This window comes from Lygodium microphyllum, chromosome 13 (genome assembly GCF_053477565.2).
Source record: "Lygodium microphyllum isolate KBCC chromosome 13, Lygodium_microphyllum_v1.1.10, whole genome shotgun sequence".
NCBI classification, from domain to species: domain Eukaryota; kingdom Viridiplantae; phylum Streptophyta; class Polypodiopsida; order Schizaeales; family Lygodiaceae; genus Lygodium; species Lygodium microphyllum.
In genome coordinates, this window is record NC_141147.1 from 117011418 (window position 1) to 117155596 (window position 144179).

A 144179-nucleotide genomic window follows, 5' to 3' on the forward strand; every position below is an offset into this window, starting at 1 on the left:
TCTATTTTCAAGCCCATGCAAATATGTTGTTTTTCCCAACAAAACCATTGCCCTCTCAGTTGCACTAATGATCTACGTGAGGTATCATACATTCCAGAATGAAAGTGACTCGTATCATTATACCAACAACTATAGGAATAACTATCTTTCAACAATAAAAATACAAAAGTATAATGGTACAAGGGAAAAATATAAACTTAGCCTAGCATGCAAGAATACGAGTGTTGTTAACCCTGATGTAAGACTAGAAAAAGAAAATTCAAAAATATGTGCAAAAAAGGTAGTCATGCAAAGGAATAAAAGTGGAAATGCCAAAAGCGCAAGGGCAACCGCAAAGGGCAAGTCGAAGGCAAAGGCACATTTTATAATGCAAAGGCACCACTAAATTTTTTTAAAAAAGTGCCAGGCTCCCTCCTGTGTAAATTATAAAACATAGACATGCATAGGTGAAGGGATAAGGTAACTATAAGAAAATAGAAAAGTGGTCTCTTCTTCTTCTTCTCTTCTTCTCTCCTTCTTACTTGCTTATGTGAGCTTGAGAGAGGGAGTGTGACAGGGTGAGGGACCATGGTGGAGAAGCTCTCCATCACCTCCTCTTTTCCTCTTCTCTTCTCTTATCTCGTGCGTGGCTATGGAGGATGGAGCTTGAAGGAGGAGGCTTGAGGTTGCTTAAGATCACATCTCCAATTGTGGTGCTACTGGCTTGCTTGAGGGAGGAGGCTACTCATTGGGGCACCAAGGTAAGCTCGTTACACCCCCATAGGATCAAAGGTGCATTAGCTAGGTGAGAGATAGCCATTTGTGCTCGCTTGAAACGCTTAAACAATAAGCAGTCCATGGGTCTTGGCAGTCAAGCATGTTCATTTTGGTTCTATTGCCGAGATCAACAGATTCAGGCTTGAGCACTTGCGCACTTCAAATCCAACATCGAAGTAGGGTTTCATCCCCGATTGACATAGGTAGGAGATCTAGAAATTTGATCTTCAAAGCCAATAAGTATTTTGGGTTTTTGATGAGTAGACAAGTAGGATAGTAAAATTTCTCATTTTAGTATTTGGGTTTTGATTTTCATTGCCTTTAGAGTAGGATAGGATTAAGAAATCGAAGCGAATCGCTTTAGGGTTGTTGTTGTAAAATAGGACCAAACACAGTGGCACAAACATGGAAAAAATGAAGAAAAAGAGTGCTTGAATGTGTTGATGTCACAAGAGAAGAGATTAGAGAGATCAAGGCTGAGCGGAGCAAGGGTTTAAGACCCCAGAGAGCAAGGGTGAAGCTCATTTTCACATACAGTAGTGAGAGAGAAGCTTGAGAGAGAGAGAGAGAGACCTAAAGCCCTAGTGGATCAATACCAGTATATACAAACCTTGCTCTTGATCCATATTTGCATTCTAGATATTCTTGTGGGCTTGCTTGTCATAAATCATTGCCCTTGATTCAATTTTTGCCTCGACTAGAACCACAGACGTCGGAATCAGATGCAATACAAAGTCCAATTCCCAAAATCGAACTTAACTGTCCAATTCCATATAATTGGACAGTCCCATTTTGGAAATCGAACCACTCGAACACCACCCAACCCATCCAATTGGACACGTGCCCCATTCAATCCATACAATTGAACAATCGGACTCATGCAAATCGAATGCCCCAAAATCGGACCACGTGGGAATTGAATGGATCTGAATCGAACAAATGAAAACCATCGGCCACTCAGATCACCTACAATCAGATGCAAAAATCGAATGAGGTAGAATCTGACCACCCTCTCTTGGACGTCCGATTCTAAGGATCAAACACTAAAGAACTGGACATTGCAAGATCACCAATATTTTGACAGTAGAAAAAATTGACTAATCTAGCACATCCTAGGCAAAGCAGAACACCTCCCGTAGCAGGAGAATCCTCCGAAAGCCTTGCAGGTGTATTTGACCTTAGAAATCGCAATTAGGCGGCTCAAAAATGACCACTTACAATCATGTTAGCTTGAAGTCCCTCCTAGAGCCACAAACTGACCTGCAGACCCCAGTGGACCTTGATTGAGTCGAAGGATGCAACACAAACCCTAGAGGCCAGTAAGAGTGGCTAACAACCGAACCTAAACCCATAGTCACCCGAGAACATAGACGATAGTGCAAAAGCTACATTTACCATTCTGCATTGCATCCCACATTGTTCGACACTTGAAGTGCACTTAAAAAATTGAAAGCCTGATTTTGCATTATGCACAAAAAGAGCACCACACACACACAGAGTAAACGTAACTTGAGAGTTGTCTATAAATAAGAAAAAACCCACTCGAAAATAAGAAACATAACTAACCCACCAATAGGAGATGACCCTCAGACCTAGAGGGGTGATCGAGAACCCCAATCTGCATAGGACCAAGGGAGAGACTTGATACAGAAAGCCAGATGCATAGAAGGATCAGCACCATTAGAGGTGCAACACTGCCTGGCTTAATCAATCTCATCGACAACTTGATGAAGGAGGAGACCGTAAATATGGTAGAAGCCAGCCTGAACTATAGAAACCAAGGGCTTGACTTGGGAGATTTTCCAATCGAAATCCAACAAATGGTGAATAAATATGATGTGCACACCAGGATGGACCACCACGGTAGGCCATCAGAGGACATTATAGTGGACCTCAAAGAGGAGAGTACACTAGAACAGAAAGCCTTGCAAAGCATAGCGGCATACAACTAGGAGCAGCAAGCTAGAAAATTGCTCCAAGACATAGAGATGTGAGAAGTCCAGCGAGTGTTAGCCCTAGCGAATAGGAAATTGCTCCAAGACATAAAGATGTGCCCTAGCAAATAGGAAATTGCTCCAAGACATAGAGATGCGAGAAGTCTAGCGAGTGTTAGGCCTAGTGAATAGGAAATTACTCCAAGACATAGGGATGCGAGAAGCCCTAGCAAATAGGAACCAAACAGGACTAAATAGAAAGAGAGAGAGACCGAGAGCGCTAGAGGCAAACCTAACATTGAGCGCTAGAGGCAAACCAAATAGGACTGAATAGAAAGAGAGAGAGACCGAGAGTGCTAGAGGCAAACCTAACATTGAGTGAGCTTCTTACGAAGTAGCTCATAGACAATACATTAGCAGAACAAAGCGTAGCAACACTAGCAACCTCATTGCTTGCAAGATTAGGAGTTACCCAAGGATCCAAGAGCCAATATAAAATCCATGTAGTTGCGAAGTAGTTAGATAAATAATAGTCGGAAAATGACCCTTATAACTTCATGGAGCAATTTGAGCAGGTCTGCAAGGCCAATGGCCTCATCGATCTCACTCAGCACCGCTCGCAAGCTTTCAGCCTATGCCTAGGTGATAAGGGTTGGATGTGGTACACAAGTCTAGATGCTACAGAGCACAACAACTTCAACAACCTCAAGAGTCTCTTCATTAAAGATTATTTGAGGCTAGGTACTCCAATAATCTCATAGTGCGGCTGATGAACATTAAGCAGAGGGACAAATAAGATATTAGGGACTATGTTACCCATGTGCGGAGTCTCTTTAAGAGAATCCCAACTAACGAATGACCCACTAAGAGAGCAGTGTCCACAATCTTTATCAATGGAATTCAGAACGAGAAACTCTGCAAGGCCTTGCCAAGCAAATCAAGCATGTAGAAAGATGCACTAACTAGGGTCTTCGAAGAGGCCATATGAGTGGATGATCAACTCAATGAGAGGATCTCCAGAAGCTCAAATAAAGACAAGGCCAACTCTAGAACCTTAGAAAGGGCAACTGCATTTAGCAAACAATCAGTTCCAAGTGCTCACGACGACAAGGAAAAAAGCATTAACCAAAGTCAAGAGCTAGCGAAGGTGAAAATGGAGCTAACTAGACTACAAGAGATGAGAAGACCTATGTGCCCACATGTCCAATGTGTTATTGTGGTAGAAAGCACCTTTTGGCTGAGTGTCAAGACCCTAGGTCTTGACCTTGCGCCAATTACAGTAGGTGTCTGGTCATGATGCCATGCATTGCAATCTACCAAGGAGACTTCCATACTTGCAGCCTTATAACGAGCCATACCTAGGGCATAGACCTTTGAATTTCTTGAGGAGAGGAGCCCCATTGGCTCTCCCAGCATTGAATGATGTAAAATTAGCCATTCCTAGGATGGAGATCAATCCCACAAGCATACCTAGGCCACTTGGACCTTTTATAACCCATCCACCAAGCGATGATCCAATCCACTACGTGGAGGAGCTAAATGATGAGGAGCCTTATGCAAACCCTTATGTCTCGTATGACGAAGAGGGAAATCCAATTCTCATGGACTATCGAACTAATGTTGGTGATGGCATTAGGAAGAGGAAGAGGAAGAGGCTTAGAAGGGTAGTCCCAAGAGCTGATTTTGTGTTGGACTTGCGATCACCCATGACACATCTCTTCACACTGCCTTGAGAGAGAGCAAGCCAACCAAGATAAGGCTAACCTCATATGTGCAAAGTGTGGAATCACTGACCTCTTTGGTGATTGCCCTAGGAGGACACCACCCTCTAGCTTGGCAATTGCACCTTCAGTATCATTGGGGTTGTTTGGAGTTGAGACACTCGACGGAGAGGTCACGCCCTTCCTGTTGCATGTTATGACCTAAGCATAGACAAAGTAAGCCAGCATATCATTGCCAGGGCCTAGTAACCTAGATGTAGCCTTGATAGGGAAGAGGAGTCATAGGTAAAGGAAGAAGAAAACCGACGCAAAGGTCACACTTAAAACCGAGAGCACAATGATACTACCTGTTGAAAATAAAGTCACGGATGTAGATGCAAAGACATTCGCTCCAAAGACTGCTGATAAAGGGAGTGCTAAGATAGGGGAGTACCCCAATCTGAGGCACCAACTCAAAGCCATAGAAAAGATTGAGGAGTGGATGAGAGAAGCCCATAAACACCTAAAGAATGTAGAGCCCATCTTGGAGGATGAGATTGATAACCTCTCCACCATAAGCATGCTAGTCTCTCCCACCCGACTGAGAGATGCATCTGCACCTCAAGTAGTGCCGCCTAGACAAAGCTTGAACACCATGGGCCAACAAACTAGTCAACACCATTGGCCAAGGAGCATAGAATTAGGAGAGAAGCAAGCAATCAACACTCTTTTGACAATACTAGTGGCTACCCATGTAACTCTAAGCTTAGGAGACCTTCTTAGGCAGCATCCAACGCTACAACAAGAGTTAAAACATTGGGTAGAAGGATTGCTAGAGCAAACAAGAGTTCACTTGCAAGATCACAGTCTGACTGGTTTTTCAGTTGTAGTAGTACGCAGGGTACATCATTTGGCAAGATATTTCATGAGAGGGTAGCTTGGATATGGAGCTTAAAAAGCCCTATCATTGCAAGACAAATGGTAGCCTCTACTAGCGACGTGAACTATACAACCAGTCAGAGGCGCAATTCTAAAGAGCGCGATCCATTTCAGTAATGCTAAAGCCAGAAAGCAGCAATGTTACTGATTGTAGAGGGAGATCTGAGAGCTCTAATGGAGGTAGGTACAGTTTGGCTATGGCTGCCACAAGGTGACTTTGAGATTCAAGTGAGGAATGGGGGTCATGCACTCAAACTGAGCTCGACTGAGATGAAGAGGAGTTGAGAGGAGTGAAAGGAGAGCTGGGCCATGCTCAGCTAAGCTCTGATACCATGTGAAAAGACATGGGATCTAGAGCATGGCAAGGAGCTATGGCGGATGGAAGATGAAGACCAAACTCATGATGATATAGACAAGTAGAGACAAATTGTTACACAACTGAATTAGGTTCCAAGATTGCAGGTTGGACTCATAAACACAATCTTATGTAGGAATGACAAAGACAAGACACTTAACTGAAAGTACAAAGCATCATGACATTGTATTCATTCCATTTGAAAAGTGGTAGTCAAGTACAATGCTTTATAGTTGTTGGATGGGTAGCAATCTTCCCTCTCTGTGCATATGGGATTCAGTCAGCCTCCATGTCCTAAGCCCAGAACTGCCTCATACAAAGAGGCCAAAGTAGGTGTGATTGCAAATATCTCAACAAGGAGACTGGCCGGGAGCCCTTCGACTTTAATTTCCAATTCCCCATTGCATTAAGCAGAGTCCTATCAATAAAGGTGGTGGAAGAGGTGATTAATGTTGAAAAAAGTCTAAGAGACAATTGGATTGTCAAAAGAGAGAATAACTTGACCTCATATGGAACAAAGGCTCGTGACTACTTGGAGAATAAGGTCATGGAAATACCCAAAATGGTGAAGGGCTACAAGTGCCATCCAAGATGGAGAAGGTGCATCTGGGATGACAACATGGATGCCTAGATGTCATTCTACAATACCCTACCCTTCGAGCGAAATAAGCCCAGTTACATTCCACACATCCTAGAAGGGTAGGGGTGGACTTCAATCCAAACATCCATGGCTAATTTGACTTCCCAAAGATTTACAATGCCAATGCCACCAAGCCCGAAGAAGCAATCACTTTCTTTGAGCAAGACCCATATGTCTCCATTGATCACTTCCTCATTGAGTTCCGGACCCTGCCTTCCTGACCACTTGTAGCTACCTTAGGCTCCTTAGAATATTATTAAAGCAAGACCTTACTCCGCAAGAATACCGCCTCCCACCACTCTTTTTTTATCTCAATGTTGGCATAGATAGTTGTGCAATGGCTAGGCTAATGTTTCATGCTACCCTCCTGTCATCATTTTGCATAGCCCTCCTAGAGGATATGAGCGATAATCATTTCACTAGCTGCAACCATCCCTTGTTATCCACCACTCCTCTTAATGTTCAAATGGGCCTAAAAGGATATGTCCTAGATAGACAATTTCTTAGCAAATCCATTAAGCCTCCAATTTCTCCCTCTCATGACAACAATGACGAAGACTAGCTTCTTGTCACTGTTTATTTATATCCTTCTTAAAAACCCAAAAAAAAAAACAAAAACAAAAGAGAAGAAGAAGAAGAAAAAGAAAGATGGAAAAAGAAAGAGTAGAGAGAAAAGGAAAGGACAAGAACAAGAAAACAGAGAAGAAAATCCCAACAAAAAGCAAGAAACTCATGAGTGTCACAATCACAGTACCTAGGGGTCCTCAAGTTAGGCACGTCTGATGGCCTCGGTTAGGCGGCCCACCCCTAACCCCCTAGCCCTTTTTTTATTCCCCACTTCATGTTTAGGTCACATCAAGAGCAAAACATACCTAGGGAGATCACCCTCGCCTATGGTTAGACATGTCTCCCTAAGCTACACTCACCGCACTTCCCTTATGCATAAACTAGGTCCTCAAGTGTGGAGGAACAACACCCAAGCTTGCATGTGGTTCCACCCAACTCCCAGTTCCACTAGCACAAGCACGATGAACAAAAAAAGGTAGCCACACCCCCAAGTAGTGCACCTTCTTCTCTTTTCAAGTAAATACAAATGCTACAAACCACCAACTTCAGAGGCCCCATCATCCACTCAATTCACTCTTAGCCTCCACTACCTCAACCATTTGATTAGCTTTTCCTCATATCAATCCCCACGAGACCCTATCACCATCGACTCACAAGGCCACCCTTTTAGATCAATGAACCCTCATCAACACAGACCCCCAAGTGCCATGGGACTAGCACTCATCTAGGAGGGGGGTAATGTTAACCCCGATGCAGGACGGGAAAAAGAAAATCCAAAAATATGTGCAAAAAAAAAGGCAACCATGTAAAGGTATAAAAGAGAAAATTCCAAAAGTGTAAGGGCAATCGCAAAGGACAATTTGAAGGCAAAGGTGCATTTAATAATGCAAAGGCGCTGCTAAAATTTTATAAAAGAGCATCAAGCTCCCTCCTGTGCAATTTGTAAAACATAGATATGCATAGGTGAAGGGATAAGGTAACTAGAAGGGAATAGGAAAAGAGGACCTTGGCAAGATACCCGGTCATGTAAAAAAGGGGATGGTGCCCAAGGGATTTAGGGCTTGTATATAAACTCAAAAAGTGAATGAGAAGCTCATTCTTTGGTGTGTGGCTAAAGTGGTCTCTTCTTCTATCCTTCTTACTTGCTTGTATGTGCTTGAGAGAGGGAGTGTGAGAGGGTAAGGGACCATGGTGGAGAAGCTCTCCATCATCTCCTCTCTTCCTCTTCTCTTCTCTTCTCTTTTCTTGCCTCGTGCGTGGCTATGGAGGATGGAGCTTGAAGGAGGAGACTTAAGGTTGCTTGAGCTTTCATCTTGAATCGTGGAGCTACCAGCTTGTTTGAGAGAGGAGGCTACTCATCCGGGCATCAAGGTAAGCTCGCTACACCCCCTAGGATTGGAGGCACGTCGGCTAGGTGAGAAAGAGCCATTCGTGCTTGCTTGAAACACTTGAATAATAAGTAGTCCATGGGTCTTGGCAGTTAAGCATGAGCTCCCACTTCAAGTGTGAAGTACTCTTTTTTTTTGGCTTGTAGTGTTTATTATTGAAGCTTTTGATTTGAATATTTTCCAAATAAACATAAAGGTGCACAATTGAAACACTGTAGTTGAAACCTTTGATAATTATGATCTAGAGGTAGTTATGTCCACTCCACAAAGGTGGATTAATGTGAGAGGGGCCAAAAAAATGGCAAGGGGCAAAGCCATCAAGAGCATCGACCAAAGTCCATAGGGGACCCTTGCTTGTAGCTTCAATGCCATCTTCTTGCAAGTACTCAAAGCTTTGTAGTAATAGGTGGAGCAATGTTGTCCCAATCAAAAGAGCATACTTTCTCATCTTCAAAATTCAGGTCAAATGGATATTCTTGGAGGTTAGTAATTGATGCTTCCTTGCAAGGGTCGCTAGATATAGTAACCAATATATACAAGGACACCAATGAAATGTATGTTGAAATGTAGAGCATGCTATGGGGTGGCCAGAGGACTCTCTAGTTTGCCCTACTAGTTAAAGATTGCAACCTCAAAATCTAAAGCTCCAAATTGACAAGCTTGAGGCTAAGATTACTAGCTTTTGAGTGCAATTGGACCATCTCAATGTTGTCCCTATGAGAAAGGGTTGTGTTCACTAGTGGTTTCTAGTAGTGTGCATCCCACATTTGGTAATAGTAACATGGTCATTGGACCTTCAAGATTGAGGCACTATGTATTCTCTGTTGGAAGCTCTTCTTTGGGGTTTGTCTTCATTGCTTGTGAATGTTGGGAACAATTGCTCCCTTGGCGCTACATTTTTTGTTCACCATATTTTTGTTGCTTCTTTCATAATTGCAAGTTTTTTTGGTTAAGTTTTTGGTCGAAACAAGCTCTCTCTCTCTCTCTCTCTCTCTCTCTCTCTCTCTCTCTCTCTCTCTCTCTCTCTCTCTCTCTCTCTCTCTCTACATCGAGTGTACTTGTGTGTGTGTGTGCGTGTACTTTCACTATTTAAATTGTGTGTGTGTGTGTGTGTGTGTGTGTGTGTGTGTGTGTGTGTGTGTGTGTGTGTGTGTGTGTGTGTGTGTGTGTGTGTGTGTGTGTGTGTGTGTGTGTGTGTGTGTGTGTGTGTGTGTTCTATGATTAGTAATTGTGGTGTATCTTGAATAAGTACCTTGATAGCTCACTATGTTGTTGTATAGGTATGGATATTTTATGTTTCTATAGTAATATATATCTTTTGTATGTATTGATTGTTTATGTAATTGCTCTCTCTCTCTCTCTCTCTCTCTCTCTCTCTCTCTCTCTCTCTCTCTCTCTCTATGTGTGTGTGTGTGTGCGCATGTGCGTGTGCGTGTGCGTGTGCGTGTGCGTGTGCGTGTGCGTGCGCGTGCGCGTGCGTGTGCGTGTCCGTGTGCGTGTGCGTGTGCGTGTGCGTGTGCGTGTGCGTGTGCGTGTGCGTGTGGGTGTGTGTGTGTGTGTGTGTGTGTGTGTGTGTGTGTGTGTGTGTGTGTGTGTGTGTGTGTGTGTGTGTGTGTGTGTGTGTGTGTGTGTGTGTGTGTGTGTGTGTGTTATTTATGATTATATACTTGGCATAATTACATAGGTGCTAAAATGTGATTATATGTGTAGCTATGAATATAAAGTGTGGATAGTATTTGAGCAATATGTGTCACAAAATGTAAAGGGCTATATGCATGTTAGGTTGGCAATCAGGTATTAGGAGATAAAGAGACAAGAGAGAGCTAGAAAAGGATAGACTTCATCAGTTTACTTTTGGTTCTTTGTAGGCCTTAACTTTTAAGTAGCTATGAATATTAAGGGCTCGTACTCTCTATTAGAGAGAGAGAGAGAGAGAGAGAGAGAGAGAGAGAGAGAGAGAGAGAGAGAGAGAGAGAGAGAGAGAGAGAGAGAGAGAGTGTGTGTGTGTGTGTGTGTGTGTGTGTATGTTTTATTCTTTGTTCACATGTACATTTTTTTCTCATTCTCTTTAGTATATTATGTTTGTGTTTTTGTTCAGAGCTATTTTTTGCTTTAATCTCCAAATATGGCTTCATCCATGCGTGTGCTATCAAGATAGCCAATGTTGCTACTGCACCAAATGTGTGAGTGTGTGTTATTCTTTGTTCACATGTACGTTTTTTTCTCATTCTCATTAGTATATTATGTTTTTTTTTTTTAAAGAGCTATTCATCCATACGTGTGCTATCAAGAGAGACAATGTTACTCTTACACCAAATGTGGTTGAATTCAATGGGACTTAGTCGAAGACACAATGCTAGAATTTGCACCTACATGAAAAATTTGTGTTTATGATATACTTCATTGCATCATGTGAACCAACATGATACACTTCTTTGTTTTCTCTCTTCACACCATTTTTTGTATGTCCTAAATCATGCTTATGTTGCACATGGAATCTATGGGAATGTGATTGCTCATTAAGCTGAATATCTTCCATGTTGGATACATCAATGTGTGCATGTTTCCACTACATATCCCAACTTTAGGCTCGCATGATTTTTAACAATTTCTTAATGACGAGCATCCTCCACAACCAAGGTTTGATCTTGCCAATCAAGGGGCCCTTTCTTTTCTCCATGAGATCCCTCAAATAGAAATTCATCCTACTATGTTCACGCTACTTTATTGTGGCCTTGGACATCACAGTCTTGCAAAAATGAATAAGACATGCAACAAATGCCTTGCAATGATTTTGAGTAGTGAGTCTAAGGTTGTTACCAGTATGGTTGTGGGAAAAACATTGCTGCCAAGATTGGAAGCTTTTGATGTGTCCCCTTGGAGAAATATTGAAACATTTGCAAATTTTGTTGGGTAATGACTTGCATGATAGTAAAGAATTCAAAAAAGTATACATGTATACAATGCTACCCTTGCTTTTGTATCACTAGGTGTTGATATCGATGATTCATTACTTGCTAGCTGAAATGGTCACACCTTTCAAGTTCATGGTTGCATGCATATATCACTATATTGGATCCATGTTACAAGATGCTCATGGTGTGACAAGACCACTGTTTGCATAAGTGTATGTCATTGCTTGATTCAGGAACCTTAGCTTCATTGCAAGAAATGATGCATGACCACAACATTAATATTCATGCTTTTGGAAAATTTATTGAGAAAATGCTCGGGAATCTTGTAATTGAGATATGAATGACTATTAGAAATGGTTGTAGAACACCATGACAATACTTTGTGCTACTTATTGGCAATAAGGTTACTGTTATTATGCTTGGCCAAGGGAAAGACGACTCCTTGCACCACTATTGTCACTAAATTGATTGCTTATTACGCATTCTCTATTTAGTAAATTTATATCAATAAACTAATGACTCACTTTTCTTTAACTGTTGATGATGATCTAGCATGGCCATGAGACCATTTAGAGACCACTATTCCTAGTGCATCACTTAATGGGGTGATCAGAGCACTGTGACGGGGATATCTGGTACAGGCAGTACAAGTTATGAAGGGGGAAGGAAGTCTCTGCCAAGTGTAAGAGTGTACACAAGAACCAAGGAGTTACACATAAATGAAGATAGATTGAGTTCTAAGAAGAGGAAGTGCATGAGCATTGTGTATATGTATTTATATGTGCATCTGGGGATGTCTCGGAACATTTACTTGTGTGTAATAAGCATTGCATTCATTTGGGGTCATCCTCTCCCTTACAAGTCAAGGTTTAAGGTCTTTTCTCTCTTAATGAATTAAGATGAGAAGTAATTCTTTCACTAAGAAAAAACGAGAGAGATAATTCTTTCGCTAAGAAAGACAAGAGATGTGATCCTCTAGAAGTGAGGAGAGAATTGATTTCTCTTTCTAAGGTCTAAGATGACACAAAATTTTGTGGAAAGTCAATCTTAAGATTGTGGCCCAAGGCAATCTAATGAGCTCTCCTTATCTATGGTTCAAGGTGGTTGCATGGACCATAAGTTAAGAGTAGAGTTTAAAAAGCTACTTTTCTAAAAATAGACATGGTGAAACCATTTTTAAAATATCTCATGATAAAAACTTGATCTCTAAAAATGGCCCCCGTGGGTTATTGGAAACGGAGAGATCTACAACTTTTGTGTTGGACGTTTTTCCATCCGAACAATGCACAGAGAGATCTTCTGAAATTGGAGTTGCAAAGCAGGTCTTGGAACAACCACATCCTACATGAAAATCAACCTTTCCAATCTTGGCACTCAAGTCTCTCTCCAAGAAGAGAAGCTCTTGAAGCTTATAAAAGAGGAGGCTCTCCTTGGGTGTGGGGGAGGTGAAGGAAGCATCACTTTGCATGCATCCAAGAGGAGGAGAGAAGGTACAATTGATGTTGAAGCCTTGCTGAAATCAAGTTCCAAGAGAAGGTACAACTGCTGCAGAAGCCCTGCTGAAATCAAGTTCCAAGAGCATAAGAGAAGTTGCAAGTGCTGCAGAAGCTCTACTGAACTCAAGCTCCAAGAGGAAAGCCTTACACATATTGTGTAGGAGAGAAGGAGAGACTCAAGAAGAATCAAAAGGTGCCAACTTCCAAGTTGTGCAATTGTTAATCAGTTGTATATCGTGCAAGGAACCGTGCTCTTGTTCCCAAGATCTACAAGTTAAGAACTGGTTTATGTGTAACAGAGGAGCTTGCTCCTTGTCAATAATATAACTCCACAAGGGGGGGGACTGGCCCATCTTCCAGTCCCTAGTATGTTGTCAATCTCTCTCTCTCTCTCTCTCTCTCTCTCTCTAGCATAATATTCACCTTATATCTTTTAAGTATATAAGAAAGTTGAGTGTGTATCTCAGATCTTATAACAGTGGTATCAGAGCATGTCTCTTTGCTTTTCTCAAAGTAAAGGCGATCCTTGCAAGAAGAAGGTAAAGATGGCAATTGATGAAGTGCCTACAAGTGAGTAATTACAAGCTCAATTGATAGAGTATCATAGCTTGTTGAAAATTCCCGAAGTACGTCAATTGATTGACAGCTTAAGGGCAAGGGAAGAAGCTACTTATGAAGGACCGAATCCTCCAAATGATGGTGATACTGGAGGGAACACCATTGCACCAATTGATAGTGAAGGTGCAAAGCATCCAATTATTGAGAAGCTTCTTAGAAGGAAGAAGAAGTCTCGGGTCAAGTAGAGTAAAAAGACCTCATCTCAAGTGAGGCGGATAAGGAGGGAGTCATTGCCCTCAGCAACCAGCTACTCCCCTGATTACTCAAGCTCCTCCTCCTCCTTGTCATCTTCTAGTTCCTACTCTCTTGGTTCTAAGTCTCATGCAATCCGCAAGGACAAAGAGGGACCATAAGAGGAGCAAGCTTAAGAAGACTAAGACTTTCAAGTTTGGGGATAAGGACATAAAGTTTGACTCTTCCTTTGGTAAGAGAGATCCTGCTAAGGCGTTAGCCTTTGTCAGGAAATTTAAAGTTGCTTTTTTTAATAGTAATTTCTTAGAAAAGTCCAAGCTCAAGCATGTAGGCATGCTCTTGAAAGACACCGCTAGAAATCAGTGCTTGACTCTCATTTTGGAGGGAAAGAAACCTATGACTTGGAAAAAGTTCAAGAAGAATTTTTATGCCCAATTCTTGCTTCCTGATTTTGAGAATGATGTCAAGAAGGAGTGGGATTGGCTAGCCAAAAAGAGCATGAGAAGGTCACTAGTTATGTGGACAAGTTTTGGTCTACTCTTCTCAAGGTTACTCCTTTCATGGAAATCAACGATGAAGAGAAGATAAGGAAGTTTGAAGCAAGCCTATCCCCTCATTTACACAAAACCATGAATCCACATGAAACCTTATCTCACATGATGGAGTCTGCCATCATAGCTAAAAGTTTGCATATACCTAGTACATCTCCAAAGTTGGAGATGAGTTCTTATAGAGCTAGACAAGAGCAGCTCTATGATCAACCAAGAGACAAGACTAATCGAAAAAGAAGATCTACATCTATCCATGACCAATATTCAAAGCTAGAGGGTAATAAGAAGAAGCGCAAGTATCTCTCACCCTCTGAGATACAAAAGTACAAAGAGGAAGGAATGTGCTTTCTTTGTGGTGAGTTAGGGCATACGAAGCCTGATTGTCCTCACAAAAGGAAGGAATCAAATGTGGTTAAAGATCTTCCTCTGCCATCCTCAAATTCTATTCCAAATGTGCAAGCTAACACTCATTCAAATGAGAAGAAAAGACAACTCTTAAAGGGTTGGCGAACACTCAACATTCAATGAGTTTTGATACTCTTTGATCTAGGGTCCACATATAATTTTGTGTCAGTAGATACTATTGAAAGGCTACAAATTCCACTGGATCGATTGCGAACACCAATTGGATTAGGTTTGGCATTTGAAGGACTTACAACCAATTCTACTCCTATCTAAGGAAAGTTGAATCTTAGAATTGGGGATTACCGTGACCAAGAATCTTTTCTACTTGCACCCATTGATAACTATGATGTTATCTTAGGTATGTCTTGGCATTACAAGATTATACCTCTTCTTGATTTTGTTAAGAAGGCCCTTGCATTTCAATTCAAGGGTCAGAACATAGTATGCATTGCTGATGCTAGAGATTGGCATGTGCCAATGGTTAGTCATGTTAGCATTTCTAAAGAAATGAAGAAAGCTATTTCTGTGTACATGATTTTTGTGAGAGAGTTTGTGGGAGCTTTCGCTCAACCGCCAAGACCCATGGACCGCTTATTGCTTCAAGCGTTCCAAGCCAAGCACTAATGGCTACCTCTCACATAGCCGAGACCCATGGACTGCTTATTACTTCAAGCGTTCCAAGCCAAGAACTAATGGCTACCTCTCACATAGCCAACACGCCATCCATATCTATGGGTATAGTGAGCTTACCTCCATGCCGATCGAGTCACCTCCTCTCCCGTGCACTCCGATAGCTCCACGATCCAAGTGCAAGCTTCAAGCAAGCTCCATGCTCCAAGCTCCATTGCCATGAGCAAGATAAGAGAAGAGAAGAGAAGAGAAGAAGAGAGGAGAAGATGGAGAGCTTCTCCTCCCCGGTCCCTCACCCTCACACACTCACTCCCTCACACTCTCACGCTCCCTCTCTCAAGCACAAGCTCAAGCAAGCAAGAAGAAGAAGAAGAGAAGGAGGAGGAGGAGGAGGAGGAGGAGGAGGAGGAGGAGAACCACTTTTGGCCACACACAAGAATGAGCTTCTCATTCACTTTTCAACTTTATATACAAAACCCTAAATCCCTTTTGGGCGGTCATCCCCTTATCCCCTTTTTTACATGGTCGGTCGTGGCCTAGGCCCTTTTTTCCATTGTCATTCTATCTTCCTAGCTTCCTTCCTACTGCCCATCTACCTTTACAAATTGCACGAGTGAGAGCACGGCGCTCTTTAAATTAAACCATGATGCACTTGCACTCTTTTACAAAAGTATTGACTCGTGCTTTTTCTTGTGCGCCTTTTTCTTTTATTTAGGACTTTTCTGCACTTCTTATGCTTCCATATTTTTCTTGGCACACCTTCGTCTTCCGCTTCACTTTTGCCTTGGCCTTTGTCTTCTGCTTTAGATTTTCTAGATTTTCCACCTTGTTCGTCTGACGATTAACATTACGCCCCTCCTAGACGAGTGCCAGTCCCATGGCACTCACCGTCATAGATAGCGGGCTTTGGCATGTACTGAAGACGTGGGTGGAAGGGACATCTGTGGTTGCCGTGGAGGAGTGTTGGTGGTGGTGTGGAGGAAGGTCGTTGGTGGCCTAAGTGGCTGGTGGTAGGGTTGTTGGAATTAGTGGTAGGGCTGTTCTTTATTGGGGATTACACTGATGGCTAGCATAAGTGTTGGTTTGTTGGGGATTCTACACATGACGATTCTTGGCGGGCTTGTAGGATGATAAAGGATAATAATTCAGAGTTGAGTGTCGATGAAGAGCGAACGACACTTTTGTTGGAGTCTTCAATACCTACAATTGAAAACCTCTCATATTGGTCTCTCCCTAGGGGTAGTACTAGTCTTCTTTATCATGCACAAGACGTAGTTCGATTAGTTTGGAAGATAGGTCAAACTCTAAGCAAGTTGAGAGTATTGTCCTGCACTTGAGGACCCAAACTCTGTATATATTTTGGTGTAAATATTATGGGAGTGCTCATGCATACTTAGATATTACGTAGTTAGAAGACTGCGGGCTAGTTCCTCGTAGCAGCATGTGGATGAAGCAAAGTTTTCCATGTTGAGAAGAAGTACACGTGAAGGTGTATGAGACATCCTTTGTGTTGTGATTGCACGACGTAGCATAATTGAACACAGGTTACACCGCACTTTCGGTAGCTGGTAGCTATTGGACTTGCGTGATGAGGACGATGTACTTTTCATGTCCATTCATGCGATGCTTACCACGATTGATTGCAATGGTATTAAGGCAGAGTGCAAGAGGGAATCGTGCGAATGGGTCAGGGTGACAGGTCTATCCATAGGCGAGACAAGCTCGTATGTCTTGCCCTTGATGTGCCATGAACAATTGTGGGTGATGCTAGAGGGCTGGGGGACTAGGGACGGAGCCAGCCGACCAAGGTCACTAGACGTACCTAATTTGAGGACCCTTAGGTGTTGTGCTGTGATCGTGGGTGCTTCTTAGCTTTTTGTTTCTTGTTGTTTCTTTTCTTTTCTGTTCTTTTGCTTTTTCTTTTCTCGCTTTTTTTTCTTTCAATGGGTTGGGAAATGTTGAGATTTGAAGGCTCAGGAAATGGATATTACAGCGATGATTATGCCCTAGCCTCGTTGTTAGAGAAACAGTTGTTGAGATGGGGAGATACATGTGAGATTTTGCAACCCTCTTTGGAACATGCAATGTTGGTGCAATTGAGGTGATAGCTGTAGTGAGTGCCAGGTGTAGAGTTTGACCCAGAAGGAGAGAGTTTCCACTGATCACGATGTGGGTCATGCGATGTGGATGATAGCAAGGGTGATTTTCGCTTCCAGCGGTGAGGCTTCCGTCATGGCTCTTGTGAGGTTGGTGGTCTTGTGGTAACTTGGGTGTTGAACACTTTCATATAAAGACATGTGTCATCCTGCATCAACTTGACACTTCATGAGAATATATGCAAGTCACATACATCAAGTATAAGGAGCAGATGCAACACATCAAGATATACTTTATTAAAATCCTATGGTGCTGGCTGCGATAGATATTTTGCAACATCAAGTAGTATGGTACCTTGTCCGAGTCTACTAGCAACATGTAACTCCTCCTCAGTGAGAACCTTATCAACCAGAGAGTTCTCTTGGCTAGTTCCAACTAAGTCCGTACCCCCAATGGTAGTCGGCACTTGAAAGGAAGTTGATGCCACATAGGTTGGGTCTCTTTGAGACTGTTTGGCCAATCGCTCCTCTGAGACTGTCATAATTTGGGCTCCTAGTTCGGCCATTGCAACGTGGTTTTCAAAGTTTTTCGAACTAACTTTGATCCTCTGATTGTCGCTTTAGTTGCTCTATCTCTAAGAGATTTGGTTTGGCAGAGCACATCATTGAATGTTATAGTTAAGCATAGTTTGTCAGCTTCCTCGTCAGAGGTGAGTCGCATGCATTCATACATGAGCCTATCAAAGTGCTCGTCAAGATGTTCTTGCTCTTCCCAAGATAGGGGAAATGGCAAGTATTCTTCAAGCTGCTCCTTAGGGAATGCGCCCATGTCTGCAAGGACATAGACACGTATGAACACTTTGAGCTCAGCATCCAACTCAGTTAAGCATGGGTGGTGTCATGTTCCACCTCTTAGACATTTGGAAGCTTAGCCAGAGATAGAGATTGGGATTGAGCAGCTGCACTTGACGACTGTTGTTGTGCTTCCTATGTCCGTTTAGGAGAAGAGGGTGTAGGAGACTTGGGACTCCTAAGGGGCTTTGACACTGGCTGGAAGATTTGCTCGTGGCTGTTAGATGATTTTGCCAGTTGCTTTGTTGAGCATTTAACCTTGCCATGAGCAATATTGTGTCTATGATGCATGTTATCCTCTTGGGAAATCAAAGGCTCCTCTGGCACTAGTGGATTTTTCTTACCCTCAATGATTACACCTAATATCTGCTTGTCACGCATGCTAGGCTGAGGATCTACCCTTCGAATAGTCCCTATTGGTTTCTTGATTCCGACCGTGAGGGGCTCGGTCACTCCAATGTCTTTGACTCGAGACTTGGTTTTTCATTTAGATTTCCTCCTACGCTTCTTTGCTCTTGATATGATCTGGTCTTCTGATGATAGAGGAGGTTTAGTAGGGGGTTTTGGTATCCAAATCCATCAGTTACTTGTGTAATACCCTTGAGCACGTAGCAATGCTTTGGATATCCATCTCGGCATTGTGTTGGCTCTCCATTGATGCCTTCGTCTATAAGGCTTGGACTTCTTTTGGGATCTTCTACGAGATTTGTAAGTCCCAAGCCTATCCTTGGCATTGTCTCCTGACCTTTTTGTTTCAAGCATGGCCTCGCTCACACTGGTTCTCTCTGTTCAACCTGTGCTTGTATCAACTCTTTCAACAGGTCCTTGCTCTCATTACTAGGCTTGCCTGTTATGTCAGCACCTTCCTTGCCTTTCCCTCGAGGTTCGATGAGGTCACCCTTGCTAAAGGTTGTAACTACCCTCACACCTGTGGTAATGTCAAGTGCATCCTCTGTGCTACATAATCGGCCTCACACTTGGTCGCCCTTTTGAAGGGTCTTCCTAGGAGGGTTTCCTTTCCACAATTAGCACTATTTGGAGGAACCTGAAATAGGATAGGCAAGCTTTCAGTTTCAATTGTCGTGAGGATTTTGCACTTCCCTATAAGTGCTTGTGGGTATCCCCCGTAAGGACTAAGAGTGATACTAAGATAAGCAAGTGATACTATGTCTTCATCTTCCGGGCCTTGGCTTATAAATTTAAGCCTTTTGACAAATGCCCTTGAATCCCCATTTGCACGACCAGATGTGGATTCTCCATTGATGTCTTGGATCTTTTGTCCAGTGTTATTCAAGGTGCATTTATCATTAGGACTATCATATCTAGTCATCCTCACCATTTTAGCTTGATGTTGTTGCTTTCCGCTTTGACTAGATGCAATCCGAATGCAACACGTACGTGTTTTTGTAGCGTGGCCTTTTTGCCCTTGTTGGCTAGATTGGCCCATTGAGATTCTAGGGTCTCTGTTTATCTTTGTTCGGGTATGGGTTTTTGGTTGCTCCTTTGTAAGTGAGAATCCATGCTTGTGTAGAGCCATTACTACACTAGGATCTAATTTGGAGGACCTGTCACAGTGCGCATTTTCTCTCCAACCTACTTGGGGGAGGTGTAGAGCCCTCTGCAGGGGTCCAGGGGGGGGCAGTCTCCCCTGGCCCATAGGGTCGTTATAGTAAATGCCATGCGCGATTTGAAGGACCATTCGCAGCCAAATTTTGAACTACTTGCTCTAAATTTCAGCCCAGTGATCGATCTATGATATGGTTTCGGCTCTATATGGTCTCTCGGTCAGTTTCGGGGTCTACATGTTAAAATTTGAAAAAATCCAAATTCGGCCCAACAGGTCCGAATTGCAGGGGCCAAATGCCTGATTCGGCCTGTCCGAATGGTCGAGAGCCGAATGAGAAAGGGCCGAATGTCAAATTCGGCCAATCCAAATGTGGTTGTCCGAGGGCCGAATGTAACTGGGCCGAATGTCAAATTCGACCAGCCCGAATATGGTTGTCTAAGTGGCCCAAGGGCTGAGTCAGGTGGGCCGAGTCAAGTGGGCCGAGTGGTGAATTCGGCTTAGCCAAATGTCAACTTGTCCGAGTGGGGTTGGGCGAAGTTGACAGGGCCGAGGGCCGAATACTAAAGTTGGTCCGAATGCTTCACTCGGACGGGCTGAGTGAAAGGCATCCAAGTGTAGGGGGCCGAATGGCCGGATGGTCCGAGGGCCAATTGGCTGAGTGGTCCGAGGGCTGATTCTGGGACTCAGCCCAGAATCGCCGTCACTCGGATGGGCCGAGCGCAATGCGATTTTTACCGAACTTCAAAGAACTCTTTGCACCGAGCGATCGAGGACTTCCTACCTGTTGAGCACCTCCAGATCCAAGCTACTCATGTAGGAGAAGGTGTGGAATTACCTGGGCTGGGCAAATAACTCCTAGATGACCAGATCAAAGCAAGTCCACGTGATGAAGCTCTCTCCCTCTCTCCTGCTCTCCTGAAACCTTGCAATGCAAAATGTGGCCTTTCTTGCCACTCCTGGCCCCTTATCACCCTACCCAGGCTTGCACTCACCTTAGTCTTGCTCCCTTCACCAACATTCAACCCAAAATTTCATTTTTTGCCCTTCTTTTTCATGTTTCAGCCTGTTATACAGCAACAGAAAACCCTACTCTTTGCTCCAATGTTTTGCTCATATCCTTTCTAAATGCAAGAAAAAATCACAAGGAAATACCTACACTACTCCATCATGCTTTTCCAAGTCCAAAAATCAAAACCTACTTGCTAAGGAGATCGAATACCTCTTCAAACTCCCTTGCTTCCTACCTATCTACCTCAAGCACCGGTTCAGGGAAACCCTACTTCGATGCTTGATTCGAAATGCGCAAGCGCTCAAGGCTTGAATCCGTTGGTCCCGGCAATGGAACCAAAATGTGGAAGCTTTCGCTCAAGCGCCAAAACCCATGGATCGCTTATTGCTTCAAGCGTTCCAAGCTGAGCACTAATGGCTACCTCTCACATAGCCGACACGCCATCTGTATCTACAGGAGTAGTGAGCTTACCTCCATGCCGATCGAGTTACCTCCTCTCCTGTGCACTCCGGTAGCTCCACGATTCAAGTGCAAGCTTCAAGCAAGCTCCATCCTCAAGCTCCACGCTCCAAGCTCCATCACCGCAAGCAAGACAAGAGAAGAGAAGAGAAGAGAAGAAGAGAGGAGAAGATGGAGAGCTTCTCCTCCCCGGTCCCTCACCCTCACACACTCACTCCCTCACACTCTCACACACTCTCTCTCAAGCACAAGCTCAAGCAAGCAAGAACAAGAAGAAGAAGAAGGAGAGGAGAGCCACTTTTGGCCACACATAAGAATGAGCTTCTCATTCACTTTTCAACTTTATATACAAAACCCTAAATCCCTTTTGGGCGGTCATCCCCTTATCCCCTTTTTTACATGGCCGATCGTGGCCTAGGCCCTTTTTCCCATTGTCCTTCTCTCTTCCTAGCTTCCTTCTTACCGCCCATCTACCTTTACAAATTGCACTCGGCGCTCCTTAAATTAAATCATGATGTGCTTGCACTCTTTTACAAAAGTATTGACTTGTGCTTTTTCTTGTGCACCTTTTTCCTTTATTTAGGACTTTTCTACACTTCTTGTGCTTCCATATTTTTCTTGGTGCACCTTCGTCTTCCGTTTCACTTTTGCCTTGGCCTTTGTCTTCTACTTTAGATTTTCTAGATTTTCCACCTTATTTGTCTGACGGTTAACAGAGTCAAAAGAAGTTAATGACTCAAGGGCACTTGATGCCTCTAATGAACACACAATACCAACTAATGCTTCTAAATCTCAGACTTTAAAAGAACCCCTCTCTTTAATTGATCAAGCCAGACATGATTTTGTTAAACAATATGAAGATTATTTTAGTGATTCACTCCTATGAGAGTTATCTCTCCTAAGCGCCCGGAAGATCACACAATTGATTTTATCCTAGGTAATTCACCACTAACCAACTGCCTTACCGAGTAAGTGCAAGTCAGCAAGAGGAGATCCTAAAACAAGTAAATAAACTATTGGAAAAAGGATTAGTTCAACCTAGCTCTTCTCCATACTGCTCCCAAGTCTTACTTGTTCAAAAGAAAGACAGTTCTTTTCGTATGTGCATAGACTACAGATCTTTGAACAAGATCACAATCAAGAATCATTTTCCTATTCCGAGGATAGATGATATCTTGGATAAGTTGCAAGGGGCTAGTATCTTTAGTCACATTGATCTCAAGAGCAGCTATCACCAGATGTGGATAGCACTTGAAGATGTTCATAAGATAGCTTTTCATACAACATTTGTACTATATGAGTTCTTAATCATGCCATTTGGTTTGACTAATGCACCCACCATATTCAATTGAATGATGGAGAGAATTTTCAGACCTCACTCAAAGTTCACAAGTGTCTTCTTTGATGACATTCTAATATTTTCACGGTCTGAAGAAGAGCATAGAAAACATCTACCTATTGTTTTTCAAGAGCTTTGCAAGCATAGACTACAGGTCAATGCTAAGAAGAGTGAAATTTTCCTTTCAGAAATTCATTACTTGGGCCATATTGTTTCTCACAATCTAGTGAGAATGGATCCTGAGAATATTCAAGCCATTGTTCATTGGCCTATGCCTACATCTACTTCTATACATGAAGTTAGAAGTTTATTGGGCCTATATTCATACTACAGGAGGTTCATACAAGGTTTTGTGTATGTTGCATCTCCTCCACATGACCTTACTAAGAAGCAAATGCCTTTTCGCTAGGGATCAACGCAACTACAAGCCTTTGAAAGAATTAAGTTTCTTGTGACTCAAGAACTAGTTCTCATAGTTTTGGATCTTCAAAAACCTTTTGAAGTTCATTGCGATACTTCTAGGGATTGCATTGGAGCTTGCTTAACTAAGAGCATCATGTAGTAGCATTTGAGAGCCGATGCCTCAAGGACCATGAGCTATATGCTCCAGTATATGAGAAAGAGCTTATGGTGATGGTACATCCTCTTCAAGTATGGAAACACTATTTACTTGGTATAGATTTTGTTATTAAAACAAATCACCAAAGTCTAAGATACTTCCTCACTCAGAAAAAGCTCTCAAAGAAACAGATGCGTTGGGCAAATTTATTATCTATGTTTCGCTTTTAAATCCTTCACATATCTGAAACTAAGAATGTGGTAGTAGATCATCTATCACGGTGACCTCGAGTGAATGCAATCACAACTGTTTACCATAACAAGTTCATGGATTTACTCAAAATGTATGCAATCGATTCTGACTTCTCAACCATATGGGATCAGCTTAACTCAGGTCAGTCGATTACACCTTATTCGATTTGAGATGGTTATCTATATCATCATCAAGCAATTTGTGTAGCATTATCATTCCGACACAAGGTAATGGATGAAACACATGCATCTCCATATGCTGGACATAGGGGTATTCTACCCACTACTCAAGCATTGGAAAAATATTTCTTTTGGCCCACTCTTAGAGTTGACATTGAAAGATATAATCTTAGAGGTAATTCTTTCACTAAGAAAGACAAGAGATGTGATCCTCTAGAAGTGAGGAGAGAAGTGATTTTCTCTTTCTAAGGTCTAAGATGACACAAGATTTTGTGGGAAGTCAATCTTAAGATTGCGGCCCAAGGGAATCTAATGAACTCTCCTTATCTATGGTTCAAGGTGGTTGCGTGGACCATAAGTTAAGAGTAGAGTTTAAAAAGCTTCTTTTCTTAAAATAGACATGGTGGAACCATTTTTAAAATATATCACGATAGAAAGCCGATCTCTAAAAACGGCCCTCAAGGGTTATCGAAAATGACGAGATCTACAACTTTTGTGTTGGACGTTTTTCCATCCGAACAACGCACAAAGAGATATTCTGAAATTGGAGTTGCAGAGCAGGTCCTGGAACAGCCATATCTTGCATGAAGATCAACCTTTCCAATCTTGGCACTCAAGTCTCTCTCCGAGAAGAGAAGCTCTTGAAGCTTATAAAAGAGGAGGCTCTCCTTGGGTGTGGGGGAGGTGAAGGAAGCATCACTTTGCATGCATCCAAGAGGAGGAGAGAAGGTGCAAGTGCTGCGGAAGGCCTGCTGAAATCAAGTTCCAAGAGAAGGAGAGAAGGTGCAAGGTACAAGTGTTGCAAAAGCCCTATTGAAATCAAGTTCCAAGAGAAGGATAGAAGGTGCAAAGTGCAAGTGTTGCGGAAGCCCTACTGAAATCAAGTTCCAAGAGCAGGCAAGAAGATGCAAGTGTTGCGGAAGCTCTACTAAACTCAAGCTCCAAGAGAAAAGCCCTACACATATTGTGTAGGAGAGAAGGAGAGACTCAAGAAGGGTCAAAAGGTGCCAACTTCCAAGTTGTGCAAGTGTTAGCTGGTTGTATACCATGCAAGGAACCGTGATCTTGTTCCCATGATCTACAAGTTAGAACTGGTTTATGTGTAACAGAGGAGCTTGCTCCTTGTCAATAATATAACTCCACAAGGGGGGGACTGGCCTATCTTCCAGTCCCTAGTGTGTTGTCAATCTCTCTCTCTCTCTCTCTCTCTCTCTCTCTCTCTCTCTCTCTCTCTCTCTCTCTCTCTCTCTCTCTCTCTCTCTCTCTCTCTCTCTCTCTCTCTCTCTCTCTCTCTCTACATCTTTCTTTTCTCTCATCTATTCTCTCTCTACACTAGCATAATATTCACCATATATCTTTTAAGTATATAAGAAAGTCGAGCATGTATCTTGGATCTTATAACAACTGTGATATAAATGTGTGTTTGTGTTCCTATGTTCAACGTGCATTGAAGCTATGTGCCTTTGTTGTATGTTCTTTTGTTTCCCAATGGAGAAGACACTTGGTATGTGAAGATGCCTTGCACTACCGTGGGTGAAGATATGCATGCATTGCAAGTGTCCAACAAAGTTTGCATTACACAAATGGGGTACTATGCATCTTGTCTTCAAGTTCAAAATGATACAATTGCATGTTTGCTACAAGGTGGGAGGCTTCTACAACAGTTTATGGTAGACTCATATTGTAGGATTGAGCAGTGCAGATTGACTTGGTGTCAATTGAATCAATCCACTTTGCATTCTAAATCTTATTCGGGACTTGATGATATGATAGCAAGTAATGATGGTTAATATGTTGTTTCTAGAAGAACAATTGGCAATAGGGGCAAGCCTAATCTCTTTATTATATTTACTTGCAATCCAAGATGGGAAAAGATTAGGAGTGCACTACTTCCAAGATAGACCCTGTAGGACAAACTTGACTTGACCACTAGAGTTTTCTACAGAAAAGATAAGGATATGTGGACACCCTTATGAAAAGAAAAAATGTTTTGTAGAATTGTTATGTATGTCATAGTTTTAGAGTTTTAAAAAATGTTGCAAGCACATTCACATGTGCTTTTGATCTTGCAAGATGCCTTTAAATCTAAATATGCTGATCATAATGGTAGGTTTGTTTGCAATGAGCTTCCCAATCAGGACAAATTCTCATAGCTATTTGAGCAATTATTGCTTGTAATTTGGATGGGCCATGTGGTCATCTTGGGATAAATAGTCCGTGCATGATAAATGGAAACAGTTTGAGGCATTATTCACAGAACTTCACAAAAGGGAACTATAGAAGATAACCATGACTATCCTATTTATATGAGAAGAAATGGTGGTAAACATGTTTTGGTTAGAGAATCATACATTAACAATCATTGGGTTGTGCCCTATAATCCTTACCTATCTAAGAAATACAAAGCTCATGTCAATGTGGAATTTTGTTCCACCATGTCTTCTATTAAATATCTTTATAAATATGTGTACAAAGGACATGATTGTGTGACAATCAATGAGAAACAATTCAATGAATTCACAAAGTGAGTCTAAAGGAACTAATGGTGTTGATGAGATATAGATGTACATTGATGATTGGTATGCTTCCACTTCAAAGGCCTATTGGAGTATTTATGATTAGTAATAGCACAATAAAAAATCTAATGTCATTTTTTTGCTTGTATCCTTGCCAAGGGAAGATGTGGTGATGATTCATGACATATCAAACACATGGTTGCAAACTACAACATTTGTCAAATAACCTTGACATGGTGGTTTGTGTGCAATTAAACTTACTTGGAGACAAATGCGTTGCTTTGTCAAGAGTTTCCTAGACAATGGGTTTGGAATTCCATAAGAAAAATTTTGATGAAGCGAAAAAACAAGGATGTTTGTGGCTTTTTGTGCCAATGTCTACAGGCTAGTACTATTGTATGAGAATGCCTTGCGAGGGTTGCAAGGCTTTTGAGGATTTTTAAATAGTTGACATAGTTGTATCCATCCTTCTAAACTATTTGCATTTATAAAGGAATTTCTAGAGAATGATCATGAGTGGTAGATGTGTTGAGAAATAGACAAATGATGTATGCTCCAAGAGGAGCTGTCCTGAATCCCATATGCACAGTGAGGAGAGTGGAACAACTCAAAGTCTATAAAGCATTGTACTTGACTATGAAATGAATACAATATCATGATGCTTTGTACTTTCAGTTAAGTGTCTGTCATTGTCGATTCTACACAAGATTGTGTTTATGAGTCCAAGCTAATCTATCTTGGAACCTAATTCACTTGTGTAATAGTTTGTCTCTACTTGTCCATGTCATTATGAACTTGGTTTACATCTTTGATCCACCATAGCTTGTGTCATGTCCTAGATCCACATCGTTCAACTTGGTATCAAAGCCCAGTTGGGCATGGCACAACTCATACTCTGAATCTCCAGTCTCTCTTCACCTCTGGTGATCTCTAACCAGCTCACATTCAGCTCATATCTCCAGTTTCAACTTCAAATCTCAATTGGACCTTGTGGCAGCCATAGCCAGACTGCACCTACCCACCTTGGAGCACTTGGATCTCTCTATACGGGCCATATCTTCAAGTGAATCCTTTTGGAAGTATTTTTCCTTGCTCTAGGCGCTTCAGTCTATCACATCGGATGGCGACATTAGCATCCACAGTAGGCAGCATTGCGCAATCTGCAGAAACGGTGCGGTCTACAACTGCGTGACGTTTCATACAGCTGCACGCACAACACGCATTGCAATCGACACAGCCACCATAGGGCTTTTGTAGCCCATGAGATAAGCTTCATGGCCATGTAAAAAGTTCTGAGAATGATCAAGTGTGTAATCCACACAGACCAAAAAACCAGGCTGCTACAGAAACCCTAATCTAGGAAGCCATAGCCATCAAGGTCCAAACTCACTTTTTTCTTCAAATTCTTATTCCCTTCAATCTAGGGGACACACTACCACTCTTATCTGAGTCTGAACTCAGTTCCCAGCAAGATTAACACTTCAGATCAACAAGCAAGAAGAAGCTCAAGCACCGACATTCAATACTAAGCTCAAGAATAGTATCTATTGATACTCAACTACTGTCAGTTGACACTGATCTACTTGTGACACTTCACAAATCTCCCTTGCTGGTCTTTTTTCAATAAATTGGAGCTGCTCAACATGGTAGAGCTTGAGCAATAGCAAAGTTCAATGGAGAAGGCTTCCATGCCTGGAAGGAAAAGACCATGTATCACCTAATACGGAAAGACTTGTGGGACCTGTTTGAAGATGATGCAGACAACAAGAAGGAAGATGATGAAGACGGGTTTGTTGAAGAAGACCAGTTCAAATCCAAAGAATGGAAGAAGATGAATAATAAGGCACTAGGCATCATTTCCTGGGGATTAAGTGATGATGTATCTAGCATTAGAAATGCTAGAACCGCCTGGGAGGAACTTGATAGAATGTTTGGTACCCAAGCAAAGAATTCAAAGGTAAAACTTCTCATGCAGTTTTATAAACTGGATATCAAAGACAGTGCTTCTAAGACCATACACATTAATAAGTTTAAGAGTTTAAAAACTCAGCTTGCATCTCTTAAAAAGAATATTGATGAAGATGAAGCAATAGCCGTACTGCTTGCAAGTGTAAACAAGGATCCATATGAGAACCTTGTGTCCACTCTAAGTAATGTTCCGAGTTTCTCACTCAAAGATATTGAGCACTCACTGCTTGATGAAGAAAGCAAGTTTAAAAGCAAAGATGTAAAAGAAACTAGCCCAAGGGAAAACCTCTTATACACTAGAGGAGCTACTGGACCCAAAGGAAGAGGTCGAGGATTCAACACCGACAACAGGAATCGGATGACATGTCATTATTGTGGTAAAACTGGCCATATTGCCAGTGAATGCTTCCACAAGAAAAGAGCACAGCAGATGCAGAATAACCACCACCAATATCAATTCATGAATGAAGAAGAAAAAAAAGATACTTCTGTTACCATCAACAACTATGACAAATTGTTTTAAAGAATATGTTTCCCTTAGTGGATTTGATTTATAAAACCCTTGCCAAGATGTAAATTCTCAAGCTTTAACTTGACTAGGCTGCCTATGAGCTAGTCTTCTGGGCCATGTTATCATGTAGGGGGGCAAAAGCCAGCAAGTGTAGGGACTCATCATTTGAGGGGGGGTGTTGAGAAATAGACAAATGATGTATGCTCCAAGAGGAGCTGTCCTAAATCCCATATGCACAGTGAGGAGAGTGAAACAACTCAAAGTCTATAAAGCATTGTACTTGACTATGAAATGAATACAATATCATGATGCTTTGTACTTTTAGTTAAGTGTCTGTAATTGTCAATTATACATAAGATTGTGTTTATGAGTCCAAGCTAATCTATCTTGGAACCTAATTCACTTGTGTAATAGTTTGTCTCTACTTGTCCATGTCATTATGAACTTGGTTTACATCTTTGATCCACCATAGCTTGTGTCATGTCCTAGATCCACATCGTTCAACAAGATGCGCATGGAGGAAGTTGCAGTTGTGCAGATAAGCATACAATTGAGAGCACTTTTTGCATCTATGTCGGTCTTTTGTGATCCAGTGTCAGTGGACCAATTCTGGGATCGTTAAAGTTTCATTGGATAGATACATTCTGGATCGATTGATTTGCATGTGGTTATAAACATTCTATCCAGGAGGTCACGTTTAATTTGGACTAATGCATTTGGAAGCTATTTTGCGGAAACATGGTCAGTGTTGAAAGCAAATTGGGGGAATGCTAGCAATTGATAGGTCCTTGATTTCAACTTATAGTAATCCTTTGATTCACAAGGAGTTAGATATTGGCATTGAACATCAACAAAACATTGCATGTTCTCAAGAGACCAATTTGAATGAGTGCCAAGGGATGGCATACTTGGATGTGCCTAATGCTATGAACCCATCATGTAGCATTGTGTTATTTTGGATGGTCTAGATGGGTTGAGGAAAACCTATTTGTATAATTTCTTTTTTGCAAGATTGCAATGGGATGGAAAAGTTGTCCTAATGATTGCATCCTTAGGCATTATTGTATTGTTTCTGCCCAAGGGACAAATGGCACACTCAAGATTCAAGATTCCATTGGAGCTAAAGAATATATCCTCTTGCAACATTCCTGTACAAGGCTAGTTGGTTGAGTTAAGGGTTGCCTACCTTATAATTTGGGATGAGGCATTGGGTAAAACTATGTGAGACATCATGGGTTATAGTGTACTATTTGGATGAAAATTTATACTTTTTGGTGGAGTTTTTCATCAAAATTTACCTACGGTTACAAAGGGTAGCCATGAAGAGATAATAAATGCAACACTTTGTGGTTCTCCCTTATGGAATCATATGCACATTTTGTGATTGTCTCAAAGTATGTATGTGTCCATGCAATAAGAGAATTCTAAGAGTTTGCATTTTTTTTGTTTGGCTTTTATGCCTTGGCAATGGTCATAATTGCTTGAATGATAACAATCGTGTTCCAATTCCTTCACACATGATTCTACATAGTGCTCCCATGGATGATTGTACCTTGCATGTCTATATAAACATGCATTCTTTGCATAACTATGCATCATTTTTCAATGGTCATGCAATTTTGGCCTCTAGAAATAAGGACGTTGATTCCTTGAATATTGGTGCTTTATGAACAATGCCGAGAGATTCTCATTTTTTCTATAATGCAGAATGCATAATCAAGAGTGATGCAAGCTCCTTCCTTTACTCCATCGAATACCTTAACTCCATTCATCTTGGTGGTGGTTTTCCTCATCATTGCTTGGTGTTAAAGAAAAACACTCATGTGATACTCATGAGAGACTTGAACCTTGCAATGGGGTTGTGAAATGGAACTAGATTGATACATTGATAATTCCATGATGGTAAAGTCTTAGAGGCTAAAATTATTACAAAGAAAAACATTAAATAGGTCATCTTCATACCTAGAATTACATTTATTCCAATGTCAGTAGGATTCCCATTCATAATGAGAAGAAGGTAGTTTTGCAATTGATTGGCTTATGCAATGACAATCAACAAGTCTCAAGGTGAAACACCGGTGTATCTAGGATTGTACCTAAAAAAACTAGTATTCTTGCACGGTTAGAGAGTCTTTCTAGCTAGTAATCTACTTATTCAATTGACTAGGTAGCAAGTTGTGTCCCTCCCTTTTGAGCTTGTTTAACTTGCTATGGTCTAGCTATCCACTTGTGTATACTTGATGCTCTACTCTCTATTGCCAATGTGTATTGTAACATTTAAGGTCCATTGTATTTCATTAATTGAAAATGTATTTTCTTGGAAACCTTGCTTTCTGTCTTACTTTGTTCACACACACACACACACACACACACACACACACACACACACACACACACACACACACACACACACACACACACACACACACACACACACACACACACACACACACACACACACACACACACACACACACACACACACACACACACACACACACACACACACACACACACACACACACACACACACACACACACACACACACACACACACACACACACACACACACACACACACACACACACATCACTCTATAAAGTATTTTATTAATCACGTCATGTTTTTTCATTGTTGTGTGTCTATGATTTGTAAATGAGAGTACGGTGTCTTGTGTAAACATATCTCATTATGGCTCTCTATCTTGTCATTAATTGTAGTGGTAAATGTTGACACTACTCTTGAAAATCAATCATAAAGCAAACAAGATCCATCGCATGTAGCATAGTACTAATGCAAAGTAATGATGTGTTCATATAGTTTGATCATTTTGAATCATGCCATGATGTTGCTCTCATTAAATTGTATTAGAAATGACCACTCACAAACTAGTGATAATATCACATGGCACCATGAATTAGATCATATTATAAATAATGACATGCTTGCCTAGAAGCACACTCAACAAATTAGTATCATGGCTTCTTTGGAAAATAAATGCAACAATGGAGTAGTTGTGGTGGTAGCATAGATTGTCTTTGGGAGTAGAGAAGATTAAACAACCATGCTTGATGTGGTGGTAGCAACATGGCAATCAGAATAACATCTAGAGGAGTTGGATAGGAACAAACTCTTGTTTTTGGGATAGGTTTGTGGCATGCAATAGTAAGAGACACCCTTTTGGGATCATGATATCAATACCTCAATTTAGGGTTGACTAAATATGTCATGAAAATTGTGTTAGCACTAAGATGGCATTGAAGGCAAAGACATGGTGTGATGGAGTAAGAATAAAGGGTACAAGAACAACATGCCAAAATAGAGTGTAGAAAAATGCATGAACTACATAATTAACAAATGTGTACTTTAGATAATTGAACGAACTGGGAATGAATACATAATTTAGGTGTGAGGTACAATGGATATAATCAAGGAGAGGATGGGCCTAACTATAATGTAGCTAAAAGCTAAAAGTAGAAGTAGGGAGAAGCTCACATAGGGCTATGTGACTTACAATTTGGATTATAAAGCATTGAAGGAAAATGTGATGATGCCACGAACGAGTGGAGTTTGTCATATTCAAAAACAACCAAGAGAGAGTAATCAAGAAGCACTCAATGAAGGAAGTGCAAAAAATTTCATGTATTTGAATGTCTTCAAACAATTGTGTTTTCATGCAAGACCAATAGCATGGCCACTCCGAATAGCAAATGGTTTTTTGATGTGAGGTAACATAGGTCATGTTTTGGAGGAAGGTAGGTTGGATAGTTGTGTTTGATTGCTTGTTAACAGCATGGGTAGTTCGACAACCATTTTGTATAATTTATAGAGGCTTTGGATATCAATATGGACCTACTTGCCATATCAATTGGAGAAAGAACCCATGAATGAAAATATAAGAGGTTTTAGGAGGAGTATTTGAGAAGCTTAAGAAAGGACGTGGGTAAGTTTTTGTGTTTTTTTTGTCAAATTTGGGATGAGAGAGAGAGAGAGAGAGAGAGAGAGAGAGAGATTTGAAGTCTATAGCTCCTAATATCAATCATCGGTATTTAATAAATTTTATGTCACATAGGTCCTCTAGAAACTAGTCAAGAGTTATAGAGCAATGTTGTGATCTTGGCTTTGTGTAAGCGAGCTTTCATTTTCACATATTAACAATATCAACGAAGTGACTACATGCTTTATTAGAGTCAAAATGATATTAGCCAGAGGAAACTCTATAATATGATCCACAAGTACAAATTGAGGGCTGTTGTTGACCATGTCATGCACCTATTTTAAACAATTGAGTTTAAAAAATTATATTCATGGTCTATCCTTAGTTGGATGATGCTTAAAACATGTGAAGGGTGAATATATTCTATTCTAAAATTAGAAATGAAAAATGGTACAATGTATCTAATCATGAAAAAGCAATATTCTAAGGCTGGGTTCAGACAAGTGGCAGCAAAGATATATCAAAGGGGCGTGCATTTGATGTGGCATCTCCCAAATGGTTGAGACTTTCCTTCTCTTTCAGCCGGACCTACCCTCTTTCTACCGACACCTCGCCCTCGGAAGAGCCTTGGCACTAAGAAAAAACCTCTCTTTACCTTCTTGTTGCCTCTGACTTTATTGTTCACACAAAGGAGGCGGAAGGTTGGTCTTAGTTTGCAGTGTTACCGCCTCCATCTGAACCCAGCCTAAGTTAGGAATTTTGATTTTTACGAGGGAACCAAACATGCAACGACTTCGCTTTTCTTATAGTTGGTTCGTGGAGCAATGCAAATTTCACATATTTTTGTTACAAGACTCACACTTGTTTTTGGCATGTAAATTAAAAAAAGCCATTAGTTTGGATGCTTGCCCATATTTCATTGGTTTGGAAAAAATGTTTTTATGGGCTTAGTCATTTTCCAACTCTTGGCTTTCTTATGACATGTGCATGCAACCCCTAGAGAGAAATGTTGCTTGAGACACACCCTAGTAATTAATTGTCCTCTCATCACACTTAGGGTCACAATATGCCTTGCTCAAACTAAGTCTTTCTAGGAATCTTTAAAGTGAACATGATGGGGCATCTTCTTTTCCCTCCTTACTTTCTCAAAATATCACTATCTTTACTCTCGAAAGGTCTAGTCAAGCTTTTAAGAGTTGGGACATGCAGAAGTCAATTGACTTGCGTGAGTCGCCCAAGTAGCCTCAAGTGTGTATAAGTGTCTTGCAATATGTAAATATAACCATGGATAGAAAGGGATTCCAACAACTGCACAAAAGACCCTAAAAGACAAGGATACTTCATTAACTCACTTAACTTATGGTTACATTGATGTTGTTGTTTCCTCTTGGCCATGTTTCCCTCTCCTCTTCTTCCCAATGAGCTTGCGCGTTCCGTAGCTTGCCTTAGTTTAAACTTGCGCGTGTCTCGTAGCGTAGCTTGCCTTGGTCACCAACAAACACAAATCAATTGACTTGCGTGTGGCGAGCCTCTAAGTGTGGCACTAGCCTTAATGCTTTCGAAACAATGCAATGTTTCAGATGTTCTCAAATATGAGGCAAATCACCACTAAGAATTTAAGAGAATCCTTGTAATTCTACAATTTGCATGCAAGCAACCTTTTGTGAGCAACTTTCTTATGAGTAATTGAAGGTTCCCGCATGCATATGCCACAGAGAGAGAGAGAGAGAGAGAGAGAGAGAGAGATATATATATATATATATATATATATATATATATATATATATATATATATATATATATATATATATATATATATATATATATATATATATATATATATATATATAAACGCATTGTCTCTTTGTCTCTGATGATCATCAGGTGCCTCTTGCTTTATATTGGTTCTCTCTCTCTCTCTCTCTCTCTCTCTCTCTCTCTCTCTCTCTCTCTCTCTCTCTCTCTCTCTCTCTCTCTCTCTCTCTCTCTCTCTCTCCAACACACACGGAGAGAGAGAGAGAGAGAGAGAGAGAGAGAGAGAGAGAGAGAGAGAGAGAGAGAGAGAGAGAGAGAGAGAGAGGGAATGTGTGGGTGTGGGTGTGGCAGTCCCTGTTGTGCCCACTTCATGATCCTCTTCTATTGTACCTGTAGAATGGTGTTTTCATAGCTTTTTGGCTTCATTGAGTGTTTGCTGGAGGTCTTTTGTGGGGCTTGGCTGGCCTGAAGGCCTGATGTAAATATTTCTATACATTAATTTACACTTCTTGAGGAGAGAGAGAGAGAGAGAAGCCCTGTATTGTTTCTTGCTGTCTTTGAGTCTGCTAGGTTGGCCAAAAGAGCCTTTGTAAATATTTCAATTCATTAATTTGAACTTATTCACTATAACAAAACAACACAAAAGGGGGGAAGGTACGGGGGAAGAGAGAGAGAGAGAGAGATTTTTGTGCTACTGACTTGCCTGGTAGCATCTCCCTCTTATAAATTAACTTAATTAGGACATTTTGTTTTATCAAAAGTAAAAAATGTGCCTGAGCCAAAGAAAAGAAAAAACAAGTGTGTGTGTGTGTGTGTGTGCATCCACACCCGTAGGACAACCGGAGGCTCTGACATTGGATAAACTGATTCCTCTTCTTCAATCTGGTTTTAACTGAGGTTATGTTCACTTTGTACTTGTCTTACTTTGGCCTCTTGGCATCTTTGCAAGGAGCACATGTTGTGATTTTTGTCTTTCTATGACTTCACACGTGTTAGATTTTTGCCTCTCCTGAGGTTTCCCTCACTGTAATGTAGAGCTTTACAGAAGGAAGCTGGCGTGTGTATGGTTTAAAAGAAAGTTGTCGGCCATTTTCCATCAGTGCATCTGCCAGCAATGCTAATCAAAAATTGTAAAGGCACACAGAAATCCATACAGTTGTCTTCTCTTGGCCATCAGTTCACTCTTCAAAATTTTCAGGTTTGGATTTTTGAAGATAAGGATAAGGCTAGTTGACACTCTGGGCCATGGCGGACTGACCACCTAGGCATTGCACAAGTCGTGTCCAAAATGCTGTTACAAAAGAGATCGTTGCACCAGTCCATGGCCAAGAACAGCTACTCTGATACCATGTCAAAGATTTCATAATGACCAAGTGCACACATGTAGGCGGCCTCCTAGCCTGTCACCTTACATGTGGGAGAGCTCTTACATCCACCTTATAAGGTTGTGATCAACTAGGCACTTATCATCTTTCTGCACTTCTTCTAAACTGAAGATCACAAAAAAACCTGGAAGCACTTGTCAAGGACAAAATGTTAAAATGTCCATTCATTGATAGACGATCCACCTAAATGACTGAGTATGACCATATTTGCAGCATAGTAGTCAAGTTTTGACAAAAATGAGGGTTTATATAAGATGTCTATGGTGACAAAAATGAGGGTTTATATAAGATATCCATAGACATCGATGACTTTAATATCACAAGAAACTTGTAAGTTTGTTCAAATGGATACATGTGGGCATATGAGAGAGAGAGAGAGAGAGAGAGAGAGAGAGAGAGAGAGAGAGAGAGAGAGAGAGAGAGAGAGAGAGAGAGAGAGAGAGAACTTGGCTGGATATTGTTCGCTCCACTTCGGCTGCCCTTTCTGTGTGATATTTGTGTGTTATGGTCTTACTGGCCTTTTGGCTTGATACGTGTTTGTTTTGTTTTTTTAAGCTGGCATGATGGTCTGATGCAAATACTGCCATTTGATTCAATTGTCTTCATGCAAAAAAGAAATAGGGATATATTGGAAGTTAGTATGCATCAATGTTCGAAAACTAATGAGTGGATCTTTGGCAGGTTTGCTGGTGGTAGCTTGGATGACTTTTCCAAGTTCTTCATTGGTTAAGTCTTAGCATATCTGAATGACAAGGAATACTTTCATAATCACTTCTTCTTTGGGTATCCATACTCTTGCTAAAATTGGGTATGTTTTGTGATATCTTGCTACTATGGAGGCAATACAATGAATTAGAAAGGGTAAACCAAATGAGGGTGGTTAGAGGATTGAAAATATCCAGGTGGACCTTTGTATGGGGTCTCTATAACATTCTAAATGGATGTATATGAAGGCTTATTGCTGGTCTAAAGGTGTATTGTATATCATAATATAATGTCAATGTCATGCAATGAGAGAAAGAGAGATCTACAATATGTTGGGTTGGCATAATAAAACCCCCTTCAAATATAGGATAATTATTCAGAGAATATTGGTGGCCAGTCTTCCTCTTGCTTTTGCACTATCAAGGCATAATATACCCAGTTGTTCTTGCTTCTTGTAGCGGGCTCTCCTAAGCATTTGTGTAATTGGGTTTTTGAAAAGCCCAAATTGGCAAATTCTATGCAGCCACATGTGAAGATTGTTTTTTATTTTCTGCATTTTTGGGGTTGTTGGCATAATCAAACTATTTGGAAATTGGAATGTGTTTAGTTTTCCAAGAGTCGTTTTGCTTTTTTGGTATGCTATGGTCTCTCAATTCAATCAAGATTTTGGCTTTGTTAGTTATATAGTCCAATTGTGACTCTTGTATTTCGTGTTGGCATAATTCAACTATCTAGAATGTGTCCACTTTTGATTTTGTTGGTGGAGTATGTAGTCACATTGTTTAGTATCATTTAGTATCCAAGCATCCTTTCCAAGACTAATTTGCTTTCTTGGCGTACTGTGGTTTCCTCAGTTCAATTATGACTTATGCTTTGTCAACTATATAGTCCAATTGTGACTTTTGTATTTCATTTTTAGTAATTAACACAATCATCCTTGATGAGAGAGAGAGAGAGAGAGGTGTTTTATGAAGAGAGAGAGAGAGAGAGGTGTGTTCCAAGTGGATGGGCTATCGATGCTTCCAAAAGGGTCTTTGGACATCCCAAGTTTGTGGATCCTATGCAAGTTGATATGAAAGTGCTCCTTTCCTTCTTATATGCTTCTAGGATTGTTGGTATATATGGACCATGAGGAATGCATTCATCTTTGATGCTTCATTAGGAGTGTAGAGTCATATACTCTGCTTGAAAGGACTTCTTCATTGGTAGCTTGACTTGATTGTGTTAATAGATATGCTCCCTAGATAGGATTTTCCTGTTTGGCATGCTGCAGTTTCTTCTACCCCCTCTAGTTACTTTTCTTTCTTTGTATTTCGATTGCGTTGCCTCAGATTTTATGCATAATGGCCTAGAGCCATCCTTTATCTTGTAATCATGTAGTCTTGTACATCATGTATCTTGTAATCATGTAATCATGTACTTTTTTCGTAATTAATACAATTACCCTTTATGAAAAAAAGAGAGAGGGAGATTTGGGGGAGGGGGATGGGGATGGGGATGGAGGGAGTTAGATAAGTCTCCTTTAGTGGCAATTGAGCACCATCAAGTATGTGGGCCTTCTTATGAGGGTTGAGTGGCCGTGTGGCTTTTGTGTCTTCTATGCTTGGTAAGTAATACAATTATCCACACATACATGAGAGAGAGAGAGAGAGAGAGAGAGAGAGAGAGAGAGAGAGAGAGAGAGAGAGAGAGAGAGAGAGAGAGAGAGAGAGAGAGAGAGAGAGAGAGAGAGAGAGAGAGAGAGAGAGAGGTGTAAAATATTTGTGCATTATTGCTTTATAGGAATTGAACAGGTTGTTACATTTCTTTCTTCATGCAAAGCCTTGTAAGCTATGATAGTGATGACAGTAGCATGGAGTCAGAGCTTGTATCTCATACCCCAAAGAAACTCAAACAGTCAGATTTGCGACCTTATGTAAGCCTTGAGCTTTTAAAATCTATCATTTTGATTTTTATTGTAGAGATTAAAATATTATGGGTTTCTAAATTCATGAGGAAATAGCAATTTTAGATGCATATAAACTTGATCAATTCGAATGGGACAAATATCTCATTATTAAGTGACATTTGCACAAGTTTGATGCTAGTTGTTAAATGTTTGTTGTTTTTTATATGATATGTATTAGACATGGCATTTAAATCTTATATTCACATTTGGATGGAAACAACTCAAAATCTGGGGAGGACTTTACTCATGGATTCGGTTTTACTAAAAGGAGCTTGCCTAGGAATGGCATATGGTTCGAACACTACCAAGTTTGCCCATCTAGAAACCATTCCCACCCATTTGTGGGTATCCACCTAGTTGAGAACCTTCATCCACATGGAAAACAAGCAACTTCACTTGGGCAGCAGTTGGGTCTATTACATCTTGCCTTGAGCACCAACTTTGAGAAAAAAGGCTTGGTATGGTGAGTAAAACTTGATAAATTTGGGTAAAGTATCAAAGTCAAGCTAATTGATTTCGAGCTGGTCTACCAAGGGCCAAAGAACTCCCAAAATGGTAAATTTGGGTTAAGTATCAAAGTCAAGCTAATTGATTTCGAGCTGGTCTACCAAGGGCCAAAGAACTCCCAAAACAACACATTAAAATCTTCAAAGTTGCAACAAAAAAGTTCATCTTATCAATATGCCCTTGAACATCGATCTTCAGTATATCTAACAAAGGTCTTGCTTTAGTTCATCTCCCTTAAAAACATCATTATTTTGACCCCAATATTTTTAATAGTAATTAAATTACAAGCCAATATAGGATATAAGATTATGTGATGCATCTATGCGAGTCCAATAAAATGCATTCTTGTCTCTAACTTATCCCCATTCGTGTAGGAGTTGATATCATGTAGGTTGTTATAGAGACCTTTCGTTTCTTATTAGTCTTTTGGTGTATTCTTTAGGTGGATTTGTTGTATAATTAGCATGCACATGCCTCTCTTACCATGAATAAGACATCTTCCTTCATTATATCTTTTTTTCCTCACATCATTATGAACTTCCTTTTCTTCTTTCTTGGAGTCCACATAGTATGGAAATTTTTTGATGTATGAGTTGAATTCAAAGCAATCCATAGAATAGTACTTAGTTACAAGTCCACAGCCTTGTCAATCAACAATTTAGTTTAGTTATCAAGTTAATCACTCCAAAGAACTCCTTTGAAAGAAATCACTTTATTTAAACTTATAATGCAATAAATATTGCAAAACTTGCTTTCTATAGGTTTTTTGTATCCTTGTGTCTTTGCCTATAGTCATTGTCCATAGCCACTTCTCACTAGATGAATTCTCATGATACTTCTCAATGTGGCTTAACTTGGTTAGTTTTAAAACTTCATACATCTTCCTTTTGTTTTTTCTCTCCTTCCTCTTGAGGACTTAAGAGTTAGAAGACTCTCAAGAATGGGAGCCAAAAGAGGAGTTGAGATGCGTATGTCAAAATAATAGGTATTCTTTGATACCATGTCAAAGTATGACTCCTGTGAAAGCAAACCAAAGAGATAGTAGGATTTGCAGGGAGAAACATAGTGTGTGTATGGCAAACATTGAGAGAGAAGAGAAACTTAGAAAACACAAAAGAAAAAGAAGATGAATGATGAATCACTGAATCATGCTACCTGAATCGAGCTAATATAGTGGAGTTGAAGCTCTAAAGATAATTGCATTGTCTTGTCTAAATCACGCTGTAGCACCTATATGGAATCTACACATTGAAGGGAGGGAAATGTAGTCCTTTGACCAAAGGATGTCAAAGGTAAATGTTGAAGGTGAAGGAAAGGATAGCCAGCTATAGAGGGAGCAAAACACAATCCTTCGGAGTTGTCAAGAATGAAGGATATGCTAAAATCTCTCTAAGATGATGGCTCTATCAAGCCAGCTAGAGAAGAAAATGCAATAATATTTGATGAAGATCTCTTTGTGTAAGTGGCTGTGGATAGGCAATTGCTAGGCAACCGTTCAAGAGTGAAGAAACCATAAAAACGCAGGCATCTAATGTAGGGTTGAGAAAGAGGGTGTAACCTACTATAAATGGCCTAAATTTGCTGCAAACAGAGCTTGGCGATGATGCGAGGTGAGTAGGGTTGATACTAGGTGATGTAGGCTGTAAAATGCTAAGTAGAGATGGATGTAGAAGCCACGAACCATAATGTCCTTGTGTGATGCCAGGAGGCATATTCCACGGTGGATTCCGTGAGGTTTTACGGTGGATTCCGTAAACTTAGATGACCGGGGCTCATACGCAAAGAGGATTCTTTGTGCGAGAAGTTGATGGGGACGCCTGTCCTTTTCGGGCGTTTCATTAATTTAGTGTGTACATGGGTGATTCCATAGCGGGTGATTCCGCAAAATGCATATTAAATTAATAAACGTTTATGAGTTTAGAGTGCGCACTCGTAATAAATTAAGGTTAGGATTTATTTCTAACCAGTTGATTTATTTATGTAGCTGAAGACTGCTAGGTATTCACTTTTGTCGGTTTAATTGTGTTATTTTACTAACGATTGTGAATGCTTCAGTTGATGTGTAGAGATAGCAGCAGTGGCGGAGGAAAGCATTGGAGTCTAGCGGGTTTCCGATCTTTCGACTATATTTTGATAGGCGCCACGCCTATATTTTGATTATGTCTATAGAGACATCGATTATTTATTATTATTTTGTATGCGCTTATGCGCCTGGATATGTTATTTTTATTTGGACATTGAGATTGGGCGTGCCAGACTCTTTGGGCACCGACCATTAGCTTTATTTTCTTATTTTTGGTAGAAAGCAAACTCAAAAGCTAAAAGCTTGTCATATTTTTGTAATTGGGCTATTTTTGAGCAAAAAGATTGAAAATATATATTAAATACATGCTTTGTGAAGCGCTCACACAAGGCATGGGGGAGATTCAACCCAATTTGTCTCTTGTCTCATGTCGTGCTTGCTTTCACATTGGTTTTTGTGCTAAAAAGTAGAGTGCTTTGTTCTTGGGGACCTTTGGGAATTCACTACGTGAGCTACCTACGTCCGATTTGCGCACCATTGTGGGGTGTGAACGACAGTGAAGAGGATGGAAAAAGGAGAGAAGAATATGGAAGAGTGATAGAGTGTCAAAAGGAATGAATGTGAGGGATGAAGAATGAGGGAAGTTAGTGCCATATTTTTAGGCATAGACTATCTCGAGTGGCTCCCATTGAAGTCTCTTAGGTGGCACCTTGACTCTCTTGGGAGGTGCTTATAAAGCCTTTTTGGGGTTGTAAATGGAACTAGAAATAGGAATGGAGAAGGGAAAATGTATTGAATGACTTGGTTTCTCAACAATCTCTCTCACCCCTATTAGGTACAAATTTCTCAAATGCAGACACGACATTTGAATGGAGGGGAGATAAGAGAAACTACAATAGGGTGGAGTAGATATGAGAGCCCTCCTTGCTCCTTGCACCATGTATGATATCACATCTTGTCACATGATTGGATGGAGCTAGTGAGATTGCTTATTACTCATCATGATTGTATGTTTATAACATGCAACATAAGACTAGACTTAGTATCTCTTTAGTATTTTACATGATACATGGGCCAATAGATGCTTATGTATCTTTATTTTGCCATTTTTTCCCTTGTTAAGATTGCTAAAATTCAAGAATAATCAAATATACAAGAGATCGTTTTGATTGTCGTGCAAAAGCCATATTTACAACTTCACAAACAAATCCCAAAAAATGTCACGTGTCTCGAGGTCATGAATTTTGACTTGTTTCTCTTGGAATAGTTAAGTTGTGCACAGGTGAGATTATGTTGAATGTGAGTCATGCTAATAGACTTGAGACAACCTTAGCTTGGGTAGGGACCATTGTAGAAGTTATGGAGAGGTGCTATTTGTTAGAGTGCAGCGAATGCGGAAGTGTATGGACAAGATTGAAAGACAATGAACACGAGAGAAAGTTAGAGAGAAAAGAGATGGAAGAACATAGAAATCTGCAGTCAATGAACACTGAAATGAAGAGGGCAGGTAAACAAGGGCTGTCAATGTATCTCCTCGAGTTGAATCTCTCCCACCAAATTTCGAAAACCCAGTGAAGAATCTGTGTTGACCAACCTACTTTCCACTGCATAGTTGCCTACTTGAAAAGGTGTTGATACATTGTGATTGTTGAAAACGCCCACTAATTGATAGGAAAAATACATAATCACTGGGTTGTGCCCTATAATCCTTACCTATCTAAGAAATACAAAGCTCATGTCAGTGTGGAATTTTGTTCCACCATGACTTCTGTTAAACATCTTTATAAATATGTGTACAAAGGACATGTTTGTGTGACAATCAATGAGAAACAATTCAATGAATTCATAAAGTGAGTCTAAAGGAACTAATGGTGTTGATGAGATATAGATGTACATTGATGATTGGTATTCTTCCACTTCAAAGGCCTATTGGAGTATTTATGATTAGTAATAGCACAATAAAAAATCTAATGTCACATTGATATAGATGTACATCGATGATTGGTATGCTTCCACTTCAAAGGCCTATTGGAGTATTTATGATTAGTAATAGCACAATAAAAAATCTAATGTCATTTGTTTGCGTGTATGCTTGCCAAGGGAAAATGTGGTGATGATTCATGACATATCAAACACATGGTTAAAATCTACAACATTCATCAAATAACCTTGACATAGTGGTTTGTTACTTGGAGGCAAATGTGTTGCTTTGTCAAGAGTTTCCTAGCCAATGGGTTTGGAATTCCATAAGAAAAATTTTGATGAAGCGAAAAAACAAGGATGTGTGTGGCTTTTTATGCTAATGTCTATAGGCTAGTACTATTGTGTATGAGAATGCCTTGCGAGGGTTGCAAGGCTTTTGAGGATTTTTAAATAGTTGACATAGTTGTATCCATCCTTCTAAACTATTTGCATTTATAAAGGAATTTCTAGAGGATGACCATGAGTGGTAGATGTGCATGGAGGAAGTTGCGGTTGTGTAGATAAGCATACAATTGAAAGCACTTTTTGCATCTATGTCGGTCTTTTGTGATCCAGTGTGACTAGACCAATTGTGGGATCGTTTTAAGTTTCATTGGATAGATACATTCTGGATTGATTGATTTACACGTGGTTATAAACATTCTATCCAGGAGGTCACGTTTAATTTGGACTAATGCATTTAGAAGCTATTTTGCGGAAACATGGTCAGTGTTGAAAGCAAATTGAGGGAATGCTAGCAATTGATGTGTCCTTGATTTCAACTTATAGTAATCCTTTGATTCACAAGGAGTTAGATATTGGCATTGAACATCAACAAAACATTGCATGTTCTCAAGAGACCAATTTGAACAAAACATTGCATGTTCTCATGAGACCAATTTGAATGAGTGCCAAGGGAGGGCGTACTTGGACGTGCCTAATGCTATGAACCCATCATGTAGCATTGTGTTATTTTGGATGGTCTAGTTGGGTCGAGGAAAACCTATTTGTATAATTTCTTTTTTGCAAGATTGCAATGGGATGGAAAAGTTGTCCTAACGATTGCATCCTTAGGCATTATTGCACCGTTTTTGCCAAAGGGACAAATGGCACACTCAAGATTCAAGATTCCATTGGAGCTAAAGAATACATCCTCTTGCAACATTCCTGTACAAGGCTAGTTGGTTGAGTTAAGGGTTGCCTACCTTATAATTTGGGATGAGGCATTGGGTAGAACTGTGCGAGACATCATGGGTTGTAGTGTACTATTTGGATGAAATTTATACTTTTTGGTGGAGTTTTTCATCAAAATTTACCTATGGTTACAAAGGGTAGCCATGAAGAGACAATAAATGCAACACTTTGTGGTTCTCCCTTATGGAATCATATGCACATTTTGTGATTGTCTCAAAGTATGTATGTGTCCATGCAATAAGAGAATTCTAAGAGTTTGCATTATTTTTGTTTGGCTTTTATGCCTTGGCAATGGTCAGAATTGCTTGAATGATAACAATTGTGTTGCAATTCCTTCACACATGATTCTACATAGTGCTCCCATGGATGATTGTACCTTGCATGTCTATATAAACATGCATTCTTTGCATAACTATGCATCATTTTTCAATGGTCATGCAATTTTGGCCTCTAGAAATAAGGACGTTGATTCCTTGAATATTGGTGCTTTATGAACAATGCCGAGAGATTCTCATTTTTTCTATAATGCAGAATGCATAACCAAGAGTGATGCAAACTCCTTCCTTTACTCCATCGAGTACCTTAACTCCATTCATCTTGGTGGTGGTTTTCCTCATCATTGCTTGGTGTTAAAGAAAAACACTCACGTGATACTCATGAGAGACTTGAACCTTGCAATGGGGTTGTGAAATGGAACTAGATTGATACATTGATAATTCCATGATGTTAAAGTCTTAGAGGCTAAAATTATTACAAAGAAAAACATTAAATAGGTCATCTTCATACCTAGAATTACATTTATTCCAATGTTAGCAGGATTCCCATTCATAATGAGAAGAAGGTAGTTTTGCAATTGATTGGCTTATGCAATGACAATCAACAAGTCTCAAGGTGAAACACCGGTGTATCTAGGATTGTACCTAAAAAAAACTAGTATTCTTGCACGGTTAGAGAGTCTTGCTAGCTAGTAATCTACTTATTCAATTGACTAGGTAACAAGTTCTGTCCCTCCCTTTTGAGCTTGTTTAACTTGCTATGGTCTAGCTATCCACTTGTGTATACTTGATGCTCTACTCTCTATTGCCAATGTGTATTGTAACATTTAAGGTCCATTGTATTTCATTAATTGAAAATGTATTTTCTTGGAAACCTTGCTTTCTATCTTACTTTGTTCACACACACACACACACACACACACACACACACACACACACACACACACACACACACACACACACACACACACACACACACACACACACACACACACACACACACACACACACACACACACACACACACACACACACACACACACACACACACACACACACACACACACACACACACACACACACACACACACACACACCACTCTAGGTATTTTATTAATCATGTCATGCTTTTTCATTGTTGTGTGTCTATGATTTGTAAATGAGAGTACGGTGTCTTGTGTAAACATATCTCATTGTGGCTCTCTATCTTGTCATTAATTGTAGTGGTAAATGTTGACACTACTCTTGAAAATCAATCATAAAGCAAACAAGATCCATCGCATGTAGCACAGTGCTAATGCAAAGTAATGATGTGTTCATATAGTTTGATCATTTTGAATCATGCCATGATATTGCTCTCATTAAATTGTATTAGAAATGACCACTCACAAACTAGTGATAATATCACAATGGCACCATGAATTAGATCATATTATAAACAATGACATGCTTGCCTAGAAGCACACTCAACAAATTAGTATCATGGCTTCTTTGGAAAATAAATGCAACAATGGAGTAGTTGTGGTGGTAGCATAGATTGTCTTTGGGAGTAGAGTAGATTAAACAACCATGCTTGATGTGGTGGTAGCAACATGGCAATCAGAATAACATCTGGAGGGGTTGGATAGGAACAAACTCTTGTTTTTGGGATAGGTTTGTGGCATGCAATAGTAAGAGACACCCTTTTGGGATCATGATATCAATACCTCACTTTAGGGTTGACTAAATATGTCATGAAAATTGTGTTAGCACTAAGATGGCATTGAAGGCAAATACATGGTGTGATGGAGTAAGAATAAAGGGTACAAGAACAACATGCCAAAATAGAGTGTAGAAAAATGCATGAACTACATAATTAACAAATGTATACTTTAGATAATTGAACGAGAATGAATACATAATTTAGGTGTGAGGTACAATGGATATAATCAAGGAGAGGATGGGCCTAACTATAATGTAGCTAAAAGCTAAATGTAGAAGTAGGGAGAAGCTCACATAGGGCTATGTGACTTACAATTTGGATTATAAAGCATTGAAGGCAAATGTGATGATGCCACGAATGAGCGGAGTTTGTCATATTCAAAAACAACCAAGAGAGAGTAATCAAGAAGCACTCAATGAAGGAAGTGCAAAAAATTTCATGTATTTGAACGTCTTCAAACAATTGCGTTTTCATGCAAGACCAATAGCATGGCCACTCCGAATAGCAAATGGTTTTGTGATGTGAAGTAACATAGGTCATGTTTTGGAGGAAGGTAGGTTGGATAGTTGTGTTTGATTGCTTGTTAACATCATGGGTAGTTGGACCAACATTTTGTATAATTTATAGAGGCTTTGGATATCAATATGGACCTACTTGCCATATCAATTGGATGGGTAGTTGGACCAACATTTTGTACAATTTATAGAGCCCTCGCCCTCGTAAGAGCCTTGGCACTAAGAAAAAACCTCTCTTTACCTTCTTGTAGCACATTGTGCCTCTGAATTTATTGTTCACACAAAGGAGGCGGAAGGTCGGTCTTAGTTTGCAGTGTTACCGGCTCCATCTGAACCCAGCCTAAGTTAGGAATTTTGATTTTTACGAGGGAACCAAACATGCAACGACTTCGCTTTTCTTATAGTTGGTTTGTGGAGCAGTGCAAATTTCACATATTTTTGTTACAAGACTCACACTTGTTTTTGGCATGTAAATTAAAAAAAGCCATTAGTTTGGATGCTTGCCCATATTTCCATTGGTTTGGAAAAAATGTTTTTATGGGCTTAGTCATTTTCCAACTCTTGGCTTTCTTATGACATGTGCATGCAACCCTTAGAGAGAAATGTCACTTGAGACACACCCTAGTAATTAATTGTCCTCTCATCACACTTAGGGTCACAATATGCCTTGCTCAAACTAAGTCTTTCTAGGAATCTTTAAAGTGAACATGATGGGGCATCTTCTTTTCCCTCCTTACTTTCTCAAAATATTACTATCTTTAGTCTCGGAAATTCTAGTCAAGCTTTTAAGAGTTGGGACATGCAGAAGTCAATTGACTTGCGTGAGTCACCCAAGTAGCCTCAAGTGTGTATAAGTGTCTTGGAATATGTAAATTTAACCATGGATAGAAAGGGATTCCAACAATTGCACAAAAGACCCTAAAAGAAGAGAGGACTTCATTAACTCACTTAACTTATGGTTACATTGATGTTGTTGTTTCCTCTTGGCCATGTTTCCCTCTCCTCTTCTTCCCAATGAGCTTGCGCGTCCCGTAGCTTGCCTTAGTTTAAACTTGCGCATGTCTCGTAGCGTAGCTTGCCTTGGTCACCAACATACACAAATCAATTGACTTGCGTGTGGCGAGCCTCTAAGTGTGGCACTAGCCATAATGCTTTCGAAACAATGCAATGTTTCAGATGTTCTCAAATATGAGGCAGATCACCACTAAGAATTTAAGAGAATCCTTGTAATTTTGCAATCTGCACGCAAGCAACCTTTTGTGAGCAACTTTCTTTTGAGTAATTGAAGGTTCCCGCATGTGTATGCCAGAGAGAGAGAGAGAGAGAGAGAGAGAGAACGCATTGTCTCTTTATCTCTGTTGATCATCAGGTGCCTCCTGCTTTATACTGGTTTTCTCTCTCTCTCTCTCTCTCTCTCTCCCTCCTTCAGTATGTGCGCATGCACCCTCGTGTGTGCTGGTGAGAGAGAGAGAGAGAGAGAGAGAGAGAGAGAGAGAGAGAGAGAGAGAGAGAGTCTTCTTCTTCTTCTTCTTTGTGTGCGCTCAACATGCGTGCATGCAGGCTTGTGTGTGCTGGTGATCGTGCTCTGCACTAGTTGAGAGAGAGAGAGAGAGAGAGAGAGAGAGAGAGAGAATGTGTGGGTGTGGGTGTGGGTGTGGCAGTCCCTGTTGTGCCCACTTCATGATCCTCTTCTTTTGTACCTGTAGAATGGTGTTTTCATAGCTTTTTGGCTTCATTGAGTGTTTGCTGGAGGTCTTTTGTGGGGCTTGGCTGGCCTGAAGGCCTGATGTAAATATTTCTATACATTAATTTACACTTCTTGGAGAGAGAGAGAGAGAGAGAGAGAGAGAGAGAGAGAGAGAGAGAGAGAGAGAGAAGCCCTGTGTTGTTTTTTGCTGTCTTTGAGTCTGCTAGGTTGGCCAGAAGGGCCTTTGTAAATATTTCAATTCATTAATTTGAACTTATTCACTACAACAAAACAACACAGAAGGGGGGAAGGTATGGAGAGAGAGAGAGAGAGAGAGAGAGAGAGAGAGAGAGAGAGAGAGAGAGAGAGATTTTTGTGCTTCTGACTTGCCTGGTAGCATCTCCCTCTTGTAAATTATCTTAATCAGAACATTTTGTTTCATTAAAAGTAAAAAAATGTGCCTGAGCCAAAGAAAAGAAAAAACAAGTGTGTGAGGTTATGTTCACTTTGTACTTGTCTTACTTTGGGCTCTTGGCATCTTTGCAAGGAGCACATGTTGTGATTTTTGTCCTTCTATGACTTCACACGTGTTAGATTTTTGCCTCTCCTGAGGTTTCCCTCACTGTAATGTAGAGCTTTACAGAAGGAAGCTGGCGTGTGTATGGTTTAAAAGAAAGTTGTCGGTCATTTTCCATCAGTGCATCTGCCAGCAATGCTGATCAGAAATTGTAAAGGCACACAGAAATCCATACAGCTGTCTTCTCTTGGCAATCAGTTCACTCTTCAAAAATTTCAGGTTTGGATTTTTGAAGATAAGGATAAGGCTAGTTGACATTCTGGGGCATGGGGGACTGACCACCCAGGCATTGGACAAGTCGTATGCAAATTGCTCGTTTCAGAAAAGATCGTTGCACCAGTCCATGGCCAAGAACAGTTGCACCAGTCCAGGGCCAAGAACAGCTGCTCTGATACCATGTCAAAGATTTGATAATGACCAAGTGCACACATGTAGGCGGCCTCCTAGCCTGTCACCTTACATGTGGGAGAGCTCTTGCATCCACCTTATAAGGTTGTGATCAACTAGGCACTTATCATCTTTCTGCACTTCTTCTAAACTGAAGATCACAAAAAAACCTGGAAGCACTTATCAAGGACAAAATGTTAAAATGTCCATTCATTGATAGACGATCCACCTAAACGACTGAGTATGACCATATTTGCAGCGGCTAGTAGTCAGGTTTTGACTAAAATGAGGGTTTATATAAGAGATCCATAGACATCGATGACTTTAATATCATAAGAAACTTGTAAGTTGGTTGAAATGGATACATGTGGGCATATGAGAGAGAGAGAGAGAGAGAGAGAGAGAGAGAGAGAGAGAGAACTTGGCTGGATATTGTTCGCTCCACTCCGGCTGCCCTTTCTGTGTGATATTTGTGTGTTATGGTCTTAGTGGCCTTTTGGCTTGATATGTGTTTGTTTTGTTTTTTTAAGCTGGCCTGATGGTCTGATGCAAATACTGCCATTTAATTCAATTGTCTTCATGAAAAAAAGAAATAGGGATATATTGGAAGTTAGTATGCATCAATGTTCGAAAACTAATGAGTGGATCTTTGGCAGGTTTGCTGGTGGTAGCTTGGATGACTTTTCCAAGTTCTTCATTGGTTGAGTCTTAGCATATCTGAATGACAAGGAATACTTTCATAATCACTTCTTCTTTGGGTATCCATACTCTTGCTAAAATTGGGTATGTTTTGTGATATCTTGCTACTATGGAGGCAATACAATGAATTAGAAAGGGTAAACCAAATGAGGGTGGTTAGAGGATTGAAAATGTCCAGGTGGACCTTTGTATGGGGTCTCTATAACATTCTAAATGGATGTATATGAAGGCTTATTGCTGGTCTAAAGGTGTATTGTATATCATAATATAATGTCAATGTCATGCAATGAGAGAAAGAGAGATCTACAATATGGTGGGTTGGCATAATAAAACCCCCTTCAAATATAGGGTAATTATTCAGAGAATATGGGTGTCCAGTCTTCCTCTTGCTTTTGCACTATCAAGGCATAATATACCAGTGGTTCTTGCTTCTTGTAGCGGGCGCTCCAATGCATTTGTGTAATTGGGTTTTTGAAAAGCCCAAATTGGCAAATTCTATGCAGCCACATGTGAAGATTGTTTTTTATTTTTTGCATTTTTGGGGTTGTTGGCATAATCAGACTATTTGGAATGTGTTCATTTTTCCCAGAGCCGATTTGCTTTTTTGGTATGCTATGGTCTCTCAATTCAATCAAGATTTCGGCTTTGTTAGTTATATAGTCCAATTACGACTCTTGTATTTCGAGTTGGCATAATTCAACTATCTAGAATGTGTCCACTTTTGATTTTGTTGGTGGAGTATGTAGTCACATTGTTTAGTATCATTTAATATGCAAGCATCCTTTCCAAGACTGATTTTCTTTCTTGGCGTATTGTGGTTTCCTCAGTTCAATTATGACTTATGCTTTGTCAACTATATAGTCCAATTGTGACTTTTGTATTTCATTTTTAGTAATTAACACAATCATCCTTGATGAGAGAGAGAGAGAGAGAGAGAGAGAGAGAGAGAGAGAGAGAGAGAGAGGTTTTACGAAAAAAAAAAAAAAGAAAGATAGAGAGGTGTGTTCCAAGTGGATGGGCTATCGATGCTTCCAAAAGGGTCTTTGGACATCCCAAGTTTGTGGATCCTATGCAAGTTGATATGAAAGTGCTCCTTTCCTTCTTATATGCTTCTAGGATTGTTGGTATATATGGACCATGAGGAATGCATTCATCTTTGATGCTTCATTAGGAGTGTAGAGTCATATACTCCGCTTGAAAGGGCTTTTTCATTGGTAGCTTGACTTGATTGTGTTAATAGATATTCTCGCTAGATAGGATTTTCTTTTTGGCATGCTGTAGTTTCTTCTACCCCCTCTAGTTACTTTGCTTTCTTTATATTTTGATTGTGTTGTCTCAGATTTTATGCATAATGGCCTAGAGCCATCCTGTATCTTGTAATCATGTAATCTTGTACTTTTTTTGTAATTAATACAATTACCTTTTATGAAAAAGAGAGAGAGGGAGATTTTGGGGGGGCGGGAGGATGGAGGGAGTCAGATAAGTCTCCTTTAGTGGCAATTGAGCACCATCAAGTATGTGGGCCTTCTTATTAGGGTTGAGTAGTCGTGTGGCTTTTGTGTCTTCTATACTTGGTAAGTAATACAAGTAATACAATTATCCACACATACATGAGAGAGAGAGAGAGAGAGAGAGAGAGAGAGAGAGAGAGAGAGAGGTCTAAAATATTTGTGCATTATTGCTTTATAGGAATTGATTAGGTTGTTACCTTTCTTTCTTCATGCAAAGCCTTGTAAGCTATGATAGTGATGACAGTAGCATCGAGTCAGAGCTTGTATCTCATACCCCAAAGAAACTCAAACAGTCTACGATTGAGGAGTCAGATTTGCGACCTTATGTAAGCCTTGAGCTTTTATATTCTGTCATTTTGATTTTTATTGTAGAGATTAAAATATTTTGGGTTTCTAAATTCACGAGGAAGGTAACAATTTTAGATGCTTATAAACTTGATCAATTGGAATGGGACAAATATCTCATTATCAAGTGACATTTGCACAAGTTTGATGCTAGTTGTTAAATGTTTGTTGTTTTGTATATGGTATGTATTAGATATGGCATTTAAATCTTATATTCACATTTGGATGGAAACAACTCAAAATCTGGGGAGGACTTTGCTCGTGGATCCGGTTTTACTAAAAGGAGGTTGCCTAGGAATGGCATATGGTTCGAACACTACCAAGTTTGCTTGCCCATCTAGAAACCATTCCCACCCATTTGTAGGTATCCACTTGGTTGAAAACCTTGACCCACATAGAAAACAAGCAACTTCACTTGGGCAGCAATTGGGTCTATTACATCTCGCCTTGAGCACCAACTTTGAGAAAAAAAGGCTTGGTATGGCGAGTAAAACTTGATAAATTTGGGTTAAGTATCAAAGTCAAGCTAATTGATTTCAAGTTGGTCTACCAAGGGCCAAAGCACTCCCAAAACAACACATTCAAATCTTCAAAGTTGCAATAAAAAAGTTCATCTTATCAATATGCCCTTGAACATCGATCTTCAGTATATCTAACAAGGGTCTTGCTTTAGTTCATCTCCCTTAAAAACATCATTATTTTGACCCCAATATTTTTAATAGTAATTAAATTACAAGCCAATATAGGATATAAGATTATGTGATGCATCTATGCGAGTCCAATAAAATGCATTCTTGTCTCTAACTTATCCCTATCCATGTAGGAGTTGATATCATGTAGGTTGTTGTAAAGACCTTTCGTTTCTTATTAGTCTTTTGGTGTATTCTTTAGGTGGATTTGTTGTATAATTAGCATGCACATGCCTTTCTTACCATGAATAAGACATCTTCCTTCATTATATCTTTTTTTCCTCACATCATTATCAACCTCCTTTTCTTCTTTCTTGGAGTCCACATAGTATGTAAATCATTGATGTATGAGTTGAATTCAAAGCTATCCATAGAATAGTACTTAGTTACAAGTCCACAGCCTTGTCAATCACGATTTAGTTTAGTTATCAAGCTAATCACTCCAAAGAACTCCTTTGAAAGAAATCACTTTATTTAAACTTATAATGCAATAAATCTTGCAAAACTTACTTTCTATAGGCTTTTTGTATCCTTGTGTCTTTGCCTATAGTCATCGTCCATAGCCACTTATCACTAGATGAATTCTCATGATACTTCTCAATGTGGCTTAACTTGGTTAGTTTTTAAACTTCACACATTTTCCTTTTGTTTTTTCTCTCCTTCCTCTTGAGGACTTGAGAGTTAGAAGACTCTCAAGAATGGGAGCCAAAAGGGGAGTTGAGATGTGTTTGTCAAAATAATAGGTATGCTTTGATACCATGTCAAAGTATGACTCCTGTGAAAGCAAACCAAAGAGATAGTAGGATTTGCAGGGAGAAACATAGTGTGTGTATGGCAAACATTGAGAGAGAAGAGAAACTTAGAAAACACAAAAGAAAAAGAAGATGAATGATGAATCACTGAATCATGCTACCTGAATCGAGCTAATATAGTGGAGTCGAAGCTCTAAAGATAATTGCATTGTCTTGTCTAAATCATGCTATAGCACCTATATGGAATCTGCACATTGAAGGGAGGGACATGTAGTCCTCTGACCAAAGGATGTCAAAGGTAAATGTTGAAGGTGAAGGAAAGGATAGCCAGCTGTAGAGGGAGCAAAACACAATCCTTCGGAGTTGTCAAGAATGAAGGATATGCTAAAATCTCTTCGAGATGATGGCTGCTATCAAGCCAGCTGGAGAAGAAATTGCAAGAATATTTGATGAAGATCTCTTTGTGTAAGTGGCTACGGATAGGCAATTGCTAGGCAACCCTTCAAGAGTGAAGAAACCATAAAAACGCAGGCATCTAATGTAGGGTTGAGAAAGAGGATGTAACCTACTATAAATGGCCTAAATTTGGTGCAAACAAAGCTTGATGATGATATGAGGTGAGGAGGGTTGATGCTAGATGATGTAGGCTGCAAACGCTAGGTAGAGATGGATGTAGAAGCCACGAACCATAATGTCCTTGTGGGGTGTGAACGATGCTGAAGAGGATGGAAAAAGGAGAGAAGAATATGGAAGAGTGATAAGAGTGTCAAAAGGAATGAATGTGAGGGATGAAGAATGAGGGAAGTTAGTGCCATATTTTTAGGCATAGACTATCTCGAGTGGCTTCCATTGAATTCTCTTAGGTGGCACCTTGACTCTTTTGGGAGGTGCTTATAAAGCCTTTTTGGGGTTGTAAATGGAACTAGAAATAGGAATGGAGAAGGGAAACTGTATTGAATGACTTGGTTTCTCAACAATGTCTCTCACCCCTATTAGGTACAAATTTCTCAGATTTAGACACGACATTTGAATGGAGGGGAGACCAGAGAAACTACAATAGGTGCAGCGAATGCGGAAGTGTATGGACAAGATTGAAAGACAATGAACACGAGAGAAAGTTAGAGAGAAAAGAGATGGAAGAACGTAGAAATCTGCAGTCTATGAACACTGAAATGAAGAGGGTAGGTAAACAAGGGCCGTCGATGTATCTCCTCGAGCTGAATCTCTCCCACCAACTTTCGAAAATCAAGTGAAGAGGGCAGGTTGCCAATGGGGCATAAATAGGATGAAATAAAGCCATAAAATAATGTAGGTGTTGAATATGGCAGATCCTTGTAGCTTGTCCATAAGATCATCTACCCTATGAATCAGATATCTATTCTTAACAGTAATTTTATTTAGGGAATGATAATCAATGCACATGCGATAGGTATTGTTTTTTTTCTTTACTAATAAGACAGGTGCACCACATGGGGAACTACTAGGTCTAATAAGTCCTCGGGGATTTGGAGTGTTGTCGGAGAACAACCTAAGGAAGTGCCTTTGTAAACACAACTACGAGATTATTCTCTATCTTGCAGTAAACCACATCAATGGTCTTATCCAAGATTTTCTCTCGAATGAAATGGTATTGAATCTCAATGTGCTTTAACCTAGCATGAAACATTGGGTTCTGTGGCAAAGCAATGCAACTCTCATTGTTGCAATTAATTGTCATAGGACCTGTCAGAGGACAACCAAGCTCTCCTAGCAACCTTCAAAGCCACTACTCTATGAGATAACACCTTCATCCAAGGTAAAGCAATTATCCTATCGTTGACCTTTATTGGTCAACGTCTTTGGCCCAATTTGAATTCGTTCAACCTATAAGAACCAAAGGTGAATCTTGAGTACTTGTTGGATAATGAATACCAAGATTGGGGGTCCCCCTCTAGAACCGCAAAATCCTCATAGCAGCTTGTCAATATACCATATTGGATTCACTCATGAACCTAATCAACAAATCTATAGGAAAGCATAGATCAACTCGAGTGTTAAGAAGCCAAATCAAGGACCGAATCAACTGCATGTAGCCTTCCAGTTTGGATCCATAGGAATAGAAATGGCCTTCCATCCCTCCATCTCAAAAGTGGCCAAAAGCTCTTGAACATACTGTTGCTAGGAGATGAAAGTTTCCCTTGGAGTTTAGTAAATCTCATGGCCTAAAAAGAAATAGAGAAGGCCCATATCCATCATCTTGAATACCTCATGTAGTGCCTCCTTTATCTCCTTGACCTTCCCAGCACGGTCACCTTTCAAAATAAGATCATCCACATAAATCACGAACAATATATGTCCTCTAACTGAGGTGTGGACATACAATTGGGGATCGGAAAAAGAATGTTGATACCCCAACTTCCCTTGGAGGAACGAGTCTATCTTCTTGTTCCAAGCATGTGGAGTCAGTTTGAGGCCATAAAGGCCTTATTCAACTTGTACACTTGTCCATTTGATAAGAAAAAGCTAGGAGGCTGCTTGACATAGATCTCCTCCTTCAAATCACTATTGAGGAAGGCATGCTTCACATCAAGTTGATAAATTGACCATCTCCTATGGCTAGCTAAGGCAAGAGTGACCCTAATGGTAGCCATTCGGGTTGTAGGTGCAAAGGTGTTATGGAAATCCATCCCCCTAGCCATTGTGTGAACCCCTTTGCAAAGAGCTATGCCTTGTGCTTACCTAGAGTACCATCATTGTGATATTTGGTTTTGAAGACCCATTTGACACCAATGTCCTTCCTATGAATAGACCGAGGCACAATATCCTAGGTGCCATTTTGCTCAACAATATCCAAATCTTGCTCCATAGCCTTCTTTTGATGCTTTGATTGCAAAGCCTCCTTCATGGAGGTGGGCTCTCTATCCTGCATGGCATGGGTCATCAAACAATAGTTAGTATAAACAAACTCGGTGTTATGTGCCTGGTTTCTTTGAGATTGGTGCGGATCATCTTGCGGTTGCTACTCTTTAGGGACTTCCTCAATCCCTAAATCATGGATTGTGTTTCGAGCCCAACGAGGAGGAGGTCAATACTTCTCTTGTTGCTCTCCATTTGCTGAAGTATATAGAATATCCACTGGGGCTGACTCAATGGGTGAATTTGGTGGTGAAGCAATCTCATCCTCCACTAAGGGTGGAGCCTCAATAGGCAAAGGTTTTGAAGGCAACAGAGCAAGTATCCAATTGTCACTTGGATCTCCAAGAATAGGATGCTCAACCACCCCCTCTGTTGCTTGAACCTCCACGAACCAAATATCTTGACTCACATACACCTCTCGGGTAGTGGGATCATAAAGCCTGTATCCTTGGGATTGTGAGCTATATCCCATGAACACCTATCTCTTGGAAGCCGATGCAAACTAGTTTCTCTTCTTCATTGGGATGTGAACATAAGCATTACACCCGAACACCTTGAAATAAGAGATATCCGGCTTCTCTTCAAAATAAGCCTAAAAAGGGGTCATACCAACCATGGCCAAAGTAGGTGATCGATTAGGGATGTAGATAGTGGTAGCCATTGCTTTGGCCCAAAGACATTGAGGTGTTTGCCAATACTCCTTGCCAATACTCCATCATAGTCTGCCCCATCTCGATCACACTACAATTCTTCTGCTCCAATGTGCCATTCTCCTGAGGGGTATTCGTGTTGGCAAACTCTTGGAAAATGCCATGATTTGCAAAAAACGAGTTAGCTTATGGGAGACAAACTCCTTGCCCTTATTGAAAGAGAGGGTCGTGAGCTTCCTGCCAAACTTGTTCTCTTCGAAGATATACCAATCCTTAAAATGTGAGAATGCTGCGGGCTTCAAAGCTAAGAAATATGCCCATGTCATCTTGCTAAAATCATCAACATAGCATAAAATACAAACTCCCCTTAAGGGATTTTGTCCTTATGGGCCCACATAAGTCTGTTGAAACAAGCTCCAACGGCTTTTTAGCTCGTCAGTTATCCTTGCTAAGAATAGCATCCCTATGCTTCTTGACACGAATACAAGATACACATGGCGGGTGGCTGACCCCAATCTCTCGGAATCCACATACTAGTTGACCATGAGTTGCCTTCTAAAGGTACTCGTAGTTGAGGTGGCTAAATCGAGCATGCCAAAGCTCGAGCTAATTTTGTGAAGAAAGAAGAAGAGAAGAAAAGGTAGTAGAAGTCTGCATCTTGTAGACTCCATTCTCATGTCCTGCACAAAGAACCTGTCGAGAAACACCATCAAGAACTTAGAAGGAGCCCTTATTAAACTTGATTGTCAAACCAAGAGCATAGATCTTGTGCATTGAAAGGAGATGATACCCTAGACCTAGCACATAGAGCACCTTTGATGTGTGGGCATTGCCTTGCTCATTCGAAATCAACTGCATATCACCCTTGCCTTTGATGGGAACTGAAGAACTATCACCTATAAGGATTTTCCCATGCATCAAATGCATACGAGAAATCCCTTTTGAAAAAGTCATGTAGCAGGAAGTTGTCCACAATCTACTTATAAGATTGTGGGGCCATCATCACTGCATCAGTGGCCATTGGAGGAACATCCTCTATCACTTCCAAATGGAGAAAGGTGGCTGATGAAGGAGCATCCACCGCCCTTGAATCCTTTGCAGTCTTCTCCTTCTTGGTATCCTCCTTGTCCTTGCTGGGGCAATCTTTCTTCCAATGACCTATCTTGTCGCATATGTGACAAGTAGACTCCTTGGCTTTCTCGTTTTTGGACTTCCCGTCCTTATTTTTGTTATTATTCTTCCCCTTTTGTTGGGAAGACTACTTGGTCAAAGCCTTCAACTTGGGAGTGCTTTGACATTTGAGTTGTTCCTCTTGGTCCAAGACCATAGGAACCAATTGGTGACCCCGTACTCGCCTTGAGGCAATCAAGGCAGAATAGAATGCATTGAATGGGGACAATAATTGAGAAAGAAGAGTTATCACCATGTCCTTTGAGGTGATTGCCTTCCCTATGTTTGGGACCTACATCTACAATTGTTGAAGCTTATTGAGATGCTCCTGCATAGAAGAAAACTTGTTAAGACTCGGTCTTTATTTGAACCTCCAAAGACACTGACTTCATCATGGTCATCCTATTGTACATTTGATCTAGCTCTAGCCATATCTCCCAAGCCATGGTCAAGTGCTTGATGTGAGCAATGACGGTTAGAGAGAGAGAGAGAGAGAGAGAGAGAGAGAGAGAGAGAGGAAAGAATGGATGCGGGCATTCAATTTGTCCCAATGTGCCTGTACCTTCATCAACTCGGCTTTCTCATCTGAAGAAAGCTTGGAGGCATCACAAGCTGTAGAGCAGTCTATGGTCTCGGTGACGAGCTCCACCAAATCATAAGACTCCAAGATGGCAAGCATCATTACAGGCCATATATGGTGATTCTCCCCATCAAGCTTTTGATTTGAAGGAAGAGTTGACAACATGGGGACCTTATGGTCCATAATAGCTTGAAACTCCGTGTCAATTTTTGCTCATATTGTAATGGAATGACTTTTACAAAAACAAGGGCAGCCCCCTCTAACTTTGCGTACGATGCTGGTGCTTGCTAGGGCTTCCTTTGCTCGTCCTCAAAGAGTTTCACATGTCGAAGGCGATGAAGACTCAAAATCTGTAGCAAAAGGCTGAAATGCAGCCTTTCCACCTTCATGAACAGCGGTTTCACCTTCTATGTTGCTCAAATACCATGTTAGAGTGCAATGAATGCGAAAGCATATGGACAAGATTGAAAGACAATGAACATGAGAGAAAGGAAGAGAGAAAAGAGGCATAAGAACACAGAAATCTGCAGTCAATGAATGCTGAAATGAAGAAGGCAAATGTACAAGGGCTGTCGATGTATCTCATCGAGCTCAATGTCTCCCGCCAACACCTAAAAACCAAGTGAAGAGGGCAGGCTGCCAGTGGGGCATAAATAGTACAAAATAGAGCCATAAAATAATGCAGGTGGCTAGCAAAAACTGGCCGATCTGATCAACCACCAGCTGACTGCAACATAAATGACTAAAATAATTAGTGTTGACCAGTTTGCATGCCATGTGGCATAGTCGTCTGCCATAAACGATGCCAGTACACTGTGATTGCTGAAAATGCCCACTAACTAACAGGAAAAGTGCGCAATGCCCTTCAGGAGAATTGACTGCACCAATTGTATCTTGAGAAATGCTAGTCTAGGGATGACTAATCTCTAACACCATTGTGGTAATTGGGATAGATCTTGGTCAGAGACATTGAATAGCTCCTTGGGAATGACTTTGGTATCTTGGGCGTTAGGGAATTGAAATCTTTAATGTCACTAAGGTTTGTGGAAAGTTTCAACACGCAACGGCTAAAACTTAGGTAGGGCTATGTCTTTCTAAATTTATTGAATTATTATTGGCCAGATATTCAGTCTAGAGGTTGAGTTTTGCATGGACAGGTCTTCCACTTGACATGCAACCATGTTTAGAGCCATGCAAGCTAGAGAGAGCCATTCTGTTCAGTTCTGTGGCTAGATTGATCAGCCTTGGGGGGCAATTGACAGTAAGTGATACACAATTTGGAGGATTAGAAACCAGGAAAAACCCTATTTCATAGCATGCGACCTGATCTAGGGTAGTATGAGGGGGACATGATTGCTGTAGATGCACTATCTGGGTCTGGCACTAGCATTTAATTCATCAAGTTGGGCAGCTGACCAGTTTCAGAGCATAATTTGATGCAAGCGGCTGCTGTTTGGGCACTTTCTATGCAAGAAAATCAGAGATTTCTCTTTTCTACTGCTTCTTTCTTCTCCATACTCGATGCATGTGCAATCTAGTGAAGAAAATTGATGGTTTGAGCCTCAACTTTGGATTTGGAGTGTTGCTGTTGGGTTTTTGCTGATTCCAGGTTTGTAACCAACAAGGATTAGAGTTTGTATGGCTACTTGGGATGCATGTATGGATGCCTCAGTGTTTTGTGAAGATAGCTTCTGTAAATGCAGGCAGTGGACAGCAAATTGGGTGAAATTTGGGGGTGTACAGTAGGGCTGATTTGCATGCAATTGAAGGAGATTCCATTTGGTTCCTCAAGATGCACAATCTAGGGGCAAATTGAAAATTAGGGTTGTGGTTGTAGAGAACATCAAGTTGTTTGTTTCAAAATTACGAGGGATTGAGCCTCAATTTATTGAATATGAGGGGGGATTTAGTTGATGGAACTTGGAGGGATTTTGAGTTCTCAGCCTGCTCTCTTCGGAAAGATTTCAGTTGACGGAGGCTTGAGGGGTTTTGTGTTCTTGGCTTGGTCTTCCCAATTTTAGAGCTTTGTTCTATCCTAGTTGTTACCAATATTTGGAATTAATGTGAAAGGAAATATCACAAGAGACACCAAGGTTCCAATCTATGTCATCTCATTTCTTTTGTTGAGGGCAATCTAGTTTGAAGTGGTAAAATGCTGAACTTTCAATGTATTATTTGTTATTTATCATTTATTTTATACATCAATTGCTTGTTATTATCGGCTGTAAACCCTTCTCAGTCATACAAGGCTGGTTTCACAAGTGTGTTAGGAGGAAAAAGAAAACTTGTTGAAGCCCTTGAACAATAAGAGTATCCTATCACACATAAATAGTGATTGAAGTTTTGTGAATAATCTCTAACCATAGAGTAGCCACATCATGGGTGATAATCCTTGTTGATATAATAGAAGACTCCTGCTACAACCATAAGGCTCTAATGTAACCAATATGGCCATGAATTCTAGAGGTAATGTTGATGTTAAAAGCATTTCTAGTACGGCAACTAGGGAGGAAACAAAAATATGAGATGCAATTTCCACACATTTAGTGCAAAAGACACAATGGCCATTGGCAATCTTGCATCACCACACCATATTGCTAGTAGGGAGGTGTCCGAATAAGAACTCTCTAGACAAAAACCTTCTCTTGATATGGGACCTTTGACTTTCATAATTGCAAACACGTCGTGTAAGAAAGCTAATTGAAAAGCCACCATGTGTCTCCTTAACATCCAAAAGTGCAGCTCCACCCATACAATTTGGGGTAATGACATGGTCCCATGATACCCAAGTCAGACCCAAAGGATTTCCTTGTTTCTCTAGAGCATAGATTGTTGAGCTAAAAAATGAATTACATGCTGGTTAGCCTCTTAAACAGCCCCAAAATATACTCAATTAATGAAAAACCTTGAAATGGGGAGCAATTTGAGAGAGTTTTTGTGTGAACCCTAATTTCGGAGGGTCCATCCACATCTATAAATAGAGAGGTTGCCCACATTCAGCCCATTCTTTTGTGTAGGTTTCTCACTCTACTGTTCAGATTTCAGCTATTAGCCACCTACCATCTACTGTCCAGCCATCACCGACACCATCTAGCCTTGGGCAGCTTGTTTCTAGCCATTGCTCTGTTGTTTGGAGGTCTCCATCTGTTGCATCATCATATCACTTGATCAGCTTGCATTTTCAGCATCTAGTGCTCCCACCAAGTGATTGTTTTAGTATTTGCGTTTTAATTGTCTAGCAAGCGGTCTACATCAACAAACACCTTTTCTATTATCGCTTGTCAGTACTTTGCCTCAGGCAATTAGTTTTCAGCCTTCTTTGGTGGTATATTGTTGTCTTTACTAGATTTTATTCTACAACTATTGTGTTTTTGGTCATAGTTATCAGGTACGAAAGGTATGGTACGGTATAGTACGATAAAATACAGTAGTAAATGGTACCTTATAATTTTATAAGATACAGTATGATATTAGTACGAAAAAAAATTGTTTAAAAAAACATAAATCATTAAATGATAGAGCACATGTTTAAAGTGAAAGTAGCAATTTCATTACAAAGTAAGATGAATACATGAGGGTGGCCCTTACGGTTGCATGTGCTGTGTGCAACATGCAATACATCTTATAACAAGAGTCTAGAGACTAGTGTATACATGGATAATGTATCATAATGGCATGTGGATACAATGATAGCAGATACAAAAAAGAGAGAGACCTATGAATCTATAGACTACGATGAGCCATCACTATCATCATCATTATCATCAAACCCATTTGAGTCCTGATCAAGAGAGTTTGAAGATGGCTCCTTGGCGTCGAAGGATGAGACACTTTCATTCTCATCCTTACTAATGAGGTTACCATCATCATCAAATGATGGCTTCCTAGGCATTGGTTGTGTAGGCAAGGGGGGAGGTCATCATGAGGCACGGGATGGGAGCTACTTGAGCCTCACCTTACATATGTCTTCAAGCCACTCAAACCACCCCTCCTCGATATCGAAGGGTGCTGAATGACCATGCTCTTGCTACCATCCACTCAAACTCCTCGACTGCAAGCACGCTGTTTACGAGTGGCACTGGTATTTGTTGCTATAAGCTCTCTATAAAGCTTTGCAAAGATCATCTTCTTCTCATCTATCTCTTGATGTATACTTGGAAGAGTGTTGCTCGTCAACTTGAATGTATCAACAATTACCTACATAATGTATATAAGATAAGATTGTAAATGCTAAAGTCTAAATTGTAAAGTATAATCTTTAAAGTTTAAAACATCAAAATTTAAATTTAATGGTTTAGTGTTTACTTGCTTTGGACTACCCATGCTCATCATAGTCCTCATTATGCGTAAGTTGGTGCGGCAATAGACTAGCTGCTTTAATTGTCGTGTGCTAAACTGATTGCAAATCTTTATGTGAATGAGAGAATAGGCACCCCGTTTTCTTTCACATGTACTCGAAAAGGAATCTTGAGCAAGCTCTTATGGCTAAGGATCGAAGGGTCTCCAATGTGTATCCAAAGTTTTTCCACCAAAATAAAGGCTTCACAAGTGACTCTCTCCTCCAACAAGTGGGAGAAATCCACATGCTCTCTTTGATCGGCATACCATCCTAGCTTCTCGAGCACTGCATTGTGGTCATCCACAGGCACCACACGAGTCAAATAAACAAGCTGGTACGAATGGAGCCCTTTATCATCCATGACTGCTGGCGACTTGTAGGTTGGATATACCAATGCGGCAAAACCATGGATAGGCTTATGCATCCATGCCCATCTCCTCTTTACTATCTCTAGAACATGTGCACATTGTGTCTCTGTGATCACTGTGCAAGGATGTGCCTCCATCAATGTCGCTCTAAAGAAGTGAACAAGAAGGCCCATGATAGACCCCTCGCAATTACTCATATGTAACACTCTATGAAAGGGAGTCACGACAATGATAATGGCATAGATTTTTTGCCAAAATTGCTCATTAAGGCACAAGCGCTGCATGGCTTTGGCCTCCTCCATCTCATGCTTATCCCACTCATTCCATAGAGTGGAACCACTGTTTGGATTGCACCTCATAAAGGCGCTCAAGCAACGACCACATGTAAGCAAAGGGAGTCGAGGAAGGCTTCTTCAACTCGAATGTGCTATGCGCACGATACATTGTTAGCACCTTTATCTTTACCATGAAGGTGACAACTGATGTAGCTTGGCGGACCACCCTTTTCACCCACTTGAGCTTCCCAATGTTCTCCATGAATAGGTCCAAACAATGACTTGCACATGGAGTCCACACAATCGTTGGAAACTCAGCCTCAAGCAAACGACCCATGCATTGATAATTTGATGCATTGTCAATACAACTTGCACCACATTCGAGGAGCCCACCTACAACCACAAATTACAAGCGAGTAATAATACTTGGAGGTTGGAGAGAGATATAGAGAGTTGAGTCTTTCAAGTTTCAAGATTCAAGAATCAAAAGAGAGGTTTAGGGGGAAGAGAGAATTGAGATAGATATTAGAGAGAATAGGGAGATAGATAGTTATGCATAAATTATAATGAAAAAAAGTGAAACAAATTTAAAAGGCAATATATACCTCAATGATAGCTTGTCAAATGTGGTAGTAGATGAATGCGTCTATCGTTTTTCTCTCCCTCTTGTGCCGGTGTCTATGGCTTGCAAAAAGCAAGTGCTGAGTGGACACGAGACGAGTATGTTGATGATACCTCATTTCTTACAATTACTCCATCCATTGGTGAGAATGGAGCAACCATATTTTATCCATGCATCTTGAATAGGATCAAGGGCTCTATCATCCTCTCCTTCTCTTCATCGATATTTTTCATTCTCAAGACGTTATATGTGACACCGGTTCATTCTTCACATGGATCCACATTGGCAATGGGTTTTACCATCCTCTTCCATTGCTCTTGATTTAGGACATTGAATGCAAGATTGCACTCAATCACTGTGCGTGCAATTAGAGAAAGGGAATCGATCCGTGCACATGATTGGGAGCTTGAAAGAGAGAGAATTGTCTCTCTAGTGTTGCATGAGTCTCCACTCTGTCTTTTGTCGGAGCCAGATGCGGATGCACAGTTCTCACCACCAATGGTAGAGGCCTCTTTTGCATCGGTTGAAGATATGGCTACATTCGATGCTTTCTCATTAGTAGGCATAGGAGTTGGTGCCGATATGCCACTTTCTCCTCCTCTTGTGGATCCCCCTCTCATCTTGGCGAGAATCTCATCCACAATGTTCTGAGGGATTTCCTTGCATGGAGCAACTTGCCTCCCCATTTTGGAAAGATGTTGGGGAAGCCAGGTTGCATCACTTGTATAGTGCTTCCCACAATACTTGCATGTCCAATGGTGGGAGTTGGACTTTTTTGTGTCTCTCTCCACATGGATGCGTGCAAATTGAAGGCCTCATACTTCTCACAAGTCATGGTTCGATATCAGATGGAGAGGCCCAGGGGAGAGAGAGAGAGAGAGAGAGAGAGAGAGAGAGAGAGAGAGAGCAATGCTTTAGTCTTGAATCTTGAAAATTGAAAGAGAGGGAGAGGGTGGAGTAAAGTTGAAAGAGCAAAAGTGAGAGAGAGGGGATGTGAGAGGCTTGAGGCTTGAGCCTTGATAGGGTGTGGGAAAGAGGAGAGAGTGAGAGGCTAGAGCTTCGCGAATCACAAATCAATTCAAGATCCAAGAGAGGGAGATAAGAATGCAAATGCTTGTTAAATTGGTGTGGAAGCATGGAGGAGAGGAGCACCTTTTGTAGATGAGAGAAGGGTCAAACAATCAAAGAGGAGTCAATAGTCAAATAGGGTTGCTAGTTGGATGGAATCCAAGAAGGGGTTGGGGGGGGGAGCGCATGGCTGGAAAAGGGGGTGGGCTGAAGTATCCAAGGCTTCTCACCTTCCTAAAGTGCCATGTAGGATGACATGGGTCTAGAAACACACACAGGTGGAACACCGAGAGAGGTGCTAGACACGGTGGCTAGGAATGGCTTGTTTTATCACACGATTTGTCCGTATCATACAATACGGACAGTATCGTATGATGTATGGATGCAACTATGGTTTTGGTGACCAGTCTCTCATCTCCGATTGGTAGTTATAGCACTTGGGATTTGTCTTTGGTTGATGTCACACTCCGACACTTTATTGCTTTGCCCTTGAGCATTCTGTATACTCTTATATTTGTTTACTACATTGATTCATTCACTTTAGAGTTCTCCTTCTCTCTTTGTTTGTGTTTGTATTTTTGCATTTTGAGTTTTGAGTTTTGCATTTTGTATTTTGCATTTAAGATCTAAGTTTTGCACGTCACTATCTATGTCTTTGTGTTTTTGTTGTGGTTGTACATTGTGTTTTCTTAGTACAAACCGTAGTAGTTTCTTCACATGGTATTAGAGCCAGTGCTCTCGTAAAGAGTATCTTGCAAATATTGTGGAGGCTTGATTTTGTGCGAGGCATGCAAATGGCTTGCAACCAAATCACAATGTCTCAGACACCTTCTTGGGACCCCATGATGTCTTATCAGGCGTCTCCATCATTGAAGGCTAGTAGGAGACACTATGGACTTGGCAAAGAAGATGACATCCCACCTTCACCTTTACCTTATTTGTTTTCTCTTGTTCCTGATTTCAGTCTCGTGATAGAGAAGCAGTTTGAAGAGTACTTACACATCATATATAGTCGAGCTTACATCCCTTCTACCAACTTTGCTGCACCATCCGGACTGGTTGGTGAGGCTGGCCACCTCTTTGATCATGGAGGACGTACAACATTTGGGATGTTTGGCGACCCATCTTGTTCATCTCAGCTAGGCCCGATGTCAGGTTTGTACAAACCCTTGAAATAGACACCCTTATATCAGGTATATCTACATCTTCTGTTTCATTTGAGCATGTAGACCACTCTTCTCAAATCCCTACTTTCCCACCCTTTTCTAATCCACACCTTGATTTCCTCTCTTCGTTTCAAAACCTAGGATTACATTCCACTTATACATCTAGCACACTAGGTGTTGGTTCCTTCATCTCCACTCCTAGCACTTTCTCTTTCTCTACACCATCTTCTACCTAAAACTCACTTCACTACCGCTTTGCCCCTTGGTACATCATTAGGGGGAATGCCACCCTTTAACAGTGTGCCTTCCACATACCCACACACATTTTTTTTTCAACTTGGGATGGTTGTGATGGGCATCCTTCTCGCTACCCCTGAACACTCACATCCCTCTCACTACCCTCGGACACACATCCCCATTCATCAACCTTTTAGATATAGGGGTTTCCATCCTCTATTTATGGTGCATAGCTACACATTCCTTGGGTTATTCCTACGCAGGGATTTCCATCTTCTGCTCTAGGTGTCCCTATCCCTCCTCCATCGGCTCCTCATGTGGTTACTATGCCCATGCCTAGTTAGTCCATGCCCACATGTGGATCCATTGCGTACACTTCTTGCATGCATGGTGGGCACTCTAGGATTAATTTGTAAGTGTACTCGGCTCCCCTTCCCTATCCACCCTACCCTTGTTACATACCTTATCCATCTCCTAGCACTACCACTCCTGTTGCCACGACCAAGAATGCCTTCATGGATAAGACTCATTTTAATGGGTTAAATTTCACCACTCGGTTAAACTTCATGCAACAAGTGTTTGAATCTCAAGGTCTTTGGGACCTTGTTGTTGGTCTAAAGCCTATGTTAGACCCTCGATTAGCTCATCTTGATCACATCTATCAATGGAGAGCTTGCAATGCCACAACCAATGTTGAGTTAATGCAAGGGTTGTTTCCCGAGTTCCACTCTTAGTTACAACATTTTCCTCTTGCATCTAAGCATTGGAGTCATCTCATTGACCGCTATGTGGTGCGTGATTGCAGTCAGCGTATCAATGTCAACTTTGAGCTTTACGAGTTCTCCATTAAGGAAGGGGATGGTCTGAAAGTCAAGTTGGCCAAATATCACTAGTTACTTGTTGAGTCTGCCACTATTGGCTCTTCGAAGTTAGATGATGATCAGGTTACATTTCTTTTGAATAAGTTGCTTGAAAAATACTTCCATTTCATTCAACACATTATTTCATTGCCTCAATTGCTAACCTTTTAAGAGTTCAAGTGTCAATTCTTGTGTTACATGAGGTTGCATGATCAAGTCCATAAGAAATCCTCCACATAATTGTATTCAATGAGGTGTCTAGTTGCCTTCTCTTTGCAATGGAAAATCGGAGGTGGCAAGAATACACAAGATGTGAAGGCAAGCCCAAACAAGGGTGACATCCCTTCCTTTGATGGAATTAAAGAAAAAAAATCCATTTGGCAAAAACTCCCTAAGAAAAATAGATTTTGCACACACTGCTAGAGATTGGGCCATGTGGATGAGGAGTGTCGTACCAAGGCCTAGGGCCTTTCTCCTAAGAACCCTGAGTAGACTCTTGCGATTGTCTCCACTCCTCCTAGACAGTTCAATGGGGCTACACCTCTCACCTCTCGCTATTGTCCCATCTGCTTCATCTACCGCAGTGGCCACTGGACATTTGGCACATGGATAGTCTCATTGGCCTATTTCTTTCAGTACTCTTGAAGGATTAGCTGATTGGTTTGCTAGCTCTCCATCCATTGCACTCTTTGCATCCATTCCTAGCTCATCCTCTGCACTTCATCTAGAATCACTTCTCCCTCTTGTCAAATGTTTCATTGGCAAGGACCTGCTAATCGATGTACGTAATGGTGGCTCCATCTTTAGTTTTTCCTTCTTTAATCTTCCATTGCATTTCCTCATACATGCACCCTCATTGCATTGTTCTTTCATTTAGCTTTACTTTTTTGTTTTGTTTTGCTTTAGAGTATCTTAGTACTAATCTTTGTTTTGTAGATTTTGATCTCTCTTATAGGGTTTTGTACTTTAGTTGACAATGTAGGGCTACCATGCAAGTTTGCACCTATCCTTCTTGGGTTGGAGACATGGGACACACGTTGTAGGAATCGATTAGGCATGGAGATCAAGGCAGACAGTCGTTGTGCGCAGTGAGAGAGACAGAGAGAGTGCGAGAGAGCAGAGTAGAGAGTGAACACGTTTTTCGGTACAATGATGAGTGTACCACTTTAGGCTTTTAGATAGATATATGTATGAAAGTACAATGTGCTAAGGGTGTGTTCACACCTGTGCACATATAAAAGGCACGATGGCCCTTTATTCCCAACAACCTCCCATCTAATGGCAATGTGCCTTAAGAGGAGAAAAGAATCAGAAGTCTAGGTATGCACAAAGCTGAAATAAATATATCTGTCCAACTCCCATCATCTGTCGTCGGCAATGAGCAAACCGCTCTGTTGGAAGACCCTTCGTGAGAAGGTCTGTAGGGTTATCATCTTTATGCACTTTGACAAGCTCAATGCTCTTGCTGTCAAGTACATCTCTAATGAAGTAGTACTTCACCTGTATGTGCTTTGTCTTTGCATGAAAGATAGGATTCCGTGCTAGCATGATAGCACTCTGACTATCACAATGGAGAACAGGTAACTGTGAGATGCCAAGTTTGTCAAAGTGCAGTGATGCGGAAGCGTGGGACCAAGATTGAGAGAGAGAGAGAATGCAGAGAGAAGAGAGAGAGAAAAAAGGCGTCTTCGTAAACAAATCTGTAAGATTGTCCTTCGTCTTGCAGCACTCCACAGCTATGGTCTCATCCAGAAGCTTCTCCCGGATGAAGTGGTACTGGATCTCTATGTGCTTCGTCTGGGCATGGAAAACAGGATTCCGTGCCAAGGCAATGCAACTCTCATTGTCGCATTGCAGCAAAGTAGGATGAGTCTGGGGGCAGCCAAGCTCCTCTAACAGTCTCTGAAGCCACACAGCCTCACATGTGGTGGAAGACGCGGCCCGATACTCCGCCTCAGTAGATGAAAGGGCTACCGTGGGCTGCTTCTTGCTGCTCCAAGAGATAACACCTGCACCCAAGGTAAAACAGTAGCTTGTAGTAGACCGCCTGTGGTCCACATCACGAGCCCAATTCGAGTCGCTCCAACCTGCAAGTATAAGATCTGAACCACCTGTGCCTGCTGGATAATGAATCCCTAAGCCAGATGTCCCCCTCAAATACCGAAGTATCCTCTTGGCAGGCACCATCTGAGGTTCACTCATGAACCCCACCAAGAGACCAATAACAAAACAAAGATCAACACGAGTGTTGAGGAGCCAAATCAATGATCCAATCAACTGACGATAGCGGGAAGCATCCGCCAAGGGAGAATCTGAATATGAAGTGGCCTTTCAGTTCGGATCCATAGGAGTAGAAATGGTCCGACAATTCTCCATTACAAAAGAAACCAAGAGCTCCTGTACATATCTCTGCTGAGAGATGAAAATCCCCCTCTGAGACTGATAAATCTCATGGCCCAAGAAGAAATGGAGTAGACCCAAGTCCGTCATCTCGAACGCCTGATGTAAAGCTGCCTTCGTCTCTTTGACCTTCGGTGCATGATCACTTGTGACAATCAAATCATCAACATACAACACAAAAAGCACACAACCAGCCTCGGAAGTGTGTACATTAAGCTGTGGATTGGCCTTGGAGCATCGATATCCCAATTGTGACTGAAGGAACGAGTCAATCTTCTTGTTCCATGCACGCGGAGCCTGCTTGAGGCCATACAAGGCCTTCTTTAACCTGTAGACTTGCCCATCTAAAGATCCAAAGCTCGGAGGCTGCTCGACATAGATCTCCTCCTTCAAATCACCATTGAGGAAGGTTGACTTCACATCCAACTGGTAGACATGCCATCTCCTATGGCCAGCCAAGGCAAGAACAACTCGAATAGTTGCCATACGAGCAGTGGGGGCAAAAGTATCATGACAATCAATCCCTGGGCGCTGTGCAAAACCTTTAGCAACAAGGCGAGCCTTGTGGTTGTCCAAAGGACCATCGCTAAGGTACTTGGTCTTGAAGACCCATTTGATGCCAATCACCTTCTTATTCGAGGGGCGAGGCACGAGATACCAAGTGCCATTCCTCTCAATAGCCTCCAACCCGGCTTCCATAGCTTTCTTCCATGGTGCGGACTGTAAAGCCTCCTTCACGGAGGTGGGCTCTCGATCCTGCAGAACACGGGTCATCAAACAATAGTTAGAGCAAACAAGCTTCGTAGAATGTGCTTGGTGCCTCCGTGATCGCCATGGACCATCCTGCGGTCTCCACTCCTCAGGGACCCCCTCGATCCCTGAATCACGGAGTGTGTCACGGGCCCAACGAGGAGGAGGCCGGACCTCTCCTCGTCTCTCTCCATCAGTTGAAGACTCTGGGATATCCACCGGTGGTAACTCCTCGAGGGTGACCGGTGGAATAGTAGACTCTGTATCGGAAACAGAACTAGAATCAAAAGGCGCAGGCTCCAAAGGAACTGTCTCGGGAGCCCAACTCTCCCCTAGATCTTCAAGAACGAGATGCTCCTCACTCGTTGCTATGGCCGGAACCTCCACGAACCGCACATCTCGACTGGTGTACACATCCCGCTTGACGGGATCATACAAACGATAGCCTTGGGACTGAGAGCTGTAGCCAACAAACAACTGTCTTCGGGAAGCCGCTTCAAATTTATCACGATGAGTCTTGGGAATGTGAACATAGGCATCACACCCAAAAACCCTGAAATAAGAAACATCGGGCTTAGTCCCAAAGTAAGCCTCAAAAGGCATCATCCCATCAACGGCCGAAGTGGGGGATTGGTTAAGGATGTGGATTGCAGTAGCCACAGCCTCGGCCCACAGAAACTGAGGTGTCTGTCGGTGCTCCATCATGGTGCGCACCATCTCGATCACACTTCGGTTCTTCCGCTCAAGAATGCCATTTTCTTGAGGAGTGTTGGTGTTAGCAAACTCCTGGTGAATGCCTTTATCTGCACAAAAACGAGCAAACTCATTAGAAACAAATTCACTCACGATCAAGGACTCGCACCGAATCACTGTCAAACTCCACCAAAAGTCCAAGTGAACAAATCTTATGAACCGAAAGGAGATGATACCCCAAACTTGGCACATGCAAGATCTCTGAGGTATGGGTACCACCACGTCCATTTGGAATAAGGTGCATTTCACCCCGTCCTGCAATAGACACCGAAGAGCTATCTCCGATGAGAATCTGCCCACGCGAAGGTCGCAACTGGGCAACACCAACTGATGAAGGAGTCATGTGCCGGGAGGCACCACTGTCAACGATCCACTCTCGAGCCTGGGGAGCTGTCATTGCAGCATCAAAAGCCTTCGGTGTAGAGTCCTCAATGACTGCTAGATGAAGAAACGCAGCTGATGAGGGTGCAGCCACTGCTCCAGAATCCTTCGTGTCCTTCTTGTTGGTGTCCTTCTTGTCTTTGTCGGGGCAATCCTTCTTCCAATGGCCGGTCTTACCACAAATATGGCATGTGGATTCTTTTTCCTTGTCCTTCTTTGACTTGTTGTCCTCCTTCTTCTTTTGGTCCCTCCCCTTCTTCTGAGAGGCTTGACTTGTCAAGGCTTCCGATTTGGAAGCATGCTGTTCCTTCAGTTGTTCCTCTTGGTCCAAGACCATAGGAACCAACTCTTCCCATCGAAGAGTAGACTCACGCCCCGAAGCAATAAGGGCGGAGTAAAAAGCACCGAATCGTGGCAGCAACTGGGACAAGAGTGTGATCGCCATGTCTTCGGAGGAAATTGGATTCTCCACATTCTGAACGTGCATCTGAAGCTGTCTAAGCTTGTTGATGTGCTCCCACAATGAAGAAGACTTGTTCACAGACAAGGTCCGCATCTGCACCTCCAAAGAAACCCGCTTCATAAGGGTCATCCGGTTATACATCTGGTCAAGCTCCAGCCATATGTCCCGAGCCACCGTCAAGTGCTCGATGTGGGCTATTACGGCTGTAGTACAAGACAGAAAAAGAAAAGAACGAATCCGGGCATTCAGTTTGTCCCAATGAGATTGAGCCTTGGCCAACTCCGCACGAGCATCGGAAGAGAGTTTGGACTCATCTCTCACTGAGGGCCGGTCAATCTCCTCCTGTACAAGCTCCGCCAAATCGTAAGACTCAAGGATGGCCAACATCATCACGTGCCAGATGCGGTAATTGTCGCCATCGAGCTTTTGATCTGCGGAAAGAGCCGGTAAAACAGGCACCTTCCGATCCATGATTGTCTGGAACTCCAAGTCAATCTCTGTAGACATCTTCACCTGTAATGCCTTCACAAACGCAAAAGCAGCCCCCTCTGACTGTGAAAATGCAGCCTGCTAGGGCTCTTTTTTCCGCGTCCCGAACCTTCTTCACCCGTCGGAGGCGATGAAAAAGTAAAACCTGCACTTGAAAGCTGAAAACTCAGCCTTTCTCCTCTTCAAACAGTAGTAAACAGCAGCAAATCCACCAACTGGACTCCTTTCCCCCGCGCCAAAGCTCGCTTCAACCTTATTCCGATGCGCAGCCCTCCCGCTCGCCCTCGAACGCTGGAAACGCAGCCTTGTGTCACGATGGAATCTCCTCTTCAAGAAGGTTCTTCACTCAGTCAGCCCTTCTACACTGCTCTGATACCATGTCAGAGTGCAGCGATGCGGAAGCGTGGGACCAAGACTGAGAGAGAGAGAGAATGCAGAGAGGAGAGAGAGAGAGAGAGAGAGAGAGAGAGAGAGAGAGAGAGAGAGAGAGAGACAGTGGGAGATGAAGATCTGCTGTATAAAGTGTGCTGTATACAAAGATATGCAGTTATGTACACGGGCGCAGTGCGCGGGACTGTGTGTCTCCACCTCGACAATGCAACCTGCTGTTCACCTCGAAGTCCACTGCAGTCTGCACGATCTCTAGCCTGTAATTTGCAACCAGAAAAGTGTGGAAGACTGTGTAGAATACCGGCTATAAATAGCCAGCCAGAATGCGCCCAGAATAGGCAGGTTGGCTGCATTAAATGCAGCCGACTGACCAGTACAGGTCGGACTGCCACGTGGTAGTCCGACTGGTCAGTCCGACCAGTCTGCCTGTACGGCTAGGGACTGATCATCGCTAACAAAGTTCTCCCACTAGATGTGAAAGCCATAAAGCCTCCTTGCATGCCTCAGTGGCAGCCACATACTTTGCCTCTGTAGTAGACAATGCAACACACTTTTGTAGCGTGGAGATCCAAGAGACTGCTCCTGTGAAAGTAAACACATATCCAGAAGTGGACTTCCTGCAGTCCGCATGACTAGCATAGTCTGCATCTGTAAAGCCAACAATAGATGCCTTCTGCTTTCCAAAGTAGATGCACAACTCCTTTGTGCCTTTGAGGTATCTCATAATACCTTTCACTGTCTCCCAATGCTTCTTGTGAGGGGTTGCCATGTATCTGCTAACCACTCCCACTGCAAAGGCAATGTCAGGACGTGTAGCAACCATAGCATACATCGAATTGCCAACAACTGAAGCATATGGTATCTTGGCCATTTCAGCCTTCTCATTATCAGATGTAGGGCTGTTCTCTGCACTGAGTTTCACATATGGAGGCAATGGAACCCCTATTGTTTTCCTCCCCTCCATATTGAAACGCTGCAAAACTTTGGAGATATACTCCTGCTAAGATAGATAGAGTAAGCCTTTTGATCTATCTCTGAGTATTCGCATGCCAAGAATGTGATTTGCATCACCCAGATCTTTCATGTCAAAGCTGCCATGAAAACTTTGCTTCAATGAATCCAAGGCATGAGTATCCCTGCCAGCAATCAGCATGTCATCAATATACAAAACCAAGATAATTAGGCTGCCATCTGTTGCCTTCTTGGTGTACAAGCAGTGATCCACTTGACTTCTATGAAAGCCTTGGGACTGCATGAATGTATCAAACTTATGATACCATTCTCTTGTGCTTGTTTCAGCCCATACAAACTCCTTTTGAGTTTATATACCATTTTTTCTTTCCCTTGTTTAGCAAACCCTTCAGGCTGCTGTATATATATGTCTTCATGCAGATGACCATGTAAAAATGCAGTCTTTACATCCATTTGTATGAGTTCCATATCTTCAATTGCACCCAAAATGGTTCTCAATGTAGTCATCTTGACTACAGGAGAGAAAATCTCATCAAAGTCAATTCCATGCTCGTGCTTGTATCCTTTTGCAACCAATCTTGCTTTGTACTTTGGTGAGGAACTAGAAGTGACCTTCATCTTGTAAACCCATTTGCATGGAAGGGTTTTTTGCCCTTTAGGCAACTGCACCAAGTCCCAAGTGCCATTTTTTTCAAGAGATTCCATCTCTAACAGCATGGCTTTATACCATTTCTTGCTGTCCTGTCTGTCCATTGCTTCCTTGAAGCAAGACGGTTCACCATAGTCTGTCAATATGATATACTCAGCCACATTAATTGCACGAGGAACAAACCTTTCAGGTTGTCTAGCAGCCCTAGACAATCTCCTAACCCAATGGTCATTGTTTGCTGGCTGTTCTTGCAAATTTCCATTTTCAGCATGCTGTCCTGGCATTTCAGCCTGCAAATCAGCATTAATAGCTTGCTGTCCTGGCTGTTCCTGCACATGTAATGGCTCATTTTCATGGGCAATAGCTGGCTGATCATTTCTTGGATTCACAGGTTAATTTACAGCAGGTATTTGCTGCTGTACAGCGGACACATTTTGCTGTCCAAAAGGTATTTCTTCCCGGAATACAACCCTATGGACCACCTCAGTTTTTTCGGGCTGTTTGTGCATGCGATCTTCCCGGAAGATAATGTCATTGCTGCGTACTACTTTCCTTTTCTCGGGATCCCACAATTTATACCCCATTTCACCCTCGTCACCATATCCTAGGAAAATGCATTTACAAGACTTTGGCTCAAGTTTGCTGCGCTTTTCTTTACGAATGTGCACAAAAGCCTCGCAGCCAAACACTTTTAGATGAGCATATGAAGGTGGCTTGCTCGACCACGCTTCTTGGGGAACTCTCCCCAAAGGCCTGTTTGGTGACCGATTAATCAAGTGAACGGCTGTCATAACAGCCTCTGTTCAAAAACCATGGGGTAATGCAGCATGAGATAGCATCGTACGGACCTTATCTTGTATGGTTCGATTCATACGCTCTGCAACTCCATTTTGGGGTGGATTATGAGGGGCAGTGAGCTCCCTCTTTATCCCTTTGCTGTCACAAAATGCCTGAAAGGCCTTGGACACATATTTCCCACCATTGTCAGAGCGAAGACACTTAAGTGTCTTATCTGTTTGATTTTCAGCCAATGCCAAGAATTTTTTAAACTTATCAAGCACTTCATCCTTGCTACGAATAGGGTAAACCCATACTTTTCGTGTAGCATCATCAACAAAAGTGACAAAATATTTCTTTCCCCCTAAAGATAATCCTGGCATTTAACATATATCTGAATGTACTGACTCTAGAGGAGAAGATTTCAAAGAAAGAGACTTTTTATGTGACGTCTGTGCATGTTTGCCATAAATGCAATGATCATAATGCTCAAAATCAGCATAACGAAGACAAGGTAAGTGACCCAAACGAGAAAGCACTTTCATTCTTGTTTGACTCATGCGTCCCAACCGGCCATGCCACAAAGAAACGCTTGGTTGCTCGGTCACGGCAACAATATGGTCATGCACACTAGATACATGAAGTGGATACAAAGTATCACTCTTGCAACCTCTGGCAATAACCCTAGATCCCTTACAGATCTTCCATTTTCCATCACCAAAGGTGATATGAAAACCATCATCATCTAGCTACCCTGTGCTAATCAAGCTCTTCTTGAGCTGAGGTACATGTCGTACATGCTGAAGTGTAAAGACAGAGCCATGCTGAAACTGTAACTGCACACTGCTAATACCTGCAATCTCACATGCATAGTTGTCCCCAAGATGGACAACACCATGTCGACCCCTTTTATAGGCAGAAAACCACTCACGATGAGGGGTGACATGAAAGGAAGCACTTGAATCAAGAATCCAGGTATGCATGTCATCATCTGTATCTGCAAGTAAAGCATGTGCACCAAAGTGTGAAGAGACAAAGAGTACATCACTCCCACTGTCACTATCATGAGTGACTACATTCACCTCTTCAATTTTTACACTGCTCTTCTTAGGCTTACTGTCTTTCTTCTCTTTCTTGCTATCATATGTCTTCTTGTCTTTTCTTTTCTCTTTCTTCCATTTGTAGCAGTCACGTTTAAAGTGACCCTTCTTTCCACAATGATGGCATTCAACATCTTTGCCGTGTGATTTACTACGTCCCTTGCTATTATAATTGCCCTTTTGCTGTGATCTGCCCCTAGTATGCAAAGCACCGGAAGACTTATTGGATGCATTGTTCTGCCGATTCATCTCTTCCATAAGTAGAGCACTCTCTACATCAGCATACAAAAGGATTACATTAGAATTGCTCATAGTAGTCCTGAATGTATCCCAACTCTCTGGTAGAGTGCAAAGCAAGAAAGTAGCCTTAAATTCCTCATCAATCATGAACTTCAAGGCAACCAGTTGGCTGAAAATGGAGTTAAACTCACTCAAGTGAGTAGACATTGCTGTACCTTCTTTCATACGCAAATCCATAAGCTTTTTCAGCCAATACACTTTGCTTGCATCACTCTTCTGTGCATACAGTTCTTCTAGTCTAGTCCATATAGCATATGTAGAATCCAAACCTTCAATGTTGAATAGCAAGGCATCAGAAATCGACAGCTCTATGGTTGAGCGTGCAAGCTCATTCAACTTATCCCAATCATCCTGATCCATGTCCGCGGGCTTTGCCCCTTTGGTTTTGATTGGCTTTGCTTGCTTCTTTTGTAACAAGATATTGTAGCACTGCTTTTGCCAAACTGCAAAATTGTGTGCGCCTTCAAGCTTCTTTATGTGCATCAGATTACTGCTGTCATTGCTGCCAGCCATGATTTTCAGCCCAAATGTGACAAAAAAAAAAACAGCAAATGCAGGCCCAAACTGTCACCAAGTGACCAAGGTACAAACAAGTACCAATCAGCAATAAATGACCACGCAGAAGTACAGATTTCAGATCTGTAATTAAATTTTTAGAAGCGCCAAACCAAGTGCTACAGCATTATCCAACTGATTACAGCTGTTCCAAGGGCATGTGCATCACATTACATGAGAAATTCCAAAATTTCAGCTGCAATTTTTGTTGTACATGTATCCACGGGCATAGAATTTGACACGAACGGTGAAAAGCCCCAAAATTTTGTGTTCAAAAGCGTCAAACACACATCTGCATTTCCTTTGTCATGCATAGGACTGTCCAATTTTGCCAAAATAAAGCAATTTCAGCAAAACCCCCAAATTTTACCAAGTGTTGATGTCCAAATTGCACGGAATTCAACTTGCATATACATAAAATGACCAAATGCTGCACAAATTTTACCCAAATCGCAAAAGCCCCAAATTGCACGGGGTCCAATGTGCCTCAATGTCGAGAAATTGGATTAATTTCAGCCCAATTTGTGCATGTACATGAAAAGCCCCAAATGTCGGGGACAAAATGTCACAAATTCCAGCAATTTCTGAGACAAATTTGCTTGTCTTGCATCAAATTTCCAAAATCTGGGAAAAGCCCCAAAGTTTTGGGTCAATTGTTGAGAAATTTCACTCAAATGAGCAAAATTTCAACAATTTTGGCGAAATCCCCAATTCAAATGCAGACAATGTTTGCAATTCCAACACAGATGCCTCAATTTTTCACAAACAGTGCTCAATCTTGCCAAGCCCCAACTTTCTGGGCCAAAGTTGCACAAATTTGAGATTTTGTGCTTACACGCGCGAAACCCCGTCAATGGGTAAAAGCAATTTTGAAAAAAAAGAAGCAAATTTTTGAAAAATTCTGACGGGTCCGTTTATCCACCAGGCGTCGCCATGAGCTTGGAACCCTGCCGGCTGGTCGCACTCATCAGCGCCCGCCCGTTGGTCCCGTTCGGTCCACTGCAGTCTCCGTCAGCAGCTGCAGTCGTTACCACACCTGCGCTCTGCTCTGGTCGCTGCTCGTTGGTCTTCTCTGTGAGCCCCGCTGCTGCCTGTCATCCGCTGGACCATGCTGGTCAATCGTCACCTGGAGTCGTCGTTAGCTGTTGCAACAATCGACTCTCTCTCCAGCACACGGGCCTGCCTACGACTCTCCTGCTCGCCTTTGAGCTGTCTCTTGCCAGCTCTGGTCTTCTACCTCAGCTTGACGACCATCTGCAACACCTTACACTCTGATACCAGTTTGTAGGAATCGATTAGACATGGAGATCGAAGCAGACAGTTGTTGTGGGTAGTGAGAGAGACAGAGAGAGTGCGAGAGAGCAGAGTAGAGAGTGAACACGTTTTTTGGTACAATGACGAGTGTACCACTTTAGGTTTTTAGATAGATATATGTATGAAAGTACAATGTGCTAAGGGTGTGTTCACACCTGTGCACATATAAAAGGCACGATGGCCCTTTATTCCCAACACACGTTGTTCCTTTTATGGTTTTATCTTTCTAGGAGATTTGCTCTTCTACCAGCATGGAGGCTTCCCCTCCCAAGGTAGATTGTGCAACATCTCTCTTGATGTTATCATGGCGGTGTCTTTTACCTTGCTCTTCCAGTTGGGCTACTCCATCTTTATCTTCATCTTCATTATCATGGTTCTCGGTATGACCCAAAGACCAACATTGGGCTCTTTTCTACTTGGCAACAACATATAGGGTTGAGAGGGGGTTCCTACCCTTTCATGGTATTCTAGAGGATTTGACATTTGTCTTCAACGTCAGTCTGCCTTCCCTATTGTACCTTCTTCCTTGCATTGCATTATTTTGTCATCCTTGTAAAGGGTGCTTGGGCAAGGGAACAATTTTCCCACGAGGGATATTGCCCAAGTGGCACTTGCTATATGAGCATTCTTAGCATGTTGCATACTATGCATCTCATTGTGTAGAGCACTTGTGAGTGGATCTTGAGCTTTCTCCACCAGCGGTTAACCCACACTACCATTATTTCATCACCCTTTTTGTCGTCATCGATACCCCCAAGTGGTTGGATATGCTTGTTTGTTTTGAGGTGTATTGGATATGACCATTCCTTTTCATTCTCCTATATGGGCATAGTTACTTAATTGGCCACAAATCATATCTAATCCAAAATTTCACAAAAAAAAAAAGCTCAATGTGGTTCCATCTGCCTTTGCAGAACTTGGTAGGCCATTATTGGGCAGCCGACAAGCACCCTTTGTCTAATGCCTTGTCCTTTTTGGGGTGAGTACTTGGACTCCCTTGGTAAGATAGCCATCTTCTCTAGTCTTGGTATTCCATTGGACAGCCACCGTGCACCCTTTGTTTGATGCTTTGGTTGCTTTGGGGTGGGACGCTTTGGGATAAAATTGGGTTGGCTTTCTTTTCTAGCTCTGTGTTGGGCTTGAGAGGGAATGTTAAGCTAAAAAATGCATCACATGCTTGCTAGCCTCTTAAATAGCCAAACATGCTTAATTAATGAAAAACACTGAAACGGGGAGTGATTCGAGAGAGTTTTTGTGTGAACCCTAATTTGGGAGGGTCCATCCACATCGCCTACATCAGCAAACACCTCTCATGTTGTCGCCTGACATTTCTTTGCCTCGCTTGATTAGTTTTCAGTTTTCACTGGTGCTACACTGTTGTGTTTACTAGATTTCAGCCTCAACTATTGTCTTTTGGTGACCAACCTGCTGCCCTCCATTATTCATGATTCTCTCATCTCAGATTGGTGGTTATAGCACTTGGGATCCATCTCTGGTGGACATCGCATTCCGGCACTCTATTGCTTTGCCCGTTAGCATTGTGTACACTCCACGTTCATTTACTGCATCGTTTCGTTCACTTCAGAGTTCTCCTTCTCTCTCTGTTTGTGTTTCTATTTTTGCAGTTTGAGTTTTGAGTTTTGTGTTTTGTGTTTAGGGTTTGAGTTTTGCGCGTCATTGTCTATGTCTTTGTGTTTCTGTGGTAGTCGTACACTTTGTTTTTCCTTAGTGCAAACCCTAGTAGTTTCTTCACATACATTGGATTGGCTGCACCAATGCATTCAACATGCAATGATCAGCCTTGAGAATTCCAATTTACAAAATTATCCCTTACATGACCAGAGATGTAATCTGACAAATTTTTAGGTGTGACCCCTGTGGAATAACTGAGATGTCTGGAAATCATCCCTTTTGGCACAATCTTGCCTTGCCATCCCAAGCGAGTCAAATCTCTTTCCTGATTTTTGTGTATTAATATACAATCTTGATGCTAACCCAAGCAAACCCCAAGCAGCCATGTTGCCACATTATTTTTCTATGACCCAATGATTGACTAAACAACTTTGCACTAGGAAGTGTGAGATCCACAATATCTCCATCCCAAGCATCCTTATGTACTAAACTTAGCATAGGATGACCGCTCCTGCTGTGCGACTGTGATTCGTAGGTACGCCGGTGCCATTGCTTCTTCGTCCTGATCTGTAAGGTCAGTCACAGTAGCCATGCGGACGTTCAGTGGGGGTTCTAGAATGGGTGGCTCATGTAATGGATGGGAAGGAGGATAGTACTTCTTAATGCGGCTGCCGTTAAAAAAGCCTATTCCTTCACCGTCAAGTGTCTCCAACTCGACATCCCCGGTTCTACCAATCATGCGTACTCTGAAAGGCCCTAGCCCCCGAAACTTCATCTTCTGTTTATGTCCTTTTACCGAGTATAGCAGAACAAGGTCCCCTTGTTTGAAGTCTCGCTGCTTGACATGCTTGTCAAACCACATCTTTTGTCGAGCCTTTTCACAAATCAGAGAGTGAGTGGCGAGGAAGTTGATTTGGCAAGCCATTCCAACTTGGACTCTTTGTATGAGGGAGATGCAACAAAACATACTCTAGTTCATTCTCTAAAATGTTGGTATCCAAAGTTGCTACCCAGTCATGAAGTCATGTGTGACTTGATCATAGACCAAGTCTAATGCATACCTCCACGTTACATTGACAAAATCTGAACAATCTCTACTGAGTCCAAAAGAGATGAATAATGATCTATGCACATATTGAGGATTGGTTGTGGCTGTGTGACCATGAGACCCTTTGAATCTTGCAACTGCACATTATTCTTCCATTCAAATTTGTAATACAATCTGGCAAAGAAGTTATGTAATTGGAAAATACCATCTCCCAAAGTATCCATGTGAGCCAATGGCTTATTCAGATTGTTGCTCTTGCATAGAGGTCACTTGACATTTGCAAACAAGTTTCCAAATTTGAACGAGATGATCTAGTCTGTACCAATTCTCGTGATGCTGCCAGCAAACCTTGCAAATGTTGTAAACGAGCTCATTTTACTGAAGCATGTTGCACCCCATACTTAGGCAAGCTTTGGAGCATTCTGACTGAAAATTGGCCAAGCATCTGAATGCACATGATGGCTGAATTGAAGATCCACCTTTTGCATACAATCAAAAAGTTAATCTCATTGCAGGAAACTTTGATTAGAGCATATGGTAAATGATCCAACAAAACTTGAAAATCCTCAACCGGATGATGCAACATTTCTAGCTAGTAGCACTAGTGGATAATGTTTGAAGATGCAAATTTCCAACACTATTGGATAATCCTCAAAGACAACTTGTTGTCTTTCCACCTACATATTAATCACTCGTCATCAAAAAAGTCATTTGGGTATACACCCTGTCCAAATGAGCCCAAGTGCTAGTATGTTGTTGAGAATGATAAGTATACCTAGAGTCTTAAGGGGTGCAACGAAGACCACATGTCTTGTTTCAAACATAATGTTGCCAATACATCCCATGCTTGGTGCTTTAGGCTATCCATCATAGATGAGCCAATGTAGCATGAGATAAATGTTCAAACACATTAAAATCTCTTAACAAGGAACCTAGATGAGCCAAATGACAATGCTTCCTGGTAGAATTCAGAGCATAAACACCCTCCAACCATAACAACTCATTCTTAAACATTTCCTTGCAAAATGATGTTGTTATGCACAGCAAGACAACATATCTGCCTTCAAATACACCACATCTTATATAACTTAATTTTGGAAGAAATCCCTTGCCATTCCATAGTGCAATCTTTGTAATCTTAATTTTATTTACATTGGGGTCTTCAAGCCCTTCTCTTTGTCCTAAGCTTGTTTCTTTGATTTAGATTTTGCCATTTCCATTATAGCAGTTTTGATCAGATCCACCTTGCTAGCTCCTCCTAGAGCCATTTCTATAAGGATATACATTAGGCTGGAATAGAATTTATCTCTAGATGTCACATGTTTGCGGATATACATTAGGCTGGAATAGAATTTATCTCTAGATGTCACATGTTTGCCTTGAGCATCAAACAACATAGATAGATTTGCTTGATCTTTCATAGGTCTAGATTGATGCATACAATAATAGGGTTGAGGTGGCTGTGCTGTGGAAAACCCCCTTCTAGTGGTACTGCCTTGATTGAAAGCATAGTCATAGGAACCAGCTATTTCCTACCCTTTTTACTTGGAAACTTCATTTTTTATGCGTTCCTGTAGTCATTTCTATCTTGTGGCTCACTAGGTATTTGTGACGGAGATTGATCCTTCTTACCCTTTTCTTCTTCCCCTTCTGAAAAGCAAAAACAAGGGCCCCCTTTGTAGGTGAGAGAGAATTTTATGAAATTGATCGAATAGCCAAAGCATAACACATTAGTTGACACTCAAACTCATAAAATGTGGGCATAGTAGGCTGTGAAATAACTTGTTGGAGACAATTGAATTATCTTTAGGCAATTTGTTCATGAACAAAGTAACCTAGTCATTCAAGAACTTGGGAAGCTCTATGGTGGCAAACTCCACGAGTAAACGTTGGTATCATAAATCATAAATGGAAAAAAGAGGGAATGAATGTTGAAATGAGCTCAATGAACAAACCAAAGGAGAGTGTCATCCTCTGGATGGATGCCGAATGCAGCAAACCAGCAAAACTCTATGCCAGATCTGAGGTATGTTGCCTTTGCATCAATGATGGCAACAAAGGAGACTAAACACATCTGCCCAAGCTGAATGGGTGTCACTGAGGCTGAGGAGTGCCTCAAGGGCAGCAAAAAAGCTCCTCTAGTGGAGCTGATGGCTCAATCAGCTATGATGCCTTCAGGATGTAGTCGACAGCAGCTGAAGTGCAGGGACAGGCAAAAAAAAGAAGCGAGGGGAATGTTCCCAACAGGTTGATGATGTCACAAGCAGCAGAGGATGACGGCAGCAGCAAATCAAGTTGCTACCTGATGATGATGATGATGATGATGAGAAGAGTGGTTGGACATTGAATCCCTTTTATAGAACTTTTTGTGCCACTTGTCCTACCAAAAATTATTGAGTTTTTATTTACGTAAGTTTTATCTAGAAAATATTTTAAGGTTGTACGAAAGCCAAAAGGAGTTAGCCCATAATTGAAGATTTTTTTGCTGTTTCTGAGTAGCTTAACAAGAGATGGTTTTTCTTAGGAGGATGTATGTGATAAACAAGAAGGATTGGATTCAAAAGAGATCATTGACAATTCAGAGATTGATCCATCGACTGAATTACAAGAGATGGGTTTTCCTCCTGAACTGGTGGCCACTGCAATTAAAGCTTGTGGTGAGTGATTTCTCAGACATCACCATCATTTCTTGGCACCACCTGTATGTTTGTTATGCTTAATTTTCTACTTTTCTTAATAAAGGAAAGGATATTTTGAATTTCATAATCTTATGATAAGCAGGTTACTATTTGTCACAGGAAAAAGCAGCTCTCCTTTTGTTCTTATAGACTTTATTGAGGCAGCTAAACTGGAAGGAAGCACTTTGCAATCACAGGTCGAACTGCATGTATCTATTCAATGGGAAAGTAGCTTTGAGACCTGCAAGTTCTCTTGTATAATGTATTTTTTGACACTCAGTTGGAATGTTGCGAGGCGGGGACCACCAGTGAACAGATTGAAAGCAATACCACACCAATAAAGAGATTAGAAAGTATGGGGTTCAGTCCCACTGCTGTTCAAAATGCATCAGAAGCATGTGGTACGTTTTTCTGTTGACTCTTCGTATAGATGCTTCAGCATGTGAATGACGGAGGGAAGGAGGGCAATCCAAGGTGTTTGTGTAATGATTAACATTCTGGATCAGATCTTGGTTTATTGTACGTATTTGTGTGGGATGGGAGATGTTTGTGAGAGGAACTCTCATATGTTTCTTGCATAGGGGTTCTGCTTGGTTGTATCCACTGTGAAATGTTGGAGAGTATCTCACATAAGACATGAAGTACGGGGCCTTTGGAGTTGACCTTATATTGAGATTTACATCCATCATGCCTCTGCTGTTAGAAGTGTCCAGTGAGACTCTGTTGATAGGTGTTCAGAGGGATACAGTGCGTTTCAGGAGAATCTTTGTATGTTAGGGTATCCATAGTTACATCCTTACTATTTTTTCTCAAGAGGCCATATCTAGCCTTTGGAGTTGACCTTATATTGAGATTTACATCCATCATGCCTCTGTTGTTAGAAGTGTCCAGTGAGACTCTGTTGATAGGTGTTCAGAGGGATACAGTGCGTTTCAGGAGAATCTTTGTATGTTAGGGTATCCATAGTTACATCCTTACTATTTTTTCTCAAGAGGCCATATCTATGTTCATTGAGCTCCATGCTTACATGCTTGCTCAACATGGCCCTTATCCTGCATTATCCTTGTATGGGATACAATCCTTCTTGAAAATGGCAATAAAGCTGGCCAGGTCTCATATGCTATAAACTGCTCCTCATTCTCTTATCACACAGGTGCTTACTGTGAAAGTCTTCCCCTCACGTGTATTGAAGTTTACTGTCAATGGAAGGGGTTATTATGTGAAGTGAGAGATCATAAACATCACAAAAGGAATGAATCTTGGTTTAGATTTTAATGCTTGCCAAATGGCTTAATTACAAAAATGAGAGGACATGATTTACTGCCACCAAAGGATACACTTTTATCAACATAGATTGTAACAAATTTCTTCATGTCCTTTTGTAGAGTTGTGTCTCTGAGTGGCTTTGTTTGTGCTTATGATGAGGTTGGGTGTGGGAACAATCCCTGTTGCTGGGTCCATTGGACTTGGTGGAGCAAATAACTGGAAAGTTGGCACGATATTTTTCTCTTCTGATGGTTCAGAGGAATGGAAGCCATATATGGAAACATATATGCAATTGATCATCAATGGTGAAGAACATTGGATGCATGGTGAGGATGAACAGGGGTGTTTTTTGTTGGATATGTGCACTCTGAATGCTTGTGTGGAAACAGATGCACAAGTGATAGCTGACAGGTTTTTTCTTTTTGGATCCATGTATTCTGATTGAGAGATATTTATCTTGAAGATGTTGTGTGCTTGTCATGGTGGAATGTGAACATGTTGTTTGGCTGCTGTATCATCTGCAGTCACATAATTTACATTGAAATTTTTAAAGATTGAACAAAAGTTATTTTATCCATGACATGAAGGTGAAAATTGTTGATAAAATGGGCATACTGCATGTATCTCTAATAAATTTAGTTTCAAGAGGTTGCACAAGTCCTCTTCTGGCTTGAACATGACAGAACTCAAGATTGGCCTCTGAAAAAGATTGTTATGCTGACAACTGGCAATAGGGGTGTGCTTGATAACAGTGCTGATCCTGTGTATCCTGATTGCCCTCCATAGAAGAGGGTGTGGAAGAATATGTAGGAATTCACTTGTAGGATGGGAGGAGTGGACTTGAATTGATTTACTGCAAGAACTAGTGTATCTCTGGCTATTGCAGTGATGCCTCACTGTCATGGTTACTCTCAAATGGGTTGGTCCAAGCCAGAGATATTCGATTAGCTGGCTGTATTTACTTTTCCAGGAACTTTACAAGGACTAGAGGAGCCCATAGAAACATGAAACGGGGAATGGGGACAGGAATGACGACGGGGGCACCCAATGAACGGGGATGAGGGGACAGGAACAGCATTTTAAAAAAATGTAAAAATAAAAATTCCAATTAATTTTCTCTTTTTAGCATCAAGAAGTTAAAAGCAAATCTAGCATCAAAAGTATTTCAAAAGCATCTTCTTCAACCTCAAAGTTAATATCCTTTAGGAGGTTATTTAAGAAATGTGCCATACAATATGAAACAATGATGAATGGACAGTTTCCTTGTATAATAGCACTAGCCATCTTTTTTGTAGCCTCGCCATTTGCAACAAAGCCCACAACATGCTCTGGGCCAATAAGCTCAATAACAATAACCTACTTTAATACAAGTACATTTATGCTTTTTTTTTGTCCAAATTGTATCTTGTGAAGATATGAAATACTTGCCATGGGAATAAGTGGCAATGCCATGAATGGATCGACTATGTGTGTGACACCAACCATCAACAATCAAAGAGACTCTAGTTTTAGTCTATAGACTCTTTTTAGTCAATGCTCCTTGCTCAACAAGGCGCTTCTCCTTGTCAAGTAGAGTGGTGCTCAAGGTCTCCAATGATGAAGGCACATATGAAGGACCATACTCACCAATCTTATTGCACATCAATTTAAAATACTTTTACCTAGTAGCACAAAAGTAAATGTGATTATGATAGAAAAAATGAACCACTGATGTATCCACCTCTTGCTTGTTCTTTGGATCCCAACCAGCATCAAATATACTTTGTTTGTGTGCAACATATGGCACAATGATGGAACAGGTGATGCAAAGTCTTCAAGTGGTATGGAGGTAGCACTCTATGATATTGATCGTACTCTAGATACATCAAATGTAGGTGGTGTCACAAAATTTGCAGGGTTAATTGCAACATGTTGTGGTCTAGATGCAAGATAAGCTTCTTGATGTGCCACACGGTCATGAAGCTTGCTTTGCTTCTCCAAGGTCACATTGGGGCAAAATTGCACCTTTGAATTTGCCTTGTGAAGAAGATGTGCTCCGGCCTAATAGATAGAAATGCTTGGCTTATCTTATTTACTCCACTTGCTCGCTTGGACAAGCTTGCATGTCCAAGGTCATGATCCTCCACCAATCAATGAGCGGTTAGCATTTACCTCCTCCCACCATGACCAATCGGTAGACCTTTCTCGATCACCGATACGATGTGCAAGAGAGGAAGATGATGCCATGTCAGGATTGAAAGCTAAAAAAAGGTTGAAGATAAAATGGGGCAAAGTTGAGAGAGGTCTCAATTGAGAGAGAAGAGAGGTCACAAGCTATAGGTAGTCGAAAAGTAGGCAGAGCCTGGAGCTTGTAGTGTAGGCTGAAGAAGCAAGTAGAGGTGGGGTGTAGTCTAGACAAGGCATACCATAGATGAAGAAAACATGAGAAAGCACATAGAGAAAGTAGGAGTCCAGACAAAACAAGAAAATGCAATGTCACTTTTGCAGGGGTCTTGGTTGCATTCCACATCCCATTTTGATAGGTAAGTTTGTTTCTAAATGCATTTCCTACCTGATCCCTACGAGGGATAGGATGTCTCATCCAATTGAAACACATCATGGGCCAAATTTTGGGTGGAAATGCTATTTTGGCATCATGGGGCCTCACTTCGGCCGTTCCTCGTCACTATGGAGGAGCAGAATTATTTGTGGTTGACAATAGCTAGGTCTGAAGTGTTGAATTGGGACTAAGGACACCAAAGGAGTAGGTGGATTGTAGATTTCTAGGCTTCAATGTTCTTTTGAAGATTGGTCTAGAAGAAATATCTCTCTAAATCTTGGGTCAAATTGATAATCTCTTTATGATTTGCAACAAGGGATCACATAACACTCCAAAACCTTCTTCCAAATGTCTTATAACTACCTTTGCTTCATTAACTATAACTACTTTTGCTTCATTAACTAAGTGTCTATAATGGAATTGCAAAGGCATAGGATCTCCTTGTTGCAAGTTTTCCCAAATTTGCTGAAAATCCTCATTTGTAGCGTAAGGATCCTCCAACCAAGGGTGACAGTTCTCACTTTTGATTGGGGAGAGGGACTTTTTGCCACCACATTCTTTTCCCTTGGAGAATAATTATTGTGAAAAATTATATGTAGTAGAGATATTCCATGATGCCAATGTTTTCATAGGATTACAAAAGGATGGTGAAAACTATCATGGTTGCTAAGTTGTGACTACAAGCATAGGCCTATTAATAGCCTGTAATTTACAACATGCCAAGGGGTACATTGAACTGGTCTTTAGTGAACCTAAAGGCTAGTAATAACAAAAACTTGAAATACATTATACCTATGCAGCAGCTACTCCAAATTTGATATCATAATTTCATGCTGTTCATTGAGCCATTGTGCAAGGAATCCCTCTTTCATATGGTGGGCACTTGTGCCCTATTCCTAAACTCAAGAAACTATGTGGCGTTACATCCCTGGAGAGAACAGATTTTGCCCATGTTTTGCTAGCCATGTTGATGATGCTTGCCATGGGTAAAGAATGAATGGCTATTGACTGAACCTCCAACATGCACACCCAAGGTGCAGCCAAGCTGATCCTTGTTGGGAGTTGAGAGGGGGATTTGATCTTGAACATGGTCAATCCCCTTAGCCAATGGCTTTTGGGATTCATGAAAGCTTGATTGATCAGTTAGTTGGACATCATGTGCCCTTGGTCCTTACGAGAGACACACTCATGACATCTTTCTCTCACAATGATTGATTGTAGGAGACGGAGTTTGATGGTGGTGCTATCCTTAGGCTATTTTTCTTGATAGGCCCATTAGGATAGGGTAAGTAGAATATTTAGCTAGACATCTTGTAGGGCTGCATTTGCCACTTCTTTGTTTACTTAGCCTTGCACCAAAAGCATCTCAATATGAGATAGGAAGGTTATCAGGCATTCATTTGTACTCATATGCTGGTCTTGTATTTTAGTGAAGGGCTACCATTGCAAGGATATACTGGAATTGGGTTGGAGACATGTATCTTCGGCTCTCCCCTAGTGGCTCCATGTTCTCTCGTGGTTGAGCCTCACTGCTTTGACCAATATAGAGGCGTCTTCTCTTGAGGCCATGTTTTGGGCACCATTATGGCTATCTTGGAGGCTATTTCTCCTCACAAATTTCTAGAGGAGATGCTTCTTAGCTTCATCAGGTACTCAACATCTTAGTTGACACTCATGATCCACCTACTTTCTCAATGATATGATGGAGAGAGGGGAACCTACTCTTTTGCCTTTGCCATTCTGGGTGAGAGGATGCATTTTCCCTCATCTAGATTTATGGATTGGTTTGTATTCTATTGTCTTCGACATCAACATTTTTTTCCATTTGTACTTTCATTACCTTTGCATATTCATTGTAAAAGGGCACTTGAGTGAGTGAACGATTTCCCTAAAAACATTACTCAAGTGAAAACCTTGGTACTCTAGCATATTTCCATCTTCACTGTCGCTTGCATTAGCATTTTTTGTTTAATTTGGACACTTGGAATGGTAGTTAATCTATTATTTAAGTAGAGAAAGGGTATTTGAAGCATGATATGTCCCCATCTTCTCCAAGCACTCTTACCTTCTCCTCAATTGCTATTATGAGTTTTTTCTTTCTAGCCATAGCCAATCCCATAGCCACAAAAGAGTTACAAGCACCCCCCAACCATTGGCACAAGCATCATGACCTCAACATATTGGAGGTGCGAGGAGAATGGAGATTGCACGCACACACGCGCACTCGCACGCGCACACACACACACACATACAAGATGCTTGTTTGTGGTGTCTCCAATAGCTCTCTTGTGAGCAGTACCTTATTGTCTTATCACCCAAAGAATGAAGAATGAGTGTGTATATATGTAGTTAGGGTTAGTGTGTAAGATTGATTACAAATGTTTTGATTCTTATGACCATTGTCTTTATGGTATACAGACATGAAGTTCTCATGAGAAGTCTGGCATTACATGCATGGGTGAGCCTTTGGCTCTTATTCATTTTGATGTATCCCACTTCAAGGCCAATGTGCCTATAAGGGGGTGGGTAGTCTTTCAAGTCAAATCCATGTGTTGGATAATGCTGTCTTGCCTCATCGAGAAAAGATTAATTTACATAATGCTCACAATAGATCTTGAGTGGCCACCATTTGTATAGCAGCATTTCTTTATTATCAACACCCTTGGCAGTGGATTTGCACCATACTTACCCAAAATGGCATTTTGCTTTGCTAAAAATGCAAATGTCGAAACGGGAGAAACGTTTTGGAACTGAAAAGTGTTTTAGGATGACCATTTTTTTGTTTCTTTAAAATAATAATTGTTTTGGGTTTTTTGGAATTTTTAAAAATTGTTTTGTTTTCTGGGCCCTGGGGGAGGGGGCAGGGGGGGAGAGGGGAAGATGGCTTGAACTTTACCCATCTATATTTTTGTGTTTGGTTGATACTAAACGTGCTTTAGTTTTCAGCTTTCATTTATTGTCTTCAAATTCTACTTTAATTGCATGCTTGTTTCTCTCATGACAGCCATATGAGAGGATGCTTAGAGTTGCGCAAAGATTTGTGTAGCTATGAAGGTTGTACCAAGAGTCTTAACTCTTGTTAGCAACCAATGGTGACTAAAAAGTGAGTGTAATACGTAGGTTTGGCAACATTAGCATCTACTTGTATGAAGGCTCAAGTAGTAGCTTATATATAATACTATAACTACATGTGCATGTGCACACACACACACATCTTTATATTTATATATTTATATTTTTCAGGTTCTCATTTCCCTCTTTCACCATTTCGGATTGAGGCTGAACTTCTGTTTCGCAACTCTGAACTGCATTTTCATTTCCCCATTTCCAAAACTTCTGGCAACTATGATTTGCAAGTGCCCGCTTGTCCATCCTGAGATGTTTAAAACTTCAAAATAAATAGAGAAGTTCATTTGTGTGTGCAAATTTGAGAGCACTTGTACCTTACCTTCTTTCCTAATTCCTTCATAGCTTGAGAGCTTGAGTGTGTGAGAGAAAGTGAGATCTTGAGACATAGTGAGCTGAGTGAGTAAAAGAGACAAATCTTGTTACCTCTTGTGCCCTTCTTCTTCCTTCTTCTCCCTTTTCCCTTTCTCTTCCCCTCTTCTTGTGGTGGAGATGTAGGCAGATTGAGGAGGCAATGGATTGAAGGAGCTTTCTTATGTGCACGGTGAGGATTGTTGGACCATCAGAGCTTCGTTTGTAAGGCTAGACTACAATGAGCAAACTGGAGGCAACGATGAGCTCTATTTGCTTTTGGGCTTTTTGTCGCTTCGTAGGATTCAAGTAAAGAGAGCATAGAAAGCTCAGAGCAAGAGTACGAGCAATCTATGTGAGAGGTAGGTAAATTGCATGATTGTAGGAAATACATGAAACAATATACACCTGTCTTATCTTGAATTGTTGAGCTAGTTGAGATTGGGCTTGACTTTTTTGTAGTTATGGAGGATCATGAGATGGGGCTTGACCTTTTTATAGTTATGGAAGATCGTGTGACCATCATGGATCGAGTCTTCATGAGGAGAAGTGGTTGTGATCTGGATATGATTGTGATCATCCCCTGCCAAGCCTATGGTAAAATTATGAGTGCTGGACAGCAAGTCCATGAGTGAGATGTTGGAGGAACTTGAACAAGAGATCTCATCATTGCACAAGTGGGGGTGGAGGCTGATTGTGACAGTTACTGCTTTCAATTTGGTAGGGATGCACACTGTGGCCGTAAAGTACAGGAGTGTGCTGGATAGTGCACCAAGGTTGGAGCATTGTGTGGATACACTATGGCAGCCTATACCTGTAGAATTCCATATTAGTCATGTAGTATATAGGATCACTCTCAACATTGTCTGGAATTGTGTATATTGGATCTAGTGTCTTATTTACCATGTGAAAGAGCATCAAATCAGTATAACCATTTTATGAAATTCTGTTGTGACTTGAAATTTGAAATCTACCTCTAGTGATTAAAGAAAAAGAGACATGGATTGGTAGCACTTATGCCATGTCTAATGCAAGCAGATGGTCATATCACTCGTCAAAATTACATGTGAATGAGAGAATGATATCTTCTTGAGTGTTTTTGAGAGGGCTATAAAATGAGCCTTTCTGGTTTTGTGGCTATAAAGATGAGCATTGTGACTCAGTTTCACACATTAAAGTTCTCAAGTGGAGGCTAAAATCATGAACAGAAAGGAGGGATGTAGAAACAACTTTCTACTATTGTAGGAATGCTGAAAAAGACTTTTTATTGCTGCTTTCCTCATCTTCACCTCAGCAGTTACGGTCTCTTTTGAATCCTTAGTCAAATAAGATCAATTTTTCTCTCTAATTTCCTCATTGCAGCAAACTCTAGTTTGCTAGCTTGAGTTTTAAATGTGATGGACCATTTAAAATTGTTCTATGTGGGCCTTTAATCGTACCATAATCATTGCTTGTCAGCAGGAAGGTAAAGGTTTATGAATTGGAGAATGCTCTTTGTCTGCCTGCTTCCATTTAAACCAAGTTTAGGACAACAAGCAGACTTCGGATGGCAAATCTGACCCAAGTGGTTAGAAGTTCAGTCACATCTCTGCTATCCCTTCAACAAGGGAATCTCTTCAGACAATCCAGCAGTCTATTTCAACAGTCATATACCGTCCAACATTTCCTACAATTTGACCTTCAAACTTTTTTCACTTCTTTCTTTAGCAGACTCCAATCTAGTAGCAAGCTTCAGCCTATTAGTATTCAAAATCCCACTCTACCAGGTATGAGTTTTCAAATCCTGTTAGAGAGGACTGGAGTCTCATTAGGGAGGGTGACCAGCATTGGGCCATCTTCCTCATTTTCAAGCATTTTTGGCTTGCATTTGGCAATCTGTATATTTTTAGTGTTAGCAATCAGCAAGTTTTTAGGCCATCAATTGTAAGTAATTGGCAACTTTATCATGCTGACCTATCCTAGGATTTGTTTGCGAAATATTCCACAGTTATTAATAGTACACTTCCCCTGCCTCTACAGTTCAGTCCAGCTTGGTCACTCAGGATTAGAACCTCAGTTTTGGCATTATTGTTTCTTAACCACCCCCCCCCCCCCCCCCCCCCCCCCCCCCCCCCCACCCCCAATGAATGGAGTTTGAGTGTGTGAGTTGGGAGCAGTAGCCATTTGTTTTCATGCCACACACAGGTGTGACAGGAGACACTTCCTTGCATTAGAGTTGTCTAAGTAACTGTCAAGGATTAATAGTGGGTTAATAGCTTAGCCATAAAGTCTTCTTTTTATAATTTATGATAACCCTTGAAAAATTTAACGAAGAAATATTGAAAGGCAAAATACATAGATGTGTTGACAGAATTCTGTATACACCTCATCTAACTTTGAAATTCATCTTTCATAAAAATCTCAAAAAAAAGTTTTTTAAACTAAATCATCTTACTAGGCTAATGACATGTGCTTCCAATCATATTATGTCTACAGGAAGCATTGATTTTGATGATCTCTTGGAGCACCTTATAAATGATGTTCAGCAATCTGAAGAGAAATCCAAGTCTGAGAATGAAGTATGTGAATCAATTCCACCTTAATGATGCTTGAATCTAAAGGCAGAAGAGAACAACTGTCATTACCTATTTTGTGTTTAGGTCCTATACATGCGTTTTCAGGAAATTGTTTTGTAAGACATGCAACATGCGATTCAATTAAATAGGGCTTAGAAGTTTTACTTGCACCTCAATTGTCTAAATTCTCATTTTCAAACTGATGTGCCTGCAGCCTTGAGTTTATAAAGCTAACAAATAAATTAGGGACAGTATTGTTAGAAACATGAATTGCCATGACTCTGCACAATTTTATAAAACGTGTTAGTTATTGGCAATGGTTGTTTGTTAACATGTTCATATTGTGTGGACTCAAGTTCTGGCATTATGATCAGATGGAATGGCCTGATGAGGAAGGTAGTGGTGAAGAAGACGAGTATGGGGAAGTCTTTCCATTCAAAAAACTAGAGAGAATGGGGTTTACAACTTCTGCTATCGAAAATGCCATTGAAAGCTGTGGTAAATCCTTGCTTGTATGTAAGATGAAATTTAGTTTGTGTGTGATCTTGGAAAACATAATCACACTGTTGATTGACAACTATTTTACCACTGTATTGATTCGACATGTATGTTGTAACAACAAATATCTAAACTATGTGATCAGTTTGTGCAGATAGCATAGATTTTGAAGCATTACTGAGCTTCCTTATAGATGGTGAAAAGTTTGGATTGCAAAAGGAATCAAATAGCCATTATCAAGAGTACAAAGTAAGTGCATGCTTCGCAGACAGGTGGGAGGGAGAAGGGTGTGTTCCCTGTCCTACATGTTTTTTTTGCGATTTACAAAGAATATTATATTACCCATGCACTTGCTCATGTGCAGGGGAAACAGATCTCTAAACATTCAGTCAAAATCTCTAGAACTTTTCAAGTAACAAGAGATACTGGTCCTTCCAGCAGAGTAAATTGGGCAGATGAAAGTACTCTCAAACTCTGGTACAGCTACTTGGGTCTGAAAACCAAGGTCAGTATAAATCCTGTTGCTGATTTTGATGAAAGTGATGATGAAGGCTTGCAGTGGCAGGAAGTTGAAGCCAAAAGTGTTAGAAGGCCACATCAAAATACAGATTCTGTTGGATCCATCAACTACAGAAAAGGCATGGGTTTTGGGGTTCCTGGCTTCTTGAAAGGAAGGCCAAAGCCATTGAACTCTTTGATGACTGGACCTCCCTTTTTCTACTTTGAAAATGTGGAGAGCGTGCCGAAGTCAGAGTGGGAGACCATCAAACGCCATTTTAATGGAGTTGATCCAGAGTTTACAGATTCCAAATATTTCTCAGCGAGCCGTAGACCTAGGGGTTATGTTCACAACCTTCCAGTCAATGGGAGAAAGTTGATTATTCCTACCCCTCCCATGACAATATTTGCAGCACTTCCAGACACAGCCAAGTACTGGCCGTCTTGGGATACCAGGGAGAAGTTGAATTGCATCAATACACGGCGGGCTCCTGACAGCTTATGTGGGTTGATAAGGAAGATTTTTTCAGTTCATCAAGAAAAAGAGAAAGAGATACCTCATAGTCTTCAGCTGGAAATCATCAGGGCATGCAAAAGGTGGAACTTAGTATGGGTGGGGCCAGGCCAGGCTGCTCCTCTTGAACCTCATGAGATTGAGCTCCTCCTTGGTTATGACCGTGACCACACTAGAGGTTGTTCTAGTACCACACATAGATATGATGCATTGGGGAATTCCTTTCAGATAAATACAGTTGCATACCACCTTTCACCATTGAAAGAACTATATCCTGAGGGTTTGTCAGTTTTGTCCTTGTTCTCTGGTATTGGTGGAGCAGAGGTGGCACTTCATAAGCTGGGCATACGTTTGAAGACACTGGTTGTGGTTGAAATCAATGTTAAAACCAGAAATATCATTGCCAGTTGGTGGAGGAAAACTAGTCAGACAGGTAATGTGATATGGAAAGATGATGTAAGAGATCTAACCGATGACAAGTTGGCTGAGATTGTTGATTCAGTGGGGAGGATTGACCTAATAATAGGAGGAAGCCCCTGCAACAATCTGTCAGGCAATAACAGAGTGAGCAGGGTTGGTTTGAGTGGCAAGGAGTCCTGTCTGTTTTTTGAATTCCCAAGGATTCTTCATATTGTAAAACAACTCATGCAAGAAAGAGGGTACATATGAATCAGTTGCAATAGGATGCACTAATGGTCACACCAAGTCTACAAGCGGGTACATATGAATCAGTTGCAGTTGGATGCATTAAGGGTCACACTAAGTCTGCAAGAAGTGGAAGTAGTGTCACAAGCCTTTGAGGCAACATATACTAGAAATAAAGCCATGTAATATTTTGCCACAATGTTGTAGCTGGTCAAAATTCAGCTGAAAAAGAAAAATACCATATACGGAAGGATTTTGTCAATATTACCAAAGGACAATATATACACAATTGGTCTTCAGCATGGATCAATTTTGAAGGCAATCAAAATAAATAAAATGTGCATATCAAATGTTGGCGTTAACAAATTGACAGTGCAGGATATCCTTGTATACTGATTATGGACAATGCTTATGAATGCATTCAGGAAATACTATGTTGGCGTTGAAGGTATGGATATGTCTATTTTTCTATATGCATAAAAGTACCCAAAAGCAACTAATCTGAGTATGTAGAAAATATAGGGTAAAGGGGCCAATAGAGTGTCATCTAAGAGTCCCTGTTACAATTATTTTTCCAAGTGACTTTCATAAATATTTTTCGATAGTCAAATTGTATATCATATGGAGCTCAAAAGAAAAAAAAACTGGGGGGGTGTTTTGATGTTTTTGTCAAGTAGACCTAGTTATAAATGGAGGATTCACAAAAGATTGATAATGAGGGGCCAACAGAGGGACACTTAGAGATGAGGTTTTATAGAAGTCAATGCATATAAACATTTGCATGGCTCCCACATTAAGCTTACATGTAATATGAAAAAAGTTGCATCATAATTTTAAATGGCTAAAAAGGTTTCATCATTTTTGTAGAATTGTCATTAAATTGGGGTGGGTTGCCTTTTACTTTTGGGGGGTGTCCCTTTATTGTAAGAGTCTTATATATATGTATTGATGTGAGTTGATGACAATTTGCATATGCACACCTATACATACATATTTATATGTGTATTATGTATCATGCACAATGTGTATGGCATACACATACATGTGTAAATGTATATGCATGTGTGCAAATGGCAACACATTGGCTTGCTTTATGCTTTTATACGTGCACATTGTGTCCTAATAATTAATAGACATCGGTTTTATGTTAAAACTTGGCTTTAACGGTATAAATGCTGAAGGGTTATATGAGGTTGAACAGTAGTAGTGAAACATTGAACATTTGGATGAGTTTACTTCTGTTGATATTGTTCACTTTTACTTCTTGAGCTTCTATTTTAGTATATTAGTTGGCTTGGTTGACGGTGTCAGCTAGGCTTGCTGACCACACTTTGCATTGTTGGTGTCATTGTAAAGCCTATGAGGCTTCACTTTGCTTGCTTCATACATTTGTGAGCAAAGGTAACCATGCAGTAATAGTCTTCCTTGACTCATTCAAAATTATGAACATTGCATTGTATGCATAACAAATTGTTTGCTCCTTTTGTGCTTGCTTCGATCACTCGTAATGTTTGACTTATCATTAGCACCTATCTGGCTCCAGAGCATCCTGTTACTATCCATCCTGTTGCTGAGTTTCAGGCTTGTCCTTCCCAAATGCCTTACTAGAGGATCTCTACCGTGATGAGATGAAAAGCCTTTAGGAATCTTTGGAGCCAAGGCTAGGTCAGATGAATCAAAGAGAGGAAGAGCCAAAGGAGCTATCCGCATCTGAGGAGCGAGTGAATCTTGCACTTGCTTTGAGATATGCTTGACAATATACTTTACCTCCACTTCAAAGTTGGTGTGGTAACTGGGAGCATCTTCTTCCAACACTTTAATATGCTCCCTCAGGTTGGCATCCTGCTTCTCTAGGACACTTGATAGTGTTCCAACAGCAGTTCCATTTTTGAATTATCCAAACTTCCCACCATAGCCACCACTCATAACATCAGGGAAGGCTAGGAGAGTTAGCCAAACCTCCCCATCATTGAGAGCCAGAAGCTCCTCCAGCAGAGACTATTTCCCTTTTACCTTCGTATCAACAAAAATGTCCTTGATGGGTGGGGTTGGAGTAGAAGGATGGAGTTGGATGCGGAGGATCCTGGGCCGGGGTACCAAATCTGCCAATGGAACATGTGTTTGGGAACCCTCCGGAGTAGAGCCTAGCCTTAGCAGGGTAGCAGGCCTAGCGGATGCAGACTTGGTGGGGACAAAGTTAAGACTAACCAGCATTTTCACGTTGTGTCACTGCCAACTGCTACTGGATCGCCTCCAGCTCCTGCTGCAAGGTCGCCTCTCTCACCCGAGGGCCGAGACCTTGCACGAGATATGCTACGCAGCTCTATATTTGATGCTGAAATCCTCCGATAATGTAACATATGGGCTAGGGAAGAGAGCAAGTCAGGCAAGTGTCATACCAGCAGACATTGTGCTATCGGAAGTAGCGTAGTAGGAACTTCCGATTGGGATGGAGAACCATCCCAAGCCCATTTAACGCCTTGGCCTGAGCTCTTAGCAGCGCCAACCGAGTCTTGAAGCCCATCTTACTGGTGGGGTCGGCGCCTACAAGAGCACCAGATGGCCTGGGAGGGTGTAGGCTAGTGGTCCATAGAGTTGAAGGTGCAAGATCCCAGGATAAAAGTTACTCTTCAACCCCAGTAGGAACCAGGTCCATTGTAGGAACGACGCTAGATGTGAGAGCCACCGACCGAGTAGCCACCCGCTGACTCTCTGAGTATGGCAAGCAGACGGCCTCCATTAAAAACTTAAGCTCATCGTGCTTAGGCTTATGCAGCTCCTGCATGTTGTTGAGGTGAAGGAGGACCGAAGATTTGTTGCATCCTCTTTTGAAGATAGCGTTGTGATTGCCTCAGCCGCGCCTTGCGCCAGCAGAAGGAGGTGCTCTTGAACCAACCGCTCATTCAGTGCATACTATGCACTCCCCAAGTGAAACCACAAGCCTTGCTGCCAACTGCTCCACAACAGACCATGCCTTTGGGTACACACGTGGTGGCCCAGAGCAACTTCATGGGGTAGTTAGACGCCATGGCTGGCAGAGAACGCAGAGAGTAAGAACTAGGTAGACATGGGGCCAAGAAGATGGCTTAAGGCAATGAAGGCAAGGAAGAAGCTCAAAAAATACGAGCCGAGAAGGAAAAAAAAATGCTTTTGCATGATACTGAACCAAGGTGAAAAGAAGAAAATTTCACAGCCAATGCATTTTTCCCGTTACAGCCCACTCAGCCATAATGTGGCACAACTACCACACCCACATCATAATACCATATTGCCACCATTTCCATCACGCCAGGCAAAAAATGAATAAAAGCATTGAAGAGGTGCCATGTCAGCCATGACTCCTAGACATATTGCCATTTGGATCTCAATACGAGTCACCATTAGAGTCTAATGTAGAGACTATCTAAGTGGAACATAGGGCCCAAATTCTAATGTCACCTCATCAAGAGGCTCCTCAGTCTCCTTAGAGACTAGAAATGGACATTGGATTGAAACCCATTGATCGTATGAGAAAGGAGGTGTTCTTGCAAATCCATTAGGTAAAAGGCATTGGATTCAAAATTGCAGAACACTCAAAATGGCCCACTCCTTCAGAACTTGAGTTTGTATGGAAGTCTACTCATTCAAGTATCAAACACTAACACTACTTGCCCTTGCTTGAACAAGCACTTCTTAAAGAATCAATTAGCCTAATATTTCTACTGAAGCTTATAGCTGTGACAATAGATAACCACTCCTACCTTATCTTCATCCAAGTGATCTAGAGATTCCAAATGGAAAGGTAAGGAATCCTTTGGAAGAAGCCTATCTGTAACCACAATCCTCATACTTGGAGAACCGGGAATTCAACCGAAGCCAATTTGTAGGGAGAAAGACTAGTAACCACCTTAAAAGAAGTGTGGCATGCTCATAGTGTGGCGAGCTTAGTATCCCAATCCTTTCAATGATGCTCTAGGAGCTTGGCCAAGATTTTGTGCGAAGTTTTATCAGTGGATTCTAGCAACCATTAATCTTAAGGGTAGTATAGTGAGGACTTCTTATGGATGATCATGAAGAATGCCGTTAGACACTTAACGACTTTATTAAGAAAATGACCACCTTGAACATTGACCAATTCCATCGGACATCCATACTAGGTAAAAATTATCCTTGAAAGGGTAGGTGACTGTTGTTTGAGCTATATTGTCCTTTAGAGGCCATCTTTTATCCATTTAGTACAATGGTAGTTGTGATATGCCTATTGTGGGTGCAAGTTGCAATTAGCTTGAGTGGGCCCATCAAATCCAAACCCCATATGAAAAGGCACCAGGGGCAAGATATGGTGAAGAGGGAATTGATCCCATGCATGTGGATCGCTCAACCTTTGGTAAGAATCACACTATTGGACCCATTTTCCAATATCTCCGTGCATAGTTGGCCACCATAGTTAGACTTCTTGGATTTTCCAAACAGTAACATCAATTGCATCAAGAAAGTCATAATTTGCTCCACCTAGAACCTCGTTAGTATCCATGCAAGAAAGCAAATTAGCCTACCACATGCTAGAGTCTCGGGCTATAAAAACCACCACTCAGAACTCAAACTCTTGCAGTAACAAGCTTCATTGTGCTAGGCATCCTATCACATTTTGCTGCTTTGCCAGATACATCAAGGTTGAATGATCAACATGGAATATAAAGGGGTAACCCAAGAGGTGGTGCTGAAATCTCTTTGTAGAGCACACCATGCCTAACACACCCATTTGGTAATAGAATAATTCTTCTTTGCCAAAGACAAACAACATGCTAGCATAATAAATTGGTCCAAACCATCCCTTAGCATCCTATTGCATCAATATACTCTGGATTGCACTATTCAATGCATCCACAAACACATGGAACTCCTTGGTCACGTTAGGGGGGATCAAGATTGTTGCTTTTGACAACATCAGAGTTGGATGCGATGGAATGCCAAATCTGACTCCTCATCCAATAGAAAATGATATTTGTGAACATGGGCTAGTTTACTTGGGTGGCCACATGGGCTACAAGATGTAGATGGCAACCATACTAATGGACTTTCCCCCCCTAGAAACTATAGCAATGTTGACGGGGACTTATGAATTTCGGCCTTGATGGCAATCACCTTACATGGATCCACTGTAATCTCATCATAGGCAATGGCATGTTTGAGTAGCATTCCTCATTTGACTACAAAACACACTTCATGGGATTCACGTTTAAGTAGACCTCTTGACATCTAGTATGGCACAATCGAAGATGATGAAGGTGAAGAATCATAGTACCAAATGCACTATAGTCATCCATGGAAACTTGCATAACATTTGTAAGATATGATCCCTACATGTCCCGTTGGCATAATGGTGTTGTATTCTTTAATCCAAACCACATAATTGTATAGACAAACAATGTTGAGCAATGAACGAGGTTTTGGACTAATCTTCGGGGGCCATTCAAACCTAATTATAGCCACTAAAGCCATCTACGAAGAAATACATTTCATATCTTGCTACATCATGTAGAACGCTATCCAAATAGGGTAGAGGAAAGGGATTCAAAATTGTAGCTTCATTTAGCTTCTTTAACGAGCTTCGCCATACGCGGATTCATGTGATAAGCATTAGACTCTTCATGTATGTATGTCTCCACAATCCCATACGAGAACATCTCTAAATTCCATCAAACGAGCAATAAGCTACTCGTCGAACTCTCTGGATCTTGATAACCTTAGTTTTGCATCCGGGCCAAGATATACCCTGGCACCGTTGGTGACTCTAGTCACCTATTATAGTCGAAGACTTTCGCAACATAAGAGGCTGCTATGGTCTCCGGATTATGAATCCTTATTCAAATACAATTGATTAATCTAGAGAATATCCACCTAACAAAGCAGAGCGAGGTCAGCATTAGCCGCCAATAATTCAAGTTCCTCATCCTTGTCCAAACCTTCCACCATGCTGACCATCTCCACAATTATGGGCCCAAATGTAGAAGAAGATGAAGGGATTTTTAATAAGGATAACCACACTTTGTTATGAATGTGCCACTCTTGCTTGCTCCATATTGAGAGAACCACCAAGGAATCCAAAAAATGAAGTCCTCCTTTGATGAGAGCATGGGTTGAACCCATTGATTCGCTATCCATACAAGAAAATGTATTGGATCCCATTCCATCAATCCACATTCCTTGCGAGTTTCCACTATAATAATATTGGCTTCGGAACCACTATCTACTAGCACATCATTAATAACCCAACCTTGGCATCTCACCGAAATCATTGGAATTATAGGGTCACACAAAGGTCTTGGTCACACCAACTCACTCTGCACTTTTTAAATCTCTTTACAGACAATTGCAACAGTCATGGTTGCCACCTTTAGAAACAAAAGAATTGGTCGATGGGGTTGTAGGATTTTTAATAGATGATCCTGAAATACTGATACCAAATTCAAAAGATGACCCAAAGGTTTAAAATAGAATACATAGACATAGATTTTGTCATTTGAGACTCATTAGCTAGGTGGATAGGTGAACCTGAAGTATTTATTTCTACATGCAATCCCTCTAAGTAGTCTGGCACATTTCTCTCTAGAACAGGAATTGCCTAGATGCAGAGTCTCCATTACTGAAGCAGCTGATTCCAGGCCAACGTGGACCATCCCACAACTTGATGTTGAACTTCTTCTTGCTTTGCCCAAGCATCAGGGAAGATTTGAAGTTACTTTTTGGCCTTGTAAGAAATTAAGGAGAGAGAAAGCGTGATGCAATTTATAAAGAAATATTATTGAAAAAAAACACAATCTCAAGGAATGTTTGACATTTTGTACCTTGGTACTTATGTTGTCTATCATTCATTAGAGATTGATGATGGTGTCACATGCCCTTGTCACCTTCAATGCCTTGTTGTCACTTAGAAACTTCCTTTCACGCTTCAATGACTCTCTCAAAATATTATCTCTTCATTTTTAAATTTTCATTTTGGAAGATTGTAAACCACATCTAATTGCAAGCTTGGATCTCTTCTTGGTAACTCGATTGTAAGCATGGATAACCGTAACCTCCATGTCAATCTGGATAATGTATGCACTTTTTTGCAAAAGAAACAAGGTGTCTGATAATACACCAAGTGCGCTAGAAGCAATGAGATTAGAGGGTAGAAAGAGTATCGATTTATGGGGTAGTGGTAGGTTGTATCCTATGAATCGTACGATAAAAAGCACTCCTCCATTCTCTTCATATCCCTCCTTGCTGAGGTTTGGTGGAGATAGTCATCATCAAGGGCTTCTAGCTTATACACAAAATCTAGTAGGCCATTCAAACATTTTGAAGCTAAAGAACCAATGGTTATGCTAGAAAATAGATACAATGAGGAAACAATTAGAGGAGAGCGGAGGAAAAATAAAGAGTCTCAAAACCCAAATACATACAGGCAAATAAAAGGAAACGACACTCGGGTTATGTGAAAGGTAGAGGAGTTTGAAGAATATCAAGACATTTAAGCTAGGATGTAGAAGAAGAATAACAACAATATAGTAACAGTTGGTTACTTAGCCTAAACTAGTTGTATTCTTCTATTATGTTTCAGGAGCATCAAGGCAAAAGCAATTGCTCCTTCTATGAATGCATTATGAATCCATGCTCATATGTGTGTAATCATTTTTGTTGTAACCAACAAGGCCATTCTCCATCCATAAAAAGCAATGAAGAACATGGAGAGCATCACAAGCCTATAGCAATATCATTCCTCCCAAAGTTGCATGCTGGCTAAGAAGAGGTTTAGAAAGGCCAAGAAACAATGTGTTGAAAAGTTACTGCAAAAGTCTAGCTTAGACAAAGAGGACATCCAAAGCACCTTGAATGAAGTGGAGATTACTAGACAAAGCTATACTTAGCTCTTCAAAATCATGCAAGAGACATTAAAGACAAAAAGGGTCAAGGGTCCTTGCTTCCAAAGCCATCTAACCATGCCCATCACCTGCCCCCCATCTCCAGGAAGCCATGCTCCTACTAATGCAATGAACGCCTAGAAAACCCGAGGGGCCCCAAGACTACAGAACCCGCGATGGGGCTACGGTCAAAAAACCCCAACCAACCTATCAAACCACACAGATGCGTGACACCCCAGAATCATCTAAGGCTGGAGAGCTTGGCATCCCAGTGGCCGCACATAAGGCGAGCAAACCACCATCCATGCCCCTGACGCCACCCTCAGTACCCCAAAGTAGCACTGGTCCCAGCGCGACCAGGCTAAGGAACTACTTGTAGATATACCATTGTCACGTCATTCCCCCCTCGAATCATTAGTGTCTAGCTTCCTTCCATCTCAACCACCAGTAGGCCTTAGGCCTTCCTACGAGCGACATTCATTTCTATCAATCGCCAAGGACCTTGCTGAGAATATGGGAGATGACTTGGTTGCTTGCATCAAGCTCTTGGATACCACCTTTACCACATTCTCTAGGAACTACGAAAGACTTGACCTCGGCTTGTGCTTGATGAATCCCTTGCCGCCGAGGTTCGTTCCTTATCTTGCACTTGGGAAGAATACTAGTTTATAACCGTAACATCCCCCAAAGTCTCAAAGGAGCTGATCGATAATGGTGAAATCTCAAAAGAGCATGCATTCATCAGACGATTAATAACATCCTACCTCAAGCCCCAAAGACCTGCATCAATCATTGAGATTGAGGAACTTATTTGCCTCGCTAACTCTAACTCCTCGTTCCTACAAAAATGGGGTAACCTACGTCTCCAATGGGAGAAATAGGGTTGCCAAATAATGACTAATGTTGAGCAGCGACATGCCATTAAGACAACTGAGTATGACCCGACTTATGTAGCACCAACCTCATTTAGGGTCTTGGCCACCACTCAATCCAAACACCTAGACTTGGCCCATCCTTACATTGATCGTATCCTTACGAAAGAAGAGCTACATGTGGCTAGCCGCATCAACTTGGGTGACTTTCTAACCGATGTCCTTGACTTACATTACCCGAGTGTGCATTAGCCCTCATAATCTTGATTGTCATGCCCAATTGGAATACAACCCTCATTTCTATAATTGGATGATGCCCAAGTAAATAGCACCCTACGGTGCTCAAATGTCTTGCCTCTCCCATGTCCAATCCTAGGAAGGATTCTTCTCATTCCCAAGGGGGGAGGGGGTAAAGGTGAAGAAAGGTGAAATCAAGGAAAAGTGTCATAAGATCTTGGAAATGAATAGAACTACTCGAGGGGAAATTCTTTTTGTTGCTTAAAGCATGTTCTTCTTGCCATAAAGCATGATGAATTTCTGTTTATTTTCCAACAAGAAAATGTCTTAGGAATACTAATGGTGAACCATGATATATAACATGAAGCTAAAATGGTAGGGCAAGATAAAGGCAACAAGCTTCCATTCACAAAGGAAGAGCAAGCTAAGTATGGCTTGACGGTAGAAACGAGGGGCTATAGCCAGTTCACATTCAAGCACGATGTGAACCTAGAGGACGTCATCATGGAAGAGCCACCCATAAAATGACTCGTGGACCAGTGCAGCCTACAAAAGTACGTAGAAAAGTTTGGGCAAGCGGTCAACTACGAAAAATGCATAGAGTTTCTGAAGAGCTTTAATGCCAAAAGGAACTATGGCATGGTGACAATTAGGAAAGGGGAAGAAGCCCACCAAGTAGAGGTGGAATTGAGCCCTGAGGTGGTGGAGAAGGCCCTAAGCTTAACTAACAGGATCGAGCGATGCCCAAAAAGGAATGTGTACAACATCCTAGGGATGAACAAGGCTATTGTATGCACAGTGGATGGGATAAGTTTAGTGGATATTCCAAATCTTGAGATCAAGTTGCAGGCACAAAGATGGTCCATACTCTCTTCTCCAGTCAAAGGTACAATGCCCTTGTGAACAGAATCGGGGTGCCATTGTTGGAGAGCATCGCAAAACAGGATCCCCAAATGAAATAGATTGGAACACCTTCATGCACAAAACTATTGAAAGCTCAACGAAAGCTTTGACCCCACTGGTAGAACGGTAGCAGGAGGAGAATCCCCGACCTCCATAGCAAGATTAGCTCGAAATAAGTCCTCCTCCAAAGCATCCACTATCAGATTCGGTGGGATCCTAATGGCCATCATCTAGAAGGTCTTGAAGGACCAACGAAAAGTGGAGAGGGAGTAGGGAAAACCCCTGATCAATTGCGTCACCATGAATAGGTGTTGTCAAGCAAAAGGACTATAAGTGATGAGGAAGAGCAAGAGACGCAGTCCGCAGCCACACGAAGGCACAGACGAAGGGAACCCCATCAAAGTTGCAGAAGGAGACAAAAGAAACTATGACGAGGGAGGAATGGGCCGAGTTGAGGAAGGCCCAAAAAGAGTCCAAGAGATCCAAAGATGAGAGAAAGAGAAGAGTCGAGAGAGAGGCAGAAGAGCTAAAAAGAAAGGAAGATGAAGACATGGTAGAGGCCATGCACAGGTCTATAGGGGAGGCCTATGGTTCTAGAGGAATGGCCACCTTGAGCCCACAGTACAAAGGCGAATCAAGCGGCATCGTTGAAGTAGCCCTAATCGTCGTGGAAAAGGACAAGGCCACGTTGCATCCCCTCCCTTTGACTCTCACGCCTCAAACCGCCACCACCACACAGGAGCCAGCGTTTGCCATGGACACCACTCTGCTCATGTCCATGATGCACTTCATGGTCACAAAAGTACAAGAGATGGTGCCAGGGGTAGGAGCCAAAAGGTTGTCTGCGGCGGACACTGAGTCTAGGCATGACCCAAAGTGGCAAAAGCTGGAAGTATCCACCACAGCACTGCCAACGATGCCCTCGGCTGCAGACTATGACACTTATGTGGCTGAACTCCTAGCCCAACTAGAGAGGGCCAAGGAAGAGAAGAAGGCCACTGTTGTGGAGCTAGAGGCCGAAAGAGATGTTGCGGCAGCCCTATGACTAGAGATGACACGACAAGGTTCTAAGCATCAGAAAGAAATTTGGAGCTTGAAAAAGCAACTCAGTGCCCAAGAAAAAAGGCTCAAGAAAATGAAGATTGCCCGAGGCAAAGGCTAGAGGATGAGCCCATGACTTGGTGGTAGAGTAGTGGGACCACAAGTGGCTCATCCAGCAATATGCTGAGCTCTAGCAGTGAATGGCACGGGTGGAAGTTATGCATGCAGAACTATAGGCAACCCTGTAAGAAGGAAATCGGGCACCAAAAGAACAATGCCAAGAACAAGAGGATGCCCTAGTATTCCAGTTGTGGGTGCCAATGGAAGAGCAAGGAAGGCTGGAGAGAGAAATAGAAACCATGCCATTGAAAATGAGGGACAAGGCCATCGAGAAAGCCACAGGAAGCCTACAAGATGACATGAAGAATGCCCAGGAGGAGGTGGAGGCACTAATGGCCATGGCCATGACCGAAAGGAAGTTGGATCAGGTGGCAGATCTTGAAAGTTGTGCAGAAACTATTGAAGATCTATCAAAATGAATCGTAGAAGCCTACCAACAGTACTCTGTGGGTTGAGCAAGGTAGGAGGATGGCCGAGGGGAGCAGTTGAACCGTTGGGATAAAGAGAAGACCCGGATGATGGAAATCTAGAGTAAGCAGAAATAGGTGGTAATGATGCTGTCTCAAGAGATGGAGAGGGGTAAGGAAAACATGGAAGAAAAGGCACATCAGTGAGAGGAATGAAACCTTGAAAGAGTGCGGGGACTGACAGAGCACCTAGCAGCATCAGAATGTGAGAAGGTGCTCGCAGAGTTTAGAGCTGAGGTCGCTGAAGTGTGTTCAACATGCAGAGGCAAGCCTTTTTGAGCACTGTGCTTCATGTCACACAAGTTGAAGGCAAGGACTCGATGGAGAGAATGAGGAGGAAGCTGGAACTGACAACCAGAGCTTTAAGATATAGCCTGCAAGAGTGCACACAACCGGAATGGGCATAACTAAGGAGTAGCAACATAGCTACTTGCGACAAGTAGACCTCTCCACCGATGAGCTCAAGGAGCTTGGATTTGAGGAAGAAGAGCAGCCCCGCCCACCCCCAATCCAACTCCCTATGGAACAAGACACTGAGGAAGAGTGTGACCTCGAGCAAGCATTCAAAGAAGAACCACAAATCAAGGAGGCAAGTCTGCCCTTACCTACTCTACCCCCAAAAGAGCCGGAGGGTACCCAAGTTCCCGAGTGCGTTATTGTTGCAAGAAGAAGAAGATAGGAACTTGTGGAGCAAGTCTAGCAGAGGGCACAGGCATGGCCACAACAGCTTCTTGACGAGCCCATGCCACTACGCGAGGATCACCACCCCGTAAACTAGCCGCAGGAGCTGACTATTTGGCAACAACAAGAGCTCCAATCCCGACCCTTCGAGTTCTCCTTCCTCTACCCATCGGCCTTAAACAACTGAGTCTTACCCCTGGAAGTAGTGGAAGGAATCATTCGTTTGGCAATACTCTAGTGAACTGATGGGTCAAGGAGCGGAGCATCATCATCACACAATGGAGACGGGAGCCCATGGACTATTGGCAGAACAAGGTCTATCAGGTTCCCAAAATCGTCCAAGGCTACGAGGCGTAGCCAAAGTGGCAAAGGAGGATTTTGGACACCAATTTTGATGCATGGATGGCGTTCTGCGACACGCTACAAGAAGAACGAAATGATCCGCCCTACCCTCGCAAACATAGAGTGGATTATGATAGGGGGTGCATGGCGGGCATGACTTTTTGAAGATCTACAATGTCAATGTAGCAACTCTCGAGGAATACATGACCTTTAGACTAGGGGACTTGTGCCCTTCTATTAACCACTTAAGGATTTCTCTTTCTACCCAGACCCAACCTTCATAACCACTTGTAATTACCTGAGGATCATTAGGTTTTTGCTTAAATAAAATCCCACCTCCCCCCCACTCTTTTTTGACATTAACCTAGAAATAGACAGTTGTGCTATGGCTAGGCTCATGATGAGGGCAACTCTGCTTCCCTCGTTTTACATGAGGATCCTTGAAGACATGAATGTAGCAACTTTATGAGGTGCAACCACCCTTTTTTGTCAACCATACCTCTCAATGCGAGGGCTAACATCAAGGAATACCTGCAGAGCCGTGCCTTCTTGACTGAATCCCTAAGACCACGTCTCAAGAAGATCAAGGTAGAGTTTGAGAGCACCCTTGGTATCCAAAAAAAAAAAGGACTTTGCACACCACAAATCACTGCACCTAGTGTTTTCATACCTAGCCCTACCCCCCACTACACATGCTTAGAGCACAACAAGGGGAGGACACACTTAGGGAGGTACCACACGCCTATGGTTAGATCTGTCACCCTAAGCTGCATGCACCGCACCCTCCATCTACACCAATTGGGTCCTCAAGTGTGGGACACCACCAAGGGCTTGCCCAAGGTAGACCCATTTCCCAGTTCCACAAGCATCGACACTACGCACTCCACGGTCAGGTGGACACACCCCAAGTAGTGCACCTTCTTTTTTTTCCAAGTACACATGAAGGCCCTGCCACCAGCTTCAGGGACCCCATCATCCATGCAATACACTTCCAGGCAAAGAACAACTAAGCAAGGGGTGGACGCAATAGCCACAATCAAACAATGAATGAAGAATCTCATTTGGAATATAGGGTAGATGAACTTAGCCATAGAGGGTCACATGACGGATTCGGCTAACACCATCTTAAATTTCAAAGAAGGATCTGTCCACTCGCCATCCTCCAAGTATGGATCCATCTAACACCATTTTTAATTTCAATGATGGACCCGCACCTCACAATCCCTCCAATATTAGGGCTCATGCCACACTCAAGAGCCTTTCAATTCTAGACATCCCTCCAACACACCCTCAACACGGTATGTCCACAGCCTCAAGAAGCCCCCCCTGGCCACCCAGCACCACCGTCTCTCTCACCACTAGCAAGTGCCATGGGACTGGCACTCATCTAGGAGGGGGGGTAATGATAACACTTAGATGAACAAGGTGGAACATCGAGAAACTCTAAAGCAGAGGACAAGGCCAAGGCAAAAGTGAAACAGAAGACAAAGGCGCACCAAGAAAAATATGGAAACACAAGAAGCACAGAAAAGTCCTAAATCAAGGAGAAAGGCACACAAGAAAAAGTGCAAGTCAATACTTTTGTAAAAAAGTGCAAGGTGCACTATGATTTATTTTAAGAGTGCCGGGCACCCACCCATGCAAATTGTAAAAGTAGATGGGTGGTAGGAAGGAAGCTAGGAAGATAGAAGGACAATGGAAAAAATGGCCATGTAAAAAGGGGATGACTACCCAAATGGGCTTTAGAGCTTTGTATATAAATTTCAAAAGATGAATGAGAGCTCATTCTTTGGTGTGTGGCAAAGTGGACTCTTTTTCTTCTCTTCTCTTGCTTGCTTGTGAGTGCTTGAGGGATGGAGTGTGAGGGAGTGAGCTTGTGAGAGTGAGGGATCTTGGAGGTGGAGCTCTCCACCATCTTCTCTCTTCTTTTTCCCTTCTATTCTCTTCTCTTGTCTCACGCGTGGCTATGGAGAATGGATCTTGGAGGAAGAGGCTTGAGGATGCTTGAGCTTGCATCACAAATCGTGGGGCTATCGGAGTGCTTGAAAGCTCAATACATAGCCAAATGAGGTGGATGCATCATTGACAACAACTTCACAGAGGTGCTCAATACATCTAACATAACCATTGTCCATAGTAGCTCATACCCATTCCATTGGTCCTTGAATGCTCCTTGTTGGAGGATTGGCATTCATTGTCAGCAACCATGGCATTGGTATTGAGCATGTGGCATTGTATTTGAGCTTTTATACTTCTATTCTTTAACTATAATACAATGCATTTTGCTATAATACCTCTAGAGTAGCCTATTTCTCAAAGTTTGGAAGCTTTTATACTTATATTATTTAACTATAATACAAGGCATTTTGCTATAATATCTCTAGGATAGCCTATTTCTCAGATTTTTGGAACTTTTACTTATGTATCTTGGTGCTCATTTGATACTAAACCTTTGGTACATGCTTGGGACATGTCTTGAGATGCTTTATGGGATGTATTGAGCTCATTTTGGGCCAGCTTTTAAAGTTTATTTCACTACTATTATAATAGGGAAACAAGCTGTTTTCTCAAAGAAACTATATGCCTATTGCTATTGGAGGTTATTTAGGTACTTTAATGGATGACATAATGTATAACATTGATGCTTAGCATGGAGATACACCTAGATATGCTTATGGATTTCCTTGGAGATTGACCTTAATATTGGTTACATGTATTTGAGCATTGGCCTTATATATTGGGTGCTTCAGTGATTTGACTTATGAGCTTGAATAAGATATTGGATCTCATGCTCTTGGATGTATATCACATGTATCTTGAATGTTTGGATTCTATGCACTTTTTACCCCTAATAGATCTTTTTGTAAGGATGCATTCTTAGAAATGAAAACCAAGAACTATCATTGACCAAGAACAAGGAGAGCATCAACTAAATACCGATTCATTTTTATCACTTTCAAGCAAACATGGCATCCACAAAGGGATTGTGTAACTCCCATCCTCATGTGCAATTGATCTCTCATACTTTCCCATGTTGGCTAGGTCGAGCCTTTCAATTATTGCAACTCTTTGTTTTTTAGTAGGAAATTTCCATCGCTCATAAGACTTGGCTTCTACTTCAATGCTTTTGATGATTTTCTTACTCGTAACAAACTTTGCACCCTCCATCACACCAAGGGATGCAGATCTATCTTGTTCATTGCCCACCACCTAGAGTTAGCCTCACTAAATTGTGCTAAGGAAGAAAGACTCTAATCCTCACTGATGTCCAATGAATCCATTATATCAGCCAACAACAGATAGTCTTGGTCATCTGACATAGTAAATGTAGGCACATGGATAAACCTTTCTTCCTCATATGCATCGATAGATTGCACATCCTCTAGGTCGTCATGGGCAGCCAACTAGAGTTTGATCAAAACTCTACAGAGCGATCTTGATTCTCTCCTCCTCTACATTGAAGGGTATCATCTCATTTACCTCTTCAATCTCTCTAATGGTAATGGCATGTTGTCTTCTGTCCTCAACATGCAATCCTTGTGAAGTCCCTTTTGAGTCATTCTCAAACCCTAGGAGATGCAAGTAGCAAAGGAATGCAAAGGAGAATTGCTAAAGATGACATCTCTTTGAGTATATTTGCAGTTCTCTATGTCCTTCTATGCATTGCTAGGTTATTTATCCAATTCCCTAGCTATCTTTTTCTTTGTGATTTTGTTGGTTAGCAAAGTCATGAGTGTGAACATATTCTTATGCCTCTATGGTCATTGCACCACTTGAAGTTATTCTTTGGTATTCCTCCATGTGGACACTAAGCATACTTGTATTGGAACGCAAAAAAACATTTTCAATAGGAAGTGGTGTAGTAAACAAATGTGATAACTCACGAGCATGGGAATGAGTGTGCAGATTGTGGAGGAATATAAAAAGCTTTCCATCTAGGATTTTCTCCATATCATCCTCAAAGTCTAGCTTCTTGTACTTCATCATGCTTCCTATTCATAAAAGAGAGAATAAACAGAAAGGGTCAAAAAAATTCTCCGAGCCAAATAAACCACCTAAACAAATTCTCATCCGCACTATAAATGAGGGTCACTACCAAGTGATATCAAAGCCTTCCGCAAGTGGGAGGGGACTACCTCACTTGTTAATGACCCATGCAAGCTTTCCTATACACAAGGGTCGCCACCAAGTGATAGGGGACTCTCCGCAACAACTGAGAGGGCCCTCCCTCACTTGGTGGTGACCCATGCGGGCTTCACCACACCAAGGTCACTGCTAAATGATATGGGGTCTCTCTACAAGTGGGAGGGGCCTCCTGACTTGGTTGTGACTTGTGTAAGTTTCACCACATACAAGGGTTACCACTAAGTGATACAAGGGTTCTCCCTCACTTGGTGGTGACCCATGCAAGATTTACCATATACGAGGGTCACTACCAAATTATATGGGGTCTCTCTGCAAGTGAGAGGGGCCTCCCTTGGTTGGTGGCGACCCATGAAGATGTCACCACACATGAGAGTCACTACTAAGTGATACGACGTTTGCCTCCATAATTGGGAGGCCTTCCCTCACTTGGTGGTGATCCATGTAGGCTTTACCGTACATAGGGTCTCAATCAAGTGATATGCGGGCCCTCTACAACTAGGAGGGGCTTCCCTGACTTCAGAATGGCCAGTTCGGGGTTCAATCCACACTAGCATCATTATAGAGAAATATGATAACACTCTGCTCAATGGAGGAGCCTCTCACTTAGTGGTGACATACTGTGGATTTATAGCACATGAGGGTCACAAACAAGCCTGCCCTAAACTACCATTGAGGGTATTCCCTTTAGGAAACTACATGTTTATTTAGTGAGGATCTAGATGTATGAAGTTGCTATTTAGTTTAGTTAAAAATAGCATGAAGATAGAAATAGGCCATACCTACTACATTGTCAGATGACACCTTGCACAAAGAGTTGGCATCAATCATTGGATTAGAGATCCTTGATCTGCTATGCCTCTACCGCAATGACAAGAGTGCAAGGGTGAAGCAAGAACCATTTGAGAGTAGATGCAAGAGAGAGCAAGAGAGTTGGCATGATCAAAGGAGATTGAAAGTATAGGGGTGGTGCATGAGCTAGTCGAGAGTAGATGCAAGAGAGAGCAAGATAATCGGCATGATCAAAGGAGATCAAGAGAGCATGAGTGTAGTAGGAGAGGGCATCTTGCCAAAGTTTAGAGCCCTAAACCATTTTTGACCAATCCTTTGGTAGTGCAAGGTACATCTATACGGTCAGTGGACCCTCCATGGAATTAATGTGATTATCTCTTTTAGTTACATTGCTAGTCCCAAGGTCCCATTTTGAACTATTTGGTATTTGGAATTAATGAAAGAGACACTTTCTGAGGATTCTCTCTTTTTGTTTGTTTGTTTGTGTGTGTTGTTTTGGGAGGTTTGGGATTATTAGCATGCAACACTTTTTTATTACATTTTGTTCCCCATCATGAGGGTGATAAATGTGCTCTCATGATCCCATCACATCACCATATTAGTAGTGGTAGCCACTCTTGATTGCATCCTCAAAGCTCCTGGCCGTTAACAAAATGCTTTTATCATTTGGAGTACCACCTATTAATGCAATGCCACTTGATACTTGATCCCCAGATTCTTAATCCATTAATATAAAGATATTTAGTGCTTGATAGCCCACCCTCTAAATTGATTAATGCATAAGCTCTTCTATTAGACTAGACTTTGCACACATTTGGTTGTTTTCTTACTCTCGCATTATAACTCTCACCTAGCTAGTCATTTGTTGGAGCCTTTATCTCTCCATTGCACCTGCCAACATTGCCAACACTGCGAGTCTGCTCCCAAAAGAAGTTATTCTATGATGGTAGTGGAAATCCCGTTGTGACCTATTCACTGGAAAATCCTTGTTTTGTCGTCACGTATTCGTTGCATGTTTAGTATTCTAGTCTTCAAGGCTACCCTTCACGATGGGTAGCCTCTATCACTTGTTGGTAAACCTTGTCTAGTGTTCTTGTCTTCAAGGGCTACCACCAAGTGGTTCTTGGCAACCTTTTGCCATGTGGTAGGCTCTATTACTTAGTGGTGACCCTCTTCCAGTGTTCTGGTTTTCGAGGGTCACCACCAAGCTATTTGTGGTAACCCTCTGACATGGGACAACCTTTATCGCTTGATGGTGACCCACCTCCAATGTTCTTATCTTCAAGGTTCACCAAGCTATTCATGGCAACCTTTTGACATGGGGCAACCTCTATCACTTGGTGGTGACTCTCTTCAAGTGTTCTTGTCGTCAAGGGTCACCACTAAGTAGTTCTTTGTGGCAAAACTTTTCCCATGGTAACGTCTGTCACTTAGTGGTAACCCTCATCTAGTGTTCTTATTTGCAATGATCATTATAAAGCCATTTGTGGCAATCCTTTGCCCCATGGGGCAGCCTCTATCACTTGATGGTAACCCTCATCTATTTTTGTTGTCTTTGAGGGTCACCACCAAGCTATTTGGGCAACCCTTTGCCATGGGGCAACCCCTATCGCTTAGTGGTGACCCTTGTTTGGTATTCTTATTTTCAAGGATCACCACCAAGCTATTCATAAATGTAAGAGAGCACTCTCTATGGCTTTGTGGTGACTCTTAATGATCTATATTTCATGGTTCATGGTACACCAGGCTCCCTCCTATATCAAGCTCACTGCATAGTTCTTAACGATATATGCAAGATAGAGACTCAAATATAGCATGCAATACCATGCCTATCCTTTCAAAGACTAGCCCAAAAAATCTATGATTGTTGGGCCATAGACATGCCATGGAACTTTTTGGCAATTCTCATACTTTAGGAGTTTGACAAATACTTTCTCATTGAAATTTTTAAGATGCATATTTTCTTGTGATCCATGCCCAAAGGTGATGGTTAGGCCTAAAGATTTCAATAGCTAACGCCACTTGTGACACCGATACAACATGCTCCTGAATCCTGTGGAGTTTTGCACCACTTGTGAGTCTGGTATGATGGGCTTTTGAATCTTGTGGAGATCTCAAATAATCACATGTGGAAAATTCTTATTGTCTTGTCTCTTCGCCATCTATTTCGAGAGATCCCCCATCTCCCATGAAAGGGACACATTTACAAAAAGCACTAGCAATGGAAGAGCTCAAGCTTAGAACAAAGCCCACTAGACCACATTGATGCTTACAAAGAGCATGAGTAGTACCCCAATCGAACCCCCGAATAGAGCCCTAGCTTACCAAGCCCCATGAGCGTACCAGGCCACTAGCTCCATGAGCTTGCCAAACCCATTGAGCCTATCCAGGCCATTGATCCCCCTGAGTTAGAGCCAAACCCATAGCCCTAGGCCTAGCCTGAGCCCCACAAGCCCGAGCCCAAGCCCCAAGCCTAAGTGCCCCCATCCCACAAGCCTGGAACTCAAGCCCCATGCCCAAGTGCCTAAGAAGAGCTCCTTTTCCTTAGGGTAATACAAGAAGCTAATCCCGAGATATTGTGGATCTTATTAAATTCTCAAGTCCTTCTTAAAGATCCTTTCTTGTCTTCCTAAATTGGCATGTGCTTTTTGTCAATCCTTGGTAGCTTGGATTTCTTGTTTGATAGCCTTAACTTGCTTATCCATTTCTTCCAACCTCTTCTTGGAAGCTTCTACCTTTAAGGTAGGGTTAGAAAGTTTAGTGGGGTTAGGCACTCTTGTTCGTACAAAGCTTGGAATGGGGTTATTTTGATGCTTTGATGATAAGATGCATTGTAAGTAAACTCCACCAAAGATAGGTATTGTATCCATCATTTAGGCTCCATGTAGTAGTAAGCTCTAAGTATGTCTTCAATGACTTGGTGGACTTTTTTAGTTTGTGAGCCCTAGTCCTAAGTGCCCCCACCCCATGAGTCCAAGCACGGAGCATCGTGAGCCCCAAGTGTCCTTGCCCCATGAGCTCGATCCCTAGATGACCCAAGTGCCCCCAATTGAGCCCCACTAGATGCTAGCCTGTGTCTCTTATGCAAAGTTCTCATTCTCTATCTCTATTGTAGTTGATCCCAGTAGAGCTCACCAACCACCATCATTTTCAATGAAAGAGAGGTGTGTTCTTGATGGAAACCTCAATACCATCCTTGGCGAGTGCATGGCCAACTTGTCAGGAGTAGACACTCCCACCCAAGCAATTATATCCTTGAGAGGGCAGTAGCTATAGGTTGAGCTCAATGCTCTTGACATTTGGGTACTCTCTAATCCTAATGAAGAGGCATTGACTGACTCTGCTATAGTTTCCCTACAATAGTAAGTTCTTATTGTTTGTTTTTTGGACATCTTTATCCTTGATATCATTAGGTATGTTGCTTTAATCATATTTTTAAATCCCCCTTGCTTTTGATAGCTATGGTGTAACTTTGTTGCAACCACATTTGCACAATTTCATATATTTTCTTGATTCGCTAATGGTGAGGGCTCTACAAGATGATCATGAATCATACCCTATACTTATGAGGGTGTTTCCTTACATAAGGATAGACAATGTGCAATTCATTTTCATTTCTTATCATGAGCAATAAGTTCTTGACCAAGAGCATTTTTTGTTTGTGTTCAGTGGCTTCTTCTATCCTAAAATTGGTGCTAGTGCTTTGGAATCCTTATCCTGTTTGATTATTGAATAGGGATCATTGGAGTCTCATATTGTATGATATATTGATAAATATATGTTACTTTACAAAAATTTCTAGTAGAGGCTACCATGAAAGAGCTCGATAATAAGTATACACATATCTCCTTTGAGGTTAGTTTGTGCTCTTTGAAGGTGTTGTCGAGAATAAACTTGGAGCCTATATCTGTAGGGCTTGCACGCAAGCTTGTTAGCATGGAGAGTCTTCTTGTTAATCAAGATGACCTTTTGGGTACCATGATTACATAGATTGTGGAGTCCCATAACAACCCGATCAATACATCAGTTTGTGAATGGAGAATGTGCCTAAACATGTTTCTTATCCTCAACGCTATATATGATCTCCCAAATGTGAGTGGTTTCTATAATGCAAGCTTGTTTTTACTAATCAAATCTTGCATTTGTAACTTCGTTTTTGGTGCAAGGTATTCATATACAAAGCTACTTCGATTTTGATGTTAAAAAGTTCAAGATCACTGCCCTTTAATTTATTGTACCTAAAAAAGCTGAGCATTGTAGGGAGAAAGTGGTTCAAAGAAATGAAATGGATAGAGAGAGAGTGCAAAGGCAATGCCAAGATGAAGAAGCTCAGTTAGTAGCCATGCATGAGTATGAACAAGCCATATGACAATTTGAAACTGATATGGTGGATATCGAAGAATGGATACAATCGAGGGTGACTATGTAGAGTGCGTTGCAACTATTAAATGAGCAGCCACATGGGGGTAGAGAAGGGGGAGGCCAAGATTCGAAGCTTTGTGGTGTGATATGGAGGATGCCACACGTCAATCCTTCCATCCTAAAGCTAACCCCAATCTCACTACCAAAAATCCTAATCCCAACCTAGCGGCATCCCAAGCCCAATCCCATCTCCCATGACGATCTTGGTACCTAAGTTGTAGCCTCAATCTTTTGATCCCTTCCCTTGAGGGAACTCTTGAGCCTAGACTTCATGGCCTTTACACTGTAATTTTGCAATGGCTCATTCATTCATCACATTATATAACTTTACACTGTAATGAGAAAATGAAAATACAAAAGAAGGATTCTCATTCATATTGCTAGACTTGTTGATTATATATTTTTTGTAGCATTGTCTTTCTTGTGTGCAAAAGCTACATGAAATGTTTGTCTTTCTTATGTCGAAAAGGCTTATGTAATTGCCTCTACTAATAGAGGTGTGCAAGTTGAACTTACGGCTTCCTAACACAAATGAATGGTATTGTTTGTTATCTCTTTGCATGTAATGCTATTTTTCTTTCTCATTGTGGGACTTGGTTAGACATCAAGAGAGAGTAATTAACGATAAATGCATACAGATCCTTTGATTGTGTGAATGTGAAGCAAAACAAACAGTGCAAATATCAATGCATCATTTAATCATCAACATAGAAGTTACATGAAGTAGGAAGTTGGATGTCTTCATTGTGTAAGTCCCTCCTCAATTGATCTAATGTGGCTTTGTAATGATCAAAATTTCATTGTTCAACCAAACATCACCGTCTAGTATTGAATTTCTAGAAAAATCCCTCTTGGCACCAATTTTCCATAAACGTGGTACCATCTTCTGTATGAGAATGTCATAATGAAGTTTTGAGTGGCAACCATATACTTGTAGAAAACAGAACCTAGTTGCACCTTGTAGGAGATTCCATCTTGTATCTTTGTATTCTAGCATGCATCCACAATAGGATGCTATATGTATATGGGCAATTCACTAGGAACATGGTTCTTGAGGTCCAGACTTCAGTGCTAGAAAAGAAATCCACAAAAATGACTATATGTATAAAAGTAGATATTTTGTTTTGCCTACTTGAAATGTTGGGCTTTAGGTATTTCTATACCTCATGAAAAATTTTGCACATGTGACTCTTGCTTATCCTTGAATTTGCTAGTGGCCACTCTCTACTCTTAAAATCTGGAAGGGGAAGGATGGACAAGGTTCCCCATTGCTCATTGGAGGGAGGTGGCATGTAAAAATAATCGTAAAAGAAGATGCCCCTCTTAGCCAATGCCGGTTTGGTCCTACCCTTGTAAAGCTCTTCACCAACAAAGGTGTTGACGAGATCTAGAACATTTAGCACACATTCCACTAGTTGTCACTCCTCAAGGCTTGACAGATACAAGTCTATTAACATAAAATGGTCTTATAAGTTACAAGATGAATAAGAAATGCCTTCATTCATACTAGAAAGTAAACACAACCAGGTTACACTAGTAGTTGGGTCTATGCGAAGGAAGATTGGAGACATTAGGCTCAAGGTAAAGCTCCTTATGCATGAAAACATGTTTGCATACACACTTCTTTGGTTATCCTCTTGGAGCCACCAAGCCTAATGTCTGTTACCTTGCCCTTCTAGCATGATAAGAAAGGGTTGGCTGTCAAGGAGTTCTTTTGCTTTTTTTGCTGCATGATTATACAACTTCTCTTTGCTGTGGTCAAGGAAAGCCATTTGTCTTACTCATTGAGCATATTATAAGTGACTATAGACTTAATGGAAGCATTGGGTTTTCAGCAATCGAGCAAACATATCTATGGAGTAGGAAGATGGAAAGCAAAAATGTGTGGTGAAATGGAGAGAACAAAGAGGAAATCCAAGGGCTATCAAATGAAGGGAAGAGAAGAGGAAATGAACATTGAAAGATTTCAAATAGGAGGACTTCACTACCTTATTTCATCTCAAAAGAGAAATGGTTGAAATACGATGGCAAAACATTACTATTGGAAAATGACAATCACTCCAACCCATCTCAATGAAATCGACAATTAATCCACTTTATTGTTGGAAAGTGACAATTATTGAAGCCATTTCACTAAAACTAGTAATGTAAAAAGTGGCATAAATATTTTTCAAAAATGCCAAAATGATATTCAAAAAAATTTATGTAACGAAATTCTTCTCCTTATTGGTGGAGTGCACTCTTTCTCCTCCCACTAAAAGGCCGAAAAGTGACCTGAAATTGCCTCTAATGATATACCTATTGGTCGACCCAGTGCTGGCTTGATTTGCTTATGTTGAATGAATGATCACTTAAGAGTTGGATTAGGTATCTCTTTGTGCTCCATCATATGGATAGAAGGCATGGGTGCTTTATTGTTCTCATATTTTCTTTTAGCATCATAAGCTTGAGCCTTCAGACACCACCCTCCAGTGACCTTTCTTCATACTAAAGAAACATTGCTCCTAGAAAGTTGAGGGGCTCCTCCCCTGCCTCCTTGTCCACATCCATGGCCTTGTTGGACCATGCCAAGAGGCAAGAAATCTTACTTAGTATAAGAGACTATCAGTACGAATATAGCAATTGATCTTGAAGCATTCCAATTGGTAGGTGCACTTACCTTTGTGCCTTTCCATCCCCCATTGCAAGCCATCAAACTATAAACATTGTAATAAAACTTCATATTATGGGTTCTTATCTTATAGATTCCACATCATTGGTGATTAAGTTTGCATTCTACAGCCAATTGTCTCAATATATTAGAATTGGAATTGCAACCTTCGAGCACCTCCCAAGATGTGCAACCCTTGTTCTTCTTCTTGGACTTTGTGGACTTCTTCCCATCCTCCCCCTCGGAGTCCTTCTCATAGCTGCTACTATTCCTCTCAATGTTTGTATATCTGTGTTTGATTTACCATCCTTAGAATGGTGGTATTTGCCAATGGATTGGGTAGATTTCTTGGTATTTTTTTCCTTTTAACAAGAAATTGTCTACATGTAATGTTGCCTTGACAAAATGTGTGAAATCATTTGTAGCAAGGCCTTCTATCGCCAACATCATGTGAAGTGTGCAATTTAGGCCCTGAGCATGGATGGAAAGTAACATCTCCCCTTTTGGCATAACTATCCACCAAAGCAACACTCAAAACCATGTATTCTAGAATTGAACATTTGAATCTCCTTACTTGAGATTTTTGAGGTGTTTCTACATCTAGGGATTTGTACAATCCTGTTGGAACTAATATAAGAAGGTTTTCTTGGCATCAAGGTAGGTCGCCCAACCTTGTTCCTAGCAAGCCAAGTAGCAACTTTCTTCGGTATGGTGGTTTCAAACATTGTAGCACGATATGACTCATCAACATAGTTAGATGTGAGCATTTGAATCCTACTCTTCTATGCTTGTAAGCTTGGGAAAGGAAACCTTACTTGCAACCACTATGGTTACATAAAGGGTGGAATAGGTAGAATTGAAACCTAGGTTGGGGTCTCCCCACAAATTAGAGGCTACAATTGACACTATGGTGTCTATGGTTGTCTTAAGGAGTCATCCACATCAAGATTTGAAGGAAAATTAATGGAGAAGAGTTAGGGAAGCTTGTGGACCTTGAGAGCACATGCGCATGTAGGCACATGGCCAAGGCAAATATCATTGTGGTCACAAGTATAATTAGGTAAAGATATAATCATAGAATACCATATCCATACCCAAAATAGAGGGAAGTATACTAGATCATCATGAACAATTTGCCCTATCACATCACTTAGTGAATGAAAGAATATACAAAAAGCACTAAAGATAGAGATTGCATAGAAAACATCAATGATATATTCATGAAGACCATTGCACACATGTTGAATGAATGAATACAACAAATTTATATTATGGTTAAGGCCCCAGACTGCCAATCTGTAGATCGGGAGAGACATGACTGTTGGTACATTACTATTCATTGGTACATTGCGACCATAGACTATTAGGGCTAGTGTCTCTAGCACATTGCCTAGTGCATGACAAAGCCCAAGTTTGGTTAGGCTTCATAATTAGTACATTTTTTAAATTTGAGTAGATAAAAATGAGGCTAGAAAACATATCCTATTAATAATCATGTCATAGGGAAAGCCTTTGCTCCACCTTCCTAGCATGCCTAGGATTCCTAGGAACATACGCAATAGCACAAATAGTCTTAGCAATTAATCTAGCTATAATAGGAGTATTACTATGTGTGATCTCTAGAATCTCAATAAAGTTCAAGCCATTGCCCATGAAGCATATGTGTGTGAAAGGCCCAAGTAAGAGACAAATTAAGACAATGTATGGTATTTGCATTTGTGAACATAGGGGGACTTGGGAGTGAGGGCGAGTAGTATTGTGTCTTTCTAGGGTTTGGGGGCTTTGTGTGAGTTCATGTATATGTAAACCTCCATAGTAAGCTATAGTAAGTGTATACATATGACAAAGACCTAGGTCAATGTGTGTGTGTGCACACGCACACGCTACACACATGTGTGTTATAAAGAAGAGAGTTGTTTTTAAAGAATGAGCATGAGCTAGTGCACTAGGCGTGCTTTGTAGATAGCTTATTGGTCACATAAAAATACTAAATATATCTTATTTACAAAACTTAATTGTAGTAACATAACACTTTTGCATGTTGGAAAATAAATAGGGTATGAGAGAGACCACCTTATGTGTCAAAGACAAGAATCCAAGTAATAAATGCATGTGTGTGTGCATGCATGCACATGTGTGCTCATGTAAGAGTCTAGACATATATACATGAAGCAAAGATTAGTAGTAGAATGTGTGTATATGTGTGCTCTATGTACTTAAGATAGGGACTTACTAAGAAAAGATAAAGAGAACAATTGTGTGTGTGTGTGTGTGTGTGTGATTATGCATGTGTGTCAATAAAAAGAGGGGGGAGAAAAAATTATAAAGGTAGTTAGAGTAATATGTTGTTATAGAGGGAGAAAAAGTTACAAAGATAGTTAGAGTAATATGTGTGTGTGTGTGTGTGTGTGTGTGTAGGGAACTCAAGATGTGAGTGTATGCATTAGGAGAAAAATGAACACACAAATGGGCCCTTAAAAATAATATAGTTTAAGATGTGGGCCTTTTGGATTGTCCAATAGGAAGGCTACATGTTGACATCCATGGAGGTGAATCTTCTCTCTCCAAATCTTGGGTTTTTTATTAAAAAAAGGGGTAGTGGGGGGTTAAAAAAAGGGAGAATGAATAGTACACAAAATTTGAGTTTCTCTCACCTCGTATTTTTCTCCCCTTTTTTGGAAAATTTTCAATTTCGGTTTTTTTTCCTCTCACAAAATCAGTTTGACGCAAAAGTTGAGCAACAGACCACTTTCCTCTCTTCTCTATACTCGTGAATTTTCATCTCCATTGAAGCTCCCACTGAGAGTAATTAGGGTTTTGAGCATTTTGCTTACCTTTGCACTTTCTTCTCCATGCAACTCCAAATTTTGGGCAAAACATAGGTGCCCATCTCTCTTTGCATTTTCTCTTATTTGCTATTTTTTCAACAGGGTTTGATGTCATTTCTTACTGTTATTGTTGTTTTATTGTAGAGGTTGTTTTAGGTAGGAGGCAGAGGTGCTCATATATATATATATATATATATATCCTTTCTTTTCCCCCCTCTCTTTATGTGTTGTTTCTCTTTTATGTTGAGTTTTTAATAGAATTTGATGTTGGTTCTAATTATTGTTTTTTTGCAGAGTTTATTTAGAGCAAGAGACAAAGGTGTTAATCTCTCTCTCTGTTTGTTTGTTTTTTTTAAATGCTATCTTTTCAATACAACATGATGTTAGTTCTAACTCTTGTTGTTGTTTTATTGCAGAGATAATTTTGGGTGACATTGCATAAGTGCTCATCTCTCTCCCTCTCTCTTTCTCTCTTTATGTTTCCTCTTTTCCACTATTTTTTTAGTATACCTTCATGTAAATACTAACTCTTGCTATTGTCTTTTGTAGAGATCAATTTGGGCAAGATTGGATATGTGCTCATTTCTTTCTCTCTCCCCCGTACTCACATACATTCTCTTTCTTCCTCTATGCATTATCCATTTTCTACTATCTTTACAATAGGGTTTGATGCTAGTTCTAACTTAAGGATCAATTGTTGTTGCAGCACTTAACACAATGTAGAGCAGAGATTTTGTAGCTCAATTTACGGGTAAATTTGCCCTATTTTGTGGTGCTAAAATTTATTCATTTAATTAGTAGCTTTTATGTTTGATGGGATTGATTTTTTCTTTTGTCCATGATTTGCAATGGGCTTGGATAAGCAACAATTCAATCTTATTAGCAGATTAGCTTATAGGTAAATTGGCCCTATTTTGTATTGCTTCTATTCATGTAGTTATCTAGATATTTTTTGTAAAAGGGATTCAAGCATGTATTTTTTTGTACATGTAAGTATTGTACAAGGTTTAGGTGAAGCACATAATTCTCGATCGACTATTTTGATGCGGTGAGTGATTCCTTTGTGTTGGATGATATGGATCTGCTGGAAGTTGATGGTTCAAAAATACTCTACTTTATTGGACTTGTGTGTGCATTCAGATCTCCATGCCAATTGGCAATGATCCATGAAACTCTTGTATCATATCATCCATATAACACACAATTTGTTGAGTCATAGAATATCTTAGGTGTTAATCCAATGTGCCTATTAAGATTTTCATGCCATATGGCTGCTATCCTTGTAACAACTACTCTATAATACCCATGTTTAATACAATGTATTGAGTCAAATTAGACTCCTATTCATTATAATAAAATTTATTTTGGCAAAATTATCTGAGTATTCTTGTGCTATTCTTTTCATTATATAAATGGTATGAAATTGAATCTATACTTTGTGTTGATGTACATATCCACATGTGTTTCAATATTGATGTTTGTGTTTGTTTACAAAAGTGTAAACATCTCTTAATGCCATGTTGATTTGTATGGCATATTGGTGATTACTAGACAGACTTAAAATGCTTAGAGAAGAACAAGCATTCTCTCGATAGAAGTACGTAACAAAAAAGATGAAAAAGGGAATAGGATCATTGATATGTATCATTGCTCGTCTTGGGTACACATGCATTCAAGTATGAAGGGAGCTTTCAGGGTGAAAGCATCTACAATGTATTTCATTAGCTCTTAGACAAAGGAATGTTGATTCTCACCTTGTAATAGAGGCGTTTGTACAACATGTATTTATGCAAAAACAAATACATATTGCATCCACTATGCCCTTTCAATGAAATATTGCAAACAGTAAGTATTTGCAACTCATTGAGAATGAGAAATTTCATAATATCTATGTAACTACTTGTCTCATATTTACAGAAGTATACCCTTCGGATTTCTATGAGTGGCAAAATATTGAGAGTTTCACAGGTTCTTTTAAGTGTTACCACCTTGAAAGGGGCGTACAACTAAGCAACTCGTAGAGGATCTTGTTTTTTTCCATGACTCCAAGTATATATTGCCCAAGAGTAGTCGAGATTATGGAACCCTTGAGTCTATGCACATATCGAATCTCAATAGCATAGAATGGCCATTGTGTAGTAGTGACATTTTGCACATGTGTAGCAAAAAAATTTCAGCAGATATATTGAACTTTATGAAGCCAAGCACCGGCTCAAAGAATGTACATCTAAGCTAGTTCATACCAATTGCAATTTTTGCACACATGTTCAAGGAATGTAAGGGTTTGAGACGTACCAAAAGCACATATGTCATAAAAAGTGCATAAGAGGATTATGTAACAAGGATTCTAGGCAAAATTTGGACATAAAAAATGACTCACAGTCCTGACATAGTGGAGTGTCGAGTCACAACAAGGGACATGGCTTTCAGGTAAAATTTTTCTCTCTTAGTTGACTATTATCTTACTTTGGGATGAATCGGCTAACTTTCCTTTCCAATTACAGGTACTTTGTCACACAACATACTTTATGCCTAGTGTTCAAGTATCATAGATGGAGGATGTTCAAGGGTAAATGGTTGTGCCTTGATCAAGACATGCATGAAAGTGCAGTTGTGGATGTTATTGTTATTTGTGAGGGTCGCGAGCCCCAAGTGTTGCAAATGGAGGATGATTAGCCCTTGAGTATAATGCGCTAGGAAATTACAATGTTAATGCAGAATCCACCTGTTAGCTTCTACTTTAAACTAGATGGTAGGAAAATTCGAAGTCGAGCTGAGGATACTGTTACCAGTGGAAAGTGTGTGGCTCCACATATTTTAGAAATTGTAGAGTCTCCCTAAAAATCCCAACAACACAAGTTGTAATATCCAACATTTGTAAATTTTCAGATATTTTTGGCCAATAGAATATTGTCACTTGTAAACTTGCAATATTTAAAAATTATGATATTTATGCAAAATCATACACTTGTTATACACTTTCCACATCAACACATTTACATATGCATGTAAACTTTAGAAAGACATAAGTAAAGCCGTAACTAAATATCGTGTGCAAACAATTCTTAATGGTTTAAAGCTTAAGGTTTATTTCTTGTTTCATTGTTTCATTTCACACTTTGTCTCTTCATCTCTTTATATCCACCACATCTCTCTTACCTGCTACGATGGATGCATGCGTACACTTTGATGAGTGGATCCATGAGACTATCTTTGCTAGCCAGGGTGATGAGATATTTTAGGTTTTCTATAAGAACTTCAACCTTGAAAGCGTGCTCTCATTGTTGGATCCACCCATCAAAGCTGAGGATACTGTTACCAGTGGAAAGTGTGTGGCTCCACATATTTTAGAAATTGTAGAGTCTCCCTAAAAATCCCAACAACACAAGTTGTAATATCCAACATTTGTAAATTTTCAGATATTTTTGGCCAATAGAATATTGTCACTTGTAAACTTGCAATATTTAAAAATTATGATATTTATGCAAAATCATACACTTGTTATACACTTTCCACATCAACACATTTACATATGCATGTAAACTTTAGAAAGACATAAGTAAAGCCGTAACTAAATATCGTATGCAAACAGTTCTTAATGGTTTAAAGCTTAAGGTTTATTTCTTGTTTCATTGTTTCATTTCACACTTTGTCTCTTCATCTCTTTATATTCACCACATCTCTCTTACCTGCTACGATGGATGCTTGCGTACACTTTGATGAGTGGATCCATGAGACTATCTTTGCTAGCCAGGGTGACGAGATATTTTAGGTTTTCTATAAGAACTTCAACCTTGAAAGCGTGCTCTCATTGTTGGATCCCCCCCTTCAGGTTTTGGAAGACTTTGTGAGCACCATTGCTACTTGCACATACTCCATCAAGGGATCTGACATGACTTGGGTGCCTCTAGAACAACTCATGGTATTTCAGGCAAGGAAAAATTACCAAAAAGTGGTGAATAGGTATTTGGCCCACATGGATCCTTCACATAAAGTATGCACTGTTCCCATGGGCAGTGCACCAGGTACAACTCCTTTGGATCTCGTGGAGTGTGATTGCGCATGAGCAATTTACATCCTTGCATTGGATACACCCTCCTAGAGGAGGAGAGCGATGAAGATAAAACTCCACAGGTTGTTGCTATCACATATATGGGAGAAGAACCGATTGAAGAGCTCATAAATGTTGAAGAGGAACATCGGGTGGTGGCGGAGCAAGGGTTGGCTCTCATGGTGCCATCTTCTTCAGAACAGCCACAAGTCGACAAACCCAACCTTGCCTCCTTGACACCCATTGAAGTAGATGGTGTACAATACTTGCTTCTATCAAATGTGCTGCAATACTTGGAAATAAAGGAAGAAGAGTTGTTTTTCATCCTTGTTAGGTATTCGATGGAAGACTTGATCGATTATGATTACGTGGATGTGCATCTGACGATGGCAGAGATTGGAAGATATGATGGCACAAGCTTAGATATAGTGAGTGCCATCATAGCAGTACAGGAGCATATTACCTCAGTTGAAGAAGATTACCTTGTGTTGGATGCTGAATTTGAAACACTATAGCACGATCTATTTGGACTAAGGCCCTAGCTTTCTACCAACAAGTTTGTAGATCCCTCTACCCAAAGAGGTGCCTCGTTGACACACGAGGAAATGAAGATATAAGATGATTTAGAGAAGGTGATATTTCTAACTACCATATATTTTTATACGACGAAACTTGACGATGTGGTGTATCGGGTCCCCCGAAGTCCACCGATGAAATCTTGGCAAAAAATGATGCATGCAGCTGCCCTGTCCGAAGTCTAGCCTTTGGGGCCACTTTCTAGTGAAATCTTGGCAAAAAATGATGCTTGCAGTTGCCCTGGTCAGGGCATTTGAGGCGCCTTTTGGGTGCCCCAGATGCTAGACTTCGGGCCCTGGTCTAGCATTTGGGGCTCCTTCTAGGTGCCGTAGATGCTAGACTTTGAACAGGGCAATTGCAAGCATCATTTTTGGCCAAGATTCACCGGTGGACTTTGGGCCAAGAAAGTGGCCCCAGATACACAGACTTCGGATAGGGCAACTACTGCATGTATCATTTTTTGCCAAGATTTCACCGGTGGACTCTGGGGGACCCAATGCACCCTACCATCAAGTTTTGTCACTTTTTGATAACTCTAGGTTAGTTGCTAAATATATTGTTTGATTTGACTTTGTCATTTAAGACATACTGTCTATAGATGAGTTTTCATTAAGGCAAGGAGAAGCTCGGCATGCGGATCGGTGGAAGAATTCAGCTCTAAAGGAGTACATTGGCAACCTTGTTGCAGACTTGGTGGTCTTCCATAAGAAGTGCTCACCACGAGGGTAAGAAACAATCATGAAAATTCAAGCTTTGGACCTTTTCGAGCGATACCTGTGATATCTAGCTTGAAAAAGGTGGTGCTAATCAAGCGGTCAAAGCTTCTTTACTTGTTTGACCAAACGCGTGGTGGAACAATGTGTGTGCTTACTACATTAGGTACCTTGCTAAATGTCAAATCCGCTTCTCTTGGAGAAAGAGCTAAAGGGGGAGCACATCATTTCTGAAGCAAAGAAGGAATTTATATTTTCATCAAAAGTTGGCCCCTCCTCTCCACCAATGAAAAAGCTAAGGAACAATTGAGAGTTCTTGTTGGCTATTGGCTTTTTGTATCTGCTATCACTATCAACCATCGCATGTATTTTTCTTCATGAATATAAGATATTTTACTTTGTCTCTATATTGAATAAGTGTGTGATTTTGTGTAAGTGTGATGATAATGTGTGGTACCTGAATGACGCATTCGCATACATTAACATAATCCAATTTAATTATGTCAACGCGTAGTACTACACTTGCGATTGTGCATAAGTAATAATGTAACTCGTATCTATACATATATTACTACTTTCGATGCATGCGTACATCAAACAAAAATTAGGAGTAATGCATTTCAAGAAGAAAGAAAACAAAATAACTTTACTCAATTATTTGAATTCAATACAAATCGTATGAGATATTATGTATATATAGATAAATATTTCAATGTGGCAGTGAAAGCCGAATAATAAATTTCATGTCTTTATTTGTGATTGTGACACATTTTGCATGGACGGCCGCTAGCTGTGTATCATTGAACAAGTCGATGAGAAACCCCTTTGCAGTTGTTTGTAGGGCCTCCACAGTTGCAGCAGTCCATCTTCTTGCTAGTGGGCCATCCTGCACTCGTACCCAAAATCTTCACATCCCTTTCAGCTCCAAGTCTTGCATGACTTCCCGAACAACCTTATGAAAATATCTTTTTGGGATGAGAAGCTCATATCCACATTGGATTCTCATTATGTCCCGAAGGGCGATAGTGCCCGGTTTTCATCTCCTCATCTTCTGTGGTGGTCATTGTGCTTTATGGGGAGCACTTGATGCTGCTGCACGAGGATCCACCTTGTGCTCCCCAGGTGGCGGGCCTTGGCGTGAGGTCTTCCTGGGGCCAAAACGATGACATGCTTGTTTGGTGCATGCCACACAAGCTCGATGAGGGCAAGATGGAGAAGAGACAGAGGTTGGGGGTGTGAGAATGGGGGAAGAAAAGAAAGCAAGATGTGAAAATGAGAAGAAGAATGAACTTTTAATCCATTTAAATCCCAAAACTGGGTTAATACAACTTCATACACACTATCCATTGTGTGATCGTAAAGCCATAACCTTTTATCAGAATGCAACGAAACTTCACATGTGCACTCGTTAGGTGGCTAAAGAGCCCAATTTTTTCTTTGGAAAAAAAAAGCTTATAGACCCCTGGTTCGAAGTTTAGCGTCTAGAGCTACTTTCCCGGCCCTTAGAAACTTCACACCACATAGACTATACAAGGGTATCAGGAGTAAAGTTTGCAACAAGAAATGGCAAATTTTTGCATGTTTTTCCTATTGAAATTGACAGTGCTAGCAAAAACTGTAAGTAAGAATTGAAAATACAGCAAAGATGCGCAGTCAAAGTTGAGAGCGAAGGACAAGAGTAAAAATTTAATTCATATTTTAAGGGTGCGTACAATAGTTTTGCACTTGGACATAGTCATATGTCCAATGCACGAGGAGAACACTATGCCAAAAAAGAGAACATTACAAACTATGTTCATTCCATTGGAACAAATGCATCCTTCACTACTTGAAGTTTTCTTACAGGTTAGAACTCCTTGGAAGTTACGGTGATGCGTTTTGCATATATTGCACAACATTGAGCATTAGCCATCAAGTCAACTAAAATGGCCTCCGTGCAGCACACTGTAGAGTATGAAGACATTCTTTTGTGAAGTGATCAGGTCTATCCTGACCTTGTGTTAAAAACCACCTCCTGCTTTCTGTGCGGTAGAGGTCTTACACAATCTCGCGAAAAGTCTCGAGAAGCTCGCCTTCAGAATGATGAGATCAAAAGAGCATTGATACCTCCTAACTTCTCTCAAGGACACTGTACCTAGCTTCCACTTGCGTTTTTTGTGGGGATGCTGAGGAGGACCCTTGTGAGGGCGGCTTTCTCGGACCCTTGTGAGGGCGGCTTGAGAAAGATAGGTTAGGTTGAGAAGGGGGTGCATCTCAGCTAGTAGATGCTCCAAGGGGCTAAACACGATATGGGGCTCTGAGTGGAAGCTTATTTGCAACTACCTTAGACCTAACCATCTTTTCTGCACAAGAGATGTGAGAACTCAATGAATAAGATAGAAAGTGAAACCCTCTTTTATATAACCCTAAACTGTAAGACTCATTTACATAGATGCACACACTCTCTTTCTCTCTTAAACTATGAATTGTATTCACACTGAACACATTGTTCATCTTACTATCTTAGCTCTCTTTGAATCCATTTGTTGCCTTGTCAAAGCCTTGTTTCTAGCCACTTAGCATAGTTTTCTTTGGCACTTGAGGCTTCATAACACACTCTTTTAGTGACACGATGTGATTCCATCATGTCTGCAATCGATTCATCAGCACTTTTATTTTCTCTCGTTTGTGAGAGTTTAGCTTCATCTGTTACTATAATCATATACCACCAAGATAGCAATTTCATATACCACCAAGATAGCAATTGGATCATTGGATTGCTACCATTCACCTCTCCACCATGATTGGTTTTTCTTTGGTATGCAAGCACCATGCACTATCCAATGTGAATTTTCCATACCTTACGTGGACCAAATTCCAATGCTTCCCTTTTCTACAAAGTATGGCCCATGTGCCTCAAGGATATGCTACAAAGACACATATCACACATGAGTAAAACTATGTTCAATAGTTTATACAATTCATATAATTTTAAAATATTAACTTAGTACATACCATGTAATGTGTGATAGAGCCTTTGCCCCATGCTTCCACCATGTTTTCGTAGAAGCTATGCACAACATCGATAAATTCTTGCTTATCTTCATTGTTAAACACCATCTTGCAAAGTAAGGGAGCCAATTTGTTAATACTTATCCAAACCTTAGCTTTGGCCAACCTTGTTTTTTGAGTCCATTACTTCGATCAGGAACTATAAAATGTAACTTTTTCCACCCATTGTAGTCCTATGGCCTACGAACTATGACATTCCCTTCCTCATTGATGGGTGTTGAGAGGAACTTCCTAGCCTTTACTCCTCCAAAGCAAGGCTTTTTTGGCAAGGTACTAGATTTTCCTGATCTCTTCTCATCTTTTTCAATCGTCACTTGATGCTTGTGTAGCCCAATTTCTGATAGCACTCGCTCCACATTCCTACACATTGCAATGGCTTCTTTTTCTGGTTGCATCCTATAAGTAAAGCAAATGTATTCTATATATAAGTTTCTCCATGATTCTGAAAAAAACATGCAATGAACAAATGTGAATATGATCCAATTGAATGTTGAAGACGGGCTTCCAAGTGGGATATTCTCTTCTGAAAAAAACATGCAATGAACAAATGTGAATACGATCCAATTGAATGTTGAAGACGGGCTTCCAAGTGGGATCTTCTCTATTGCATGTTAGTGCAGCACTTGTCACCCTTTGCCAATTCTTCTTTCTGTCCTTTCCTTCCACCCTCTCCGTCAAGCAATATAGGCATGGATTCTTTGTATTTGCATGGAGATTCCACACATGCATTTTAAATATTTCAAGTCTCCTACAAGATGCCATTCAACCAAGTAATTGACCATACCCTTCAACCGAGAGTATCTCATCATGTTCCTAATGATTGATGATGCTTGGAATGCTTGTGTGCATAAAGAACAACTGCAACACCTCAAATGTTTCCTTAGGAACTTCAAATACAACGAGCCACCACACATGGTGCTCAGATTGAACGCTAAAGTTCCCTGGGTTGTTCTTGTCGAATTGTAAAGCTCTATTCATTAGAGTTAAACTAACTCTTTCAAGCTTTACTCCTTTGACGACCTCACTTTCATCTAATTTTATAACAAACTGCACTTTACCATTACATTTCTCAACATACATATTGTAGTACATTACCATTGCCCACTGCACCTTGTACAAATCTAAATAGTAGTTGAGTTCGGTGAACTTCACCTCATATGCATTTTTGGTCCCAACCTTTAGTGTTTCCACGCATTGAACATGCATGGAATCTCCTATCAACTCCAAAATCTTTGTATTAAGTTGTCATCAGGCCTCTATTAACTTTGAAGGTTGAGGAAGAGGCATGATTCTATTTCTCTTTAGCACACGACCAAACCCAGCCTTCATACCTTTGAATATCTTTGAGTAAGTCGTTGTGCTAATACCAGCCTTGTCACAAATGGATTGTGCATCCACAACTGAGAACTCATTTGACATATTGATTGGCTTCTTCTTTCATTTGCACTCTCGTGTTAGCTTGATGTTGATATTTCTTAGGTCATCCAATTGTGCCTTTGCCTCCTCATATAAGATACCAATGCCATGGATAGCGTCCTGCATTGAAATAATTTGATTGTTTTGTTGAATTGTAGTGTCATTCAACTGTACCACTTGTCCTATGAGGTGTTGTATATGAAGTTGATGTGCATCGATCACATCATGATAATTTTTTAGGGTTGCTTGGCAAGTTGTAAATACTTTGAACGCCTGATCATTAAGCCACCTAGTATAACCGAGCAACCCATTTTTACCCTCACACACATACTTCAACAAATTTGTGATTCCTAAGAAAGTTGGAGGTCTATTGTTTAAGGGGCCAATTGGGTAGATTCCCCCATCAAACCACAAGTCCACATGTTTCAATCCCATTTGCATGTAACTCTACAAAACCTGAGGGTTGACACTAGTATATTGGGTTCTTTTGAATAATTGGGCATATTCAACCTCTACCTCAATATGCAGCTCCTTCTTTCATGTATTCATTTTACTATTAATAGAAATGGAGAGCCTACTTGGTTGTCACATGAGGTAGAGTGGAGATGCATAGAGAGGCACACAAAGGTGCCAAGGGAAAGGAGGGTGTAAGTAATTCACTCTGTTAATGAAGGTTGCATAAACACAGAGAAGGGGTCACAATAGAGCCATGAGAGAGTATAGATATGAGGAAAAATAGCTTAGAGGGTAGGGATACTCAAGACTTTTCGTATTTTAGACATTTTTATTTTACCTCAAAAAATATTTTAGAAAAACACAAAAATTAACCAATTGGTTTGTTTTTTGACCAAAAGCTAGAATATAAAAAATCCCCAAAATATCTTAAAAGAAACTACTGAAATTTCATTTTCCTTGTTCTCGATTAAAAAATCAATTACCTCGTATCTACTAATCATTTTGCATTGAAAACGAAGCACCGTACTCTCGTAACTAACTCCTTTTTTAATATAAAATTTGGTTGAAAAAGACTTCTTGAATGAGGAGAGAGAAAGAATCTGAGTATATCTTTGTAGATAATATAAAAAAGGCAAAACGAGATTGCAAAAGTGGAGAGAGAAGAGGTTTAAATTACTATTATTCTCTCCTATTTTCCTTGTTTTAAGGAGGAGAGAGGGGGGGACTAAAAGGCCCATTTGTGAGTTCATTGTTTTCCTAATGAGTGTGTCATGTATGCGTGCATGTGTCATATATGAGCAAGAATGTTTTATTACAAAGAATGCTATAGATGATGATGATGTGTGTGTGTGCATGTGCATGTGCATGTGAGCAAGGTTAAAATGATACAAGGTAGTTGAGATGGTAAAATCAAAATATATTGATTAAAACTGTGTGCGTGTATGCACGTGCATGTGCACGTGAGCAAGGTTAATTTGATACAAGGTATTTGAGATGGTAAAATCAAAATCTGTTGGTTAAAGATAATGGCCTTATTCAAGTTAGAAATTAAGTTTGAGTCCTTAACTACACAAAGATTGATGAGGTCCTCTTATGGTGTAGGTTAGATATCTTAATCTTACATATTGGAAAAGCAAATTCTAGAATCATTCCCTAAGCAAAAAATACATTGAGATTATACCTTGCAAACCACAAATAAATATTTACATGAATGGATGTGCTCAAGTAATTGCAACTAGAAATTCACATCGCATATTAATGCTCTATAATTTCATGCTCTAAAGAGTTGCATAACAATATTTTTGTAATCATTGGTATAAAATGTTTATTTAGCATTGAAGGATTTTTAAGTTCTTTTGAAATGAGGCGAATGATTGTATTTTGCCGTTAGAAAAGTGGACTTGTTTCTCTTTATAACAAAGCCATGATAATATAGAAAGGCTAATGTAGATTTAACAAAGTTATGGTGATTCTCTATTTAGTGCAACCCGCTAATTTAGCAACTATTGAAGTCAATTATTGAATAGTTTGATCTTATTTTCACATGGGAGATGTTGCTTTTGCTAAATATAACTAGTATTACTAAGATACATGTAGAAAAGCTCAATGGAAGTTGCTTCTTATAAACATGGTTAGTATTAAGTAGGTTGACATATGTTATAACATAGTAGATCATGTAATTGATTAACTTAGAACAATGACATATATTGTTACATGAGGTCAAGAGCTCGATTGGTTTAAAGCTTGCAATTGTGAGCGAGGGTGTGTGCATTTGATTCCCACCTCGTGCAAGTTGGGTTGCTCTCATATGCTAAAAGGCAACCCAAAAAAAAAACCTACATTGAATAAAGACTTGGATCCACGATATATATTGTCGCATAGTAGAACATCTAATGTTTCTTACTTAATGCAAACACTATATGCATTAATGTAACATATTACTTTAGAACCTTAAGCTTTCAAATTTTCATATGGGCAATATAATTACTACATGGAAATGGTATATGAGCTATGGTAGATAAAATAACTATCATTTTGCACCTAGAATATTAAAAAGTGCATGTAGGTGCTTAATTTTGATCATATGCTAGGTTATAAGGAAAAAGGGTTAGGACACGCTTTGAGTGTTTTTTGACGTTTCATATGTATTTCATCCAAGAATGCAAATTTGGGCAAAATTGCATAGTGTCTTTCAATTTCTTTTCCAAAAAATGCACGTGTGTTAACCTATTATGGTGGGCATGGCAAGGACTAGAATTGATACCCATCCAACCTTATATGCTTGGTACATGTTTCTTGAGATGTGTTCTCCGTGACTAGATGCTACAACCATGTTACATAAGTATGAGAGAGAGAGAGAGTGTGTGTATGTGTGTGTGTATAACTCGATGTAACATATTTTGCATCAACTCGAGTTGTGCAATTATACTATATAGTAGCGTGTTTTAATCTTTATGTTGCTAACTTATAGACAAGTCATAGATAGGATGACAAATACATTAAAAGAACAAACTTGCCAAGACATTTGAAAATGATGTTAAAAGAAGCTTCTATTTTTTACTTAACATGAAATTGATTAAGACATAACAATACGAGTCAAGGAACACAAGTTTATACTAAAATGGAAGGAGAAAGGCCACGACCAAGGAGGGAAGGGTAATGGTGTATTATTGAAAGTAACAACCGAGCTGACTAAGCAACATAATGCTCAATCCACCACTATATTAACATAAAGGATACAAAGATATCCTATTCTCATTGTGTGTGTAAACAAGTGATTTCCGAAAGGAATTGGATAAGTCTAATATTGAAATCTTCGGAGTTACTTGGACGAGATATCTATAATTATTCAGGGAATTCATGCACCCATTAGTGTATTTCGTGTCATATTACAACCAAATCAAAAGCATGCCAATCGACTGTGCCACACACACGCCCACGCAATAGAAATGACGATGGGTAAGAACTCTTCAAAGCATATGGAAGAATAGGCTTCCTTATGAAACTAATACTGATTACTTGAAGATGCTTGGCAGAAGCTTTACAAGGGCTTGCTATGGCCAAGTATGGAAGATGTGGGACTTACCCACTGAAGGTATCCATCCCCCCTCTGCATTTTGCAACAGACTCTTAGCCCTTGGGCAACATCTCTTATGGTCTAGATTTTGTACCATGTACACACCATATGGACAACACACAATCATGTCAATTTTGACGATACCTTCCTCGTTCCTTCACAGGGTTTCTGGTTATGTGCAACAATGTAGTGATGTTGATAGTTTCCGCCCTCTCTGCTTTCTCAATCTTTCTGATACATTCATCAGGCGAGTCTTGCTGGTAAAATCACCCATAGCACTAGAGTTGAAACGCTGGCTTCACCAAAGCAGAAGAGCACATGCATGTTAACAAATGGGTTTAAACCTTACGAATGTTTATCTAGCTGCACATTCCTTCTCTTGCAACTTCTGTAGCAAGACTAGAGTCAAAACTAGATTTGTCTGTTTACTGTCCATATTTACCCTGTTCCAAGCCATTGCATCTGTCCCACAAGGCACCCATTTTGTTGTGAAGTGTTAAGCCACATAATACATCAAAGGTTGAGGATGGATATTTCCAAGGAGTAGACGAAATGCTCTTCTGAGGCTCTTCTTGCCGACGATCCCTGATAAAAGGGGCTAATCATGCAGTACAATAAGTTGTAAGCCTCTCCCATGGAGCATGCATGTGCAGACTCTATCGCACAACTTTTATTGTCGTGAATGTAATTGCGGAATTAAGAATCAAGACAGACATGCATGTGCTATCTCAGCCCAACTGTGACCACAGAAACAACTGAATTCAATAAAAATGCAGTCCCCCAGCCCCTGTGGCTTGCTAACATGTCCAATGTCGAACTCTAGTGCTGAGAATCCAAACTGGCTTTCTGAGAGAGAAATATACACTCAAGGAACACAGAAGTCTCCCGCTACATGGAAGTACACTTAGAACATTGTATGCCGGAATGGTCCCTTCTTTGATCCAAGGATCATAAATGTCATGGACGCTTAATCACCCGCTCAGGCATCCATCGTGATGCAGCAAAGCAGTGTCTCCATTTCTGCAGAACCACAAGGAAAAAGGAATACATGAACAGTGAACAGTGTTAGTGGTCATCCAACAATCTGGACTTTTCTCACTTCTTGGATGTAGAGCATGGGAACAAGCGCAATGGTAAAATAAGTGATTTGCCTTGGCCCATCAGCACTGTGTAGAGAAACATGTTAAGAACTCACAAATTGCCATCTCTGACGATGCAATGCTGGTTGCTGAATATTTGTTCCTTGGCTGACTGCGCTTTTGAGACGCGGAGGTGATCCACTAACAGGTAATCCACCAGCTTTCTTCTGTTCTCCAAGTGAATCAAATTTATCTGTATAACGTTCTGCAGTATTAGGGTGTGGAGTATCCCAGGTAGCAAACTCAGGCAAGACATCATGCAAATGCTGGACAAAAAATAAAAGCCATTGGTCAGCCTGAAGTATTAAGCATTTTCATGTAATAGCACGAACTCACATCATGTCAATATATCATAAACCACCCATACTGGTAAATGGTGTAACCTACTCCAAATGTACAAGTACACACAAAATAGCATACACAGCAAAACAAGATTCAACTGACTGGAGTAATCTATCACTGAACGTTAACATCCATGAAACCTAACAGCTTGCAGTATGATCCAGGCTAGACATGTTGGCTTAATTAAAAGGACACAAAAAATCACTGGTTCAGCTGGCTTTACACTTGCCTCAGTCTGTTGAAACTTTATCTGTGATCTATCTTTGATGGATTTGCTTAGTGGAAAAAATTCATCGTCTGAACTGAATTCATTCTTTCTTTGAGGCGGTTGCTCTTCTAACTTGGCTGAGCTGGTGTCACAGCCCTCCATGCCAAGTTGTAATCCAGAGTAACTATCGGCAGAGACATCAAGATGCTCCCCTTCTTCTTCTTCCTTGAACTCAGCTGAGACATCAGTGTGCTCACCCCCAGGTGATATGGATCTCTCCTCCAACTGCTGCTCAGTATTTGACTGCAAGTTGCAATTTGATTCTGTGGAAATTCCTGTTTTAAAGGAGCTCCCCTCATTGCTTCTAAAGCCTGTAGAGCTTGAGGATGTTGAGAAGTCAGAGTCAGACTCAAGGATCACGTTCTTCGGGTTAAGGAGTTCAGCATCACTTCTGGTAACCCTCAGACCTGCCTTAGTTGATCGAGAGAATGATGAAACATATTCATAGTCCCTGGGCCTGTATGCTCGGATGGACACAGGATAAGGTTGGCGTGGTGATGACCGTGCTGGCAGGGATACTTCTAGTTCTGCGGCATTACCTTTTAGACCCTTCTTTGGTTGAACTTTGTAGCTTTGGAAAGGATCAGAGTAAAAGGATGGCTCATCAGAACTGCTGCTAATTGAATCCCAATCTACTTTGTTCTGTCCAACAAAATACAGGATTAAGATAACTCAGTCAACTGGGCAAAGTTTTAATGCTTATTTGAATGCGTGGACCAAAGAGAGGAGAGCTACAGTATCATCTTCAAAAGAAAGCTAGATGAAGCACAGGGACCTCAGAAACTTGTGAGATTGTGATGAGCAATCTCAGTGTCTTTCTAAGAAAACACTCATATGAACACCCAAAGGCAGGATATTGAATCTCCCTTGTTCCACAACAAATGGTTATTAGTCTAACAAAAATACTCAACTTTCCAAGTAGTCTAGACATTCAAGGAATACCTCTCCTTAACAATATAAGGTCTCTCCTTAAACTATACAAGATGGCCTGTTATACCCCAGAAGTCATTCACGGAATACCTCTCCTTAAACAAACAATATTAGACCTGCTACAGAACTGAAATTTGGTTTCAAGTGAGAACCTCCAACCCAACCATGATTGAAATTTTCTGCTTCATGTGGCCAGGAATCTATTGCATTGTTTTATCAGAGACATGGAGGTTTCACTTAAGTCTAGTACTGACTGTCACACGCCAGTTCCACTCGAGTCTAGTACTGATGTACAGCTTGCTCTCAGGATGAGAATTGAAAACGGCTGGCCTTTATCAAAATCTCAGAATCTGTGCATTCTAAGCTTACTAGCAGTAATGTGGAGCTTGCTCTCAGGATAAGAATTGCAAAAGACCATCCTTTCATCACAATCTCAGAATCTGCACATTCTGAACGGTATCTAGCCTTCTTCATAACCTCAGAATCGGCAGCTTCTCTAATCTCGGAACCTGCACATTCTCAACAGTATCTAGCCTTCAGCATAATCTCAGAATCTGCACATTCTCAACAGTATCTAGTCTTCACCATAGTCTCAGAATCTACGCATTCTCAACAGTATCTAGCCACAGCAAAAAGCATGTTTCTCAAATCATGTGGACGAGGGTCTCTTATCGAGGTGTCTCCGTACACAAAATCAGATCTAATGCTAGGAGATTCTTGTAAGGGAACCAAACGTACTTGCAGCTTAGGTCTCCTAGGAAGGCTGTCCGCCATGATAACAAGGAGACACAGGCAATGGTCCTGTGTCTCGGAACCACAAGGTTTGGAGATGGCCTTCCAGATAAACCAAAACGTCGGGTGATGTTCTGAGAGGGAGATGGCAGTCGAACACACAGGCGACTGACGCGCATTGGGTGGACACAGCAGCTAGGCTGTGTTGACTAGTCGCGTGCCCGCGGCGGCAGGTGTCGGTGAAGACGAACGGTGAAGATGAAGACGAGCCAGGCTGTGGAATGGAAGAAGAGAGAGGAGACTGGATAATACATATAATATGGGCTCAAATATTAATATAAGGCCTCTCTCTCTCTCTCTCTCTAGACTCTCTGTGTCTGTGCTGGCCAAGTCAACCCACAAGACAAATTGCATGCTGGTAGGTGTCTGCTAGGACAATATCTCTTCTTAATACCAGCAGGAAAATTTATTTATTTTCATTTAAAAAATCACTAGCTAGTTGAGGCTGTTGACCTTAGGCTGCCCCTTAAATCGCTTCTTTCTTTTGTGAGCAAAGGGTAGATTCTTGTGAGTAAAGGGTAGATTCTTGTAAGTAAAGGGATGAGCTTTGCACACAATAAACACCACTCCCCGCGAATATTTTTGCCTAACTACCCACCTATCTCAAAAGTCCATAAGTTGCGTACCAATCGAACCGCTCCGGTGACACCCATCTTATGTTCAACTAAACTACGAACTTATCTGTTTTGAACTTGTAGAGATAAACACACCATCACCCTCTTCTTAAGGAGAGAACCTTATATAAGCTCATGCACATAGGCAGATGCCTTCTTCATAATTTGCCACACATATTTGCTCTTCTTCCCCACGACTTTAATGAAATAAGACCATCCACCAAAAACTCATACTCCAAGAGATGCCCTGACATCCACACCACCCATGCAAAGAACAATGCTCGATGTTCGTGGAGAAACTTTATGCAAATGCTCTGCAAATGAGGAAAGACTAATGCCAGAGCAATACTTGAGCCTCATGTTAACTTCATGTGGTTAGAACATGGGTCACGATGGTGGAGTCTTAAGCAACTTTTAGCGACTTTTTTCTTTAAGCAACTTTTTTCCCATTTCCTATATGATATCTTTAGGCAACTTGCCTAAAATGCACTAGAGTTGCAATTGAAACGTGTAGCCTAAGTGGAAAGCTCTCAAATGGAAGCAAGAGCAAAGCAAAAGCCATGGCGGATGGAGAGAGAGAGAGAGAGAGAGAGAGAGAGAGAGAGAGAGAGAGAGAGAGAGAGAGAGTATGTGGAAACTCCAACAATCACAATGTGTAATAATATAAAATAACACATGGTTGGATTGACATAGTTAATCAACATCTATTAATTCACAATTCACTATGATAAGACTATTTCATTATTATTATATAGATTTCACAAACCTAAATCCAAACCTGTATGGCACACATAGGATGTTCCCAAGCCCAATCAAAAATTTAAAATGTATATTTCACCAAAAACTACAACCCAGAACCACTAAGTTCTAAAAATCCATGGGCCCTCTCTCTCTCTCTACATTGAATGGTGCATTTGCTTCTAAGTTCCAAGTACAAATCATAACTAGCTAGTTATTAGTTATCTACACTATTGTACATTGATTATGTTTTTAAATCAATTTCAATGGGCCAAATAGAGACAAAAAGGAAAGAAAGTGGGTATACATAAAAGCAAGAGGGGGGGGGGGGGGGGGGGGGGGGGTTGGGGGGTGTGGTAGGGGTAGTAGGGCGAATAGGTCAAGTAATGAAAAATTCAAAAGTATATGTAACTCTAATTGACTTGAATTAGGTGACAACATAATGCATTAGATGTAGAAACATGTATAAAATCAACACATGCATGTTCAAACTCTCATGTCAAAACATTAACTCGAGACAAAAGGCTAAAACAAAAAGCACACTTTGTGATTAGCTATACAATGTTATTACTTATTTATTCTAATCTTACATAAGCTTGAATCTTACATCACTTTGGATATAACATGCACACACACATATACACATAGAGTATGCATGTGTGTGCATGTGCAAAGTGAGCAAATGATAATAATAAAATGAAATTCATAAATATCAATAATGATTTCACATCATAATTGCAATGCAATATTTCATATAATTGCAATACAATATTTCAAGCCTCCAATATAAGGAGTTTCTAACATGTAGGAAGAGTAGACATGTATGACTCTCTATTCATCTTTGATAATAGACTTGTCAATCATCCTAGGACTAGCTTTAATTCCCTAGCCTCCCTTTGCAATATCTGCACATGCTCCATCAACTCAAGAAATGGTCCATAACATGCATTGGTGCATTGAAGAGGTAACCTTTCAATGGTCTGTGGCCAAATTACATCTCTATATCATTATGAAAGGCATGGAATTTGTTTCTCACACCTTGGGCCATGTATTGATGTATTCCATTGGAAGGCCTTCGAGCATCCCATAAAAGTATTGAAAAAGATTTTTAGTCCCAACATAGCTCTTCCCCAAATTGTGCCCACTCTTATTTAATCCTTCACTAGGGAACGCTAGGTCGCTTCGCAGCAGCTTTGTTGCCTCGAAGCGGCGAGTGAAGTAGCTATGCTATCACATGGCAACTTCGCTCAATGATCCATTTCTCATCTTTCTCTTTCCTCTTTTTCTTCTCTCTCTCTCTCTCTCTCCCCCTCCAAATTCCCTATGTCTAATTCTCTCTCTCTCTGCCTTCTATTTTAGTTTATTTTTCTCTTCTCCTGGTTCTCTCTCTCTCCCTTTTTTCTCTCCCCACTTTTATTCTCTCTCTCTCTCTCTCTCTCTCTTTATTCTCTCCCCTCTCTCCTCTCTTTTCCTTCTCTCTCCCTCTCCTCTTTTTCCTTTTTCTTCTTCTTCTTCTCTCTCTCTCTCTCTCTCTATCTCTTCATTCTCTTTTTAAATTTTCTTTTCTCTCTCTCTCTCTCTCTCTCTCCTTTTCTTCTCTTTGCGCTTTTCTTCTCTCTCTCTCTCCTCTCTTTTCCTTCTCTCTTTCTCCTCTATTTCATATTTTCTCTCTCTATAATTCTCTCTACATGTTCTCTCTCTCTCTCTCTCTCTCTCTATCTATCTATCTCTCTTTGCCCCTCTCTCCTCTCTTTTCCTTTTTTCTTTTCCTCTCTCTCTCTCTCTTAAATTTTATATTTCATCTCTCTATAATTATATTTCTTTCTTTTAAATTTTATCTTTTCTCTCTCTATAATTCTCTCACTATATTCAAATTCTTTCTCTTCTTCTTTTTATTTTCTCTCTCTCTCTCTCTCTCTCTCTCCCTCTCTTTCCTCTCTTTTTTATTTTCTTTTCCTCTCTCTCTCTCTCTCTCTTAAATTTTATATTTCCTCTCTCTGTTCCCCTTCTCTATCTCTCCCTCCCTCTTCTCTTCTTTCTTTTTTATTCTTAGTATATTTCTCTCTCTCTCTCTCTCAGATTATCTTTTAAATGTAAAATTTTTGTTTAAATAAAATAAGGAGAGAGAGAGAGAGAGAGAGAGAGAGAGAGAGAGAGAGAGAGAGAGAGAGAGAGAGAGAGAGAGAGAACCTAAGCCCTACACATGAGAGAGGGGGGAGGGGAGAGGAATTTAATTAAAAAGGGGAGGGGGAAAAGAGGGTAAGAGAAAATGAGATATTATACGTGAGAAAGAAGGGAGGGGAAGGGGAGGGAGGTTTGGAAAAGGGGGTAGGTTCAGGAAGCCCTCTGGAAGATCGGGGCTTTTCGAACCTATAGCTAAAATAATATAGTAGTAAGATAAGAAGTAAGATATAGTAGTAATATATTTTCTCTCTCACATTTTCTTCTCTCTATCTCTCTCCGCCCCTCTCCTCTCTTTTCCTTTTCTCTCTCTCTCTCTCTCTCTTTCTCTCTCTCTTAAATTTTATATTTCATCTCTCTATAATTCTCTTTCTTTCTTTTAAATTTTATCTTTCCTCTCTCTATAATTCTCTCACTGTGTTCAAATTCATTCTTCTTCTTTTTATTTGCTCTCTCTCTCTCTCCCCCTCTTTCCTCTCTTTTTTATTTTCTTTTCCTCTCTCTCTCTCTCTCTCTCTCTCTCTCTCTCTCTCTCTCTTAAATTTTATATTTCCTCTCTTTGTTCCCCTTCTTTATCTCTCCCTCCCTCTTCTCTTCTTTCTTTTTTACTCTTTGTATATTTCACTCACA

General features: G+C 40.9%; 2 protein-coding genes across 18 annotated transcripts; one reads left to right on the forward strand and one right to left on the reverse strand.

The window, feature by feature from the left end:
- The first annotated feature begins 47518 nt into the window (after window positions 1-47518).
- Window positions 47519-96273, forward strand: LOC148027109 (DNA (cytosine-5)-methyltransferase DRM2-like). Of its 16 annotated transcripts, none has more exons than XM_087691646.1 (10): window positions 47519-47671; window positions 49610-49736; window positions 51342-51489; window positions 83677-83809; window positions 83951-84027; window positions 84111-84231; window positions 93588-93670; window positions 94024-94165; window positions 94311-94414; window positions 94530-96273. In XM_087691646.1, exons 3-10 carry the CDS (start codon window positions 51373-51375, stop codon window positions 95844-95846), a joined length of 2094 nt encoding a protein of 697 aa, XP_087547772.1. In that variant the 5' UTR covers window positions 47519-47671; window positions 49610-49736; window positions 51342-51372; the 3' UTR covers window positions 95847-96273. The 16 variants fall into 16 exon arrangements, with proteins under 16 accessions (XP_087547772.1, XP_087547776.1, XP_087547774.1 ...); XM_087691650.1 differs by having other exon boundaries at window positions 47562-47691; XM_087691648.1 differs by lacking the exon at window positions 47519-47671 and adding an exon at window positions 47763-48090.
- Window positions 96274-136461: 40188 nt separating this feature from the next.
- On the reverse strand, window positions 136462-140289 carry LOC148027110 (uncharacterized). Of its 2 annotated transcripts, none has more exons than XM_087691663.1 (4): window positions 139963-140289; window positions 138256-138936; window positions 137741-137877; window positions 136462-137565 (listed from the first exon to the last, which is right to left on the reverse strand). In XM_087691663.1, the coding sequence occupies exons 1-4, from the start codon at window positions 139996-139998 to the stop codon at window positions 137517-137519; spliced, it is 903 nt and encodes a 300-aa protein (XP_087547789.1). In that variant the 5' UTR covers window positions 139999-140289; the 3' UTR covers window positions 136462-137516. The 2 variants fall into 2 exon arrangements, with proteins under 2 accessions (XP_087547789.1, XP_087547787.1); XM_087691661.1 differs by having other exon boundaries at window positions 137741-137950; window positions 139963-140281.
- Between the last annotated feature and the right edge of the window lie 3890 nt (window positions 140290-144179).

Excerpts from the sequence above, each read along its gene's own strand:
- LOC148027109 (XM_087691646.1), top strand. The coding sequence starts at position 51,373 with ATGCAAAGCCTTGTAAGCTATGATAGTGATGACAGTAGCATCGAGTCA. Across the intron at positions 83,810-83,950 it reads CACTGCAATTAAAGCTTGTG|GAAAAAGCAGCTCTCCTTTT; the intron begins GTGAGTGATTTC and ends TATTTGTCACAG. Across the intron at positions 84,028-84,110 it reads GAAGCACTTTGCAATCACAG|TTGGAATGTTGCGAGGCGGG; the intron begins GTCGAACTGCAT and ends TTTGACACTCAG.
- LOC148027110 (XM_087691661.1), bottom strand. The coding sequence starts at position 139,998 with ATGGCGGACAGCCTTCCTAGGAGACCTAAGCTGCAA. Across the intron at positions 138,937-139,962 it reads CTAGGAGACCTAAGCTGCAA|AACAAAGTAGATTGGGATTC; the intron begins GTACGTTTGGTT and ends TTTGTTGGACAG. Across the intron at positions 137,566-137,740 it reads ATCGTCAGAGATGGCAATTT|AAATGGAGACACTGCTTTGC; the intron begins GTGAGTTCTTAA and ends GTGGTTCTGCAG.